At 41.5% G+C, this 144,179-nt stretch overlaps 5 protein-coding genes and 1 long non-coding RNA gene across 13 annotated transcripts in view; 5 read left to right on the forward strand and 1 right to left on the reverse strand.

The window, feature by feature from the left end:
• The first annotated feature begins 1,805 nt into the window (after window positions 1-1,805).
• Window positions 1,806-27,384, forward strand: map1aa (microtubule-associated protein 1Aa). Of its 3 annotated transcripts, XM_030090363.1 has the most exons (6): window positions 1,806-1,834; window positions 16,761-16,843; window positions 19,082-19,222; window positions 19,319-26,219; window positions 26,321-26,547; window positions 27,116-27,384. In XM_030090363.1, exons 4-6 carry the CDS (start codon window positions 19,481-19,483, stop codon window positions 27,269-27,271), a joined length of 7,122 nt encoding a protein of 2,373 aa, XP_029946223.1. In that variant the 5' UTR covers window positions 1,806-1,834; window positions 16,761-16,843; window positions 19,082-19,222; window positions 19,319-19,480; the 3' UTR covers window positions 27,272-27,384. The 3 variants fall into 3 exon arrangements, with proteins under 3 accessions (XP_029946223.1, XP_029946227.1, XP_029946234.1); XM_030090367.1 differs by lacking the exons at window positions 1,806-1,834; window positions 16,761-16,843 and having other exon boundaries at window positions 19,086-19,222; window positions 19,319-22,777; window positions 23,756-26,219; XM_030090374.1 differs by lacking the exons at window positions 1,806-1,834; window positions 16,761-16,843 and having other exon boundaries at window positions 19,086-19,222; window positions 19,319-22,763; window positions 23,748-26,219.
• Window positions 27,385-27,390: 6 nt separating this feature from the next.
• LOC115387637 (uncharacterized) lies at window positions 27,391-35,201 on the forward strand. The gene is made up of 3 exons (XR_003931401.1): window positions 27,391-27,918; window positions 31,052-31,056; window positions 35,192-35,201. It is a non-coding gene; the product is annotated as an uncharacterized LOC115387637 (long non-coding RNA).
• ppip5k1a (diphosphoinositol pentakisphosphate kinase 1a) lies at window positions 35,039-68,802 on the reverse strand. 6 transcript variants are annotated; one of them, XM_030090401.1, is made up of 32 exons: window positions 68,715-68,802; window positions 65,048-65,575; window positions 63,943-64,138; window positions 63,448-63,538; window positions 63,261-63,346; window positions 62,584-62,738; window positions 61,374-61,475; window positions 60,979-61,140; window positions 60,769-60,890; window positions 60,552-60,653; window positions 59,775-59,861; window positions 59,620-59,695; window positions 59,417-59,526; window positions 58,496-58,581; window positions 58,275-58,400; window positions 57,086-57,207; window positions 56,105-56,287; window positions 55,448-55,589; window positions 55,065-55,288; window positions 54,347-54,474; window positions 54,125-54,239; window positions 53,939-54,046; window positions 53,623-53,751; window positions 53,393-53,533; window positions 53,023-53,116; window positions 51,128-51,253; window positions 47,339-47,401; window positions 41,403-41,462; window positions 40,565-40,744; window positions 37,880-38,017; window positions 37,686-37,796; window positions 35,039-37,177 (listed from the first exon to the last, which is right to left on the reverse strand). In XM_030090401.1, exons 2-32 carry the CDS (start codon window positions 65,189-65,191, stop codon window positions 36,531-36,533), a joined length of 4,356 nt encoding a protein of 1,451 aa, XP_029946261.1. In that variant the 5' UTR covers window positions 65,192-65,575; window positions 68,715-68,802; the 3' UTR covers window positions 35,039-36,530. The 6 variants fall into 6 exon arrangements, with proteins under 6 accessions (XP_029946261.1, XP_029946270.1, XP_029946246.1 ...); XM_030090410.1 differs by lacking the exons at window positions 40,565-40,744; window positions 41,403-41,462; XM_030090386.1 differs by lacking the exons at window positions 41,403-41,462; window positions 68,715-68,802 and having other exon boundaries at window positions 65,048-65,191.
• An 8,123-nt stretch (window positions 68,803-76,925) lies between these two features.
• LOC115387007 (aggrecan core protein-like) lies at window positions 76,926-97,389 on the forward strand. Its single transcript, XM_030089518.1, has 19 exons — window positions 76,926-77,056; window positions 78,927-79,021; window positions 79,099-79,190; window positions 79,391-79,682; window positions 80,665-80,839; window positions 80,956-81,083; window positions 81,167-81,460; window positions 82,141-82,404; window positions 82,503-82,677; window positions 82,945-83,072; window positions 84,268-84,561; window positions 84,638-84,736; window positions 84,837-86,798; window positions 87,043-87,117; window positions 92,796-92,954; window positions 93,042-93,124; window positions 95,151-95,295; window positions 95,490-95,672; window positions 95,780-97,389. Exons 2-19 carry the CDS (start codon window positions 78,934-78,936, stop codon window positions 95,839-95,841), a joined length of 4,698 nt encoding a protein of 1,565 aa, XP_029945378.1. The 5' UTR covers window positions 76,926-77,056; window positions 78,927-78,933; the 3' UTR covers window positions 95,842-97,389.
• Window positions 97,390-100,722: 3,333 nt separating this feature from the next.
• On the forward strand, window positions 100,723-120,586 carry znf408 (zinc finger protein 408). Its single transcript, XM_030092485.1, has 9 exons — window positions 100,723-100,803; window positions 103,253-103,490; window positions 107,158-107,216; window positions 108,605-108,798; window positions 112,938-113,626; window positions 115,566-115,775; window positions 116,607-116,730; window positions 117,470-117,703; window positions 119,370-120,586. The coding sequence occupies exons 2-9, from the start codon at window positions 103,257-103,259 to the stop codon at window positions 120,017-120,019; spliced, it is 2,394 nt and encodes a 797-aa protein (XP_029948345.1). The 5' UTR covers window positions 100,723-100,803; window positions 103,253-103,256; the 3' UTR covers window positions 120,020-120,586.
• Window positions 120,587-136,480: 15,894 nt separating this feature from the next.
• Window positions 136,481-144,179, forward strand: part of LOC115386812 (alpha-2Db adrenergic receptor-like) — an 8,652-nt gene continuing 953 nt past the window's right edge. The window contains exons 1-2 of the mRNA XM_030089289.1: window positions 136,481-137,085; window positions 143,871-144,179. The exon at window positions 143,871-144,179 is cut by the window's right edge and continues 953 nt beyond it. Of these exons, the coding sequence (XP_029945149.1) occupies window positions 136,774-137,085; window positions 143,871-144,179 (621 nt within the window). The 5' untranslated portion in view covers window positions 136,481-136,773. The remainder of the gene's footprint in view (window positions 137,086-143,870) is intronic.

Here is a 144,179-nt window from a genome sequence, read left to right on the forward strand (position 1 = left end):
GGACCAGGTTTAAATGAGAGCCTGTGGTCCAAGTCCTGCCAAGGGATAAAGGTCAGCAAGAAGTATGAGGCAGCTAATGTGGCGCCGCAAGAGGAGTTCTTCAAATCCAAACTGATTGAGTAATTTGACTCCTGTTCTGATCGCACATAAAAGTGAAAATGTGCATCTTCAGCAGTGTAGAGGTACATGTATACAACCTTTTGACTGTGTTTTGTTCAGGGTGTCTGAAGCACTGCCACCGATCAGCTTCTCTGAATTAGCCTCAAGGTCTCTCGGTGTTAGTCAAATGTTGTGTTTCCAGACTTGCAGTGGGCCAAACCAGCAGAGCTGAGAGTTTATTTTAGCTGGTGTCTGTCCCACCCAGCAGCTGCTGTTTGACTCACAGCTGTTTGAAAAGTCCCCTTCCTGGAACACATTTGCTTCACACTAAATAATTACATCTCTCTAGGCCTATATTTGTCCAACGAAATGCATTTGTCAAGACAGTCCGACTCGGCAGGCTTTGCTTCTGGGATGTAGGTCAAAGACAAATTAGTTACAATATGTGAAAACAAATATATCATTGAACTTTATAAAAGAAACCCTTTCTAATTTACTACCATTAGAAAGTTATTCATATATTATTCTGTTAAATGACAAGGCTCAGTTGTGGCTATAAATGTGTTTGTGGGTGATCTTCTGGCTCTCTGTTGATGTTTATAATGAGTTCATCCAGCTTCAGTCTTGGGAACTCACCAGTGCTGAAAACGAACAAAGGGAGTGTTCAAATAGTAAGAAATGAATGGCAAGACAATCTCAAGTAATCTACAGGAAGGAAGTGATTATCACATACTGTACATAAACCAACAAGCTGTAAATGAACTCCACTTCTACTTTAGTGATTTCTATTATGATTACGATTATATGATTATATTGTGATTTCTTCATACAAACAGGCATTTTTTGAGTAAGTGTCAGAGTTTCTAATTTTGAATATCACTAGGCATTTTCTTCTTGGAGCTTCAGAAAACCTTCCACCTACCCAATGAGAAGTTTCAATACTAGATTCCTCTAGAAGAACTGGAAGCTGCTATTCATGAATGTAACACATAATCTGTTAAACATGCCCCAGAAGCAAAACACAATTTGAAACAGTCATAACCAATCTTTTAAAACATGCAAAACTTTACATATTTTTTAAAAAATGGATGGGGTCGTGTTGAAGAGAGCTTTTTACACCCCACATTGGCATTAATAATTATAGTTAAAATGTAGATTTCCGACACGTACAGGCTTAAATTGTTCATTATGCATTTAAACGAAAAGGAGTGAAAACCCTCTGGATCACGTGGATTGTGCTTGGTCACTGCTGAAAGCGTGGTGTACGAGGGGTCCGTGAACGCAGCAGCAGCAGCAGCAGCTCGGTGTAGGAGGACCAGGCCGATCCTGCAGCCTTCATCCTCATCCTCATCCGCAGCATCAGCGCCCCTCCCTCTGCTCTCCAGCCCGCTGAAGGACGGTAAGACGTCCACCGTTTATTCTCGCTCCAGCCTCCCGTCTTCATCCTGCTCGGTGGATCCGTCGCTCATTAAAGCCAGCGGGCGGAGGAAGAGGAGGAGGAGGAGGAAGAGGAGGGGGGGTGATCGTCGGAGGCTTGGCCGGTCCGGAGGTCTGGTCGGGGACTCGGCTGCTCGATTTACAACACCGCGGCGTTAATCTGCGTGCGTCTGGCCGGAGACACCGGAGGAATCTGACTGCATCAGACTGAGGAGAGATTCGCATTGATAAAGTAAAGTGTGCACGCGAGGATCTGCGGTACGGACTGTGGTCTTTCAGAGGCCGGGGGCTGAAAAACGTGAGTAAAATCACGGATTATGATCATCTGCATCCCTTCAGCGCATACATTTGTTTACATCTTGTTCCGCTTGATTCTTGCATATGGTGCAAGTTTATACTGTCACAGGTCATAAACCATAAAATGCCACTTTTTGAAACAAATCTTGTAGTATTTCAAACATTTAATATTGATTCATAGATTATCATTTTTTTGTTAACGGTCTGCTTTAACATCAGGATTGTTATGGTTGTGACTGGCAAAGTATAACATTTTGAATATGAGTGTATACACTTTATTCTTTTTTGATAAAAAAGCAAAACCTTAATAATGACTCATAAATATGTACATTTGGACAGTAAGATTTAAAGCTCAGATTCCTGAAACTAAAATTCAAGACAGTCGAAAAGGCCAAGCCCCATAAGGTGTAGCACTACATCTGAATCCAGTCAAACAGCTTGATTGTTTCAAATGGTTTTTCTGATATGTTTTGCAAAGTAAAAGTGTTTTGGGATTATTCTTTGAAGTCAATTACACAAATCAGCAGACCCAGCTTTGGCTTGAAAACATTCAAATTCTTAGATTTTATTAAATTTGTGGACAGTTCAAGCAATGTCTAAGAAAAATGAATACAATGTTGGTGTACAATGTAAATCTAAACAGGAAAGTCTATATGATCTGAAATATGCGCAACACAACAATAAAAGGATGCTATCATGTGAATTCAATAATATTGTAGAAAATTTCATCATATTATTTTGCAACTCCAGTGATATCATTCCTCTGGGGGCAAAAGGCCAACATTTTCCTTTGTTGTTTGATATTTTTTTTAATAAAATGTTTCTTTAGTAGAAATTATTTGTGGGAAAAATTATTATTCTGGAAATTATTTGCATTAATTTATATTTACAACTTTATGAATCATTTTCTTTGAAAATAAAGTTTGTAGTTTCATGAAAAGCACCAAACCAGTACAATCTATAACATCTTTGTTTCACATCCTCACAAATACAAGCAAGCAACTCCTCAACATTAACGTGAATGCCCTGAAAAGTCATTTCTTCAAATGTAAAGGCGTAGTTTCGTTTGAAAAATGGTGGACACGTTTCCAAGAGGTTCTTTGAAATGTGTTTGCCCTATTATGTGAAGACAGACCGTAACCTCTGGCCTGCAGCTTCTCTCTCAGGACAAAGCTCCATCCTGACCCTCGCTCCCACCCTGGCGTACAGTCTGTGCGTTCATCTGTCGGTGCGCTCGCTGCCCTGCTCTCCATTCAGCTGACTAGATTTAGGTGACCTGATTTCTGAGGTGGGAATACAGAGGGTCTTCTTTGGACCTGAAGGCGCCGGCTGAGACTGGCCCAGCCGAGCCGAGCCGAGCGTGAATCAGAGGCTGTGCTGGCCTGGTCCAGCCATCAGGCCGCGGCAGTGACACCGGTGTGGGGATTGGGATTAGACTTTGCTCGGTGAATAACCCGAAACTTATGCAACAGGCTAGACAAAAAAAAAAAAAGTCTAAATATAGAAAGATGCATGCAGACAAACTGACAGCTGTTTTAATCCAGTAACACGCAAGGAGGGGGGAATTATTCTCGTGAGCTATTTACATAACGGGATGATTTCCGGAGGTTTTGGTAAAGATTTAGGATCTATGTCCTGTAATACAGCTAATGAGTTCGTCGACAAAGTAAGAAACGTAATCTGTTTTTTATTCATTCAAGAATCTAATTATTTCAGGATAAAAATCTATTGATTAAATGTTTGTTATTAGTGATGGATCAAGGTGCATGACCAATTCTAGTAATCAGCGAAGTGCTTTAAAGCAAAATTACAAGATACAAGTCAGTCTAACTCTCTTAAATCTATCTTTTCTTACATTTATGTGTGATTGTCACCTCAGATTTTTCGTTATGATAAGTCTGCAGATCAAACAAAAGAAAAATTCGGAATGCTTTTTTGCTTTAGTTAATGGTAGAGAAAAGATCAAGGCTCTAAAACGTTACACGCTAAATTTCATTTGGTTGCAAATTTCAGTGAGAACGCCACAAAGTGTTCACAGCTCTTCTACAGATATTCGGAACAGAACTTTGAGCAGCTTCTCCGTCTTATGGCTTTGGTGGTGTACATTATTTTTTCCTTGAGTATACTATTGACTGCAGCATATACTCTCTATATCACAGAGTAGTGCAACATAAAATATTCAAAATGTTTATAGTGATGTAGTTTAATATGGAGGGAACAACTTGGACTGAGAAGTTGTCTCTGAATGTTACAGTTTACTGGTAATTGAGTAATGGATCAATTGTTGCTGCTGCAAATGTCACCTTTGCGTTATTATTGTGATACATATTTTATGAATTCAATAATGTGTGAGCTAATTTAACAAGATGTATCCACTGCACTGCATTCCCATGTTGGGTTCCTGGTGTCCTACTGTACACTGTCCGTCCCTGTGACCTGTCTGTGAAATGCCCTTCAGCTGCCTTTCTCTCGGATTTGGGGATTTCCAGGCAGAGCAGCTCGTATTTTCAGTGACTCTGTGGTTATGTTTCTATCTCCAGTTTCATAATCTCTGAATCCAACTGAATGGGATCAAATTGTAGCCTTTGTGTTATTGAATTGTCCTGCAGAAGAGCCAGTGTCTTCACTGAGTAATCTTCCAGTGCCCAGTAGTGTCCTGTGTGAACTCCCATGGTGCCTCGGGGCGGGCGAGGCAGAGCGCTGAGCTCAGCGGGATCGGGCAGTGTGTGGAAACACTGGATGCTCAGCGATGGGGAGAGTGATTGATGCTGCTTTGATTGAAGGTGTGGCCGCGACATGTGTTACGGTCTACTAATGCCACAGTTGGAAAAACGACTTACATATTCTTTCAGGGGAAAGATTGAGCAGCATTTTGTAGAAGACATCAATCAGTTTGTGTGTTTTCTTTGTAAAAGGGTGTGTATTTAACGTGTCATGTACAGAAAAAAATGTTTCTACTTGCAGTATTTTCTCCAAAACATCCAAATCAACTTGAAAAATAATACTCACGCTCTTTCAGATGGCACCATAAATTTCACCTAAAGCAGTGCTTATTATTATTCTTTCATTCACTGTTCAACCTATTCAAACAGTTCACATTGGTGTTAAAGAGGCTGAGGGCAGTGTCAAGGGTCTAGGTCCAGTTTGAAGAGTCCATGTTTACTGTACTTCAAGGTGTATTTTGAACTGTGTGAGTCTGGTCTGAAGAAATCAAGGTTATTTTAGAGAGCCTGTGTCTGATTTAATAAATTCCATAATATTAAAGGGTCAAGTCAAGTAAAAACATTGTGGGCTGACTAGCTGAAGCCTGACAAATCCAGACAGTTTCCTTTTTAAAGAACAAAGAAATTTAAAAGAATTAAAAATCATTAAAGAGCAAAACATGTAATTTCAAGGGTCCAGTTCTGGATTAAAGATGCTTCGTGTTATTTAAAAATCTGGATCTGCCTGCGTGGCCAATTTTTTTTTTCTTTTTTTTTCTGAGTCCTGGTTAGGTATAAAAAAAATGCAGTGGAGCTAAAAAGAAACAAGTTGAGTTTAAAGTTTGAGCCTAAAGAGTCCTGACCACCTGTTGGGTTCTAGATCTGGTCCCATAAGTCTGTGTTTACGTTAGAGCAGTGGGTCCCAACCCTGTTCCTGGAGAGCCGCTGTCCGGCATGTTTTAGCTCTCTCCCTGCTTCAACACACCTGGATCTGATGATTCTGTCGTCACCCAGCACCCAGCAGAGCCCGGTAATGAGCCTGCCACTGCAAGCAGGTGTGTTGAAACATTCATTTCAGCCTGGATGGTTAGACATTGTACAGATTTGGTTATGATGGCAGCACATTAGCACATTCCCGTTTAGATTATTTCATTTTATATCACAAATGTCTCAAATTTCAAGAATAAAGAAAGATTTCGTTCCATGGCTGTAGTTGAATTTCAAGCAGACATTTTCTATTCTCCATTCTGTTTATACTTTTAACTTAGCGCAAAGTCAATCAATCAATCAATCAATTTATTTTTGTATAGCCCAGTATCACAACAACAGTTGCCTCAGAGGGCTTCAAGATGTTACATTGATTGGTAAAAATAAAAACAGTGAATAAGCATAATATTAATATGTCAAATTCAAAGTAAATTCTAAGATATATTATGGAATATAGTATGCATCGCTCACGTCTGTTATTTTGTAGCACATAATTTCGTGCTAAATTTACACCTAACAGTTGCCAATAAATTTAACTTACCTTGCATATTTTGTTGGTTTGTTGTAGAAAGTTGTTGTGCCTGGAGGAATCCAAAGCCCATGTAGAACATGCAAACTCCAAACAGCAAAACCTCAAGCTTTCAAACCAAAGTGATGATATACAACCCTTCTCTATGTTGTTAGATTAGAAATCAATGTCGTGTTGCTGCTGGGGACACACATGCATTAAAAAGATCAGCCTCCTTTTTAAGGATGCTGTAACCCCGCAGGGACCTGCAAACCATCCCAGTTAAAGCTGATCAAAACTTTAACATGCAAACACACCTTTTTAAAAGAGTGGAATGGCAAATACACTGCTTACACCTTCAACAGCAGTTAATCAGGCAGTTTGACAGCCTCTTGTCACACATCAGGTGAGGGAGTGTCGAGGTGAGGAAAAGTTAATTAACACACATCTCAACAGACCAAGAGAAAATGGAACAGCACCTGATCAGTAACCCGAAATCAGCAATGTGAAACATATGTTATGATCTATACAAACTTACTGGAAAATTGTTTGAAAGCTTTATACGTATATTTGTAATTAAATGTCACCCAGTGTTTTCTTTATTCTTTATTCTTGAGACGGAGATGAGGTGTAAAGGTGTAAATTGGTTTCTGCTGCTGTAATCAAGCTGTAGTTTTTGATTTCCTGAGGGAAGATTACTTCTTTCAACAATTACAAAAAAAAAAAAAAAAAACAATACATGAAGTGAGTGACAGAAGTGACACTTTTAAGTTGGGTTATGTTCAGTACATCACTAGGAAATTACAGTTACTAGTTACTTCCTTAAACAGTAGTGGCGTTAGTTCACTACTTATTGAGAATAACATATATGTATAATAACATGTAACACTTGTAATCAAGACAAGAAATTAGTGTTTATTTATTAAAAAAAAAACTCAATTAACGGATCAACTGTAAACCCTTAAAAACACTCTAAATTAATAAAACATGCAACAAGATCCCCCAGCATTTTGTTTTGACATCATTCCACGATGACGACAACTTCGTTATTACATGAAACACATGGGGTTAAATCAATTAAAAGCTGGATCCATGTAGTAAAATTGGGTGAATTAGTGAGTAAACATGATTTGAAATGTCAGTGTTAATATGAATCAAACAAACACCACAGGGGGGGTGTGCATAATGGAGCTGTAGAGATCACGTCAAGACCAGTGTCTATTAGTCATGTTCGAGCATCTTTTCCTTAACAAATTATTCTCTGTTAATTAAAGTTAATTAAAATGAATCAAGTTGCATCAAGTCATTTCTTCCCGGGGGTTGGCACCACATTAGTGTTGCGTGACGTGTTTAATATGGAGAGAACTAGGAAAGGACTTTCAAAAATTTCAAATCCAAAACCTTTTTGGCAGTTTATTATATTTGCAGTCACCAAGTTATCATTTTCTTGTGCGGCTGATTGAACCTGGTACTAATAACGGTGGTGGGGAAGTTGAACGTCACATCCAGTCTCTTTACAAAGAGATAAACAGGAATGAATTTAACCAACACAATTGAGACGAAGAGATTTATTTCCATTGAAATATTAGAGCGATGTCAATGAAAGGCTTCTTTTGTGTCTTTGTCTTAGTATCCCTTTAATCTCCACCTGTACTTTAAGTCTACAGACTTCCTTAAACATGGCAGCTGTTTCTTGTGCTACTTTTCAGGAATCGAACCCTGATTCCCTTTGACTTGTGCTCTCAGTAAAGCGCATATATATGAACACAAAGCTGAGACCTCCAGAGACATGATGGAATGAAGGAGAAAACAACAGCGGTAGTAAAATTCACACATTCAGCACCAACTATTAAAGAACCGAGTACATGTAACATGTTTAGGAAATGCAGTCTTATAAAGTCTGACGCATCTTTTCACGCCACGCGTCCAGCATCATTATCTCCTTACAGAACGTTTGAAGTCCCACATCATGGCATCTCCACGCGAGTCGGCTGACTGCAGAGGCAGCACAATCAGCCGGACTTTATTATCATGAAGACCTCCGCTGTGCCGCGAGGTTCTAACTCAGCCCGCTGATTATTTCCCTCAAGGCCCACCTCAACACTGCGTCAGTGTTAAAGCAGCAGGTACAAATCAACTCCGTCTAACAGTTATGTCCCTCTAAGGAAATGTACACAGGAGTGGTTCCTTTTTTTTTTATAACTTTCTGTCCCTGCTGCTTTTGCGCCATGATTCACTTTAACGTTTAATTCCCTGCAGTTACAGAAGTGCGTCTGTACTCTGCACTCATCTCGTGGTTTATGCGCTCTTCACAGTCTGACGGATGACGAGTTAACTGGTGACTCAATTCAGTTCAGAAATGTGATTTACCTGTTAGTCAAGGAAACATTCACCATGCTTTAGTTAGCAGGCAGAAACAAGGAAACATACATGGAGAAGTTTCCCTGCGAATAAAACTAACCGTAAATAACACGGAGGCTGTGAAACATTGAGAAATGTTGCCTCATATCATACATTCAAATCAATATCAAAGAGAGAAAGATCTTAAAGCCTGGCTCTGCAGGCTTCCTCAGCATTACTGAATGGTTACAAACCAAATTTCACTACTTAAATTTAGAGTTATCACTGTCGACAGCCTCTCTTTCAGCAGCAGCTGATTCAGACCAAACGCTTACAAACCAAGCACATGCTCAAACTGTAGATTGTATATTAAACATGGTACATCAACCATTGGTTGCTGTACTCAGATAATTAAGCCAGGTCAGTGGCTATCTTGGGTTTTTAGAGCCAGACATGGAGCCAGACAGCAAGGGGGCGGGGCCAGATAGCAACGAGGACTGTCTGCCATAAACTGATTGCATCGTCTTGCATGTCATTTACATGTCAGTAATAGTTTTGTTGTTTATTTGCTTAATGAGGGCCGTTACTGACCTCGCACCGTCCACGGGCTGAGCCTCCAGCAGGACTCAGGCTCCCGAGTGACATTTATGCCACATTTTCCAACGTCTGCCTGACTGCAAGTGATCCAGTCGGCATTACATTTCATAGACTTTAAACTATCAACTGAAGCAATCAGTGTTTGAAAATATTACCTGGTAATAGTGATACTTTATAGCTTCAATTTGATCATTGAAAGTTAAACCATCCAGCTTTAAGACTGTATTTTAAGTGTCTTCTTCCATCACTGCAGAATTCGAACAATGAAACGAACGAAGCATGTCTTAAACATTCATTGCAGAATTTCATGCAGTGTTGATATTATCACATATAACGTGGGCTGAGCATCATTGTTGTTTGTTTCAGCAGTTTAAACTTCCTTTAGCCCACATTTACAATCATGATTTTAACTGTTAATACAGAAAGTGATTGTGCTGGATTACTCATGCAGCTTATTACATAAACACTGTTGTGTTTTGCACCTTTGTCCCCAAATCTGATGAAGTACACTGTGCACGTGAAACTAATGCAGGTTTCAGTGATTGTATTTATCCAACACATTCAAAAAGTCATTTTCAGACAACATTAGATTGTAAGTTATGCATTACTTTTTCAACATATTATATAACACGTGGAAAAAAAATAGGCATAAGACTTTAAATGTCTTCATCAAGACATCTTTTCCCTGTTTTTAAGATATTAAATATGAGATTTATTAGTGATTCTGGTCAAATTTTTTATCAAATACAACTAGCATATGTTTCATTTTCAGCCACACTAAAAATATTAAAAGTATTCAAGCAATAAGACATTGTTTACATTGTTTACATTGTTTAGTGTTTCAATGTCCTATAAAAAGTTAATCAGGAAAATTACAATGGTCTTTAATACTTATTCTGAATGGAGTCATTCATTTGCAGTCAGAGACATTTAAACTTAAAGGATGAAGAATATTGAGTTTAATATAAGCAAGTAATGATTGAATTACAGACACGACTGTAATATAAACAAAAGCCTTCTATTTGGTAATAATTGCAGCATGATAAATCTGTGCCAGTAGCTCATTATGTGAACACCCAGTTTTCCTCGCTGTGAATAATAACCTTCTCAGCAGCTCTGACCAGTCATAACCAGGCCACCTTATTGCTTTTGTTATGAAGGGACAGCGTCATTTATCTTTCCACATTGGAAATGAAGCAGCTTATAGGCTGTAAACAAAAGCGTCTGGCAGCTGAATAGTGACTGCAGACTCCTGCAAGGCAGTATGGGAAGCATTTAATTGGTTTGTTCTTTGACTTTCTGACATCTTCTGAAAAGACTTGACTTTGTTTAGAAAAAAAATCTGACATTTGAAGTTCGGATGAAACCCTTATGGAGAAAATGAAACATCTTTTCAGACTGACAATGTGTCAGGTCAACGCAGCCTTTAAAATCCGTTCTAAATGGAGTTATGCTCTCGCTGTGGAACAAGGTTGCGTGTATCTGCGCCGCTCTGTATGCTTTTCATAGTCGTGGAATCGCTTGAAGCACCTCAGGCAATATTTTTCCCTGTTGTAATTTTAACCACTGTGGTTTTTCACTGGGTGAGTCGTGCCATGCGGAGTCACGCAGAGTGACATATATGGGCCACGGTCTCATTTCACAAACATGCACAAACACACACGCTGACATCTCTATCGGCCGACCCTCGCGTGAAGTCGTGACCTCTGTTCGCTGAGAAGTGAACCGAACGACGGCTGCAGAGAGCCTACCCATCATGCAGCGTTCTCAGCAGTGTGTAGGCCGACTCTGCTCTTGGTTTATTCCACAAAGCTGCAAACACCCACCCACCATCAAACATCTCAGCCAGATTTCCAAGTGAAGAGGGAAGCTTTCCTTCTGCACAGTCTTCACTTTCTGCTCACAGTTTGGAGGGTTGTGTGTCGGCTACAAAGAGTTTGCATGCATGCAGTAGATACAGATGATAAAATATGGATGATGCTGTAGAGCTTGGACGGGCTGCGGAAACATGTTTGGATAGTTTGAGGACCAGTAGGTGGAAAAGTCCATATGAGAACATCAACCCAAATCAAAAAGGGCATTATAGGTTATTTTTTCTTGCTCATCATTGCTTCTGATTGATGACAACATGAGGAACTAGTTCAGATATTTAGCTGTGTGATATTGCTGTAACATTCAGTGGCACGTAGGACATATTTTAGAATAAAAATCTAGGAGGAAATGTATTACATTTACATAAAATGTGCGATCTGGGTCACCTCTATTTTAAAAAAGTCTGGAAATAATGTTCATCGAGACTGACTTTAAACTCTAGAAAAATCCTTACACAAGACCTCATGCTTGATACTTTCAATTTGCAGATATTTCAATAAGTGTCCTGTGAAGAGTTAAGAATACCGAACTACTACTTTGAAGCAACCGTCTCATTTTCCCCCATTAGAGTCAACGCAGAGCTGACCGAGGCACTTTTACTACAGCGCCCAGCCTCCCTCATTTAATCCTCCCATTATTAGAGCGTGGTATTCAGCCAGATGAGAGAGGCACGAGCCACTGAGGCCCAGACTGCATTTATGGAGCGTTTGTTTCCATGATAACAGTCTGAATGATGAGTGGGCACAGACGCGGCTTTCACAGGAGATTGTCCTTGGACACATTAATGAGTTGAAGCAGGAATGAGAGAAGGCGAGGTGGTTAATGGCCTACTTAGATATGCGGACCTTCTTTAATTGTAGCTGGCTCATCAAGTAGCAACATCATTTCACCGAACCAATGGGAAGCAACAGAGGCCGCTGTTTTTTTGTTACGGTTGCAAAGATTATCTTTTTTATGCTCATCCAGTAGAGACTAGCCAAATCCCTCACCAGATCGATCAGTTGATCTTTATTTACTCAGAACTTTTCTTTTCATACAAAACAAAATGACCACAGATTGCTTCCACAAATCAACTAAAATCCTGGTTGTATGAAATAATACTTAATGGCTAAAGCAAGACTTAAACATATTTAATGCCACTGTCAGTCTTTAATTTCTAAACTCGTAAGTGAATATTTTATACAAGTGGACGTCTGGCCTTGATTGAGCATCGGACTGCTGCAGTATTGTGTACGAGCTCCGCATGTAGATCTTGACAGGTTTGTCTTGTGTGTAAAAACACTTCCATTGATGTAAATTGATTTGTGCATATGCTAATTCGTGTGTACAGAGTGTATTCCCAAATATGTTTTGCTTGGAGGTCGACACTGGTATCTTCATGTGAGTGTAATGATATTTATGTGTCCACCATCCTGTGTGTCACTGACTGCATGTAAACGCACCCAGTGACAATATCTGTGGGTGCTCAGTGAGATTTGTGTGTCTGTAATTAGGTCTGTGTGTACAGCAGTGCTCCACAAATTTGAAGTGCACAAATCTGAGTGTATGAATGTATTTCTGTGTCTAATGATATTGTTGTGTATTCAGTTACATTTGTGCTAACACAGGTATGTGTGCAAGCAAGGATATCTGTACCTGCACACTAATTTGTGTATACATGAGGATTTTATTTTTTTAATGTGTGTATGATGAGACTTGTGTATTCCTTAAAGAGTCTGTCCATATTTGTTTTTTTCTGTACCAGACTGGACTCTCAGTCATTTCACAAGTGGATTTTGCTACTTCTGTGCAACTTTTTAATCGTCTTTTCCCCGAGGGTTTAACCGACAGACTGTGTCCGGTGTCCTTTAAGCTTTACAGTTTTCATATTGCCTAGCAGCACTGCTGGGAGCGTTCGGTGAGCACGAACACGCACCGGAGCTCTTCACTATGTCTCCCAGATTTCACATTCATTGACTTGATTTCAGGAATATTGTGTTATGACTCTCCTGCGGCATTAGACAACTTAAACCCTCCACTTTATTGAACAGTCCTCACTGGCCGTCCGCTCATGTATGGGGGTCGTAAAATTGGAAGAAACTATCTCAAGGCCGGATCATGATTGTGTTTTCAGAGCAGAAATGACAAGACGAGATGAAATAATAATGAAAGCTTTTAGTGTGTGGCACGTCAGTGTGGTCAGTCTAGTGGAAACATTTTTTATCCCAGGATGTCATTATGAAATGCAATTGCCTGAATGTTAAGGCCCATTATCTTTTTTGATGATATTTTTCCACCATCTGAAAGAACAGACAGTAAACATCTCCCAACATCCCGATACAGTGTAATACAGCGATGGGTCAACGTCACTGCAAACTGTAACTTCAATAAAATATGTGCAAACATTTAACCTTCATGATGAAGTAATGAAGTGTCCAGTATTTGATTAAGAGAGAAGCAAAGTCTTGCAGATTCGTGTTGCTGTTGCTTTTCCTTACAGTAGAGTGTCAGAGGTAAAAGTGAGTACTTGGAACAACTTGTGTTCATGAACACATCACAAAGCAGAAGAAAGAAGAAAAAGCTGAACTCACTGAACTAACTGGTCACAAAAAAAACTCAGTGTTCACAACACAGAAGCATCAAATAATTTCATTGGCATTGATATTAAAGGTTGAAGATTTGTGCTGAAACTTCCTGGTCCATGACGCAAGTAAAAATGACGGATGTTCATGATTTTGGAGGCCGCTTTTCAGACGACCTTCCTATCCATTCACGCTGAAGCAACCACCTCCGGAACTGCCTCAAACCAGGGTTCTACATGTTTCATTTGAGAAACTGCAGCACATTAACGAAAATGGTGAATGCAATTTGCATTAGGAGATTAGGTCTTCATCCCTTCAGAGGAATCTGGAAGCCCAAAAATGTGCTCTCAACAATCAGCTATAGCCCAGTGGTTTCACTTCCTGGCAGCTCCATCCCGAAAGTAAGCTGCAGTGGATATTTAAATTGTTGGCAGCCTCTGTGGGTGTTTAATTAACCCAATTTTTTTGTTTTTCTGTCTGTAACACTAAAAAAACAGCTCACAGTTTGGACACTTTGTGCCACGGTGTGTGTTGACCATGAGCAAACACAGCTGCTTTGGTTTACAATTACTGTGTGAACCAATCAGGTGGCTCTGTTGGGTTTTTAGCTTACCTCTGGTGATGTGGATTTAGAGCATGAAATTCAGAAGCAAATGCTGAAATGTGAATATTCAACATTTTTGAAGATGGTTGGAGAAAAGACACGCATGCAGAGCAGTTTTTTTCATATTATTAAAATTATGCACAGTAGTGGATTTATTAAATCCCAAACAGTGGGCAATTGGGTTTTCTGCTCCTCAAACTATGGAGGTTTTTAAAATGAGCTTGGAAACTTTGCTGCTGTTTTCAAAAACAATTAAAAAGCACATTGTTTTTAGACCTTTACATTAATAGTTTATATTTCATTTTGCTATTATGTCTGTTAACATAATGTTTTCTTCCATTCATCTGATTTCACAAGCAGTCAGTGCATTAGTTACATCTCTACTTCTTCTTCATGGGCCTTGAGTTTTCCTTAATATGCTGAGTATTCTCAAAATAAGAATATCAATAGTGTTTAGTCTGCCACCACTAGCCAGTGCATTATAAATACAGTGTTTGTCTTGCATACATTAAAGGCCTTTGCTCTGCTGATTTTTCCTCACACATTCATCATTTGGATTATCAGCAAGCTGAACAAATGCAGATTGTTAACCTGCTTCGGAGGGAGATGTGACAGTAGAACAGCAGTCACTATAAGCTGGGGGGCAGCATGTTTGCCCAATAAAGCTAATGGTAATCTGACTGCTCCTGTGCATAAATTAGCCTTCAAGTGTGATTTGTCAGCTTACATTATTACTCTGCAAAGTGCCAACTTTGTCTTTTTCTGTTGCCCAACATGCAACCTCTGAATATTAACTCAGGTCATTTTCTCTTCAGGAGACTAATGTATTACGTCCCCCCTCGCTGCCCTTGTCGTTTACTTTCAGCAGGGAAAGGAGCGATAAGTAGTGCGTGTCAGCTCCTTCACATTTTGAGGTGGTGGAACAACATGTTTCATGCTAAATATAGATTTCCCTGATGAAACGCTTGCATGATTTGAATGCTGCTGCTGCTGCTGCTGCTGCTGCTGCTGCACTCGCCTTTACCTCCTCTACAATGTGATGCTGCGTGCATACTCTCATGCAGCCTCCCCTCCCTCCCACAGAAATGCTGCAATGCGTCTCCCTCAGCCAAGACTGGGTCAGTGTAACTCAGCTAGCAGGAGCCAGCGAAGCGTTCCCATAGCACCAGCCGATAAGACTTGTGGCTTAAGATCTTTTTTTTTTTTTAAACATTATTGTTGTGATGTTTGTGAGAGAAGGGGGATTAATCTCATCATTGGGGACGGAGTTGGTGACAGTGGAGAAATGAGATGTCTAGTGAGCAGCAGAGGGAAGGGAGGGGCTGAGGATGCTCGTGCACATGTTCAGGGTCACAGATAAGACAACGTAATGTCTGCAAATGGACTCTTCATTCAGTACTGTAGAAGGTCTGTGTGTGTTGAAATGTTGTTTTGGGTTTGGGTGCAGGCGGTCATGCATTGATCTGAGTCAGCTGGAATAACCAGTAGTCTCTATGCGCTGTGTAGCGCCACTATCAGGCCAGAATTTTACACTATTTATGCAATACAAAACTTAGACTTGACACCCTGAACCGAATTCTCACACTTTGTATATTACCATGCAAAGCAATCGTGCACTGGAACTGAATTAGCATGAACACTTGTCAGAAATGCAATATGGATGGATGGATGGATGGATGGAAGGACAGATGTTATATGTCAGGCTGCACAACGATGGAACAGTCTTGCCTTATAACAACAAATTCCAGATCCACCACTGAACAGGTCTTGGTTGCCTTTCTGTCTAGTTTTTGCATATTCTGCCTATATTTGCTTTCTTCAAAATTAATTGGTGACTCTAATTTGCTAGTATAGTGAATGTGAGTGAGTAAGTGGGTGGCTGTCTTTCTTTCTGTGTGTTTGCTCATTGATAGACTGGCGACCTTTCTGTGGTGGACCCTGACTTTGCTGATTGACGATGAGCGAAATCAGCCGCCTCATGACTGAGCATGTAAAGTAGAGAGATGGATCTCAGATGCACTTTATATATCTTTTATTTCTGTTGGGATGAAATGCACTGACACACACAGTGCAGAGACATCAAAATAGTGAAACATACCTAATGTTACACTTTTCTGCCTACCCATTTCATTGAAGTGAAAATATTATAGCTCACAGGTGAACACGTATCCCTGCTACAATATCATCAAAACTGGTGCCTTGTTGAATTCTGGTTTGTTGGATCTAAAATCACTCTGAAAATAGTAGTGCCCAGCTCTTTGATAGATGCATAGTGCATTGGTCTGGATTATTTCATCGAGCTTCAACCATGTTTGGCTACAAAACGAGTGTGAGCGGTCCTTGATCAGACGGCCAACTAACAAGTACTCAAGCAAATTTGGGTTGTTTAAGCCGTGTTCGCTCCCAGTCTATCTTAGGATAATAACCTCTTTGGCTTTTAAATGAAGTTCGACTTCAGTCTTCGAGCTGTTAGATAATACAATGGATTCCATTGTTTATTGTTGTTAGTTTTTAATTAGATCACCTCAACTTGACAAGGCATTTTGAGAATTTCCATTGTACCCAAAGGTACCACATTAATCATAAAAAATTGATTTTTTGTGGTTTATGAAGCATGTTTTCCTCTCTTCAGGAACTTTGTGTTGAATTTACCTTTTGATACAACTGGACTTTATGTCATGTGTAACTAATGTTCTTTTGTCTGAGTCACTTAAAGCTGACTTTCTTTTCTTCTTTGTTTCGTGTGTTTTCTGTAGGCCAGCGGATTCTGCAGTATCAGAGTGATGTCCTGGAGACAGTTGTGTTGGTGAACCCATCAGAGGAGACCGCAGCTTCAGAGGTGAGTCACACCCACTCATCAAATCAGCAGTGGGGTCACAATAACCACATCGTGCCACTTTTCCTCATCGACTCATCTTTTCATTTGATTTCACCAAGGGGTTTAGGGCCAAAGGGTTCAGTCTGATATTTGACTCATTCTTCACAGTGAATTCCCAGTGGGATGTCCAAGTCCCTCCCGCCAGTGATTACCGCTCTTCTGATTAACATGAAAACACACATTCAGTGTCAGCTGGGAGTCTCACAGTGTGAGAGACAGATGATAATTTCAGATCTTACCTCTGAATAAACCCAGTAAATCAGATTCTTTCCCGTCTTTGGTGTGAAAATGAGTCAAGCGTTAGTTTGGTTTTTGACGGTTGGTGAAATGTGAACATAAGAAAAAGCGGAGTTGTCAGATAAGTCAGCATCATAGTTTCCATTATTTTTGTGCCTTATGTTTTGCTTTTTATTTACCAAAGCAGGAGGCAGCAACAAAACAGCTGAGATAAACAACATGCAGCATTCAGCAGCGGACAGCACTTAAAATGGGACATGAACATTATTTAAGGGCGCTAATGCATGACAGGCACTGTGAATTCAGGCTAATGGGAATATCACTTAGACCAGGACACCTTTCATGTTCTCCTGTAAACAGGAGCTGTTGTTATTTAATGACAGGTGCTTTTCATGGGAGGCATTCAGCAAAATTTAAAACTACCAGTTACAGACAGAGAACAGCTGTAGGTTTTTCCAAATGTTTTTACAAGTGAAATATTAGTAAGCAATACCAAGGTAATCAGTTCACACAAGGTTTCTGACCGTCATAGTGTTACTATAACACATATTATTTGCAGCTCTTTTAATTCCAAATATGTGGAGTCCTGGCTAAATATTATAGTGATCCATTGATGTTCAGTTTGTTTGCATGCTCTCTATTTCTTGTACTTTTTTTTTTCTTCCATGCCTTTCTCAAATGTTAAAAGCAGAGCACGCCACATAATGTTGGTAGTTAATGATGTTAAACCAGCTGTCAACAAGAGAGGTGCCATTTTCATTAAAAAACTCACAACAAAGGTTCAAACACTGCTTTTGAGTGTTCAGGAGCTCAAAGAAATAAAACACCATGGTAAGTATCTGGAATACGAGTATTATTATATGCAGGGCTTTGAGTAAATATCCTCAATAAAATCCAGGAGAGGACTCAAGACCCAAACAGCAAAGTCCATTCAAACATGGTGATCTTGTGTGTTCTTAAGCTCTAACACACACACACTGCCTTTGTTTGCACATTGTGCTGTTTCACTTATAATCACCTCATGTAAATTAGAGGAAAGTGTGAAATCACTGGCAGGTCTGTGTACCACGTCACTGCACTTGTGCATTCATTAGGCATGTCTGGATCAGCTCTGATATCATCTGAATATGCATATTTAACATAAATCATGCACCTGTCACACATCCACACATGTCCTTTTTTTGTAGCTGAGCCACCTGGACATGGTCACACATTGAGCCTTATTTTTTCAAATTTTTCTCCTGTTTATCTTGTATTGTCTTAATTGCTGTTTCAACCAAATGGTGCACACAAATGGCTCAACAGGAGTCCAGTTTGTTGATTCAAGCCAGACAAAAAAGAAAGAAACAGAAAACGTGTTTAATTTTTTTTTTAACATGTCATTATTATTTTCCTCCAAACCACAACCAGTCTGCAATTATTCAGTATGTTAATTCCTCTGACTCACACCATGAGATCGGCAGCTTTAACCCCATCCATGTGTCACTTGTTCTCATCCCTTTGCATATAATTTTCCACTTATAGAAGGCAGTTCTACGAGAGGTCATAAAGTCCACAGCGACTCTTTAATGTTTCAAGCTTCAGTACTGAAACATGTAATCTCTAATGAACCTGAAATTAACAAGACATCTTTTTTTTCTAGAAAAACCTAATATTATGACGTTTATATATATATATTTTATAATATTACTGCCGTGTCATATTCCTTGCAGAAGCTGTGATAACATCAAAAAATCTAAAATTAACAGAACATTCATTCGTAATGTCTTTCACTGGTTTAAAAATAGTAGTAAAATGTCAAAAACAATCTATTTTCAGGGTGACAGTAATTGCACAATAACTCCTCAAGCTGAATGTTTGACCTTTCTTTCTGGTATTGAAGACATTTCTTTGACTGATGGACCATTGTTGTTGACAGTTGTTACAGCGGTTCCAGTGCTAATTGTTTCCTCTACCACCCAGACTCGCTCACTGATCACTGACTCCGCTGCCAATAAGTTGCTGATACTGAGCGGGCAGAGCTCTGAGCAAGGAGGAGACATCCTACTCCAAAGTGGAGCCTTCACCTGGCAACACTTCTCTGACATCATATCAAACCCTCAAGTAAGCCAAATTTCCTTTCTGCTTGTTTGTACATGCAAGGATCAAGCACGTCGATGAATATCTTTACGAGGCTATCTTTTCCTGTTTGTGTTTTAGGTGATTGAAGTCTTGTCTCAAGCTGCGCCAGAGCAGCCGGCAAAGCTCACTGTTTCCTGTCAGGGAGACGGGGGCTGGAGCTCCCTGGGCCAAAGCCAGGAGCAGCAGCCACTTCAAAATCTTCTGGAATACCGCTTGAACCCTGAACCCCACCTTCCCGACATGGATGGAGTCACAGAGTTCACAGAGTATGTTTCAGAGACTGTGGATGTGCCGTCACCCTTTGAACTCTTGGAGCCGCCAACCTCTGGAGGGTTTTTGAAGCTGTCTAAGCCCTGCTGCTACATCTTCCCCGGGGGCAGAGGCGACTCCGCTCTGTTTGCCGTCAATGGATTCAACATACTGGTGGATGGAGGGTCTGACCGGAAGTCCTGTTTCTGGAAGCTGGTTCGTCACCTGGACAGGATTGACTCTGTTCTGCTCACCCACATTGGGGCTGACAACCTCCCTGGCATCAATGGTCTATTCCAGAGGAAGATTGCAGAGCAGGAGGAAGAACGAAATCAGGGGTCTGGCTCCAGCAGCAATGGTGACTGGATGAAGAACCTGATCTCCCCCGAGCTCGGAATTGTGTTCTTCAATGTTCCAGAGAAGCTTCGGATGCCCGAATCCGCACTGAAAGTAAAGCGAAGCATTGAGGAGGCGTCTCTGACGCTGCAGTACCTCAACAAGCTTGGTATCACACCAGAGCCTCTTCACCGGGTTGTGAGCAACACCATCGAACCTATTACACTGTTCCACAAACTTGGTGTAGGGAAACTCGACATGTATGTCTTAAACCCTGTGAAAGAAAGCAAAGAGATGCAGTTTCTCATGCAAAAATGGGCTGGAAACAGCAAAGCTAAGACAGGTATTATGATGCCAAATGGAAAGGAAGGGGAAATATCTGTCCCATACTTGACTTCAGTCACAGCTCTCATCGTTTGGATTCCTCACCGTCCAACAGAAAAGATAGTCCGGGTGTTATTCCCAGGAAATGCACCACAGAACAAAATCTTTGAGGGCCTTGAGAAACTGAAACACCTTGACTTCCTGCGATACCCCGTGGCCACCCAAAAAGATATAAGCTCTGGTGCACCCCCTCCCATTATTAAACAGACTAAAATGAGATCCAGAACTGACAGCAAGGAGAGTCTGAAGTCTTCACCCAAACCACACTCTAAAACAACCAAGAAGGAGGCTGGTGGGCAGGAAGAGGAGCCAAAGACTGACACGGCAAAAGAGAATAAAGCAGAAAAGAAAGAAGAGAAGAAAGTCAAAAGTGAAAGTCTTAAAGCCACTAAGCAACAGAAAAACAGTGAGGTGGCTCCTGCCACAGAAAAGAAAGAGAAGAAGAAAATACCAAAAGAGAAAACCACCAAACAAGAGAAGACATCCAAGATGGATGAAAAGAAAGACAAAGAGAAAAAAGAAGTGAAGAAAGAGAAAGTGAAAAAAGATGACAATATAAGAAAGGAGGAGAAAAAAGAAAGTAAGGCCAAGGAGGACAAAAAGAAGGATCCCAGTAAACCTGAGCTGAGAAAGATCACTAAACCTGACCTGAAGCCACTCACTCCAGAAGTGAGAAAAACTCTACACAAGGCCAAGGCTCAAGCTAAGCCCAAGACTGACAAAAACAAAACAGCTAAAGAGGACTCAAATGAGAAGAAACCAGTTCCAAAGAATATCCCAGAAGAGGTTGCAGCAGCAGCTCTGGCAGACAGGTCCATTGTATCCTCACCTGAAGACCTCACTGAAGACTTTGAGGCTTTAAAAAATGAAGAGATGTCCAAACTTAAGAGTGAACCTATTCAGAATGATGTGATCTCTGGACACTCAGCATTCACAGATACTAAAGTTTCCTCCTTGGTGTTCCCTGATCAGAAAGCTACAACCCAGATGACTGAGACTAAATCTGTTTCGCCCACATCTCCTGTCAAACCAGAAGAAAGCATGGGAACAGCAAAGCAGGCTGTCACCTCTCAAAAGAAGGACATAAGTGATGCCTTTGATAAGAAGTACGAAGAGGAAAAAATGGAAAAATATGACAAATACTCTGCGAAGGACCGATCAAAGAAGAGTGAAAGCTCTGAGGAGGAGGGGGATGTGATTGAAAAGGCTGAACTTGAAGGAACAGAAGATGATGAGGTCCTGAAATATAAAATGGAAGAAGTGAAGAATGAAAAACCTGGAAAGGAGTGGGACACCAAGCCAACTGAGGAAAAACCCGTATCCACTGCACCCCTGTTAGGACAAGCAGTAGCAGCTTCTGCCTCAGAGCAGTTCTCTTTCATCCAGGATGAGACCATCCCCGGATACTCTGAGACTGAGCAGACACTCTCAGATGAAGAGATCCATGAGGAAACAGAGGACAGAATCCCACAGCTGCGCTACGATGTGGGTTCTTACGACATCTCTGTTCCTGATGTCCCTGGGACATTTGATTCCATGCATGGAATAAAAGAGATGAAAAGCTCAACAGTGGCCGATGTTTCGGATGTCAAACCAAAATCATTCATGGGAAGCCATGAGCCCGAGCTTGCACCTTACCCTGCCATCATTGCTGCTCCTCTTGCCGAAGAGGAGCACATCTCCTCAGCGACATCCATCACAGATTATGACAAACTGTCTTCTTTTGCTACATCTGTCGCTGAAGACCAGTCAATTGCCTCAGTGACAGCACCTCAAACTGAGGACGCTGGCAGGCACTCCCTCCTACTAGATACCAATGTACCTTCTCGCGCTGAGGCTGTCCAAGGGAAAGACTATCTTCACTCTGCAGGAACTATCTCGCCGACTTCATCTTTGGAGGATGACAAGTGCTTTAAGTCCCCCTCCTCTGATGAATATCAGCCCAATATTCCTGAAATGGAGGGTGATGCAAAAATAAAATTGGCCCATGAAGAAGAAGATGATGAGGATGAAGATGATGAGGATCAGACACCGAATGTTGACATTCCTCTGGGTAAACTTCAGGAGGGCTATGAACACGCAGCCTCCAAAATGCTGCATGACAAAGAAAAATCACCCTCTGCCCCTTTTGCTCCACCTACTCCCTTCTCGACTACACAGTATTCACAATCACAGAACATCACACAAGCCCCAACTCTATTCAGTGCAGAAGCAGCTAAGGTGGGCATTGATGTTAAACCAATTTCACCTCCTCCTGCCTTCTCTCCTGGGTTTGATTCTCACTCAAGGCAGGAGAGTGAGGAGAGATGTCCAAGTCCAGACGACAGCACCATGAAACTGGCCTCTCCCACACAGTCTGTTCCCACAAGTAGCGGCTACTCTCCAACTGAGGATAAACCATTTAAGATTGAAGACAAAGATGAATCATTAACCAGTGTCAAAGCTGATTTCCAGAAAAATGAAAAATCTGTCACAATCTCAGACAATACCTCATTTATTGGCCTGCCAGGTGACAAGACAACATTTGAAGCTTCTGAAGAGTCTGATGAAGACAACGATGATGAGGAGGACGATTACGATAAAAAAGAACTACAGCCCACGGTAAAGGCAAAGCTCATGGAAGCAAAAGAAGGACGCTTCTTGGATGATGACTTGGAAGGTGATTTTGAAGGGAAAGCTGAGAAGAAAGAAACAGAAATCAAGAGTGGAGACAAGGCACAGGTGTCTTTTAGTACAGACAAGAAACCAAAAGTGATGTTCTCTGATGAAGATGACGAAGATGAAGATGAAAAGACTGATGACTTTCCAAGTGGGGAAGGGTCAAAACTTTTTTCACCAAGTCAAGGCAAAGCAGATTCTACTGACAGTAAAAATACAACAGATTCAACTGCTAAAGACTCTGAGAAAAGCGTTCATTTCAGTCTCTATGGCTTTCCAGAGAAAGAGGGAAGAGAAAGGGCGTCATATAAAAGACAGGACACACCCTATGTGCATGGAAAAACTTTCTCTTACAGTGACGTTTATGACAGTAAAGCAAGCTCAGTTGACTCAGATTTCTATCGCCAGGAGTCTGTTGATAAGATGGAAAAAGAGGTTGCAAATGATGAAATGGATTTCCAGAAAGAAGAGTCACCGTCCTCAACTACAGCCAAGGACAAGACAACAGAAAAGGAGGGCTTTGCCACCTCTTATGGAAAAGAGCTGTCCACCTCATCATGGCAGGAAACAAAAAGTCCTTCGACGACAGTCACACATGAAAAAGAGGTCAAAAGAGAGACCTTTGGATACAGCGAAAGTAGTAGATTCCCTTCGGTGGCTGACCGACCTGAGGCCTCAACCACCTCTTTAACATCAGAGAAGGACTCTGCTTTGAAAAGCCCAACTGAGAAGAAACCTGCGTATTCTCCGATGATGGAATTTGACAAACTTGCTTTTCCAAGCAACAGTGAGAAAGGAGCGTGTCTGGAGATTGATATGCGCAAACTGACTGCAAGGGATGAGGAGGACTATGATGATGATGAAGTCATTGATGATGACGATGATGAAGAGGAGGAAGAAGAGGATGACGATGAAGGTGGAATTGATTCTGATACTGAGAAAGGTGCCAAAGAGAAATCAGAGAAGGATGTAAAGAGTCCAATCAGTGAAATGTTTGGCTCAAACAGACCCGAATTTATGGTTTCAATGGCTGGATATGGTTATAATAGTCAGGGCAAGCCGAGTACCAAAGAAACAAGTTACAGCTCACTCACAAAGGATGATGATGGAGCTAAAAGTGACTCCTCATCCTTCAGTGGAAAGCCAATGGATTTAGGGGCCACAGGATTTTCTGGCTACTCATCAGGATTTGAATATTCATATGGAAGTGCCAATAAAGACAAAGTAAAGGATGACTTCACTTTGAGGTCCACAGAAGATGAGTATTATCAGAATGACAGAGTAGATGCTGACTTCGAGAAACAGAAGACACCAGACCTTCTCAGTAAGCAATCCCTGGAAGGAAGTTTCCAGTATGCAACCACTGCTGCTCCTGGGTACTCATCCTCCTCAGCCTATTCCTATTCCTCTTCCACCTCAGGCTCCCTCTCAACGAGCCGTCAGTTTGGAGAGGAACTGGAAACTCCTGCATCAGCTGAGCCCCTTTTCGAGTACTCCTCTTTCAAAGAGGAACATTCACTTGTTATGGATTCTCCCCTCTCCAGTTCAGCTTGTGCCAAAGACAGCTATCTGGAAGTTTCTGAGAAACAGATTACTGCTGCAACCACAGCTGAATCTACCTCCAATTTAGCCCGCTTCTCACCCCTCAGCCCATTTGAAGAGGTCAAACCCTTCTCTTCAGTTTCATCTTCTGCTGCCACTGATAACAAGAAGGAGCATACAGCCTCATCAGGTCCTGCTACAGATAAAGGCCCACAATCTGAGTGTTTTTACAAGCCCAACTGGCCTGAGGGGGCAAAGCAAGACACAACTCCTGGGTATGGGGTTTCCGCTGGACCATTTGCTCAACTTTCAGAGCTGTCCAAGGATAAAGAAGCAGCCAGTGCTGCTCTGTTTGGTGTCACGTCCTCACCTCGGCCGGATATAGAAGGCAAGCATTACTTTGAGGAGACTGACAGCAGTGAAGAGGAGGATGAGGAGGCTTATATGCGTGAGATGACTAGGAAGTCTCCTTCCGGTGGTCTGACTGGCAATCTCCCATTTTCTGATAAACCTGTTGGTCCAGCTATCAGTGAAAAAACAAGTGGTACACTTCCAGATGTACTTGGATCCTACACAGCGTCACCTCTCCAGGTCAGCAAGCCAGACACTTCAAATGGCCCTACAGAGGTCAACGCAACAGCTGCACTCCCTTCTGGAGGGGCAGCTGGTGGTGCCACATCAAGCCCTCCTAAGCTGGAGTCCAGAGAGGGAGCAACGGGTTACATTAGGAGTTCTTATGAGTGGGAAATGCCAAAATCCCAGATGGGCATGGTGCCTGGAGACTCGCCTCCTCATTACCGTCATGATGATGACTTTGAAGAGGAATGTGAGATGGAGCCAGAGCACCCAGCCCGTCCACTGTCACTTTCCACAACCGATCAGCCATTCCGCTCCCCATTTTATGCAGAGGAGTGCAGCCGGGGAGAGCAGGATGATGATGACGACAGTGATCAGGATGCACCCATTGGAGCTACCTCCTCTTATGCCAGTCGCACATCTCCTGGATATTCATCGTCTGAGTTGAGACAGCGCAAAGAGGACCTGTCACCTTCCTTCATCAACCCCTGCATGCGACAGCTATCCAGTGATGAAGATGATGATGAGCAGGGTCGCAGAAGTGATCAGTCACAAGAAGGGGATGAACATGACCTGTCAGTCAAGCGAAGGGCTCACAAACAGCCCCATCGTCACCCTCACAGCAGGGACAGCAGCTCTCTGCACCAGACCGGTGGGATGTCAGCTGGTCTGGGTCTAGCCACAGAAGATACTCCACCGACCTCCGTCAGTGAGTCTCTAGCCTCTCAGTCAGATTCTGATGTTCCCCCTGGCACAGAGGAATACCCCTCAGTTACTGGAGAGGGCAACATGGACTCAGATGATGATGCAGACTACATGCCTATAGATAAATCTGCTATGGGGGGAGGCACCCATCACTCCGCATCTCGGAGGAGCCATGACCCTCCTCCTGCTCCCCTTATGGACTCCTACCCACATCCTCCACACCCAGATGTTTGCATGGTAGATCCTGACTCTTTGGATAACAGTTCATTGAAGAAAGAGCCAAAAACCAAGAGCTTGAAAAAGTCTTCGGGGAAAACCAAATCAGCCTCCCCAGCTAGGCGCAAGAGGTCTCCGATGCCTGTCAAACAGACGCCGTCTCCTCGCAGTGCCTCCCTGAAAAAGAAGGAGGCAGACAAGAGCTCACGTATGTCTCGTCTGTCAGATGGTCAAGGGTCCAAAGATGATGACCTCTCTAGATCTAGCTATAATCCCGGCAGGGGGCTGACTAACGGCATCAAGAGTAGTTCAGGTGAGTAAAGTAAGAAGATAACCCTGAAAGCTTGATGTTCTTATCAATGACAGCGAAAACGACAAATGAGTTGGTGAATGAAGTTTTGCTCTTCCAATCAGGTTCCCAGAAGTCCAGCTCTTCAGCTGCTCCTGGACTCCCCATTTATGTGGATCTGGCATACATCCCCAACCACTGCAGTGCCAAGAATGTGGACCAAGAGTTTTTCAAACGCATTCGCTCTGCGTACTACGTGGTTAGTGGAAATGATGGAGCCAGTGGTGAACCAAGCCGAGGAGTCCTTGATGCCCTTTTGGATGGCAAAGCTCAGTGGGGATCCAACCTGCAGGTAAAATTCATGTCTGCCACTTATGCGAGATTTTTATGTTAGCTCTGGCTACGGTCTAATGGCTGCTTGTCATGAATTTTCTGAAGTGGTCAGCTTCTCTCTCCTGATAAGACAGATTTCATAATACAAGCATTTCATATTCCATGCTTACAGAAAAAGATAAAGATGCTTTTCTCAGGCTAAATGTGAGGAGTTATGCTTTTGAGCTGTTAATCCTGAACAAAGCTGTTGGAAGTGGAGCCCCGGAAGGTGAACATTTGAACTGAGAATAATTCTTCAGATGCTATTGACCAATGGTCTCCAACCCTGCTCCTGAAGAGCTCATGGCCTGCATGTTTGAAATGTTTCCCTAATTCAAAACAAATTGGAAACCAATTTCTATGACAACACCAGCCTCCTATGAAAGTTAGAATAAAGAGAGACCCTTACTGCAATCTGGTGTGTTGTATCAGAGCGAAACATGCTGGAAAGGGGCAGTCCAGGACCAAGTTGGAGTCTCCTGCTATTGACTTTATTGTCATGTCACCGGGCTCATTTTTCCTAAAACAGCATTTTATAACCCTCTTAGGTGACGCTGATTCCCACCCATGATACAGAAGTGACCCGAGACTGGTACCAACAGACACACGAGAGGCAGCAGGAACTCAACATCATGGTTCTTGCCTCCAGCAGCACCGTCGTCATGCAGGATGAGTCTTTCCCTGCTTGCAAGATTGAGTTTTAAGATTTCTGTGTCCTCTGCGTCTCTCTCATTCTCTGTTAGTCTTACTGGCCTCTGTAGTCTAGATTAGTTTATATCGTTCTTCTCTGTGGCCTGATATCAAAATTTGGTCGAGCTGTGTTGAAAAGTAGAAACAGATCTTGGATAACTTGTTTCTAGGTTTTTATTTAATGTTAAGCTTGCCGTGGCTATCACAATTTGTATTACAAAGGTGGTTCTTGGCAACTCTGTCCTCCACTACATAGTTAATATACAGTCTTATCTTTTCCTATGCTTTAACATTTCTTTGTGTTAACTTTGTGAAATAATTATTTAACTGCAAAGATAAACACACCCAAAGTATAATAAATTTGCATCATATTCAAAAGAACTTGAAAGACGTGAGGTCATCAGTCTTCAAATTGATTTTTATCGAAGCACAAGTTTGCGCACCTTAAACCCAGCGAGAACATCAAAAGAATAAAATGCAATAGTATTTCAATCTGTTAAATCCAAGACATCCAGCACCTCCTCACAGTTTAAACTAACTGAAAATGATTGATTTCAGTTTCATTTTCCTCAACTTTCTCTTTCTGACTCTTTTGAACATTGACAGTGTTGATCTTTGTGCATCCCACTGGCATTGTGAAATAGAAAACTAGGGAAAAAAAGTGATGTTTTTTTGAGTATACTCGCAGTAGCATAGGGAAGATCTTAATGAAAAATCTGTATTGTAGTAAACTATTATATTTCTGAAAGTCTTTCCATGTGAAGATCAATCAGTGGCTGTTATTTCTTACAGTGAATTTGACTGATATCTTTGTTTCCGTTGTCTTTGATGTCTTTTTTCAGTGTTTCCAGTCGACATATCGTTACAGAGGTCACGTAGAGAGCTGAAAAAAATATCCTCATCTGATCTTTGAATCTTAACTGTTTATATCTTTACATGAACAAAAAAAAAAACAAAACACACACTCTTGAGAGTAAAAGAGACTAACCTCGTATCAGTGTAAACAAAAGCTATGTTACAGAACGAAAGAATGTATTTCCTCGACAACAATAGGAACATGTGGTTGCAAGGAGAGATTAGCGTTTGGTGAAGCGAAGTTGTGGCGCTGGTTCGATGGATGTTAGAGGTTAGACTGTCACCCACATGTGCCTTTCTGTCCTGCTGTGCTGGAAGGGAAACAGAAAACGTGTGCTTGTTGTAGGAAACATGTGCGGTACATCTACGGCTCTGTGGCAAAGGCTCAGTTGAGCTGGTCTCCTCTGATGTTGTTTCCGTACTTATTTATTTTTTTCCCCATTTTTTTCCTTGTCAGCACACAAAAGGGGGTCTGACTTGTATGCATGTGAGTGGAAAATGGCACTTTTAAAGCACCAACTTGGTATTTCAGCTGCCACTCAACAAAGCACAAAGGGCAACCTGTGTGCAAAGCTCAATCTCTTTGGTTTCTGTAGATTTAGCAGATTCAAATTCATAATTTCCTCGGAAATTGGTTATTTTTGTTGTTTTGTAACCACAAGTTTATTGACTTTCTCCTTTCAGTTGTTAAATTCTATCTTTTACCAGCAGATTTCTTACTCTCAGTCGTATGCAGTGATTGTTTTACTCTAAATAGTTTGTGTAGATGTGTTTTGATTTGACTGATTGAGTGATGATTTTTATATTTTCATAAGTTTTGGAGTAACAGAGTCGATTTTAACCAGTAACTAAACCAACAATCTAACAAACACAAAGGACCAAGAAGCCGCACCAGGGTTGCTACTTCATGATCTGCAATCAAAATCAAAAATATTTGTCGGTGTTTTTCATTTAAATTTTACTCAAATCATCCAGCGATGCATGTGGAACATATGCATGTACTTAAAGGCGATGGCTCGTTGAAAATTAAAAAAAAAAAAAAAAGGAAATAATGAGAAAGTGTAGAACTGCAGAGAACGAGGAACGTTCTTCCTTAAAAAAAGGAAAAAAGAAAACCGTCAGCGACTTCATACGGCTTGAATGTGAAGATGCAGATTACCTTTATGTTCTCCTCTTATGGAGGACTTGTACGATCTCCTGGCTGCCTTGTGCATCACACAGACTGCATCACACAGACTAAATCATACGGTACATCTGAACCAAGCAGGAACAACCGCTCTGTAGCCCGAAAGACTTCAATCTGTGCAGGGAAGAAACTCATTGCGTTCTCTTCCCGTCTATGTCAGGATGCACTGATTCCTATTAGCTGCACAATGAATCAGCATTGAGATGACAACAATATCGAGTCAAGGTTAAATTTTTTTTTTTTTTCCTGGCGAGCGAACAATGCTTCATAGAGCTGCTGTTTATCCACTGTGTCAGCACTCAGCTGCATTTTTAAACATAGTACGAACAGCAAGGAAATTTTAGTTCAGGAAACTGTTCCTTGCGCCTTGTTTAGTCTCCACATTCTGTGAAGAACATGTATTTGTGGGATTGGCAGCAGAAATGTGTAATGTCAGTTGCACACATGAAGAAATTTACACTGCCACTTTGGTTCCAGCCTAAACTGATCTTACAATTTTTTTAAATTAAGTTGAGGTCAAACTCTTAAACTCTGGAAGAATTGTCACCCTTGACGTTCATCTTCAGTATCTGTTGGCACTAAGATGCTCGAAAACAACCGCCAGCTGCAAGATTTTTTTATGTTCATGGTCTTCTCTGCAACTCATCCCACATATTTATTCTCCTCACAAATGTGGCCGCATTTAAAAAGGAAGCAAACAAGCTTTCCAACTTTGTTACAAGAAAGATAAGCTCAACCAAACACTCTTTTCTTCACATTTAGTGCTATGAGTATTTGACACTGAACAAGGTTAATGATCAATACCGCTCACATTAGAACAGACCACTCACAACCCAGACTGCCAGACACGAGGGACTCCTCCTGTCAACCTGTTGATACATCTTTATCTGTACTGGATTTCATAATATTCACTTTTTCAGACTAAGGGTAACACACACACACACAAACACACACACACACACACACACACACACACACACACACACACACACACACTTGGGGCGCTGAAATACATGTGAACCATTTAGTGCAGTGTGCTGTCACTGTCAGTACTCAAGCCCCACAAAGGGACACACCCAAAACCACCGCTCATACATGTATACACTCCGAACGGCTGCATTGTCATACTGCGCAAAAAAAAAAAAAAAAACTAATAACATTTCTGTGGAATTCAGACTCGTCTGAAACAAACCATCATTACGACTGCTGGTTTCCAGTGAGCCCTGCTTGTACGTGCATGTGTACCTTTTCAGTTCTCCTGTATTGTAATAGTGACGATTTAAAAAGAAAAAAAAAAAAAGACTTAACATAGAAATGCTATTTTAAAAGATGTATATTTAAGAAGCTAAAGCTGTCTGGTGAGGAGGCACATGTAACCTGGCTGTGCTGTGCTGTAAAGAAAGCCTTGTGATCGTTTTAGTTACTTTTTTCCTCCTTTCTCTGCTTCATGGTTCTTCTTTCATCTCTGGTTTTCAGTGCAATATTCTCTTTATCTCTCTTTAAATGCTTATAAAGGTCATATAGAACAGATTTATTGTTAAAAGGGAAAAAGTGTGGTAAAGACTAATAAAAACGCCATTTAATGAGAAAAATGTCTCCTGTTGTCTATTTTTGTCAGTCAAATGCTTGATTCACCTTTCAGACACTACTTCCAGCTTTTTTGTCATGTGGAGCATGAAGTTAAAGCTTGAGAATGAAGTTAAAATTTTAAGAGTAGAAAAATAAAAATGATAATTATTGTGCCGTTGTTAAGAAAAGGTGCTTCAGAGAGGAAGTTCCCAAGTTCGATTCCCACAGTGACACACAGGTCACCACTGTGTGTCTCCCTGACCCAGACCTTTGACCCCCACCAGACCCCCGGAGTGCCGTGAAGGGACTGGTCAGTCAGTATGGAAAAGAGGATCCTCTAATCTTAATGCACATTTGCTTAAATAAATAACTGTCAAACTGTGGACATTTTCAGGATTTCAATAATTCACTGTTAATTTTGACTGCAATGATAAAATGCCCAAGACAGAGAAAAACCAATGAGTCAAAGCATTGGCAATAAAGAATAATGCCTATTACAAATTTTAATAATGAAGAATTTATTTATTCTTAAATACAAAACACGAAAAACGGCAACAATGATCTTATAGTTTTCTATCAATGATTGACTGGAATTTTTTTCAACTTGCAAAAATGAATTACAAACTCTAAATCAGGTTTGTTTTTTTGTTTTTTTTTTGGCCAAGATCATCCTTGCAAAAAGTTGTTAGATGAAGCAAATAATTAGTTTTATTTTTTTCTCCAGGCTGGAAGCAGAGAATCAGTTGCTCCTTCAGCCCGGGTTCTGCAGCTCTTTGTGTGTTTCAGGCCCGTCTGGGAACCTGTTGGACGGTTGGGATGATGTAATCCAGCCGGGTCGAACACCACAGAAAGCTCCAGACGCAGGAACAGTGTGGGCTTTGTTCTGTCTGGGAAACATCCAGAGACGTGCAGCGGCTGAGTGGGGTGGGACCGCTCCCCAGTGAGACCCCCCCAGTCCCCCGATATGAGCCGTTTGTCATGCAAAACGAATCTAAACAGAGACGCAGTGATTCATGGATGCATGTGAGGCTGAGACTGGGATGGAGGAAGGAGGCGCAGGCTGGAGGCTGGATGACAATCCCTGCAGAGAAGCTGCTGAAAAGATGCTGCGATGGCCACACATTCATTTCAAACATCATCTTTCAACTGAAGTGTGTATTAATTACTCCTTAAAAATATTGTTAATGGACAAATGGTAAAGATGGGACAATGAGAATTCTGGGATTCAACATTCCCCTCATCCTGTCTCAAATCTGATTCAAACATTTTCCACGAGAGTTAAAAGGTCAAATAGACAAAGTTGAGCTGTTGTATTTTTTTTTTAGAAAAAAAAAATCTTACCCGAGAGACGTCAATCAAATGAAGCCATGTTGGGTTGCATCATGGGAAAGCTCTGACTGTTTGCAGTGTAAAAGAGGATGGATGCCCCAGGGGGCAGAGTGCATGAGCAGCGTCACATACAAAAGGTTTAGAATAAAGTCTTTATCAGTGTAGCACGTCAAACTGTATGAGTCAAAATGATAAGCACAACCAGGCTGAGTTCACTGATTAATTGACTCGATGATTAAAATAAAAATTAACCTGTGACGAAAATGAGACCCCGAAGTCAACCATTTGATCTCATTAGAGAAGTAATTTCTCTGTATTTAACCCATTTAACCCATTGTTAACCTCCCCGCACTGCAGGGCCGAGGAGCCGCAGGCCAAATGGCTGTACAGCCTGGAGTTAACACATCAGTGAAAATCAGGTAACTTTTTAGTTTGGAAGGAAACATGAGCAAAGCTACACTATGAGGGGGAACTCCAAGAATCATTCAGGCGAAGAAGCAGCAGCCTCTCTCAGTCGCTCTTAAAAACAGCGTCTCAGGCGCTTCGACGTGATCAGAAATAAATCATAAAATCATATTTAGAACGAGGTTATCAGGATGGGTGGAGGTAAATTTAAAAGAAGATTTAAAAGCTGGTTCATAGCGGGGCGGCGTCTCATTAACGTAGCCGGGAGCAAGTCGAGAATCAAACATCCATCTTTTTGAAGCTGTGAGGAAGGATTGACAGGGAGAAGATGAACGTATGATGATTCATGAGATCAGAATTGGATAGTATAGATTTAAGTCGGGAGAAGGAGGAAGTGTGACATGACGATGATTTTATGTTCATAATATGAGTAAAACGGTGGGTCGATTTTGTAACTGTCGTTATCTATATAATATTACGTTCTCGGATTTCCTCTGTGGCCTTGTTAAAACTACACTGTGCTACATTTGGTCCTTGAACTAATCTAAAAATGTGAAAATATGTCTTTTTTTTTTAAATTTCTTTTTATAATCTCAAACCATTTTAAGGATGTAAAATGTAGAAGAAACACTGAGACGCTCGTTTGTGCGCTCCCTCCACACTGCAGGCGTCAGGACTCACTTACCTGGGACTGATTTACTCTGCTGAGTAACTCAGAGCTCTGAGCTGATTTACCAGCTCATCGGAGGAAGCAATAAATTCCCTCCTGGAGAGTGTCGCACGGTGGAAAGCAGTGACATTTCAGTAAGAGGAAAAATACTGGCGCTGAAAGACTCTCAGCTTTCTGTATCTTTACCTAACTTTGCACAAAAAGCAGAGAAATCACCTCGGTTGATTATTTCTTTGTCGTCAGAACGCTTTTCACATAAGCATCATGCATTTGTGGGATGAGCAGCAGAGCTGCTGGCCATCGCCAAACTACAGACATTAAAGGCTAGTGTTTTGGGTCAATATTTTGACATAAATATACATAGTCTGTTCTACTTTGATTTGTGAAAAAAAAGTTGTTCACTCGTTTGAACTTTTTCAATTATTAATACACAAATAGTTGAGACAACATAACACTTGATTTTATTCATGATAGACAATGCATCAATAAAATAAAATATTTTTCGTCTTAAAACGGTGGCACAATATATCGCAATTCTATCACTACTATAATATTCATATACACAGCATAAACATCATGAAAAGCTGACTCGGCAGTGAGAAATTGTTTCTCAGAAATGTCCATTCTTGCTCTGCAAACTCAAAATGAAAGAAAATCAAAAATGATTCAGTAGTGGAAAGTGCAAATGATCCTCACTGATTCACAGTAAAGGTGCAAATTAAGACCAATTAAGTAAACTTTTATCTACTGACAAAGTAGGAAAACAAATCTCAAGACAAAAAGACATCAAAATCATCTACTTAAGAGTTTTTTTTAATAATCCTATAGTGTATATATATATATATATATATATATATATATATATATATATATATATATATATATATATATATAACGTTATTGGTTATTGTGCCAAGTTTCATTCATTTTGGTCCAGTCATTTAACATTTTCAAGCTGTTAAAGGGATCAACTGTTAATCCTCCCCCCCCTTTAATTTCACACTCTACCTCCTGTGAAGAAATTGTGGGTTGAGGGCAGAATGTTTGCAAAGTTTTCGATACTGCGTCGTTTCAAACATGATGCACTTTGTGCCGGACAACTTTTCTTATCTGAAACATGTTATACACACACAGTCATGACTGGTTGACAAGGAGGGAGTTGCTATGGAGAAATTGAGCCAATTGAATGAGTTCGCATTGAAAGAGAATTACAAACCTGGATGTGAAGCGGCTCTGTTCTTCCTTCTTATTGTAGAGAGCCGTTTCAGTTTGAGTTAAAGGAAAATCTCTGAAAAGCCACCCGTTTTGATTTCCACATGCGTTTTCCCATAACCATATGATTAAATATATATGTTGCCTTTGCTGCTTTTTTTTTTTTTCTTTTTTTTTTTTTACAAACTCTGAACCCCAGAATTATTGTATGTTTAATGGAAAGAAATGCTCGTGACTAATGCACCTAATTTACTTTAAGCGTCAAATTCTGAGTTTCGAGCAGTTACCAACTTACTTGTAAAACTTGAAAACAAAGACTGTCCTTCAGTGGTCTTCTATGCATATTTCTGTCTTCAGATAAGTGTATAACCCTATGTACTGTCACGGTTTCAACATATTCTGCTTTTATCCCCCCTGAATTTAGGATTTGCTAATGTGCAACCACAACATAGCAATCAAAACTAACTTTTGCAAGTGTTCAGAGTGATGCTTGAACCATCAAACAGCAGGTCAAGGAAAGGCGGAGATAAAGCAATGCACAGTTTATGTGGAAACTTCAAGTCAGACAAGTTTATTGATGTGAACCGAAGCTTGAGGTGAGCAGCACCTGCTGCACGAGACCAAAAACAGGAGCTCAGAAAGCCTGTCAGTTTTTATGCGTGTACACACAGTCTCAGTAACTCACAGTTGTGTATTTAACCTTTACAGTACATCGCAGTGTAACATGAAACCCTCAGATTGAACCCAGGACGGCATCCTCACCGACCCCAATCGCGTCTCACAGCATGTGTGCTCCTCCTCCTCCTCCTCACCAAGACACACAAGTGCTACATAACTGCTCGCCACAATAAAAGCACGTTGAATGTAAATGCCCCTCCTGTTTGTTCAGTAATGAAATGAAGATAATAGCTTTCAGATCCCCCCCCCGAACACACACATACATACAGTATTCGCTGTGATTTTACAAAAAAATATACACAATAGCTATGATACAATTAAATATCTGACGTGTGGGTATTAAAAATACAGTTTTGTTTTGACCAAGATGAAATTTCAAAATAAATATCACATTTTCTAGATTTTTCTAGCGATTATATTAACTCTTCCATGAGGCTTAAGGACTTTGGCAGAAAGCAGTGCGCACACGGTTTGACCTGAAAACCGAACACTTATGCTTGAAGTTTCAGTTTTAGCTTTTTTCTCTCATTTTTCTTCTTTAACTGAAGAAACCAAAGATGGAGAATGCAAAACGTCCAGAGTGTGAAACAGAAGATCGACTGGGTCGCTTCCTGTTTCCATTTAAAAAAACAAAACAAAAACAAAAACAAAGCAGTGAGAGTCGAGGTTTCAGTATCCTGCGGAAAAACTTGTGCTTCAGTGGAGACGTTTGAGCTGGACAGCCCAAAGCTTTGAAACATGGCCTGAAAGCTGCAGCAGATGCTGAACCGTCGCTGCCGCAGCTCTTAAGATACACAACTTGAAGCATTAACAAAATAATCAAATAACTCTGCTGTAACAAATCAATCAAGAGACAAGACATTATTTCATAAGCTCGATTCTCTGTAGCTTCGCTCCTCATTCCGCTCTGATGGACGCCTTGCCCCGTTTAAAGGTTTCTGCCCCCTGGTGGCCAAAACCAAGTAATGCAGCTGTGAAAAGGCTCTTCTACAGCTGTTCAGTGTCAGTAACACAGCGGCTGAGTCTTTAACCGTGTGGCGTCGGATGCGTTGAACCGGTGGATTGTCGGGGGCGGGGGGGGGGGGGGTGTTCAGCGGTAAGGCAATGAAAAGCATGTATGGCGTCGTCTTACGATTCTGCAGCACTGAGTAGATTGATCAGCTGCCTAAAATCATTACACAGGCACGAAGATGGGAGGGGAGGGGAGGGGAGGGGAGGGGGGGGTCAGCTTCAGCTCAACACAGCACCTCACTGCTGATTCAGCTCATAAAGTCAAAGGTCCAACCACAGTAGTTTCTGCCTGATGAAGTGTAACCTGCCGTTTGCGGTGGGGGGGGGGGGGGGGGGGGGGGGGGGGTGGGGGGCGCCTCTACGGCTCTGCTGTGTGAGCGGATCCCCCCTCCGGAGGCGTCTCGGCACACGGGCTCTCTGGACTGTCCATCCACAGCTCCATGGACTCCTGGGTGTCAAAGAACTCGTCGGGTCCCTCGGGGGACTGAGGCGTCTGGGAGCTGGAGCCCGCCTCGCTGCTGCTCTCCCTGAGCTCCAGCAGCACCGGCAGCGAGCCCGGGAGGCAGTAACCCTCCAGCCGGCTCAGAGAGAGCTCGGCCAGCGCCGAGCACGGGGGCCTCAGGCACGGGTCACAAAAGGCACTGGAAGGATCCTCGGAAGTGGGAGCCGCTGCCGCCGCCGCCGCCGCCGCCACCTCCTGCCCCGGGACTACAGGATCCGGGTTGTCAGGTTGCTGATCGGACCCGTTGTCATCCTCCGGTGAGTTCTTTGGAGTCAGCGGGACTTCAGACTGGTTCGATCCAGCGGGGCCGGCCGCGTCGATTACTTGCGGCCCCGCAGCAGTCGGGGCCGGCTGGGCGGACGTGTTTTGAGAGGAGTGAGTTTCCTCGCTGCTCTGCGGCGTGAGAGAGATTTTGTCGCTGAAGCTGAACCGGGGAGACGTGTCAGCGGTGGTGGGAGACGATGGTCCAGCGCTGGATACTGTACTGGAGGGACCGCTGCTGTCTGCAGGTACACAAAACAAACACACAGGACTTTGAATAGTATTCATTATTTTAAATTTACTCAGTTATTGGATATCTGAGGCAGGTGGTCAACATTTTCTTCTCTAAGTTTTATATGTGAGAAAATCACAGTTCTTGTGGGGTGTTCCTCGTCCAAAGGTCTCAGTGAAAAAGAAATGTCAACACTGTGAGTACTCCACATATCGATGAATTGACAATAATGCTGATTTGATTTGCTCCATATGTGCAGACAGAAACTGAAAAACTGACACAATGAGTGTGTTGAATTAAAGCTCAGTACTGTGTAAACTCAGACTGGTTCACTGGGTTCAGCTCAAACATGACAGTTAAAAAAAAAAAACAAAAAAGATAAGAGGCAGCAACTAAGCTTGGATCTTCATTTGAAATTGGTCAGAACAGACGATGTGCATCTATAAATAGCTCCAGACGTCTGCGACGGAGACAGCTGAAGGGCCTGGAAATGTCCCATTCTGCAGGGTGATACTCACACCAAGGGGGTCTGTCAGAGCGAGATCTGAGGGAGATGGAGGAAGACAGGACTCTCTGGGGGATGTAGGAGTCTGGCGGCTGGTTGTGTGAGGCAAACATGGCTGACAGAGCTGCAGGGAGAAGAAAGAGCAGGTTCACGGCTGCGTGAAGTGGAGGTGAAGACATGTCTGAGCCGCCTTCGCTCGCTGCGTACCTCTGGTGGTCCTGGTGTGCGGATCCCCGGCGCTCTCGCACACGCTGGTGAGGAACTCGTTGACCTGCTTCAGCGACAGCGAGTTGTGCAGCGTCTCCAGAGGGTAGATGGAGGGCACCATGGAGCAGCCTTCGAAGCCTGCGGCAGAGGAGGGAGAGAGAGAGAGACAGAGACGACGCCCGCAGGCACATCAGCCCTCAGTTAGCCCGGGGAGTCGAACACAGGAGCAGGCACAACCGCCCGGCGCCACCACGACCCCCGACGTCACCCTCGCGCCTCCGTCACCTCCACGCGGCGCTTTTAACCTAAAACCTTCCTGCTTCACGGCGGGGGGCCCTCGTCACGTCACCTGCGGTGAACTCCTGCCAGCCTCGACGGGTCGTTTCCAAACGGGCAAGTCGCAAAACGCCATGCCAAGACAATGAGACGCCACGTCAAACAGAAACCAGGAAACGGGGGTAAAAAAAAAAAAAAAAGCGCATCCGTTTTTCAAGAGCATTTCCAGTCCGCCGTTTGTGGCGCACAACATGCTGCAGCTCGAAGCCATCCAGCTGCAGCTCCAACGCATCATCCAACGCAGCCCGACTGCTGTTAGTTCAAAACCAAGTGGCGTTTCACCACGGCCGTTCACAAAGCATCAGACCACAGCCCGCGCCTCCGTCCTCCCTCAAAAACACCCCCGGTGAAGGTGTTTTCACTGAGTCCACCTCCGTCGAGTGTACTCAACATGTACAGCGAACAAGCAGTAGTCACATGCTGGTTAGGGTCAGGTAGGAAGGCCACTAGCATTCAGAGCAGCCACTGACAACAGTATAATGAGGTTTATTCAGTTTTTAAACCCATATCTCCACCAGTCACGACTTCCCCTGTACATGTCTCTAAAGTAACATTTCAGAAAATAAGCGGTTACGGTTCCAAGTGAGCCTAAACGATATCTGGAAATCCTGACTCAGTGTATGGGGGGGGGGGGGTCTGGACTGCAATCTGACCAACCCTCTACATTTACAGACACATCTTTGTGTGAAAATAAAGGGTTAATCTTGATCTGGTGGTGCAGCAAGCTGAGCTGTGGCACACAAACATGTTAATATTAATTTGTGTCAGCGTGCGACATCAGACTGTGTGCAACATGTTGATTTCAGTGCAACATGTGGAGACATATGCAGAGAATTCTCCTACTCCACTTCTATTGTGCAAAATATTGCAAAGATGAGCCCGAGAACACACAGGTAATTTGGCAGCTTTGAAAAATGGAGCGTCTTGTTCATGGTTTTTGTAGTGTGATTTTTTTTTTTAATAAGGTCAGTGGTTTTACACTTCTTTCCAAAAGGTATTCATTCAGAGGCAGTATATGAGATGACCTTTCCCTGCTGGTGTACATATTCTACAATTAACATGAATGTTAGGATGAAGAGTTCTTGTCAATTTTTTTGAAGAACACAGAAAAAAATTGAAAAAAAAAAAAAATATCACACTTTGGATTATCTAAATCCCTGACAGGAATTAGGCACTGACACATCGATAAAAACATTTCAGAAAAAGGCATGGTATTTAATTAGTAGTTGGTTCATGTTCAGAGCCCAGTCAGCCAGGTCTGCCAACACACCGAGCAGTTTCCTCGACTTCCTGCTTTTCTGAATTCTTCTCTGGAAGAACTGGCTGTGGACAAATTCAACACTAAGAGTCAAAAAAAGGGAAAGACTGCTGGTTTCCCATAGTGTAGATACATATAATGTCATTTCTGTTGTTAGATGCTAATGTTTGATCACAGGCATCCCATTTATGATGCTCTGCATTACCAGATTCTTTCCACTATACAATCCTTGTGTTCTTTAGTCTTTTAAACTGTAAACAAAAACAAGACGGTTTAAATTTTTTCATAAAAATGTTTGAGTAAGAAAGTTTTTTTTGCTCTGCAAATTAACAAAAAAATTGTGAAGCTGAGTTCTGGCCAAAATTGTGTTTTCTGAGCGGAGCACAATTTAACAGTGAAATACATCTCAAAGAAGAATCAATGTACTGTCTTTAGCTATTCATTGATTTTTAAAGAAGAGACAAACCTGTGATTACTACGGAAAGCTACATTCTGGATAGCAAAAATTTAAAAATGCAGCATGGGTTCTGTCTGCTTCCTGGTCAGATCTGCAAATATGACCAATAAAAATATCCTAAATAGACGATATGGTTGATGTTTATTGAGGTTTTTCCTAATTTGCCATTACAGGTTAACAATACACATATTACGGCGACATCGCGACAAACTGAAACGTCTCATGCTGCATCAGCAGCTTCAGGAAACTGATTGGTAAAAGACAAGATCAATATGACACATTCATGTAATTGTTTTCACATTAAAACTGCAAAACAATGAGAAGGACCCCTGGATAAAATAAGGGGATTAAAAAAAAAAAAAAAAAAAAAAAAAAAAAACAGCTGCCATCACTGTCTGCGGGAAAGATCGGTAGTCTGACAAAGCCTCAAACTCCCAAACAGCTCACACCACTCCAGCTGGCAATCTGCATAACCACAGAAACAGGCAAGCATGCAGAGAAACAGCAAGTGAACAAGCATGAGAGTCAACCACACAACAAGCACAGTCCCAACTGAACCGTGAGCGCTGGGGTCAACGGGGAGCGTGAGGCTGGGGTTACAGAGGGCGGGGGGGGGGGGGGGCAGGGGGCTGACCGTGGAGGTACTCTAGGGGCTCCTGGCCGGAGATGAGCCAGTTTCGGAAGAGGCGGAGGTGGTAGGAGCACTGGTGGAGGTGGTGGGCCAGCGCCCCGTCCATAGAGAGGTGGCGGCCCAGACTGAGGTTGGTGGAGAAACGCCTCAACAACTGGGCCACATGGTGCTCCTCCAGGGGCTCTGAGGAAGAAGAGGGAGAGCGAGGAAGGACAGAACAGTGGGCGAGGAGTGTGGAGGACGAGGAGGAAGCGGAGAACGGGAGCAGGTCAAATGCAACACAAGGTCTGATGGCGGGAAGAGAGGATTGACGGAGACAAAGAGGAGGGGTTAAAGAATGAAGAGGAGGAGGAGGAGGGGGAGGGAGAGGAGGAGAGGAGTATTGTGTACAGGAAGGAGGTGCTCCAGACAAAAGCAGCAGGCAGCGGCTTCTCCCGGCTGCCAAACAGCCAAAAATCAGTGGAGAGGGGACAGGCAGCAATTTGTCAAACCACCCAGGAAAGCTCCGAGCAAGACACTGACATCAGAAACACAACTCTCCTCTGCAGCTACTCTACATTCGTCTCAAGATACGGCAACAGACAGTCATCACACTACTGAGGAGAGACACACGAAGGAGCAAGTGTCACACACATCGTGTGATGTGCAATATTTAAAGAACAGTGCAAGCAGTGTGTCCAAAAAAAGAACAACTGCTTCTCCCAAAGAAACACCGCAAAACCAGATAAATGTTCTACCCCCCCCCGATCAACAAACAACCTCAGGCCGTTTGTCATACGCTGCCGCTGGATGTGAGGCCGACACAAAAAGGCATCACTTTCAGAGGGAAGGAGGGTCGTACCTGTCGCAGTGCACCAGAGAGATGGAGCCACTGCTATCATGGAGGTGTCATCTTTTGTCCCTGTGGTGAACGATACGAGTAAATTACAGCAAAACAGACTACAAGTGTGTATGCAGGTGATTTGCAGAGTATTCTCTTAAAGCAGTGGGGTCCAACCCTGCTCCCGGAGGACCCCCTGTCCTGCAGGTTCCACACACCACCATCAGATTAATGTGTCTTTGGTTCTTCAGGAAGCATGATTACAGTCCATTAATTGAAATGGGAAGTGGAGAGGCATCTATAATGAGCAGGACTGTGGTGAAGTGCACCACGGCATCTTTAACGAGTGTCAGGTATCGAGACGTTCTTGATTCTTCTTTGCAACTTAAGATATAACAACAACATTATTCAAGATTCATGACAAAGTCTGTTTTGGCTGATTAAGTAAACCTATTTTTGTTCTTCTGTTTACAGTAATTGCTGATGAAGCTCCAGGTATATTCGATTCTTCTGTCTCCACCTAAATAGACAAAACCAAGCTTCTGCTGTGGTGCAATTATCATGTGCAACTTCTTGCACCATGAAAGGTGCCGGACAGATACAACCTTAAAGCTCGTGTCCGGAGCTTTGAAAGCATGAGTTTTTTTTTTTTAAATCCAACGTCTCGAGGTTCTGCCCTCCCTCTGCTTTCGTGAGCGACCAAGCCACGCCCCTTTCATTGTGAACGCGCATTAACTGTGGGTTGGAAATTAGTGCCTCCGAGTCCTACAGCATCCTAGATGTTTAGCTGTTTATGGATGTTCAGCAGACCATGGATATATCCGAGGTAAGCGGGGCGGCTGCTGCGGAGCTAACTCTCCTCTGCCTGGGTGAGTGGCTGTGCTCTCTGGCTGCGCGCACACGTTGATTGACAGCATGACAAAGCGGAAGCTCGAAATCTATTGGCTGAAGCTGACCGGCGCTTTTTCGGATAACATGGGGGTCTATGAGACGAAGGCAGAGCTCATAAATAAATTTTTATACTGCTTTATGCTAATATTATATAATAGTATCGAACCAGGCCCATTTTAGCTCTGTTAAAAAATGATACATACATTGGAAACGAACGGAAACTCCGGACACGAGCTTTAATGCTGCATTAAGGAGTTTGCTCGTTTTAGGCGAACAATGGCCCCTGAAGGCCTTGGGCGTAACTGCAGCTTAGTGAAACGCTCGTGTCTGTGACTTGCGTCCATGTACGTGCACGGAAGAGGGGAACTCCTTCCTCGCTCTTTTAGTAGCGCTCGAGTAAAATTTAAGTTTCTTTTACCTGGTGGGGTCTGTGCTGGAGTTGTCTAAGATCCATCCTCAATACTGCTCAGTTGCTGCTCGCTAAGCATCTGGCGGAGTAATGGCGGACAAAACGAAACCTAAAGAAATCAGGCCAGCCGGAGCACACATTACGTCATTCCTCTCAAATTCTCAGCAAAGAAATTCTGGTGCCGGACCGGCACTGCAACTTTCAAGTGACAATTTAGCGCTGTTAGCGGTACTTACAGTGAATATGTCAGGGCACATTGTACATGCCATTGAATATTTGTAACATATTTATGGTGGAAAATAAGTATTTTTAAAGATGAAAAACTCCTTAGTGCACCTTTAAGACGTCGTATTTTCCAATATGTACATACGATACATGGTGTAAGCTCCCAAGTGGAGCAGCAGCTGGCGCTCTTGAATCAAGGTGAGAAGATTCAACATCTATTCTGATCCTTTTCTGCAGGGAGTTAGCATGTTCCTGCTGGGTATTCCACGGGGACTCAGTTCCACAACTCAAACATGTCTGCATTAGATTCAGTTCAATGATTCTAAACCAGTTCTAAGTATAGTAAGTGGGATTGTTGGCTTCCATTTTAGTCCTGTGATGAACTGGCAACCTGTCCAGCCTTTAACCAACATTTAGCACAGTCAGCTCAACTTCTAAGTGACCCTAAAAGGGATTAAAGGGGAGTCTCGCTGACAAGATGAAACAATAAATGGGCACACAGCCAATTTTGATCCATTTCACTGTATCGACAATTACGCTTTTAGGAATTATTGAATTTCAATGTTATCAGTCATTAATACCCTGAAAAAGTCTCGATTTGAAACCAAAACCTATAGATATGGATAATTCAGACCAGTAACAAAAATTAGGATGCGATAAAAATGCAAAGCATCGATAAATATTGTGCTTCAAAAAACTCTTTCAAACTGAGGTTCTGCGATTTGTACCACAAATAGGTGTCCACAGAGGCCTTGATAAGCTGAAATTGTTGAAACCCTTCAGTGATTTTATGTACCTACTGCCTCATATGTGAGCGAACCGAGGGCTTTTTTGTTGTCCCACCAACAGCCTAAAAAAGGTGCATTTCAACAGACTTTTCTGTTTCGTTGATTTTAAAGTGAGGACATGCTCCACCTGACTGGATACTGCTGAATCCTTCATGGTTCGCCAGATGAGTCGTAGTCAGTCTATTTCCAGCTTTGATCTCACACGTGCACGGCGCTGCGACTGGCACGAATGAGTCTAAGGCGTGGAAAACAATTTCACAATGTGGGATCAGTTGAAATTTCTTCAGACGCACTCAGTGAAATCTCACTTATCCTTCAAAGCTCAGCACAGACGAAACACATCTGCCACTGAAACATGAACACGATGTCAGCAGCACACTGGTGGCGCGACCAAGACAGACGACTTTCGTAAACCGAACAAAACAGTCCAGCTCATCTGCGATATCCAAATCGGGACGTAAGGATCAACAACTTTTAATCCATGTAAACCCGCCTTTTTATCCAGATCTGTAAGTGCTTCACTGCAACACTGGAGCGCCCTTCGTTCACCGCCTTGAATTAAAACACGGGAGAATAAGCCACTTAATGAACCCATGATGACTGCTGCTGCACTTGTGCAGTGAAAACATGCGCTCATTAGAATAAACACAACACTGATCAATGTTTCTTTCAGAAAAGACGCAGGAGATGGGATGGACAATGCTTTAACCCTTCTCCCTTTCGCCAAGAAGAGCTGGCTGAGGTTCATTTAGCCGCACGTTGATCTGAGACAATGAAAGTGAGCTTGGTAAAAAATAAATCACAGGTTCGGTTGTTCTCGAGAGACAGTTCCAAAGTGCAGGTGGAAAAGAGGAGAAGGCTTAAACATTGATTTGCTGCTGAATGTGTTTAACAATGAGCTCAGCTCACATCCTCTGTGACGACGTTGCATGGATTTACTGTGCACACATGCGCACAAGCACACACACATCTATCTACTGGGAGGAAAGGAAAAAATAAAAACACTGAATAACTGAGTAATGGTGACCAGATTCATAGAGACAGGGTTCCCATCGCTGGCTCCTGTTGTGGCTCTTTTCAAGGTTCACTGCTCATCTTAGATTTCATACACGATGGAAAAGAGTAACTGTTTGATCTGAAACCAGGTTCTATCTTCATAAAATCCCGCGGAGCTCAAACCGAAGGTCAAACTATCGTTAGGAAACATGAGCGTCTGCTGCTTCAACCCTAAACCTTCTTTGTCTCCTGAAAGTCTCCAAGCTTTGTTGAATTGACTCAAAAAAATCTAAATGTTTTTGAGTGAAATGAAACTCCGTCAGTGACTCAGGAGGAGTGTGATCCCCCCGTCACACCGACGACTTGAAAAGACAGAACCAAACAAAGCGAGTGACATGTAAAAAAAACAAAAAAAGTGTTAGTGAAGTTGGGAACTGGGAAGCTGTGAGTTCTTTTATTTTTCAAGTAGGAAGTGTTTATTTGTCATCCAAAGAGTTCTCAAATCAGCCCCAAGAAAATGTTCAGATAAGGTCTTTACACATTTGAGCTGAAATGCCAATAAAATTATTTTATACCTCTGGAAAAGCTGCTGTATTTGTAGCTAGCAAAGTGTGTACACTAGGCTGGTGAAGTATATTATTACCTGAACTTCAAAAACATTGCTTTATTATAGAGTGCACCATTAAAAAAAATGCAGTTGCGACATAAAACCTTCCCGCTGGGAGTTCAGTTTGACATTGTTGAAGATGCATTTTTTTTTTTCACACTTAAATGTCAAAACTTGCCACTTTGTAGCTCGTCACGCTGTTCATGAAGCATTTAAGACCCCATGACATTACTGGGTCCACTGGGGAAAAGCTTTGACGAGACCCACTGAGTGAACACATCTGAAAAATAAATGTAAAATATAATAGGAAAAAATAGAACTTTTCAGTTTGCCCTTTAAGAGAAAAAAAGCCTCTGTCGATCTGGCGTTGTGTTAATGTGTGTGGAAACATAAACACTGATGACAATGCTCAGCAAAATGGCAAACTGGAACCTTTTCACAGCGACACCCTGACGTACAGACGTTCACTTAAATAATAATGAAGAAACAGAATCGCTAGCATGTGTCTGCTTCTCAGCATCAGGAGTATTCAGGAGATTCAATTTAATCCAGCAATTATTTATGTCAAATGTGACTTTTTAGTTTAAATGCTGCAGGACATACCTTTTTGTAGAAACAATGTGCTGCGTGTGGCCTGTACTGTTGTACTCTCAGGGCGAAGGGGAGAGTGACGAACAAGCTGAACGTCAATTGTGGCCTTATGATGTTTATTTATCTTAGCCAGGAGGCTTCGGCATAACTCAAAAATTGAGTAAATGACTGAAAAGCTTTACATGTAAAGGTTATTTAATTTACTGGCCCTGCCAGCGAAGCGAGCCAGTTCAACACAGACCCAGACAGATCTGAGGTGAGGAAACAACGGCCTCTGACGTCTGTCGCACACAGCTTCCATTCAGGTAAACTACTCATCTTTAGATGAATGTAGGATTTTGTAACAGCCTTCTAACTGAAACATGTTTGCCAATGGGCTTCTGTGCCAATATTGGAAAAAAAAAAAGAATTTGCTTTTGTGTATTAGTTAGAAGCTCTGACTGCTAAATTTAGTATGATTATGTTCAAATGATGCCAGCGGCGTTCAGAGACGAAGTGAAAGTCGGCAAATACGGGTGAAGTAACCTGGACAAGGACAGATCGGTTCTTTTTCGCTCTAAAATTTGTCCAAACAGAAGCTACAGATTCAGTACTACCAGAAGAGAGTTTCACTGAAGCTCCACAACAGCAGGACCCCTGAGGTGCAGTGAAAAAAAAAAAGAAAGTTCCAGGCAGGTGTCAAGATTCTGCCCCCGATCTACGATGCAGTCGTATCAGAGAGACTTCAGATCGGCCGCAGGTTTAGTCCGCGGCAGGAAAAACGGATCACCAGCGAAAAGCCGATGTCTGGAGGAATGAGGAGCGTCGCTGCAACAGAACTCCGAGCTCAACGCCACGGAGCCCGTCTGGGTTCAGCTGAAGAAACAGAAGGATGCGCGCCAACAGGAACCCGCAGCAGATCTGTGGTTTGCTCTCAAAACTCAACAAACTCCGTCAGAAGCAGGAGGTGGTTACACCATGCACTAATTTCTCTCTTTCTTCTCACATTTACAGCCGATCGGATCGCAGCAGATGGATTCATCTCAGGAAATCTGATATCTACTGGGGTCTACATTTCCGTAAGGATTTTTCCAACATGCTTTTAAGTATGCAGATTAATGAAGGCTGTCGTCGTGCTAGGCTGCTATGAGGTTTTAGGCAGATGTTCAAGGACTGAGTGGGAACCCTGGTTAAAGAGAGAATGTCAGGTAGTGTTAGGAAAGTAAAGAGTCCGATGCGTATGGGTCAATTACAAAAACAAAACCAAAAAAAAAAAAAAACGGAAACAATTAGGGAAAAAAGAGAAAAGTAACGGAAACCTGAAATGCTGGAGGGCCATGTGGAAAAAAACAAAAACAAAAAAACAACAACAACAAAAAAAAAAAAAACCCAAGGTCAAAAAGCAAAAGTTTGAAGACATGCAAGACAAAGGGAGGTGAAGTGGAAAAATACTTGAAAGAAGCAGACGTACCATTAGTCGGATGCTTTGCAAACGACACAGAAAATCGTTTTACTGCCGGCATAGACAACAACTCTGAGGAAATAAAAAAAAAAAGTTCACTAGTGTTACTACGAGCCACATTGACTTGTGTACCATGTTTTATCATCCCCCTGCTCTTCACTAGTGTGCACGCAATACAGAGGTGATCAAGCAGCACCTGACTGTACACGAGGATTGAGAATCAAAGATGTTCTTCCAGTTTTACTGAAGACTCTGCTGAAGCAGATATTTGGGATTTGAGGATGTTTGAAGATGTCTGTTGGCCGATACATCTTCAGATCAAGTGAGATGAATGATTCAAACTGAAGAGGTGGACAATACACACAGAAAGAAAAAAAAAAAAAGGCAAAAAATCCTTAGAAATCAAGCCCAATGCTCAGTTTTCGTTTTATTCTGTAACCACGAGGTTTACTGCAGTCCCAGTAAACTGACACCTCTGCGTAGAGAAACCATCAAAACTCAAACCAGACCTGAACCTGACCGAGATCAAGACGCTTCCGCATGGAGGGAGGGGGGAAAACCAAATTACACCAACACTGCAGCCACGGAGGAGCATGCACTGATGCATCACGCTACGGCGGCATTGAAAAACCGAGGCTCGCATCATGAAAATGAGGTGGAACAAGATGGATGACAAAGACCGACAGTGAACCTGAACATGTGAAACAACAGACGGCGGCTGTACGATGCCACACTGACACCTACTGGATGACACGAATACAGACACTGTCATGACCGAACATGGTGGCCATGTTTTAAGGAATGACTAAGCACCGAATTGAATGTCTCACTTTTCACAATAGGGTTAACAATTAAAAAATAAATAAATAAAAAAAGAAGCTTTGACTAACACAAACAGCTCTGGCTTTCAAACAAAATCTGAAAAACATTTAACATTTTTGGAGTAGTAATGTTAAATAAATTTCTCAAACTCCCAACATACTTTGTGTTGCAATTACACTGAAGCTGAGCTGAAAGTGTGCAGAGGAGGAGTTTACTTGGATAGTTAACCATAACCAGAGCAAGGTGCATAGATCATGCAGAGAAAACATGGAAAGATCATGATTTTATTTATTTTTTTATTTTTTTTTTAGAAAAACGGAGACAGTTAATGGATGGTTACTGATGACATGTTTAAAGCCCCTCTATACATGCAGGAAATATGGGAAAACAAACTGCGAGCTTCTCCTTCAATGTCGGTGGGAGTTACTCAATGCCGATTCAAATTATGATGGCAGGTGCAGAAATCTGCACTTCGGAGTTAATTAAAAGGGAGATAATTATGGAGGAGTGCTCACTCGCGTAAAAGGGCATAAAACTGTGGGTGTGTTCACACTTGGTTAGGTTTGGTTGGAGGAGAACTGGTGCTGCTGACATCAAACTGCTGTTGTGGATAAAAAAAACCCCTGCTGTCAATTCTCCCAAACTACCAAAGTGCAGCTTGACTCGAGTCTGAAAGCATCACAAGCTGAAAAAACCCTGAACTGAGGAAACAAATAACATCAGACATGTCAGACAGAGTCACAATCTCCTCACAGTATACACTTCATACTTCTATAAGCCCTTCGTGAGCTTCTGTCGGCTGATACAAACACCTCGTAAGACGTGCACGTGCACAGTCACCACTGAAGGTCACAACTACTGCAAGTTCATGCTACATGCCTCCCCTCTAACACCTTTCTAAGTTTCAATTGGTAGCTGCTAACTGGATAGGCAGCTGTCGGGTCTCGAGCCTTTTCTTTTTTCTTTTTAAGTTGGGTGCATTTTCATTATGTTATCTCAGTCCACAGGGGGTTCAACTATAGTCTCTCCCTAAAGTGTTTTATTCCTACAGGTTGTTTTGTTTGTTCTTTAGGTTTTACACACCCATTTTGTGTGAGAGAAGGAGGAGCATCCATTTTTTCCATGGTGAAGTTGCTTTTTACCGATTCGAATACGTGGAGATCACATTTCCATTTATCAGAACGGTTTATCAGCCATTCCAGATACTTTCCCAATCTGATTGGTTTCATGGGATACAAAATAGCATATTCTGTTTTCATTTCTGAACTGTTCACGGTCTCCTGGACGGCCTCCCTCACATGCTCTGCTGTAAGACACTGGTCTGGATGCAACACTGCTGGATGAAGTGGAAAGTGGCAGGATGAATCGAGTGGCGACAGGGGACAGATGTCTGGAGCACAAGTCCTCATTTCATGTTTTGAATCTGAAATATAATCTCCAGACAACAGGGCATAATGTGCTTTAAAAGCGTTACGGTCAAGTGTTTACATTTGTTTTGGCCTCTTTCTGCATTTACTGAACACAGCATGCACACATCACTAATTCCTTTGTGTTGTGGATAACTGCGCAGTTGTAGGTCCAGCTTGTGCCATACAGGGGTCTACCAATTAAAAGAAACTAAAATTGTCCCGATCTGACGAGGACATAACTTTGGACGTACAGAAAGCTCTGCATGACATCTGGTCATCGCAGGACGTGGTTGAACTGCACTGCAATTATGTCTCAAAAACAGCCGCGGAGGGAGACAATTGATCACACACGAATGAACCGACCACTTCTTTCCACTTTTTAACAGGCCGGGATCTGATGGTGATCACACAACCACACACACAAACAAGGAGTCGTGCCAGTGGAAACTGATCAAGCCTCGCAACAGAGTACATTTAAACATGATTATTTTTAGAAGACGAAAAAAAAAAAAGGGCTTTTTGGCACATGCCTCATTTGGTTAAGGTTTTCAATTTGCTGCGCGACAGATCTGACATGCAGGTCAAACATGATTAATTTATGAATCTTTTCAGTTGTAGCAAAACACAACCTTTTCTGCTAAATGGGCAGGCAGCTCCATTTTGTTCCCCTTACCCCACTACCTTCACATGACCGGATGATTACTACAAGTAAAAGATCAAAACATGTTTGAACTCCCTGAAAAAAGTAAGGGAAGTTATTGCAAATCTGTACTGCATCTGTTAAATAACCTCAAATAAAAGACAGCCAAGTGCTCAAACACCGGCTGAACAGAATCCTGACAGGGAATTCACACAGGGAGTCACGTTTCATCTATACGCTAAACAAATCAGACCAACGCATGTTGTTGTTGTTCTACTATAGTTCAGAGCAGGAAACCGCACCACAAGTGTGAACACAGCCGAAGACTCCACAAGCCAGAACAACACACTGGAACGGGATCTGAGGAACCTCAATACATAAGTCGCACAAGTGCAACAATAGTAGGAATAGAAATAAATGAAATTAAAAAAAAAAAAAAAAAAAAAAAAAAAGGCAATGCCTTTGCAAAAATGCCTGTTGTGAACGTATCTCGGTTTTTGTTTTAACTGGGAACTTTGATTGGGCCTGAGGCAGCATGTAGACAAAATCGTCAAAAGAAACACACGGATTTACATCAATATAATGTGAAGAAAAAAAGATGGAGGATTGGAGTGGTTTCAGTAACTATGATGACCATGGAATTTCACATCTACTGAAACTAAAACAAACCAACCAAAAAAATAAATAAAAAAAACCTAGGATACATGTATGAGCATACATGATGTCGTGGGGGGAAAAATTAATTTCGCCTAACAACTGCGGTTAATACGTATTCAACATGTCTGGGTTTTTTTTTTTGTTGTTGTTGTTTTTTGTGGAGATGTGAAACACATATATTACAGAGTAAGACTATGCAGAGATGTGTGACACACTGATCTGCTGCTGTCCTGTGCAGGTTTGTGGAGGAGCGCCGTCTCAAACACGTACCGTCTTTGTAGGACAGACTGCCGCTGGAGAATTTTTTGCGATGTGCGCGTGCGTAGTCCTGCAGGTTAGGGGCGCTAGAGGACCCACCTAGGACTGTGGTGCTGAAGAGCCCGGCGCACTGAGAGCCTGCGAGGGTAGGGGGGGGGGGGATGGGGGGTGCGCGGTCGGGTTAGTTATCACTACATAACATGCTGTTACTCAAAAAAACTGATCAAGAAGAGACAGAGAGAGAGAACAGACAGAGAAAAAGAAAACAGACAAGCAGAAAGGCAGACACGGGCTTTCAGAAAAGATCATGCAGTTGACCCATCTTATTCATACTGCCATGACAAATTAAGCTCTGCGGTTGAAGTATAATAACAGAATTACGTGATCATATCTCATCATTACAGAGTACCGACACCCCAAAGAAGGCAAAAATACCACTTTTAGAGGGATTTAGGAAAAACAGACTCAACCAATTAGGGCACCATGCCGACAGAGAGGTTCGCACCATCAGCCTCACAACAAGAAGACCCCAGAGACAACCTGGATCTGAAGTGTTTTCCTGTGGAGTTTCCATGTTCTCCCTGTGCTTGAATGTACAATTTTGTTTTTTGACTCTCTATCAGTGATGTAACAACTAAACTACTTGGATTGCCAAATTATTACTTTGCACTAAATTCTGTTTATATATTGTAAATTGCTTTTTTAAATGCACTGTTTCTTTATGTGCTTTCATTTACTATATTAATGTTTGTCTTCTCTGTGGACAGCAGAGAAAGAATGTGCAGGTGCACAAAATAGCAACAAAGTTGAGTAAAAAAATTGTTATTCAAACAGTGCAAGACTTAACTCCCACAGCACCAAGAGTGATTTTAAACTCCAATAAACAGAGAAAACAGAAGATCAGCTGAGAAGGAGATTGCAGTTACAGATAAAGTTATGAGAGATGATGCAGAGGGACAGATTACGAGATCTGATGTTTCACCGCATTTATCTGGAAATGTGCCTTCAGTGAATTAAGTCAAAACACCAACACCAAGGTGTTAGGAGGGAGGAGATTTACTTTAATAAACAGTCGCACAGTCGATGCTTTTGTGGAAGGTGGAAAAGACCCGACGCTCAGTGAGATGGAACGATGACGCAGTGAAATGTTATCGGACGCGAAAAGATCGACGCTTTTCTCTCCATCTGCAACACATCTCGAAAAACAGCAACTGAGCACAGTGACACGTTCTGCCACGTACATGTCAGTTCATGTAGTCTTCTTGCTGCAGAGGTTTATAATGACTGCCTCAGCTCTACTGGAACACACCAGCATGTGTTTGGGTGTACGCAGCTTTTTTTTGTGATTATTTTTAGTTGTTTGTTTTCTTCAGGGAGTCAGGAAGGTCTGCTGGGGATCTGAACATCACTTGGGGACAAAATATTTGAAATAACCCTTAAAATTCAGTTGAAATGAAACGATCAGAAGCAAGCTCAAAACTGCATCACTAGTTGATCATGACCAGGACTGGTTAAAATGCAAAAACAAGGGCCGTATTCCAGACGCTAACTTCAACAAGTCTTACTTACAGTGGACACTTTACAGACCAAAAAACAAAAGATTTACCAAGAACACCGAGTGCATAATCATTTCCATCCTCACTTCTCTGCTAAAACAAAAAAAAAAAAACTACAAAACTGAACAACTCTCAAATTTGCTCATCTTCTACGTAAATTAAAGTTAATAAAAAAAAAAAAAAAAAAAAAAAAAAAAAAACCTGCAAGAAATTTTAATCTCCCTTTATTGCCATAGAGTCAGGACTAAAAGGCAACCTAATGAAAACTGAGCCCTGCCCCTCCTACTCTGAGCAATTTCTCATGGTCATCTGTACACAGTTTCCATGGCAACGCTGCATTACGACACCTACCTAATCCACTTTGTTTCATCTCCGGGGACTGACGTGAGCAGAACGAGAAGAGGCGGTAGCTGCCCACTTTGGAGGAGGACGTTTCCGACAGGACCTTGAGGAAAAACACACACGATCGAGGTTCAGACAGGTGGTTAATACACTGAATCTCTAATTCAGCTTTTGATCTGTCTCAAATAATTAAAAAACTAATATACATTCCTGGATTTTTCACATAACATTTCCTCTTTGTTCATCATGTAGGACTGCATTTCAACTCACTGTCATTTTGTATATTTTTCTGAGTAGATTTGAAGCCAAAAACAGTTTCTAAAAGGTTTCCAAATGTAAAATCTTTTTTAAAGAGTCTGGATAAACCCGTGAGTCTCACCTCCATGGATCCAGTCTTGTGATTGCGAATGAGCGGGGACCTCCTCTGAATGGTGATTGGCTCAGACAGCGGCACGGCCCGGTCAGTTTCGTCTCTTGAGAGATCCTCCAGGCTCCCAGGTTCCGGCTGCTTTTGTCCGTTCTGAATGAGCAGAAAAATGATCCTGACTGCACAGACTGTTTTCTGCAGAATGGCAGCGAAGAGGAGAAAAGGCTCTGGTGGGCTTCTACCTGCCGCGCCACCTCTGCTGAAGCTGGCCTGAAGCCAAAGCCGGTGGGTGCGTTCTCCTCCTCCTCCACGCCTTTGACCCCGGGACTGAAGTGAAGCTCCACGTGGAATCGCTCCTCAGAGGTCAGGTCCTTCATGACAGGGAGACAGAAAAAAATCAAATACATTCCTCTGATTCACCATCACCTTGGACATATATTATATAACACACATGTACACACATCATTTGCCAATGCTGTTTTGGTAACATATCTGATCATTATCTAAGATTTTCTGAATGTATCTGACCAAAATGTAAACAAACTGTCAATAAATTACCTTGTTGTTGTCCTCATAAAGCATGATGACAATCTGAGTCATGTAGTTGAGCTCCGAGACAGCGCTGAGGTAATCCATGGCACGTTTCCACTGCTGGTCTTTCTCCTCCTGGTGAAAACAAACGAGCAGAAAACGTGAGCATCAGCCCAGAGCTACACATGAAAACATTCACTGGTGTTTACTCACATCAAGCAAGCCTCCATAGCGGAAAATGCTGAGCAGAGAGTGGACGTGGCTTTCACTGGTGAAGTATAAGCGTGTCCTGACGTGACGCCCAGGAGACATTACGCCACGCGAGTATCTGCAAAGACACTGCCGATATCAAATCTCAAACGCTCGATAGACCGTGAATCAGGTCTTCCATGCTTGTATTAAAACTAAAGTAACTTTCTCAAGACTGTGACTCACAGAGGGTGCAGTTTGTTGACAGACTCGTCTTCATGGGTTCTCTGCAAGTCAAGCTGGATTTTTCTGACCAGGGGGAGGCAGTAAGCGTACGCTATGTCCAGTTTCTCTGCTGTATTTATACCATATTCCTGAGATCAAAACAAAGAGAGACAAGTGTTGTGAAAACTCTGCACGCAGGCTGATGTAGCTGGTTCCCTCGATTGAACAGTTTGCAGGTCTCTTATCAGTTTGAACTTAATGTTCTAGTCAAAATTTTATTTAAAAAAAACAACAAACAAACCACTCCATACTAGTGGGGATATATTCCAATCAGACATTTTCAGCATCTAGTGGCACTAAATGTACATTTCACAAGACTACCTATTGAAGGTGTTTGAAGTTGGTGCAGAAGTTTGATCTGCCAAGTTGCCAATGCATTTCTTTTGGATTAAAATAATGTGTTTGGATGTATAATGAATCATCAGACATATTACACTATTTCACAGGAAGAGAAAAAGAGGGAATTTGAAGTGAAAACATTCCAATGATAATTTTTGGGTTGATTATTTGGCACAGATCAAGAAAATCATTTTGGAAAATGACAAACAAACATGTTAATTTTCATCTGATTAAAAAAATTGTTTTGCTTTGTGCAATTATTGCTATTAAAACCACTGAAAATAAGTGAAACTCTGCTTTCTGGATGGCTTGCCCGCCTCCTCCTCCTCCCCTCCCTCACCTGTGGAATAACAACGTCGGCCAGAGCTCTGGACAGTCTGAACAGCTCCAGCGTGTCCTCCAGCCCCAGGGTGGCGTTATGGATCACGTCGTACTTCACGCAGTCATAGATGTCAGGGATTTTACTGATGTCGTAGCGGCCGTTCTTCATGCGGAAGTCCCTCTCCAGTTTGGACCAGCGCTGCAGCATCAGCTCCAGGCTTTCGCTGTGGTACAGCTGCAAGTCTGCAGAGGACGCGACAGAGAGGGAGACGGCAAGAGAGAAAGGAAGGAGGGCAGAGACCTGACTTAATGCCTTGTGGATAATTTCACTAAATGTTTATCTTACTTTAATATCTAATTCAGAACGAAAAGGGGTGAATTAAAAAGGATTTCGTCCTCCACCTGCAGATTTGGGGTCTTCCATTCGTTTGCGGATCTGTGAGGTGAGACTCTGAATGAGGGCGTAGACCTGGTCGCATCTTTCCACCGGGTTCTGCACGATCCTCATTGAATTGACCAGAGATGCAGCACAGGTGGGAGCCAGCTGCAGAACAACAAGAAATTAACGATTAATAAACAGCAAACTTCTGAGGAGAACATTTCGGCTAACAAAACAGCATTAACATCAATTCCCTATGATTGGGGTGAATTGGTGAAAACACAGACAGCTGCAGAAATCATGCATCCTGAAGCACAATGGGCTTTTGGTAACATTACGGAGAAAATCATTGTGGCAAAGAGGATTTCTTTTTTCTGTAGTAGATGGGAACGTCAGCCACTGTTGTGTTATTTATTGTTCTTGCCGTTTCTCCTCAAAACTTATTACACTATCCTGTGGTATGAACCAGCAATAGAGGATGAAACAGGCTGGAGGAAGCTGGATAATTTTTCAAATCAAGTGTTCAAAACAGCAAAAAAAACCTGCAGAATATCAGGGTTGATGTGTAGCTGCAATGACAGTGCCCATGTTTACTGACTTGCAGACGAGAGTCACTTACTCTGCAACGCAGTCTGAGCGTTAAACTGAGACGCAGCAGTAAAACACAGCGGGTTCCTCACCCTGTCGTAGTCTTCCTCGGTGAACTCCCTGTCCTTCTGCAGAATCTCGTGGAGCCGGGCCTTGACGCGGTGCTGGCAGCTGCTCAGCGAGTCGCTGTCGCTGTCCAGCAGCCCGTTCATGTTGGCGCTCTTCACCATCTGCACGAGGATGGGCGTCAGCTCGCCCTCCAGAGCCAGCAGGCCCTGTGCGCACAAGGGACACAAACAAGGGATGGTCTGTCATTTGTTTAAACACGGTGGCGATTTACCATTTCTTCACAGTGAGGGAAAACACCAGGATCTTATTAATACTGAAACTAAACCACACACTTTGTTGATAACTGATAATTGTCACAAAACGCGACAGTAAATGTTCACAGCTGAAACCAATCAGTGCTTGCTTCTTGTGTAAAGAAAGTGTAAATCTCTGAAGGTAAACGTTGAAGCTGCGAACAAGCTGCTTTCCTTTCGTCAAACAAATGTCAGTTCTGTTGATATTATTTGAGAGTATGCAGGTGGAGCTCTTTTCTTTCCTCAACATGTCCACGTTGTTTTTACCAGTTTTTGTTTTGCTCAAAGTGAAAACAGTTAGCCTGACAGCAGCTCATCTGGTATTTACTGTTTGCATCTCTCTGCACATTAAACACACAATCCATATAGCACATTTCTGACTGTTTCACTTGTTTTGTTAAAATGGGAATCAATAAAAAACCTCCATCTATTAGCATCTTTTCATGAAGTAATACATGTTGCTATTCTCATTCTCATGTTCTCTATCCTCCAATATTTTCAATCATTTCGCTCGCTTGATAAAACTGAGCTGTTTATGAACTTTTTAAAACACAAATGGGGGGAAATATCCCTCTAAAAAAACTCCCTATAATTTCAGTTATATAAATACACATGGCTGATCATAATATTGGATATATGTAAATCTGAAATTTTAATGCAACAATTATTTAGATTTCTTTAATGATTGCAGGGGGTGCCGACCCTACGTACCTTTGCAAAAGCTGCAGCGGTCATCTGCACCCTGCCCTCGTCGGAGGCGTATATCTTCAGGTCATGTCTGTAGGTGCTGTGCAACCGCAGTAACCCACAGCCTGGAAATCCAGCATAGTCTCCTGCCAAAAACAGAGAGTGCTGACATTAACCTCAGTTTACATAAAGACACCCACACTGCTGGTTTAAAGGTCACAGTCAACATGCTCCCAAAATGAAGGATTTAAACCTGAAAAAAGATCATCACATCACAGCACAGCAGGCAGTTTGCGTCGGAGATGAACGTTCATTTTGTCAAGGGCTTCAGTTTCTTTGTTGAAGTGTCCATTGTTTGTGTCTCAGCCTAAATAACTCAAGTTGACCATTGAAGTGAGGAAACAAAGCTACGGTGTCACACACACAAAAAAATGCTTCAATAAGATTTAGTCACTATGGAGGTTTATTCCCCTCTCTGGAAGAACCTTTTATTTCCCCCAACACAAACAAATGTTCTAAGACAAACCAATACTAGTTAATCCTCCTTGCAATTAAATTGAATGGGTAAATTACTATTTACAAGTAAACATTTTTAAAGTGTTCTCAGTGTAAAAAAAATAAATAAATAAACATGTTACACATATATAAACATGCATGAAATAGAATAAAATACAGTAAATATTATTCAACTGTATAAACAATAACTAAACCATTAAATAAAAGGCTGAAGTTTTGTAGCATTATATTCATATGATAAAAAGGTCTTGACTTATTCTATTTTCAACACTTCAGCAGTCTCAAAGTAATTTATGCTTTTACTCTCATCACTCCAGAAAACACGCAGTTTCTACATTAATACATGAAAAGTCTATCCATCACATCATTTTTAGCAAAATCAGTTTGGATGGAAACACGTTGCTTAGTACACAGAATATTGAGATACAATGAAAATGTCATTAATTTAATGTAATCAAAAAGCCCCTTATTAATTTTCTATATGACATTTTTATGCACTACATTTGGTTGTGGCAGATTTCAGAGCCTTTTCCCCACCAATACAAGCCTATAGCTCATCTCACACACCTGTTTCCATGACAACAGCAGTAATGTCAATATTCAGGGAGTGTGGTTTGGTGTAGGGAGGTAAAAGCCAGAGCAATGACGCACGACGTGACATTTTCTTTGGTGGAAAATGCAGACGCGTGAAGCTCACCCTGTCCTCCCGGGTACATGCAGCGGAAAGCTCTTCCCAGCTCCTCTGCCTGCACTCGGCCTGCGGGAGTCAGCTCGCCTCCCCACTTCAGCACCAGCAGCAGGGACGGGCCTTCTTTACGCGTGTCTGAAATCAAAAGTCGGAGGCAGGCAGTTGGCAGCGGGGTCAAGCTTAGACTGAGGCAAGGGAAGAAGAAGTGAGTCCGTTTTCGTTCTGCCCACCTTCTTCCTCACTCGAGGTTTTGGGCTGCCCATGGGGCAGATAAGTTAGCTGGACTTTTCGGTTGATCCCCGAGAAGTGGCCATACCTTCACGAAAAGAAAAGCAGCACAAATTAATCAAAGGAAAAGTTGTATATGGATAAACACAGATTAATGCTTCCTGCTCACCAAAAATATGGTCATAATATATTGATATTCTTTATAAATAGGGGTAGTGGTGGAACAGAGATTAAATCAGTGAGCTTGAGACATGAATCCCGCTGAGAGGTTGCATCATGAAGGGCATCTGAGGTAAAAGGTGTGCCTAGTTACTCATGAGGATCGGGATCCACTGCACCGCCACAGAAAGGAGCAGTCAACACGGTCGCCACAGTCATTTCAAAAGTTCAATCACAGATGTGTTTTCGAAATTTATTCTGAATTGTATAGTTTCAGGTTGCACTGGATATAAAATGTGCAGTAAATCCAGCAACAATTGACTGCAGGATACAAACTTCATTGGTTAAAATCTGTTGGGCACTGACAAGTAAATTATGTTATAATAGAGATATGCTGTATGTATATTCAATTTGAAGGGCTTTGTGTTGTTACAATAGCGGCACATGGTTTGAGGAAGTCAGCTGCCTTCACGTCCCTGAGTAGAGGCGGTTTCCTGATATTAACCACAGTCACATCGGCCACACTTCACCAGCTGCTGTTGCACACAACAGATGGTGACCTTTTGAAAAAAACCTTTATCATAACGAGTCATAGGAAGGAGGCAAATCAAATGAGAAGCTTGAAAAAGTTCACCAAATTGGGGCCTTCTGTTTGTGTGTGAGAACTATCATGACTTTAAACTGTTGAGAAGCCCCAGAATCAGAGAAATGAAATGTGACACGAGGGACTTGCAGTTGATATAAACCTGACCTGGTTTACTTACATTTCCAGAACAGTCTTCAGCTGTTCTAGTTTGGACTTCTTCTCCTCTATCTCACAGTCATTGTGTTGTCCCAGATCTGCTAATAACTGCCGTGTGATGTCCAGCACCTCCTGCGGGCGAATAGAGCAACAAGCCATCAAATGCATCATGCATCTCGGCACAAACTACATGTGACACGTTGAACAGCTCCCGTTTGTTTTTACCTGCAGTTGTTTCGGCTTCTTGAGCTTTAATTTGCCTGTTTTGTATCCTCCGTACTTTTCAAACAGATCGAAGAACCTGGAGGCATCAAGCACGGAAGTCTTTAATTCGGCTTCATTGTTACGATGGTTTGACTGTTAGAAACGAGAAGACCTACATGGGATTGCGGACTTCCATTTTCATCTTCTGTTTGGGTGTTCGGTCTCCGTGTCGGATGACGGCGATAACGCACCGCAGCTCCATCCTGAAGAGTTAAAAATAACAGTCCCTTTAAACTCATCTCTTTTTCTATAATCAGCTATTGTTTTATTGGTGTCAACAACAGAAATATTCAGTTCTACTGTAACATTAAGAGAGGTTATCCAGAATGTTTAGATGCAAACACTGTTCTCAGTTAACTGGTTCCATCCTGTCATTAACTTCATCTTGGTGTGTGTGACTGTTTTGCGAAATAGAACATAAAGTTTAACACAGCAGCACAGCTGTTCGGTACTCAATATATAGCACCACGTATCATACCTTATAGCAGCATGATTAAAGCGTAACTGATTTACATGTCTGTAGTTCTCAAAAACAGGCCAATGTGAACCTCTTCACTATTCTCTATGAAGAAAACCACCTCATGTCTTTGTGAGTTCTGATAAGGTAATCTGTTGTAAGTCAGGAGCGAGACATGTCGAATCCACTCCATCAAATGTTGATTCATGACTCCTGACATCAGGTTCATGTTTCAACACTACCAAAGATGTTTAAGCAAAGAAATCCCACAGCATTGTTTAGTTTACTCTGAAACTAGACCTACAAAGTAGGAACACAGTCTCAGAGATAAATAGTAATAATCATCGAATGTGTCACCACCCAGGTTACGCTGGTGAGCAAATTAAAACATACACATGACCTTGTTGGTGTGCAGCATTTGTCAACTATGACTCACATAGTTCCTGAAGTGGTGGGAACAATGGGGATGTCTTCTGCTTCTGTGGGGATGGACCAAGGAATCTGAAACTGGGGAGCCAGTTCACGCATCACAATATTCCTGAGAGGCAGCGAAAAAAAACAAAAACAAAAGATGAGATCCAGTCAAATCATCATAATATATAAGAAGCACAAGAAAAATTGAGCAGAGTGAGGAGAGATAAACTGTATTTTACCCGAGGATCTTGGCACAGTCGTCATAGTACTTCATGGAATTCTTGACAAAGCTGAATCCATTGACGTCACATACATATGAATGGCCGTTGGCTCGGAGAAGGTCGAAGCCACACACGGTTTGCTGTAGTGGGAGAAGACAATGACACGGTTCTTACGCCACCAAAATATGCAAAAGACTTGACTGCGCCACCTTCAACAACCCCGCTCACCTTGAATGCCAAGCAGACTTTACGAGCCACCAGCTTCTCCATGGCTGAGAGCATGACGGGGTAACGGACTTCTTTCCCCTCGCTGTCTCGCTCCACTTTTCCATCCAAAGCAGGAGACTTCCGGGCCTCGGCGTGAGCGTAGTCCGGCCCCACGGTGTACACCTGAGGCAACCCCAGACATGCCCAGTCAGTCTCTGTGACATTTAATTCTATATCATTATATATTTGTTTCAACTCTGCTTTTATCAGTATAGAACAAAATTCAACAGGCTTTCTAAACAAAGCAACATCTATCCTCCAAAAAAAATGACACAAGAATAGAAATGAGATACTTTAGATACTTTTCTAGAAATCAATGTTTTTTTTTTTTTCTTCAATGACAATATGAATTCCACCTTAACATCTGTGCCATCAGTGGGCATGAACTCTTCATAGATGTAGGAGCCGGTCTTCCTCACGCTGCTTTCTGGAGAGTAGACGCTGCTCCGGCTCCCAATCTGTAAAATCAAGGATATGAGTGAAAATGAGACGTGTCCCATAGTTCAAATGGGAAAGCAGCAAAGTCTCCATTACATTTACTGTAATCTGAATTAAAGGGACTTAAGGCAACTTTACAAAATTTACCTCAGTGCTGCCACGATAGGCGCTGTGGGGAACTGCAGCCACCGGCCAGGAACGGGAGCGTGCACTGGCTTCGGTCAAATTTATTTATTTATTTATTTATTTTGACTCATGAGATAACGCTGATAAAGTCCTTTTTTTCTTCGTGGTGGCACTTTTTTGTGGGCTTTGAGTGGATGCAGGTTGTTTGATGGCTGCTGAAGAATCATTTGTATCCCTGCAGCAGGGTTTCCTGCAGAACAAAAGTTTGGATGGGGGAGCGTGTTTTTTTTTTGTTTGTTTTGGTTTTGTTTTTTTTTTTGTTTTTTTTTTTTGGGGGGGGGCGCGCGTGTGGTGCCACGGGGAATGCTACTAATGAACTGTCGGCTCGGGGGTGGGCGGGAGTGCTTCCGCAGCAAACGCAGCTGCCGGTGTTCGACCGTTGGAGAGTTTTTTTTGTTTTGTTTTTTTTCTCCTCTCCGTTGTCCGAGCGCTGCACAATTTAGTGCGGGCGGGGCGCCCGGATTGAAAAGGTCTAGCGGAAACCCTGCCGGCTGCAGTGTTTTAGTCCGTGTCCACGGCGGCCATGTTCTTCCTGTTCCAGAGCTGTCGGGAACGCGCATACAGCATCAATTTACATCACATCCCCACAACTGCGCGGGAAATTCGGACCCCGAACAGCAACAAATTTTGTGCCACACAGCCTGTATAAGGCAACAGACAGACACGCGGATTGACCTGTTATTTAAGTTTTTTAATGCTTCACGACCCATTAGCAATGGATAAACTGGAAATGCATGTGTAGTTTTTCATAAATCTTGCCTTAAGTCCCTTTAAAGGCTACCATGATGAAGGACTGCACTGAGCAGCTGGAAGATATGTTATTAGACATTTTCAACAAAAAACTGAGCCCAGTCTGAGCTGCTGTGCTGCTTAGTTTGTGGATGTTGAACAGGGACGCCATAAACTGGCAGTATTTCCATCTTTTAGAACGGAAACCGGGACCTTTCTGAAGAGCCGCTGGCTGCCTCCACCAGCTGACGTGGGGTAGTAGATGTAGACATTGTGGTCCTCGGCGCAGACGGGCTTCTCAACAAAAGGCTTTTGGAATATTTCTCCGTTCACCTCGACGTGGTCCTCTCCTTCCACCAGGTTACACTCTGAGACACACACACACGCGCGCACAAACAGAGGAGCAGCATTTCATTACCCCTGATAATAAATACAGACGACACTTGACCCTGCCGTGTTTACTCTGGAGCCCTGTGAGGCAGCTCGGCACTCCGGACCATGTGACATTCAAGGCCATTTTAAAAACAGTCACTACTTTGAGGCGAACACTTCATCATGCCATTGGCCATCGGTTAAGACGACTGCGTCGATGTCACGATGTAAAAACAGGATTTGAATGCCTGACCCATCATATCACAGCACTTGAGTATGGGATGCTTGTGACTTCTTCACATTTGAAGCTATATTTATCCATGAGCTGAAATTAAACCAAAGCACACTCAAACAAATGGCTTCAGGATGCTGCACAGATAAGAGCTTCATGGTCCTTTAATCCATTGTTTTCCAATCTCAAACAAAAGCAAATAAGACATGGTATGGATTTCATCAGCTTTGATGCTTAAGAATAGATGAGATCTCAATAAGACATGATTTACTAACAGCAGACATACCGTCTGGTTTATCTGGGTCTCGGTTGAGCACAGCATAGCGTGGCAGGTCAATCCCTTCTTCTTGTAGGATGCGATACACCTCTCTCCTGTTAAAATGAGCAATAAGACACAAAAGACATGAAGATGTATGACTGTTGTTTGCATGGAGGTATTCTCCAAAAACGCACGGGATAAGTTGCAGACTAACCTGTCCTGTATGTAATACTGCATGTTCAGGTCATTAATGAGCAGAGGGTTCCTCAGCTTGGCATAGCTCACTGCCTTATCCAGTGGGAATCCTGTTTAAACCAAGCATATAAAGAAAATGAGTCATGCAGGTTCAGATTTATGTTTGGTTTTTTTCCTTTTAAGCGCACTGCAAACTTCAACAGACACGTGGAGGCAGACAGACCGACCCTGTTGGTTTGCACATTATGCTGAGACTGCACTTCCACACAGGCCCTCTGTTTGGAGTGTAAATGGTCGGGCAGCTGATAAGAAGCAACGTTATCTCACGGACGGCGTGCTGAACGTGTAACGTGAGTGCGTATGTACATTTATTTGACTTCGCATGACACAGCTTTTAAAATGACACCGAGAGTCAACGTGCGCTTTGGAAACACATGAGACATTTATGAGATGCAAAATGGAGCCATTGGAGCTACACGTGCTGTTATTTCAACTGAGAGCCAGTGCTTTGTACCCTTGGAGTGGAAGGAGATGAGGCAGTCGCACAGAGGCCATTTGTCCACAGGCTCGTTGAGGATGACGTCCTCTGGGAAGATGACCACGGTGATGTACTCGAACCTGCACAGCCTCTCCAGAATCTGGGTCATTGGCTTGGACTTGGACTTCTTCATCATGCAACAGATTCCCACCACAATCTGTTGCTCTGGGGGCTGAAAACAGGGGAGAAATGGGAGAAACGGCGGCGTTTCACTCATCCATCCGTGGACTCACAACACTGTAACAGCTCATCATCAACATCTAAGACATGACACTATAGAGCTCACTGGGAAAGATTACATTTGAGAATGTGACAAATGGCGTGGCAATTGCTGATACTATATACAACTTCAGATTTAGCCTGAAAATAACTGCATACGCTGAAGTATTTGTCTTAATATATACCTTCTGTCTTCAATGATTAAAAGGAAATTGAGTTGAAATTGTGCACAGGTGAGCAGTGCAACATCCAGCTTGATGCAAACTATCAAATTGAGCATGTAAAAGTCATGAAAATGATCATTCATTGTGCCTTTTTGATACTTTCTCAGGTTTGCAAAATAGACCGCTACTACCAGCCCATCTGACCTATGATATCTCATGTAGCGTGACTTTGTGTCGTGAGTCACTGGTCTGCTCTCGGTCAAACAGATTGGGACACAGCAGGAACTGTTACCGACGGATAAAACCTCAAACTACTTCTCTGATAGCTGCAGAAGGAGGAGGACAGACTGGACACGTTCACTGACATTTTTGTCTTTCAATACTGACAACTTTTATACACTTTCTCATGTGCAATATAAGGTTTATTTCAGTTTGAGCGAATACACTGAGGATCTGGAAATGGTGAATAACAGAGAAATTAAGCTCATTTAAAAGATTCCTGTCTTCCTGGTAACAACAGCTACATCGTTTAAAAACCGGTCATGTTCACACTGTTAAACAAATAATAAATTCATAAAACTGATACCAGTTATGATAACAAAAAAACCCAAAAATCACATCTTGATCTATTTGGAGGAGGTGTGAAACTAAGGTGTGGGAAGGGAGGGAGGGAGGACAAGAGGAAAAGAGTCCCTCACCGAGTCTGTGTCTTCGTCGTCGTCATACAGCTCCATGTCTCTCCTTATGCTCTCATCCAGGGCCTCGCTCTCATCGTCCTCGCAGCCCACGAAGAATCTGGGAGCGCCACGCCGGCTCTCGCCCGGGCTGTTGGGCTCTGACATCACAGACCCAAGCGGCAGCCCTCAGCGTACCGCCACGCCATCGTACACCAACACACCGCCGGAGCGGGCCGCCGATGGGAGGGCCCGAGGCCTGGGAGGGGGGGGCAGGTCCACTCTGCCGGGGCCAGGCAGCAGAGCCGGGAGGCGAAGTGGAGCGAAGCAGACCGAAGAGACGAGGCCAAACGAGACGTGCTTCAACATAAAAGGTGATGTGGGAATATCAGGCCACTGGCTCCTGCTCTGTCACGACCAAGTTACTCTGGGTTGTCATTCTTCATGTAGTCGGTTCACATCTTAAACTTCAGTGGCTCAGTTTCTTTCCAAATTTCATCAGTTAGGTGCGATGACAGTCCTTTTCTCCATTTGTAGGTAAGACCAAGAATCCTGCAAAGGCAACAAAAACAAAATGTAAATGTCTCTGCTTCTGCCGACACTGAATTGAGGGCTTCTGAGACTGATTATACTTTATAAAGTTATCCATCTCTTTTTCGAACAGCAAACACTGATTCAGATGCATATTGCATAACACCAGGAATACAACAGACAACTCACAATAAAGGTTTGCGTGGAGTGATCATGTGGTATCATAAATGTTTCTCATTTCATCTTTTCACAAAACAAAGTCACAATTTTTCCAATCAAACCATCATTCATTCTTTTGACCCTAAATAAATCTGACTGGAAAAGCCAGTGGCTGTGGTGTATTAAAGCTCAATCTTTCTGAACTTCTTGAATAGCATTGTTACATATTTAGGAAAATGAACTAATGAATAAATTGCATAAAAATGTTAGTCTTTTAACTTTACAATGAAATTAAATCATCATGCCCGCGTTTCGACCTTGAAAAATTCCACCAACTGTTACACAATAGAAGCCATGTGCCTGACCAATAATTACCTCGAGCTCCTACCCTGCTGCTACACATTTACTTCTGACACTGCAGTCTGCTGATGCTGCTGCTTCTGCAGGGTAGTATGGCACACCAGCAGCGTGCTGCATTCCCATTACTGCTAAACATGAGCCTGACACGGAGACGCGAGAGTCAGCAAACCTCCTCACATTGTACACAAACCGCAAACTGCTCATTACTCTCTGGGAAATGCAGACAGCCATCTGAAGCACACACTGCTGAAACAATCACTACAGCAACCCAAAGGTCCACACTGACTCTGCAGCTGAAAACACACACATCAGAATCTCCACATTAGGAAAGGGTCCAAAAGAGATAAACAAAATAACAGTCCCAGCCCTGATGGGAACACCCAGTCAGGGAACACAAATAATGCTGCCAAAAGGTTCCGCCTGCAGAACTGGTTATTTATTTTTAGCTCCCTGTGACCTGAAAACTCAACACACATTTTGAGGGATTTTTTTTTTTTTTTGTCCATACCTGTTTGTTGGGCACCTATTTGTTATTTGAGTTTGTTGTGAGAGCTGCAGGCAATCCAGATTTCCTCCAGTAAACACGTGGTTTTGCATGCATGCATGCATGTTATAATAACAAATGAATCACTCAACATAAGAGACCAAACTTTATTTTTTACGATGAAAGCGACCCTTAAGTTTATTTTCAATTAGAATGTTAATACCACTCATATCCATGAATAATGCATTGAACATCCACACAAAAAAATACAGATTAAGGATAATTCATGTATTTTCCATTATTGAAATCCTAAGCACACATGAGGCACTGTAGAGAGGTCAGTCACTATTGGCTATTACTATTATGAAAATATTGAATTGTTACTGGCCACACACTCTCAAATTCATTCTTATTCTCATTTTGGCTCCAGGTTGAGCTAAAATAAACTCTTTCCATGAGTAAGTGGATTAGTGTTTCAGAGCTGCAGCATAACAGTTAATCTCTTCTATTACACACGCTTACTTGGGAAAGCAGCAGGGCCACGCTGACGGTGCTCACAAAGGGCACTGAGGTCACGTCCACTTAATTTTCATCGGATTTAGTTTAGGTGACCCAAATCAACTGCAACAAGTAATTGTGGCGAGATGAAATTCTGTATGCAAACTGTATTGAGCAAAGCCTACAGGAAGACATGATCTATATTAATGTATTCATGTCCAGAAAGAAAGTAAAAATAACCAGTGCACAAAAATATTCTGCATGTTATTTTGCTTATTGAACTGGTACACAAAAAGAAAACTGGTTTCCAGAGTGTTCAGCAGCACTTTTTCCCCCAGTCACAACCTTGCTATTTTCCACATTCTCTCTGCTTTCTCAGAGACCTTGACCCTGATGACCCCAGATTCCATGCTGAAGAAAACTCAGACACTTCCTGCTGAGCACACTGCAGGGATCTGCTTCAGTCTAAAGCCTGCAGCACACCAGAGTGACAATCTGCACCTGTACTTGGTTTAAAGTGATTTTTTTTAAACTTGTTTATCAAGATCTCAAACTTGTTGAACTCTATAATTAACTGACTGACATTCCTGTTCCCTACTCATGCAATGCAAACTCATTTTATTATATAAACCAAAAACATTAACATCTTTCACTATAAAGCAGACCACGCCAACTCCAACTTCAAAATGAACAAGTAGTTAGATGCAAGTTTGGGTCATGTATGAAGTGAATACAGGAGCAGCAAGAATCTTACAACCTCCAGACAAGAATGTGACAACATTCATCATTCCAAAACTCCTGACCTTCCACATGTTCACAGACTACTGTTGCAACAGGGAAGGCACACATTGACCAAAGATTTGGGGAATTTGGAGTGTGAAAGACCGAAAGCCTGCTAACCTTTTAAATGCAGGTTACTTGGTCGGTTTGTTGTCTTGGAATACACTAAATAATTTGCCTAAGAAGCAACCTGTGGAGTGTGGATATGTGTACAGCTTTTCTAAAAAAAAAAAAAACAGAAGAAAAAAACCTGGGTCTATTGTTAAGTTTTGGATCACTAACACGACGCAACATGCATGTAAAAATCATATTCGTGTGTGGATTGTCTCACAGATCATTGCACCCGATGATGGGTTTTGGGGAGTGCTAGACACGTTTGACTGTTATGGATTTAGGAAACCAAAAACGGGGCGCAGGAAAACAGCAATGGTGGGATGGTTCACGTTAAGACAGATTTATGAAAGCTGCTGCAGGTTAACCGTGGCTTCATTGATGTTACATTATTACTGCACTTCAATGGGAGACAATGCCCAGGAATTAACAGGAAGCTTGAACTGCATACTACGGATACATTCAATCGTAACTGCATAGCAGCAAGGGTTTAGAAGTGAATCATTTCTATAAAATAAATGCGTTAGAGCAAGTATGCACACCCGAATCTCATTTGACACATTCAGCCGCGAGCTAAAGTTAGCTTAGTAGGTTAGCATCCAGCTAGCGACCCCCTCGTAAATGTAAATAAGTCGATCAGATGCAATTATATCTGCAATCAACGCAGATACGCAACCTCGGTCCTGTTTTAAACGGTCACGTAGAACAGTGAATACGTGTCAGTTGCATTTTGGGGATAAATCGGTGAAGAAAAATACATGAACTCACAGTGCAGCTCCGAGGACCGTCCCGCTGCCATTAGCTCGATTCTTGACAGTTTGCATGTGAAACCAATCTTAATTGTTGTACTGTTGACAGTGGTTTGCGCGACTTTCAGAACGGCCAATGAGAAAGGGGATTTGCTTTGCGAAGGCGGGACGTTGAATAAAATTGAGCCAATCAGCAGCTGCCTGGCGAAACCTAACCCATGACATATGGAGCTGAAAAGCAACTGCATTACTGACCTCTGGCGGCGGAATCTAGGATTACCAGGAGTCTCAGAGGAATAATTTTTCGTGGTTCAGGTCTTCAATGCTTTTATGGCTTTTTCCAACTCTTTGCAGCAATCTTTTCTATTCCTATTTCTATCTGGGAAATTTTATTATTTTTTTGCAATATCTCTCTGTTTTGGTCATATTCCATATTTTCTTGTGGCAGTTTTATGGTTCAATGTTCAGCAATTTTCTATATTGTAATTTTTCTTTTACATGATTTCATTGACTATTTTCACATCCCAAACTGCTTCATGGGACCTTTTTTTTAAAAGCATATTTTACACATTTTTTACACTTCTTTGCTGTTACTTTTGTCTCTTGGTGGTCAGGTAATGTTTTTTTTTTCTTTGTGTGCTGTTTTAATAGTTTTTATTTGAAATTTATTGGTTATTTTGCATTTATTTATGTGTTCTTTCCCTTGATGGTGAAATTGTCTATTTATCCTTGTGGCAATTTTAATTATATTATGCTTGTACTATGAACTTTTGTAGTTCACTTACAAAGTTTCATGTCCATTATACTTTTGCAGCTTTTTTAATGGGTCCATTTTTTTTGTTCCTGTGTCTGTCTTGTAGCTCTTTTAATATTTCTTTATCATCATAGAGGGCAGAGTGCACAAGTGAAAATCCCGTCTTGTATGTTAACCCTCTTTCATCTCGCTGCCCCATGAATTGTTGTAAATGTGTACTGACTGTGTGTAAATGTTCATCACCTTTCTTGTCCCACTTATTCAGGTGCTGGTGCAGAATGTTAATGGGGGTGGGGGGGTGGGGGTGGGGGGGGGGGGGGGGGGGTCAGTCAGTACTTCCTCTGTGGTTATTCACACTCACCATGGTGGCCCAGTGCTGTGTTTTTGTTGCCTTACAGGACCCACTTCCCACTTACATCATTGTTGAAATTTCAAAGCAGAAGTGAAAATCCTTAAGGCAAGTACCCAAGTTTTATGTCAAGAGCCAAACATAATTATCACATTTTTCATCATCAAAATTAATATTACAATTTTGTAAACTTGTTTTGATGCTCATGCTACAAGATGTAAGTCTTTGTAAAAGTGCAACTTACTGCAAACATGATTAAATGCTTTTCCGTTTTTACATCTAATATTTTTTTTCTGTTCCTGCTGGTGACATGTCCCTTTAGGGGGTCCAGTTGTGCTTCATTACTTTAATCCTCCTCATAGCATTTATTGAATAGTGACCACGCTGCCCCCCCCCCCCCCCCCCCCCCAGGAAGCAAATTGCCCACCTGTTGTTGTTGAGGTTAGGCCTAAACTGGCTGACGTCAGTGTGTCTCTGACTGGTCCTTAGCAAACCATGGGCATGTCTTAGCACCGTGCCAACTGGTCGGTTACATACCTGTGTGCGGGCCAAGTGGGGCGGCTGCAGAGAAACCAGACGCTCTGCTCATGAAAAGACCATTTTATACATGGCAGAGGTGAAAAGAGGACCAACAAAGCTCCTCTGTCGGCAAACTGAACATGGAAAGGAGGAAAGTGTGGGCACTCACTTACATAAATATTATCAGAGTTTATATCCTTCAGCCAACTACAATTTTAACACAAACAAGACTGTTTTCTCAAGCTGTTTTCTCATCCTTGTGTTATTTATTGAGTCCTGTAAATATGACACAATGAAAATGAAGATAATTGTTGATGAGTTTATTAAAGATTTATAGAAGACTTGCAAATGATAAGGTTATAGAAAGTATAAATCACATTTTCATTTGTAAATCAGTTTTTTCTTTTTATGAAATAAAACAAACCAAAACAGTGCCAAATTGTCCAAACTGTATTAATAATGAGCAGTAATGTGACTTTCTTTTTGATAATAATCAATACAGAAGTGACTTTTGTTTTTCAAACTAAGGTAAGATGTTTTTGTTTTGTAAAGTGAAGCAGCTACTTCTGTCAAATCTTCACTCCCATTTATCTAAGTGGCTGCTATTTTCTCCCTCACTTCTTCCAGTCTTTGTCACAAAGGGCCTCTGTGAGGGAACGCTGGTCCACCCTCTGCCATCATATAGCTCATGTTTTCTGAAGTCAAGGGTGTTGCACTGTTTGACTTACAGCAGCAGCAGGTCAGGCCAGGACAAGTAATCTCACGATGAATCCATATCCAGCATCTGTAACCTTGCACAACAGAGTCCTCCCGTTGTAGTGGTGCATTCCCAGTAGGAAAACTCAAGCAACATACTGTGGTCTACACACTTAAAATACATTTGTCGATTTCACATTCAACAGAAATGTTTGGCTGGATGGGAGAGACCTGAAACATGCAGGACGTCGGCCCTCGGAGACCGAGTTTGACGCGTCTGTATGGATGGATGAAATACTGAAAAAAACCTAAAGATCCCTACAGAAATGACAATAATAATGAGAAAAAAAAATTTGAACTTCCTTGTGTACTGAATGACGAATGTCACCTGATGAGATTTGCTTTCTTTCCTTTGTGAAATTGTATTTTTGAGAGTTTACAGTAAAAAGCCTTTGAAAGCTGCCATCCATCCAACAGGAGTGTGAATTGACTTTGAGATAGTTTTTCATTCGACTTGGAAAATATTTACTGCTTTTGGTCTTTTAATATAATTTATTTACAAGAATCACAATTATTAAGAATACATCAACAGACTTATGTATCAAAACTGACCTTGGAAAACGTCATTTAAACTTGAAAACATGAAAAAATGGAAAGCAAAACATGTTGCAGAGAAATAAATCTTGATGTGGAAATTTCCACCAACCACACCTTCACCTGAACACCTTGTTGTTTCATTCACTTTCTCTTTAGCAAAACTACTTGAGGTGCAAGTTACTGCATGAGGAGGCAAAAAAGAAAGAAAGAAATGCACTTGATGGAAAAAAAGTGCAACATTATTTGGCACAGATTCAAAGATAAATAAACTACAAGACACAAGAAAAAAAATTGGATTAATGTGATTTTAATTCCATTGAGTATTTAAGTCTATATAGGCTAATGTTTTGTCAATACTGACATTTGTTGTTCATCACAGGCGGTAATAGCTGGAAAAGTTAAATCTAATAGAAAAGCTTTGAGATTTATTTTTTTGTCACATGTTTGCAGCTATACTCTCAAGCATGTTGATGGTGCTTGTGCAGTCAGAAATCCATTAAAAGCACACACAGGACCTCTTTTGAACCACAAAGGCACGTGTAGGCACATCGGCGTGAGTGGTGCTGCCGTTTATGACTCAGAGTGTCGAGTACAGGCAGGCTGGTGGTCTGGTGGTGGGTGGACGTCCTCGTTTGTCAGTTGTTTTTCAGCCCTGGTCCGAGAGAAGAATGTCTGTTCTGTACATTCACCAGAGAAACATGTTCTGTCAGAAACACCTTCAGCGCCTCCACAGAAAGTGTTGAATATGATTCCCAAAAAGACAAGAAGTATCCTTTCATCGAGTCGAGCATCATTTTATTTTTTTAAAAGGGTAACTAACTACACTTCGAGAAACTTCCTTTGATGACCTCTTTTTTTTAATCTTGGATTTTAAAACCTTAATTTCATTCAAGCATCTGTGTGAGCCGTACTGACATTTCAGACATCTTTGAAAAAACAGTTTTTCAGAAGCCTCTTTAATAAAAAAAATATTTAATTTCTTCAGTTTGATTGGTGTCTGACTGTGAGAAGAACTCAAGTTTAAGTTGTGCAATTGATGTTGAATTTTTAGACACAAGCAGGTCTTGTATTCAACAGGCATCAAGTTTCTTAGGTTTGTTTCATAAGATGAGTGTGTTCATAGCCAGAAAAAACTAAACATTCTCTGTTTTCAGCAAAAGGGTCACTTGAGGGGTTTCTAGGAAAATCCTTTCAGCAGCACAGAGCTGACTTCCTGACCACGAGGAAACTTGTCAGGTCCCCGAAGTTTAAATGAACCAATAGAAGCAGCGTGAAACTACAGAGTGTGTTTCCCTCCATGTAAAATGACTTCATGAGAGTCAGAGGATAAGAGAGTTTTCACTAAATTGTGGAGGGTCTACTTCGTAGCAATTAACACTGTCGCCTTCAACAAAAACACCTTTGACTGAAGTCCTGAGTCAGTGCGACGTTTGCATGTTCTCCCTGAGCCTGCCTGGTCGTCATCTCATGAGACTGACTTTATCCACACAATCCAAATATAGGCTCAATTTTTCCTAACAGACTCAGTCATCCCTCTGTGTGTGTGTGTGTGTGTGTGTGTGTGTGTGTGTGTGTGTGTGTGTGTGTGTGTGTGTGTGTGTGTGTTCTTGTATTTCTATCCTTGTTGGGGCCAAATGTCCCCACAAGGATAGCAAAATGTGGAACGACGTGCCTTGTGGGGACCTTTTTCCGGTCCTAAGTAGGAGAAACAGTGTTTTCTTGACCATGTTGTTGTTACTGAAAAAAGTAAAAGTGCAAAAACATTTCTTTAGGGTTAGGCTTTGTTGTGGTGTGGGTTAGGGTTAGGGTAAGGGTCAGGGTTAGGGGCTAGACATGAATGGGAGTCAATGGACGGTCCCCACAAGGATAGAAATACAAGACTGTGCGTGTGTGTGTGTGTGTGTGTGTCTTGCAGTAACAGCCACATCATTGGCTCGTTTGAACTTCTAATTTCCTTAGCATTAGACCAATCAGCTGTGATCTGGCCTTCTAAATAGAAAATTAGGCGAGGAGAAAACAAATTATTACTAACAACTGGACATCAATTTAAATAGCATACATTTCAATTTAAGGAAGAATCTCACGGGTGACCGTTATGGGTGTAATTTACAAGAGGACACAGGGCATGTCCTGACAAGTTTTTAAGAAAAGATCAAGTGTTTGAAGAACTGTGCAAGTTAGGAAAGGTCGAGCAAACAACAGTAGTGAGTGAGACCATCAGAGGGAAGAAGAAGAGTTCATTCATATATAACAGCAGCAGAAGAACGACCAGTAATATATTAGAGAGTTTTTAAAGACAGATGTAACTCAGAATCTGTCAGAATCTGTGTCATGATTTCCATTTTGAATGTCCCATAAATCCCTTCTTTGTTTGAAACAGATCACAATAAAAAGCTAGTTGTTGTGAGAAAGTGTGTTTTGTTTTTGGGGTCAATTCTGTAGTTATGGAGAACATAAGATAAATAAAGCTGCTGCATTCAAATGTTCCTGGAGTTCCAGGGTGGACCCCCTGGCAAACTGCTACACCAGAATCATCAGTTATTTCAATTAAAAAAAAGGCACTACGTGGACATAACAACCCCCCCCCCCCCCCAAAAAAAAAAAAAAAAAAAAAAAAAAGAACCATCAGGTCTAGATGAAATGAAGAATTTCATTTAAACTGTGTGTTTTATGCCACTCGTGTACATCAGCAGCAGTAAGATTCAGAACCAGAGGCACAAACACGTTCCTCCTCAAACACGCTCATGTAAAAGGTAACGGCTCTTCTTATGTCATTGCAACACACCGTGCTGGAAAACAGTCACGCGTTGTTGACAGCTTGCTGAGGTGGAGCTGGAGTGTAAAAGTCTTCAGTTTGTCAAACAATTTCGTCATTTCAACCAACCCTCTGGTTCCAGTATAAATAGCCTGCAGACACACCTTGTCCCATAAAACTCTGGACAAATATCCTAAAAGTGGAAAAATCTAAATCTTACAGAGAAGAGGCAGGAACAGACCCCCTTTAAAGCCTGGTTCAGTTACCACACACTATCCACTTTTAAATCCAGCGAGGCCGTCCCACAGAGGGCAAGTGCGACCCTAAAACTCTGGGGTGAAGCATTCCCTCCATTCCGGCGCCCCTGAAGCTTCTCATCAGTGTTTGTGAAGTTAAAGAATCATTAGAAGAGCAAATGTTTATTTGTGTTTGAATGAAGGAAAAGTGCATGGTACTTTAATACTTCTTAAATGTTTACTGCTGTTGCAGATCGTGCGTTACCCTGATTGTGTTCCATTTAAACCCGACAGAGTACCTGTGAAGTGGGGCTCGTTTGTATCGGCGGCAGCAGCATTTTTCGCCATGTGAATGTGCTGTAATTGCCTTTTCCTGCCCTCTGAGTGCTCAGAGCTACTCGGCTGAAAGAGCAGCTTTGTAACCCCAGTTTGGGTGGCTTTCTTCCCCCCACTGCTTTCTTTCTCTTTTCTTTTCAGGAGTGAAATCAAGCAGGCAGAGAGAAGTTAAAGGGGCGAGGTGTTTCAGGAGTCCGGTAATGAGTCAAAAGGTGACGGCAGGACAAGAGATCTGAGAGATGTTTAAGAAATCTAAGGCTCTAGGTTCAAGAGTTAACCGATTTCATCATGGATCAAGTTCAAATCAAAAGGATTTATCAGCTTTGGTGCATTCTATGTATAGTATAAGAGAAAAATACTGGACAATTAAATCAGTGTGAGTAAATGTTTCAATGAAATGAGTCTGAGAGTTTCCGATTCACAGAGTCAATCCCAAAGAGCATCATTACCTCATTTTTACCAAGAGAATTGGACAGTACACACCCTTCAACCGCTACAAGCTTTTTCCCTCTTTTACCCCCAAAATGAGTCAGAGCATGCCAGTCCCCTGTTTCCTTCAAAATAAAACAAATATAAATCATTTATTTCAGACACAAGAACAAAATACCACGATACAAAGTTATGCGCAAAAGAAAATCAGGAACAATGTCACTGAAATTTCTCAAAAAAAAAAAAAAAAGGACATGTACAGCCCCTATTCACAGACCCATCTTTTTCCCCTCATCTTTAACAAAGCTCTTTGCAAAATTCAAACCACCTATTATTCTTCCTTTATCAAAGAAAACTAAAACAGCCCTAGGTTTCTCTTCAGTGTTATGCAGGCTAAAAAAACCACAGCTCTGTCAAGCCTCATATTCTGTAAACTTTAAGGAGTAATGACTTTGTAAGTTTCTTCAAAGACAAAATTCACAGGTTAAGTAACAAAGGTTTTTAAGGATGTTGGTATTAAACCTCTTATTAAATCGGACCTCGATTCTATTATCTTTTCTTTTTGAGCATGTTACAGAATAGCCAACTTCCCCTTCATTTCTGATGTCGTGGAAAAAGTTATTTGCAAGTCAGCTCTGATTTTTGGTTCCACTTTGTTCATGTTAATGATGATGCTTTGGTTCAGAATAAAGTTAACCGTAGGATAACCGTAGAATAAAGTTAACCACAGGATTGTGCTCAGACCCATACCTCAACATTAAACAAACTACCTGTAGAGACTATTACCTATGCAAAATCAATTTTATCATCTTCATTTGTTATGCATATGATACACCAGTCTAGTTACATCTATGTAATGACATGTATTGCTCAACTTATCAAGCTCCAATCACAGTGAAGGCAACCACTGGTGGAGGGTATCAGACCCGTGGATCTGAGTAAAAACCTGGATCTGAGAAAACCTCAAAAAATTCCAGAAAAAAAAAACCCCTCCCTTTTAACAGGAAGTTCCTGTTGGGGTTAGAAGAGAGAAAAAGAGAAGAGAAATAAGAGACAGACAGAATGTGAAGAGAGATTCGGACCTGTTTAGCAGACAGAGATCCACTCACTGGAGAAAAAAAAGATAATTTTCCCATCAAGTATCAATTATTAACTCCAAATTTGAGGCTGATGATGATTAAAACAGAAAATATATCCAGAAAACTGTATTTATATCAGGACTCTAAAGGTGCCATGTAGTTTAGACACTCGATAATTAAACAAAAAAGTGGTTGTTATTTTTGTGGCCTCATTAACCCAGATCATGTCAACACACTGCTGTTAAAAAAAAAAAAAGCCACCTTCAGCAGCACTGGACCTTCTGTGGACTGATTCAGAGAGCTGTCCAGCATTTATTGTGAAATCAGGAGAGAGAAGTCCCTGTGTGTGACTGAGCAGCTTGACAGAGGTCTTCCCCCCCCCCCCCCCCCCCCCCCCCCCCCCCCCCCCCCCCCCCCCCCCCCTCTGAGGTTTGACAGCCATACCTGGTCCCAGGATCTTTCTCCCTCTCAGAGGCACCCAGCATCCTGACCTCTCTGCTGCTGCTGCTGCTTGTTCAGAGTTTTACACACACAGCTCAACAACTGGCAGCAAAAATACACCACAGAGAAGAAGTTTGACATCCACAGGTGTGACAGAGTTTCTAAACAAGGTGAGTGATATATTTTTATATATTTTTTGCCTGAGGTGTATTTGATACTTGTGATTTTCTTTATACTTTCAGGACACAGTCAGCAGGTTCATGTTTTCACTCATGAAAAGGAAACTTTCTTTTAAGAGCACTGTGTGATTTTAAGAAATTGGATTTGTGTTAATATGAGATCAATTACAGCACACTTTTTGGTGATTTCTTATATGTAAAAAATGGTTTTATTTAATTCTTCTGTGAACTGTATCATGCATAATATAGTGTTTGGTTGATAGAAGCCAATGTGCCACAGTGATGCATTCAGAATGAAATGGCATGGTGTATTAACAAGAAATAATGTGCTAAAATGTGAAATAGTCATAAAAATGGAATAACTCTGAGAAATAAAAGTACTTTGAGTGCCCACAGGTCTGGAAAGGTCTTTGTAAAGCATCACTGTAAATCGGAAGACATGTAGGACAATAAATATCAGTTTTTTTTTAATGGAAACTGCGACTGATATTTTACAAATACATGATATATACATAATATATTCACTCAAAGGAATATTGACAATGCCATGGATGGAATTTCTTGTTAAAAAAATTACAAAAACCCTGAAAAATTGTCCAGATTTCCATTGTAAATGTTCTGCATGTATAGAGAAAACTTAAATACCAGATGTCCAGGTGAGGATGAAACCCCGCCATGTCTCACACTTTCCGGCCTGAATGTAAGCAGTGTTGAGACGCGACGGAAAGGGCGGACTCTGAAATACACTCGGGGCTGTTTACATAGGCCCTGTGTGTCGTCAGAGCTGCCATAATACAGACTTCAACAGAGGAACAGATCTGGTCTTATGCCCCCCCCCCCCCCCCCCCCCCCTCACTGGGAGTGGACCGCAACCACAGAACAGTTTGAATGAGTGCAGTGTGGAGCCGTGTCTCAGCACCAGTCAACTGCTGATCAACTGTCACTGAAGTCCAAACATCCCTATGAGATGCTCCCTGCAGGGTCGGGAAGTGTTTGGACACTTTTCTTTGACAGGTTTGATTTCGCGTAGTGAGAAGAACGTGCTGACAGGAGTCACAAAAACAAAACAAAATGAAGGGAAATCCTGACGAGTGCACATCCTCACATCAGGAAATCATTCAATCAAGATTAGATTGACTCGAAATGAAATATTATGTGAAATCACAACATGCATGTTGTGCTTGTGCTTAACTGTATGCTTGAAAACAAAAACATGAACTGAATAAATCGATTTGCAACTTAGGCTTGAAATGGTCGCTGTGAGCCATGTGTATATCCGTCCATCCGTTCATCTTCTAAAACACTTTGTTCAAGTTTGTGTTGCGATGCCTGACATTAGATCCAGTCCCAGGTGACTATGGGTGAAGGTGGGATACACACTTAAGAGGCTGTCAGGCAATCAGTGGACAAACACAAAGAGGTAGTATCTTAAATTCAAAATTCACACCTGCTGGTAATTTAGAAATAGCAGTTTATCTCAAATACATATTTTTGGACAGTTGGAGAAAACCCATGCACAGGAAGAACTTAAAAACTCCACACAGAACTATCCCTAAAATCCTGAACTTAATGCAAGGATCTTCTCTCCGTTAGGCAGATGTACAAACCACTGCAGTACTGCATTATAGTCAGGATTTTTAAACATGTTTTATGGCTGCATTCGCTATGTTATGTTATGTTATGTTATGTTATGTTATGTTATGTTATGTTATGTTTGTGAGATTACGTGGCCTTATTCAACATGCCTCAGTAGAGAAACTTCTGATTGTTGCACTTTTGTCTTTTGCCTCAATGTTTTTCATGAAATAATTTGATATCTATGCACCAATAACAGATGGGTTTATGTTTGCAAATCCTTTAGGTTGAGTATGATCCGGTGGACCGTTGGGCTTTGTTTGTGTCTGAATGTCGTCTCAGCGATGTTTGATTATATTTTAGAGGAGCAGTCCTTTTTGGGTAAGAAATCCTCCTGAGGGGCTCAAGGTGTGATGAAGGTTCTGCTGAGTCTAACTTTGGTTCTGTCCTCTTTCCAGACCCAGAGGATGTGCTGAGTGTGAGCATCCCTCTGGGGGGGCCACAGCGCCCTCTGTTGGGAGGAACGTTGGTACTACCATGTTATTTTGAGGTGTGCAGTTCTCAATGGTTTTTAAATATGATCAGATTCCTTTTCTGCAGTATAATTCACAATAAAAGGTGAACTAAAAAGCTCTGATGTTTTTTTACAATGAAAAGTGTGGTTTTCCTGACAAAAGTAAATATCATCTGTATGCCAATACAGTCACACAACATTCAGTCATCTATTAAACTATTTTGCCTCCAATACAGGACCACACTGTCCCAGACCCCGGCGCTCCCACCATCGCCCCTTTATCTCATCGTATTAAATGGAGCCTCGTCACCAAAGAAAAGGCCACGACCATCCTCGTGGCCCTGGAGGGGGAGGTGCGAATCACAGAGGACTACATGGACAGAGTCCACATGCTTGGCTACCCAAAGACGCCAGCGGACGCCAGCATCCGGATATCTGAGCTGCGCTCCACTGACTCAGGAGTGTATCGCTGCGAGGTTCAGCAGGGCATTGAGGACAGCCACGACCTGATCCACGTAAACGTTCAAGGTATGTAAGCAAAAGAGGTGTTCCATAAAGTCGGCGTGAGATATGGTCATATTTGAAGAATTACATGAGGTTTAATTTAATTCCACAATTTGTCATGAGGCCAGCTATGACAGCTGTATTGCGCATGCATTTATGTTTTTATATCAAAAGGGAAAATCAGATAAGACAATCTCAAAGTAGTCTTTGAATCAGTGAAGCAATCAGACACTGAAACTGAAGTCAACCCATCAATTGAAATTGACTCAAAGATATTTGAGTTTCACAGAAACTTTTGGATTTTGATTAGTTTTCACAAATATCTATATGGATCTTATGTGTGCACTACAAGAAATTCCTTCAGCTTTACTCAACTGTTGCAAAAAATGATTTAGCTTTCTTTAAAGATGATGGACAGATTTTACATTGTGCTTATGGTCTAATATTATCTTGTTGCTTTTTTTCCCTGTCAATATTGTCATGTATGTTTTTTTTAAATATTGTTGTTGTAAAGCACTTTGTAATTTTAGTTTTGATTTAAAGCTTGTACTTTTGATTTTAAGTCATTAAATTATTACAAGTGTATCAATAAGGTTAATAAAAACTCTTCCTAATCACTTTTCAAATTTAGAGATGCAACAAAATCAAGTGTTATCGCAATTTACTGGATGGTGTATGAATGCGCCCTCAAGCGGCCATACTGTTTATAACAGTAGCAATGTTGCAAGGTAAGGAAAGAAAAGTACAAGGTTTTGCCACATTCTACATACCTAAAAATAAATTATTGATGCATATTTGTTATTGTTATGTCTGTAAAACACGTATTTGTCATTGATTACAGTCCATTGACAAAACTTAGAGATGGAGTTTGGATGTCCAGTCCTTTATGGATGGAATATGATCAAAACGGTCATTCCATTTAAACCAAAACTACTTTTGCAGATGGTTTTTTAATTTGCTGGCACTGAGTTCACCTTTGAAGTCCGGTTGTTTTTTTCCTCTGCAGGTATTGTTTTCCACTATCGAGCCATCATGGGCCGCTACAGCCTGACATTTGAGAAGGCGAGGGCAGCGTGCTCACAGAACGCTGCAGTCATGGCTTCACCTGAACAGCTCCAGGCTGCCTTTGATGATGGTTTCCACCAATGTGACGCCGGCTGGTTATCTGATCAGACCGTGAGGTGAGTTTATCTCAAGATGGGAAACATTACTATGAAAATGCCAACAGCAGGATTTACAAGCAGGATAGGGTCACCTTTTATTCTGAAGGCACTAAATTACATTAATTCAACAAAAGGTATCCAATCCATGATCCACGTGTGAACTGCTATGGAGACAAAGAGGACCTTCCTGGAGTCAGGACATATGGAGTCAGAAACCTCAGTGAGACGTACGACGTTTACTGCTTTGCTGAGAAGATGACAGGTACCCAATTTTGAACACTTTATTATGTTTCAAGCTCAGTCCTTTATTAAAATTAAATGCTAATGAAAATCTATCTGGAACAGGCAGAGTTTTCTACACAGCCTCCGCAGAAAAGTTTACCTTCTCCGAGGCTTCACTGGCCTGCTTCAATCGGGGCGCTCGACTGGCCACCACTGGCGAGCTCTACCTGGCCTGGCAGGGCGGGATGGACGTCTGTAACGCTGGCTGGCTGGGAGACAGGAGCGTCCGCTACCCCATCAACATTCGCCGGCCACAGTGTGGAGGAGGTCTGCTGGGTGTGCGGACAGTGTATCTCCACACCAACCAGACAGGATACCCGCTGCCTGAGACACGCTACGATGCCTTCTGCTACACAGGTACACACTGAGAGTCCATGCGCTAATGAACAAATAGCATAACATTTAATATGAGTTATAGGAAAGTCAAAGCTTAATAAAGTGTAAAAAAAAAAAGAAATGTGAAAGTAAACAAGGATGAAAACTTCCTTTTAGCACACAAAACCTCCATCAGAACTAGAGCTTACTTTGAGAGCGAGGGTAGTCCAGGTAGAAAGGGACAGAATGGACGACAGCCACCAAGATGCTGCAGTATGGATGGGAGCAGGAAGCACCGATTGATAACTTTAAGCTTCAGAACAAAAGTAAAGCTTGAAAACTCCAGTCTTCTTCTTTGTTTTTTCAGATTTATCAACATTTTATGAAATACAGCTACGTCTGTAGAATGTAAACAAAAACAAATTTCTATCAGTGCGAAATCTCACACAATCCTGTCATTTTGGAAAATGTATTAGATGCAGATAGTCAGACATTTTATAATTTTATGAAAAAAGCTTTAATATATTTTTATATATTTGAAAGCAACAACATCTGATAAAAGTTCAAGCGGAGTTATTGAGTTGTAAAAAGAATATAATCACCATCAATCGCTCAAAAAATAAAGAATCAGGAGAATAGAGTTTCGAAAAGGTAAGAAAAAGAAAAAGAAAAGGCTTTTAACATGTTATAATAAATTATTGCCATTTCTCTGTGACCGCCAGACTCTCCTGATGAAGAAGGTTCAGGCGTCATCGAGGGGAGCGGCGTCCTGGATATAACCACGGTGACTCATCGTCCGGAGGTTTTCATCAGGAAGACGACCACTGAAAGTGAAGCCGTCGGCGAGGTGGAGACTCAACAGCCCACTGCCGTGCACACAGAAATCCCCACCGAGCTGCCAGTGACTCCACCAACGCCCATCGTCCCGAGCCTGATAGCACCAATCCTCTTCCCACCACAAGTGGGATTTGTGATGCCGCCAACTGGTCAGTGTCGGAAGTGGCGGTGCATGTTATGATCTCCTCCTCAGAGAGTGTCAGTTTAAGCGATATGCCACACAGGAATTTGTTGTTTCTGTGTGCAGGCGTGGTCTTCCACTATCGCTCCATCGCCGGCCGCTATGCCTTCACTTTTGTTGAGGCCCAGCTGGCCTGTCAGAGTGTCGGCACCTCCATCGCCACACCGCAGCAGCTGCAGGCAGCATACGAGGCTGGATATCACCACTGTGACGCTGGTTGGCTGCGAGACCAGAGCGTAAGGTAAATCAAAACAGTTCTTCAGAGTGAGTTATTTGATCAGCATGAGAAATGTGTTGATTATTATTTGCTCTTTGCTATAATCATATTATCATTACTTCTGAAAACGCATTTTTGTCTTTTAACTGTGTTTTAAGAAATTGCAGTTTTCTGTCTGACACTGTTAGTAAATAAGATTAACTGATGTAAAAAAAAAAAAATATGCCTCAGGGTTCAGGATGGGAAAAATTCTCATCTCAGGTTATGATTATCAAAATCTTAAAATTTCAGGTATCCCATTGTTTTCCCACGAGAGAGGTGTGCTGGAGATCTTGGAGATCAACCGGGTGTCCGATCGTATGGTCTGATGCCAGCAGATGAGAAATATGATGTGTTCTGCTACATCGACGGTCTCAAAGGTAATAAATAGCATATAATGTTTCTTTTCTAAAAAGTTAGACTTCTTATTGCAACTACACTCTCAGTGTATTAAATTAAATGATTGAATACAAAAAACAAAAAGACCTTAAAGGGGCCATATTATGCTATTTTTCAGTCACGTCATATTTGGGCTTCTCTGAAGCCCAAAAACATAGTATTTAAGTTTGTTCGCCCCAAATTCATCCGTTGTTTGGAGTTTTAGCGGTCTGAAAAATCGCTCTGAGGAGCCTTCCTCAGAACAGGCCGTTTCTGAGCCTGCTTCCCTGTATGCACATGAACGCGTCTGGCCACGCCCACTCTCACACACACACACGGTGGAGGCACAGTCAGGGGGAGGAGTTAAATCCACTTATTTCAGGATAAGCGGACCCAACTCAAACTCGACCGTTTCAACAGGCATTTTCACAAAATGTGGTGCAGCAAGACAGGGAGGAAACAGACAATTTTCAAATTTGAACGTCATAATGAGGCTACAGCAACACATACTGCTATAAAGAAACTCTTCACAAAGTGAAAAAGCATAATATGTCCCCTTTAAAACCAACATAAAGAAAGTAATTACTCTTGATAAATGGCATGCATATAATTTAGCTGTTTTTCCTGTAAAAGTAACAGAAAATATAACATTGCCCTAGCCAAAACATTGAAAATCGTTGTTCTGTGTACATCACAACGGGTATTGTGCTGATTTCAGTTTTACAGTGTAAAATGTGTAAATACTATTAAAAAGACATGTTATTGGTAAAATGATTAAAAAATACAATTTACAAATTATCTTTGTTTTTAGGTATATTCAAATATTCAACTGTTATCAGTATAACAAATACATTTTTTACTCATAACTACAAAAAGTAATGCTTTGACAAAATAGATAAAACTGTAGCCATATGCTGCGGAGAGATAAAAGTCTTGGGAAAATCAAAGTCTTTTGAATATGGTTTCAGACAGAATAACCAAATGAATTAATGGACAATTTAAGGATCAGACTTTTTTTCACATTCGTGGAACCAGGTTCAAGACCAGAGACCTGCCATGAATTAATGCAACAGTTATTGTATGTTTTTAATACATTTCAATGAAGGTTCAAACATATCGTGTGGACCTTATCTCTATGATATGGATCTTCCATTTACTGAAGACTTTATAATGTGATGACAAATGTTTCCTTCTCAGGGGAGGTTTTCCATGTGGGATCTGCTGAGGGTTTCACCTACGATGAGGCTGTTTCGAGCTGTCAAGACAGGAATGCTTTGTTAGCTTCCACCGGACAGCTTCACGCAGCCTGGAAAATGGGCTTTGACAAGTGTCGAGCGGGCTGGCTTGTGGATCGCAGCGTCCGTTATCCCATCAACAACCCCCGTGCTGAGTGTGGCGCCGGGAAACCAGGCGTGCACACTGTGTACACTCACCCCGACCAGACAGGCTATCCTGAACTCAATGCCAGATATGATGCATACTGCTTCAGAGGTAAACTACTCAACCAACGTGTTTTATTGTTCTAATCAGACAAAATTATAATTTCTCTCACTGTTAAACCCTGCAGTGGATATTCAGCAGATAGCGAATGAAAGTGGACTGAACATCACAGACATTGAGGAAGCTGTTGTTAACATGACATCAATCACCGATTTATTGAAGCCTGGTAAGTTCTAATCATTTTATATAGTACTTTGTATAGCACATTGTTTTCCTGCCTTTTCCTTTTTTTAGTGACAAAATCTTTCATTGGTATGTTTTTTCAGCGGGTCCATCAATTGTTACTCCCATCCCTGTGGACATTTCTGGGTCTGGTTCAGGCTCAGGACAATTCAGCTCAGGGTCTGGGCTTGATGGGAATTCTGGAGGTTACTCTGGAGATCTGACAGGCTCTGGAGATTCCATGAACTCAGGAGACCAGTCCGGTTCTGGAGATTCCATGAACTCAGGAGACCAGTCTGGTTCTGGAGATCCATCATTCTCTGGAGACCAGTTGGGTTCTGGAGATTCATCAGGCTCCGGAGATCCAGTTAACTCAGGAGACCAGTCTGGTTCTGGAGATCTGTCAGGCTCTGGAGATCCAGTCACCTCAGGGGATCAGTCTGGTGTTGGAGAAATAGCTTTCTCAGGAGGTCAGTCTGGTTCTGGAGACCTTTCAGGTTTTGGGGAGCGAAATATAACCCAAGAAAACTCCACTTCTAGACTCTTATTTTATTCTGGAGACTCATCAAGCTCTGGAGCTTTGTCTGGCTCAGGAAGTGAAGCTACAGCTGAGGAGTATTCGACAACTGGGGTGATGTTTCACTCTGGGGACTTGTCTGGCTCTGGAACTCTGTCTGGCTCTGGAGACCAGGCTACATATGGACAGTATTTCACAACTGGAGGTGTGTTTCAGTCTGGAGACTCGTCTGGATCTGGAGACTCTGAAAGTGCAAGTGCTGAACTTCCGAGTCGAGAATCTGGCCTTGGCAGTGCAGAAGCCTCAGGATCAGGTCTCAGTGGAGAAGGATCTGGAATCTTTGTTTCCTTCTCAAATATCAATAACTCTCTTTTAGTGCAAGGGTCATCTCCAGGAGACCATCAAGAAGCTGGAGAGGGAACCACAGAAATCTTTATCTTTCTTGATGCAGACTCTGGAGGCTTCAGTGGTAGTGGGGATCTCTCCGGGTCTGGTTCCGGGTCTAGCTCTGGGGAAGGGGGACAGTTCTCTGGAATGTCATCTGGTTTCCTGACCAACCAAGACCTCTCTGGATTTAGTGGCTTCCCATCTGAAAGTGGAAGTGGGCAGTCTGGAGAGCTTTTAGAAAGTGGACATGTTCACATCTTACAGATAAATGATTCAGTGACTGAAGCTTCCACCCCTGTTATCAGCAAAGAGTTCGAGCTCGCTGGAGACATTCTGATGTTCAGTGGCTCTGGAGATGCTTCTGGAGCTGGTATTCTCAGTGGCGATCACAGTGGCTCAGCCTCTGGAAGTGACTCAGAGTTACACTCAAATGTGATCTTTGTGGGATCGGGATACACTGAGCTCACGGGCTCATCCTCTGGAGAACAGGAGGCCTCTGGGTTTTTACTCTACAGCTCTGGACTCGGAAGTGGTGAACATTTGTCTGGATATGGAAGCCTAAGCTTTGTTTCTGGGTCTGGATCAGGGATGTCTGGATTGGTTTCTGGTTTGGAATCTTCTACTGGAAGTGGAGAAGAAGGTAGTGTTACTTTCCTGACTGTAGACCGAATGCCAAAAGTAGCTGGAGACGCCACACCTTCAATGGAGCTTGGGCAGGGCTCAGTGGACTACAGTGGAGCGGGAAGCGCCAGTGGCTTTTACTCTGGCAGCGGAGATTCGTCCACAAACAGCAATGTTTTTTCAGGAGCTCTTTCTGGAAGTTTTTCAGAAGGGGCTTTATATTCTCAAATCAGTGAACAAGTACTGATAGAGACCACCACAGAAGAAGAGAATCTGCCAAAGTCTATACGAGGCCCAGAGCAGGCACTGCCAGAGACCACCATCAGACCAATGCAAACAGCAGTCCCCACATCAGTCAAAGATCAGACTTTACCAGTTATCAGCACAGGACCAGAAGAGGCTGTGCAAGAGACCATAACAACTTCAGAGACCAACAGTGTCGTCAGTGTGACTGTGGGCCAGATACTGGTCCCTGCAGGACTGGCAGCTCCACCTGTTGCTACTACATCAGCCCCTGAAACAGCACCAGGCAATGTGGAAGGTATGTAAACCCCTTCTTTGAAGGATGCCTTTGTATGTTCTGCTACCAGTATCACGTCTTTGACAACTGCTTTACGGTTAAACATAACAGACTGTCTGTGGGACAGTATGTTCAGGTGACATATTAGAAGCCTTTTTTACAAGGAGGGAAAATTGGGACAGCATTCAAAACACTCCATAGATCATTTTCGTTGTTGTTGTTGTGTATCCAGTAAATGACAGAATAATTGTACTTGTTTCTTAAGGACTTGTTAACCCTTGTGAACCGAATCCCTGTGGTAATGTTTCCTGCATCGTAGAGGATGGAGGTGCGATCTGTGGTGAGTCTAGTGGGTAATATAATCTCTTTTCTTTTCCTGAATTCATCTCATTAAAGTCTTTTCATAAAGCCTTGACAGATGTTGCCTGTGTCAATTTGATGTTTGTCTTATGCTTGCATGTTTTCAATTGTTTGTTTCCAGCCAAGGTCTTTAAGAGCTTGATTGACTCTATTATGTCTTCATGAATAAAACTCACCTAATTTAAAATGTCTTTTCTCCCCGTACTCTCCTGTGCCAATGTGTTTGCATAATATTGTGTGGTGTTTCGTTTTTGTTTTCATTCAATTTTGTCTGTGCCTGGCTATGGGTCTCTTTGTGTTGTGCATCAGATTTCAATGTTAAGGTGTTTGCCAAATATACATCAGCCTTGCTGTGAGGATAAATTAAGTCTGTGTATTGTTTTTGGTTTTGCTATGCCAGTACGCCGCCTCTGCTCTGCTGTGTGTGCATGCTGAATGTGAGGCAACATATGTATGACTCTGGCATCATATGAGTGCTTCTCTCATTCCTGCAAAAATACTGACTTTCTGTTGGAACTGATTGCGGATTCTCCATCACTGACTTATGGCAACCAAATACACTGCAACATTTTCATTATAAGTTTACCTAGAGAGTAATTTCCTCACATGATTGCTCGAAAGTGTGCTGTCGAGGTTTAGAAATGCACTGAACATGCAGGGGTTAAAATTGAACGCATTCCTAACAAGACCTTTATGCATGTGAACATATTCTATTGTTAAAAAATACACATAATTGATCCACATCTCAATATGCATCGATACATCCCTGTTTATAAAAGAAATTACAGTATGCCTTAAGTCAAAGTTGGAACACAAATTGTTGCAGCAGCAGTTTCAGTATTTTTTTTACTAACTCTGGAGAAGTGATAGTCCTGCTATCGCAGGTCCTTCTCCCTCCCCTCCTCACCTCCTTGCTGAAACAGTAGTGTGACCCGCCTCCCCTCCCCCAACTTTTTTGCAGAGGTAGATCCATGCTATTCCAACCCTTGCGCCAATGGAGCCACCTGTGTGGAGACTGCAGACTCTTTCAAATGCTTTTGCCTTCCCAGCTACGGAGGAGAACGCTGTGAGATTGGTAGGAGATCAGCTTCAGCTAATGAATACTAACAACAGGCTGTCAAAAACAAGACATCAGAGAGATGCAGAATGCCACCAGGAGATGGCATTGCAACTCAGCGTAACATAAAATCATGAGGAGCTCTTCTACATTACTGGTAGAAGATGGATACATGACTTTACATCTTTTCACCTGGTTTGCAAGAACCTGTTTCCGTACAATGGAAAAAGGGTCAGTTCACTCAAATCACAAATCAGGCCATACTTTTTTGTGATTCACTTCTCAAAATATTGAACAGTTTAACAAAAAAGTGCAAACTGGATTATTTAACTACATCATAATTACATCTGCTTATAGAATGGATACTTTTTTTCATCCTTTTCCTGTAATTTGCATAGTAGCCCAGGTAAAGTCTTGAGGCCTTTTGTAATTTTTACAGTTCAACAAACCAAAAAGTCCCAGTTTAAAACTGGGTCTTGATGTTGCGTTTGTGAGCTGTTGTGGCAGAATTTCTGATTTGATAAAATTACAAAAATGCCAATTGTATTGTAAAAGTAAAGTAAGAGTCAACAGTCAAATATATCATCATCATCACACTGTATGTATGTATCTTTTTTCTGCAGGAAATTCTCTAAGTTATTTAAGAAAAACACTTGAAAACCAACTGAGAAAAACTACAGCCAGCTCTTGACAATATTAATCAAATTACAATTGACGCAGTCTAATTTAACATCTTTCCTGTTACCGTTTTGAGGACTGAGTTTGTTCACAATGAATGAGCCAACTCATCCTGCAGTAAACAGGAGCTGACTGAAACTGGAATTTGGCACTCAGAGAGCGCAGACCTCCGCCACAGCTCAAATCAGTCACCAACAACAATAAGAACACCATATATACTAAAAAACATTTTATTTCTCCCCAACACAAACAATGTATGGGAGAAAGCTGTTTGTTGTATGTTCATATTTCAATGTGTTGCCTCACAGTGACTGACACTTCGGAATCCCCCTATTTTTGTCTGTTCTGGATCCTGGTATCCGGAATACTTCCGTGATCTGGATCAGCAGCTGATATCTCTTAGAGTCATTGAAGAACTTACACTGTAATTTTTTGCTAAGTCCCCTTGTCATTTATCGTTGAGTTATGCCCAACTATGTGAAAGACTGCCCTATCTCTCAATGATAGACAATCCTTTAAAAAATTCCTGGATCCAGACAGTGATCCGGATCATCACCAAAATTTAATGGATTCTAAGTTAGCCCAAGAACCACCTTTCCACAAAGTTTCATTGCAATCCGTCCATTACTTTTTCCGTAATGTTGTTAACAGACAAACCAACCAACCAACAAACCAACAAACCAACGTGCTTACATAACCTCCTTGGTGGAGGTAATAATAGCAGAACTGATTATCAGACAACAGCATTAGATAATGCTATTGCTGACAGGCACCTCTTCAGCCTTCTGTTTCAACGACAAGGAAAGTAACACAAGTCCACTGAAGCTACTTGTGACTGTAACTCAGACTGTAATATAGCATTCAGAGACAGACACAGGTAAAGAAGTTGAAGACTGAAGAACATTTGGTTCTTGTGTGTAGATGGACAATCATTTTCAGAACATTGCTGTTTAAACATGAAACTTTTCTGAAATGAAAGTGCAAAAATTATGTGTTTTCATTTGAGATGCCATGTAGACAAAGCCTTGGATTTTCAGGGATAAAAAGGCTGTTATACTTTACCCGTCCTGTTGGTTAAGTTACTGCCCATTGTTAAGAAAGGTAATCAAATATCAGCTCTTGTTCAAATGTGACTCAGTTTTCCTCAAAATCTGTAGAATGAAGATGAAGTTGCCAAACTGGTAATCTATACACTTTACACATTCATGGGAAACACAGCAGGTTAAAAATGAACTCCTTTAGGGGCTTTTTTACTCCACACAAAGAAGTAAAGAGAACAGAAGGAGGTCATCTTGACCTGCACGTTCCAACAGCCCAGGGAGGCCAATTTGTTATCTTCAAAGATGAGGAGTAAATAGCAGAAACAGGCACGTGTGCGCAGGTGAGACCTCACTGATACAGATCTTCAACTCAGATAATTAGGTTTATCCCCCTGCGGCACTGATCATGATGCATGAGCAATACAGTAGAACCCGCAGCACAATCGCTCTTTCACTAGTCCGTTTCATTGTGTTTTTCTGAGGAGAGCGGTGGGCGGTTAAATAAAATATCTTCAGGTCTGTATTATGAAGCAAAGACCTTCACTTCTCATGTTTTTATCACATATTCAATATTGTTGGAAGATATATAAAGATGTAAAGGCACAAAAATACTGTGTCCACAAATTGAGAAATGAAGTGGTGCAAACCATGATGCTTCCGATGTCTTGTAGAGGATTATTTTTGTGAAATTTTTGCTTTGTTGCTAATTCGCAGAAACAAATTTGTGACACATTCATGTGATCTTTGATGGAAAAAAGTAGAAATGAACAAATAATGCAATTCAAGGGAAAGTGCTCCGATGATATATAATATCACTGCGAAAGTTTAAGATATTTGTTGTTTCAACTGATTGTTTGAGGCTTTTCGTTTTTGAAAGATAAGAGATTTGGTTGATTTTGTGATAGAATTCAACGTGACCTCAATAAAATGACATGGAGTGGATTTCAGGTTAATTTGTAAAGCATTTAATATGGAACAATTCCACAAGTTACTGCAGAGTTTTGTCTTATTTTGATGGACGTGCTTCTCTGAAGGAACTGGGTTTATTTGCCTGTTAAAGGCAGTGTCGTATATCTTTTGTGCAATACTGGCTGATTTTCTATTACTCCTCTCTCCTCCCTGTTTTGTCTTTACTGTGTCTTTTTGAGCACACTCTCGGGGAACATAATACATAGAGAAAATCTTGACTTTTTGTTTTTCAAGTTGATTTTCAAAGATATAAATACTGTCCTTGTCCTCTGTGTTTTCTCTCCTGAGGTGTATTGACTCCTTGCCTCTGCACCTTTCTCTTTGTATTCATTGTCTTTATCTCTGAGATGTTCTGCTCACTCCACCATCCTAAGACTACCTTTTACCAATTCAGTAAAACTCTACTGAAATACCGTTTCATTTAAATCAAAATTTGCATTATTTGCATCTCTTAAACTCAACATAAAACATAGTTGCATGTACCCCAGACAAGAAGATGCAAATGAACCATTTTTTCCTTGTTTACATTTCAGAGCCCACACTAGGTTTTGTTTTTGTTTATTTTACCAAGCAGCAGTTTTCACTATTTTTCTTGTTACTAGTGTATTTAAGCAAGCGTCTCTCTGCCTCCTCGTCGCTGAGTTACGATTTTCAAACGCAAGTTTGTTGTATAACCCTTCCTCTCTGTGGACGTTGACCTTCTATCAAGTGAATAACCCATCCGTTCTTGTTGTTGCCTCATCTGATATTTGTTGACTCATATTTTCTCACCTTCCACTCTAACTCTGTTCACCTCCCTCCTGAAAAGATGATTTCAGCTTTAAATCGTCACGCTGCAATAATGTGCTGATACCTTGTGAATGATAGAAAACGGAGCATTTAGCCATCTTTATGATACATTTTTATTTCCCTAATTGATTTTCACTTTCGTCTTTTCTGTCTGAGCTTGTACTCTTTCTTTTTCACTCAATTACAAGTTTAAACTACCGATCGTCTTTCACACCGTTTCAAACCAAGATCTGCTTCTTTGACCCCGTCCTCCTCTTCTCATCTTTGTTAACAAAATGTTCCCTCAGTACATGTTGTACACTGTAGTCAAGGTGAAGTTGTTGGCATGCTGTATCAGAGCCTCGATAGATCAAATCTTGGACGTGACGAATAAAATCACAGATGTTTGTGTGGTTGAAAGAAGTAAGCAAAAAATACATGTGCATTTTGGTACATGTTTTGTGCAATTTGGTTGAACTGACCCTTTAAACAAGGTAATTACGGTGGAGGAGTAGAATGAATGAAGCCTTTGAATGTGACAGTGACGGAAGAAAAAACGGAAACTTGGGCTTGGCCCTCCTGGCTGTAATGGAGCATTATGTGTAATTTTCCATTTTATCTTGGGAGACCTGACATGTTTCACTGTCAGCGATACTAGACCACAGCATGAATTCGGAAAAAAAAAAAAGTGGAATCTCATCAATCGGAGCAACATTTTCAAGATTACAGAAGGTTGAAAGAAACCAACAGACTCTTTGTGAAATGCTGCAGACTTCTTTTCAACCAATGATTCAATAAAACATTACAGTAAAATCCTGACACTGGTTTTTTTTTTATCATACAATATTGGTGTAAATTAAAGCAGCGGTATTTTCCCATGTTGTAAGTCTGTAAATTGGTGATTATGTTTGCTATGTTTAAGTCTAATTTTAATTTGAAACAGGTAAAACCCAGGGTCCTCTCTGTGGCCTTTGCCTCCTCCCTTAAGAAGGTCTCCTGAATGGAAACAATCAATCTTTCTCATTTACACTTGGGAACAATTAATTTTCTACTTTAACAAATTAAAATGTTTTTTCCCAAATGTATTATCTTCTCTGAAATAACAGTTTTGCCTCTCTTTTTGACACACTTTTGTTGTGACTGCAGAGTACGGGCAGTGTGAGGACGGCTGGACTCGATTTGAGGAGAACTGCTACATTCACTTCACTGACAGAGAGATGTGGCTGGATGCCGAGAAGCGCTGCCGGGACCTAAACGCCCACCTGGTCAGCATCAACACACCAGAAGAACAGGAGTTTGTCAACTGTGAGTAGATGTGATTGTCGTTCATGTGCTGACAGAGAGAAAGACTCAGAAGAGATTTAATGGAAAGGCTTCTTTTTCTTTCTACAGCCAAAGCACAGGACTACCACTGGATTGGACTGAATGATAAGATGGTGGAGAACGACTTCCAGTGGACAGACGGCACTCAACTGGTGAGCAAAGACACCAGTTTACTCCTGTTTCAAGACTTTTGTTTAGTTTCTTTATAATATGCAATAGGTATACACAGAGAAACTGCACACAGTGCCAGATGATGTGATAAAGGATGTTTCGCAATGACACAAGTGATGTGATACTGCAGATGAAACTAACCCAAATCTGACTTCTTATGAACATATGTGCTGCATATTTGATTTCTTTTACCCCAGTCCCAAATCACAAATCTAATTATTTCATATTGTATCCAGTCTGCTTTCATATGTGGTCCCAAATCAGATATGAATCTGACTTTTACATCACTGAAGTGAGAAAGAGTCACAGTTCGGTCCCTCAGGCAGCAAGATGTGGAGAGATCAGAAGAAGCTTTTGTGTTGATCACCTGCAATGGGGAAGCAGCCACTTTTCCATCAAAGGCCATTGTTAAAATTGTGTTATCTTTTTTGTTAAATCTCCTTATTTCTCTTATAGTTTCATCAAATTTGTGCAAGAACATCAAAACTGACACAGAGACACTTGAAATACCCATAATCGTCAGAAAACAAGACAGTTCAACCTGTTCCAAGCTGAATATTTTTTTAAAACGTTGTTGCAAACCACACAACTCAAACAAATGTTGATGCGCTGATGCTGGTGTGCACACACACGATACACAGGTACACACAGTGTAACTTCGCTAAACCTCTCGGTCACAGCAGAAACATTTGAGAAAACGTTGAGCAGAAAATGTAGTTTCTGTTGTTTAAGTACTGGGGGAAAAAACAGTATAAAAATGAGGCTGTGGATGTGACTCAGTATTTCACCTGTGCTGCACATCTACTGGTTTTTAGTAGCTGCGGCTCACAGCAGTGTCGTGAGGTGGCTGTTTTGAAATTGCCGACACTGTCAGAATACAATCCCGGATTGTCCTCAAACCTGTCTCACTTTCTGACATAAGACCAGAGAGTTCAACTTTGATCAAAGATATTATCAAAACTGACTAGTTTTAAGTCCGAGCTGGTTGAAATCACACACTGCACAGTCACAGAGAAACAGACTGGCAAATGACAACACCGAGGATGCTGCACACACACGCACACACACACACACACACACACACACACACACACACACACACACACACACACACACACACACACACACACACACACACACACACACACACACACACACACACACACACACACACACACACACACACACACACACATATATATAGACTATGAGTGTTAATGAGTCACAGCTGACAGCACTCAAGCATAATCAAGTTAGGCACATGGAGGGTGAAGACACAAGACACTAATAATAACAACAGATGACACTTATGTTGCACTTTTTAAGTACTCAAACATGTCTTACATAATTGTGAAAAAAATGAAAGAGCACAATAGAGGAGGAGGTATGAGGAGGAGGAGCTGTCAGCTGTGGAAAGAAGTGTTGAACAAGAGGGTTTTGACTAATTCTTTGAATTTGAAGAAGAGAGGATGACTTCTAGAGTTTTTAAATAACAATGGAGAAAGGCCTCGTCCCGACAGGATCAGTGCTTCTGGCAACTTGGAGGAGAGAAACTGCAAATGAAAACGCTCCGCACACACGTATCAGGAACCTGACTAATGCCAAGTGACACAAGACTTATCAAGAAAATACACCAATAGTTTGACACAAAATATCCAGAAAGATAAATGAAAGCCACTGTGAATACCTCCCCAGGAAACATAGACACAAAATCCAAAGCGGCACAAACACAAAACAACAAAAGACACTTGAGAAAACCCTCACTGTAAAAAATACACCAAAATTGGGAGCTAAATTCTATATAAATTAAACATTTGTGATTTCAAATGAGCATTATAATGAAACTTCTGAAACTACCTCGATACCATTTAATTCTAAACTGTCATTTAAACCTGCTCTATTTATCGCTGTGGGTCAATGTCCTGTATGCAAATACTTCACCATAGAACAATAGAGAATCATACATAGCACATCTGATTTACTTTATTCTACTCTTTTCTTATTCAGCAATACGAGAACTGGAGGCCAAATCAGCCAGATAACTACTCCAACGCAGAGGAAGACTGTGTGGTGATGATCTGTCACGAGAACGGGCAGTGGAACGATGTGCCCTGCAATTATCACCTGCCATTCACATGCAAGAAAGGCACGGGTAGGTCTTCAGCAAAACCTTTACAGCCACATGTTTTAGTCTGTGGAGGAAAACTCGTTAAAAAGCAACAGTCAGGCTGAGGTTCAAAGTCACGTTTCTAGTATTCACACTTTGGACTTCAGTCAGAGATTCGGTCTAATTTACGCCGCCTCTTTGCTTCTGACAAAGTTCTCTCGTTTATTTTCCATTGACAGCGTCGTGCGGTGCCCCACCAACAGTGGAACATTCTCGTACATTTGGAAAAAAGAGGGTTGTGTATCCTGTCAACTCCATCGTCCGCTATCAGTGCAACCCAGGATTTCGACAGCGCCACATACCTGTGATCCGCTGTCAGTCGAATGGGGAGTGGGAGAAACCCCAGGTGGAGTGTGTTGATGGTGAGTCTTTATACACACAGCTATTGACGCAGCCTGGATAACTGTCTCAGAGACAAGCCGCCATTTAACAATAATTTCTCTTTTGTTTTGTTTTCTTATCACTACAGTGAAAGCCAGAAGAAGAATGCAATCAAATACCCAAAAAGCAACAGTGTCCAAGCCTCACTGAGAAATGAAAAGAAGGATTTTTCTGCTTAATTTTCAAACAAGATAAACAGCACAGTAAAAAAGTAAAGAATGTAGTAAAGAAGGTTTTTAGGAGTTAAGTTGCTGGAAGGTATGGTGCTATGTCATGGCAATGTGATTTTTACCCAATTGAATCTCAGCCCTCCCCTAATATATTTTAAATTTAATAGTAATGTCTATTTTATTTTAATTGCGTGTTTTGTAATATAATTTGTTTAGTGAAATAAGTGTTGGGAGTATTTTTTTAAAGATGGTAAGAAATGCCTTGTTCTGTGTGGCTCTATGTCAATCAGTCATGATGTTATGACCACTGAAAAGAAGGGAACAACTCTGATTATCTCTATATCATGGAAGTTGAGATTAGGCAGTGAGTACTATGTACATTTTGTCCTCAAATCGATGTATAAAAAGGCTTGGCCATAGGTCCATGTGTTTCCACATGCCTAAAAATGAGTAGGAGGGAGTTTAAAGTTTCAGCTGACTTGAGGGTTCGTTCCAGCAGACGAGCTCCTGTGGCTCAAACTGCAGCTCAAGTTATGCTGGTAGTGGGAGGACAAAAAAAAAGAGGTGCCATAGAAAACAAAGCATCACAGTTTGCTGTGTGTGAGCCTGCATATGTCCAGGACAGTTGGGTTGGTCATGCTGACCAGTTTTCTTCACAGAAAGCTTCAACGTGAGATTCAGACTGGTCAGGGCACTGAAAGGGGGACCTGCACAAGAGTAGCGGTCATATTGTTATGGCTGATCCACGCACACCACACCGTTGGATCCTGTAAAAACAAACAAAACTTAAGAAGTCAGGTAACAAAAAATGAAAGGCCTCTTAACCCAAACACTTCACTGCTTTTCTGTCATATTGTAAAGAAAGCACTTCAGTAGGGAAATACCCCTTCGGCAGAGTTAACGGGGCAAATTTTCCTTCCGAAATCTGCGTCAATCATCAGACCTCCCCCATGGTTTCTGTCCTTCGTGCTGACTCACTGGGTCTATCTCAAGGCTTGTATTTCCTCCTTCAAAAGAAGCACTTTGCTGCCATTTCTTCTTGTTACACAGCATGAAAAACAACTTTTAGAAAGCAGGATGATTCTGCATTCATTCGCTTCTCTGTTCAAGGTAAAAAGTGTATGCAGCTATGAAATTTAACAGGTAACAAGGTAAAGATGAAGGCCTCTCTGCACAGCATCAGCAGAAACACACAAAAATCCCTTTAATAACTCCAAATGTTTGCAAGATGATGTGACTCCCAGACTGTTATGTTTGCTGGTTTTAATATTTTCTTTTCTGTGTTTATTCACCTTCCACAAGGCTGTGCAGTGCACAGACTCTCTGTGGCATGGGTATGACAAACTTCTTTCATGTCTGTAACTTCAGAGGAAATTTCAGTCATCACAGTTGTTGGTTCGTTTTTTTTTTTTTGTTTGTTTTTTTTGTTTTTTTTCTGTTCTGTTATTCCAACTTTGACTGCTTTCATTTGTGCACTTGTTTTATGTTGTTGTTGCTGTAAACGCGGGGGCTGTGCCTCTCAAACTTAATGTCATCTGCTGAAAAATAAACCAAAGACTGAGACTTTCTTTTAAAATCGCCATGTTTTTCATTATGAATGAATGTGCCATCATCAAAATTTGTTGTGTGCATCCAACGCCTGATATTTTGACACAGCTCAACATCAGATTTCTTGTGGCCTCTAGTGGTCATTATCAGTATGACAGCAGCAATGTCAGCAAGAATGTGCAGCACAAGCCCATCGGCCAACCCTGTGCTGTTTGACATGTTTGATATTAAACCGTAAGCACCATGTCTGAGCGTTTGTACTCACATTACTACCTGCCAGAAATAAAACGTGCTGGGTATTAGCTTCTCCACCTGTAATGGATTAATGTTTCTCTTACAACTTGGAGATCAGTCGGAATGTCGTCATTCAGGACGCTGCCCAGATGTTCCAACAAACAGGTCTTTCACCTTTCCATGCCGAGTTTCAGTGAGCTCAGTGTTTCTATGAGTAAATAGACCACAGTGCTGACTCACTGGAATAATAAAATTACAGTAAATTTATATTTGCTGAAGTGGGTGGGTTTGTACAAGGTTGCTTTGTCTCTGAATGGAGTCTTTTTAGGAGCTCCACCCTCCACACACTCCTCCTCACAGGACTAATTGGTAGAAAATGACTTGAACATATTTCTTAGTACCCAGTCTTTTATAGCTAAATTGATGTAAATTATGTAAGATGGAACTGTGCTGTACTTTGCACCTTTGTGATGTGAATAAAGTCTCAAGTAAACAAGCTTTTTTTTTGAGTCACTTGCTCGAAACAGGCTTCTCATGTTATTCGTCTCTTTGCCACCAGAGGTTGTCATTTTTAATATACCATAACAATCTGTTGAACATGGAGAACACAACCTGAAGAAAAACAGGAAGAAAATCAGACAACAATAAATATGAGTTTGTCTCTTTTTCTTTCTTTATTCTCTATTTAATCATGTAGTGTTTTTTTTTTTACATTCATTATGAGCATGTGGGGAGAATCTCATGAGGACTCATTGCATTATTTAATCCAAATACATTAAGTTAAGTTTTGGAGTAACCTTAACTTTTCTAACCTCTGGCAGTTCACCACTTACCTTTGTACCATTTTAAGCTCTTGATTGAACATGAAAGACTTGAACTGCAATGTTAAAAAAAAGAGCATTGTGTATATACACTTAAAATTGTCTACCTCTCTAATGAAGTCATCTATGATTTTGTTGTGCTGTATTCAATCGGAGAGCTGCACAAAGAAGTAGTGCTCTTGCCTCATACCAAGAGGACCCTATGTTCAAGTCAAGCGCCAACCTCCACTCTAACAGTAAAGCATGAAGATGCAACCCAGTCTCACGGCAATTCATGCTATGAGTCGCGTAAATGAATCTATTGAATCGTGTCCAGGAGCATGAATTGCTCAGTTTTTTCGTGTCCCATGCCCCCCTCACATTAAAGATGTATATCAGGGATGGGAAACAGATTTGACAATACTAATGATAAAAATCATTGGAAAACTTGAAATCCTTACGTTCATCATGTATGAGTTACGTGTTGTATTTTATTATATTTTGTTTAGCTACACATACTTTATGTTGATGGAGCCCAGCCTCACTGGACCTCACTCGTTCCTTTCAAGTCTTTTAAACTTTGTTAATTGTGTGTATTTTTTTTTAAATTTCATCAGCTCTAAGAACCTAAATTGCTTGTCATTTAAAGAAGCAAAGCAACTAATTACTAATTCAATCGTTTTATAAAAGTTGTTTTCTATTGTGGGTGCCCTTTACGGGGAAAGCCACAAGATGGGGATGCAGCTGCTGTCATTACAGCTCAAGAGAGACGTCAATGAACTAAAATGCTACAGAGTCAAGATTTCTGAAGAGGAGAATGCTACTAGAATAGAATATTTCAAGGCATAAAGTAAATTGTAAATACTCTTTGACTTTTAAATGGCAATGACACAGTCACACACCAGTTCTGACAACTGTCTTTAAAATCTTTTACTATCTTTACAAAGGACACTTTGGCACATAGACAGAGCAAAATGGTATATCAAAAATGACCAGCTCCACCAATTGAGCCACTGCTGAGTCTCAATACAATCCCGTGAAATCATTTATCAGATTACACTTAACCTCTTCACCATTAGGTACACCGTATTTGCATCTTGATGCAGTTATCTGATCATCCAATAACTTGGCAGCAATACGGAGCATTCAGGTGTGTAGACATGATCAAGCCATGAAGGAAAAGATATTGATATAGCTGGTTAAAAGGTGGTGTGGTTGTTGTTCTTGACAAGTTTTTGATAAACTGGGAAATGGCACTATCATGAATAGGGGTTTAAAGAGTATGGTGTGGAAAAAAATAAAATATCCATTAATTAGTGGATGTCTGAGAGAAGACAGTTCATTTCAGAAGATATTATTCAGAATAGTCAGTCATGACATAAAACACAAATGCATTGATTATAATAGCCATTTCTTTCAATGATAATATACAAAAAAGACTCTGTGAAAACTCTAAAAAAGGAGAAATTTAGGAATCACAGCAGGGTATACTTACACAATATAGTGTGATGATAGAATTATAATCAAAGTGAACAATATCATAACAGCAATTACAGCAAGGCTTCTGAGTTCAACTTGACCTTTTAAACAGTGGAAAACATCTGGTGTTGAAAAAAAAACTAAATCAGGCAATAATGAGAGAACATTTATTTACCCAAGGCAGTCTTTAGGGTCTCATTATTTAGCAGATATTCTCAGATATATGATATTTCAGCCTAAGGGATGCTTCTGGTTTAATTTTTTTTTTTTTTTGAAAATGTGCTTTGGATTTTTTTTTTTAGTAGCTTGCTTTCAACAACCAATGTGCTGCTTGTGTTGCAATGTAAATAAAATATGAGTTATCATGGACTGCAAATAATCCTCTTGTATTAATAATTAAAATATTTTTCCAAGTCATTTTACTAATGATACACTATGATGTAACTATGATATAACTTACTAATTAGCTTGCATGTTTTCAATTTCATATTTTCTGTCGTTTTTAAACATGACTCATAAATAAATTAATCTGAGAAATTCATATTTTTAAAACATTCGTGTTTGATCTATTATTCAAATGGTGCGAAAACTGGACATGATACTTCGAAATAAAGTTTTTTTAGATCTCTTTCTAACCCTCTTTTTCACCGTTTACATCGAAGTGAGAAAGAGAAAGAGAAAGAAATCTGTTCCAACTGTTGAGTTCCCAACTGGCGGAACGAAATACCCAAAGACTGCTTTTACGGTCGGACAGTAAAGGGAGAAGGACCTGCCTCAGTGTTATTGGTGGGTAGCGATAGCTTTCCCAGAGTTGATAAAAAGACGGGTTTTAGCTTTCTATCTTAAATAATTGCAAAACGAAGACACCGACCGCGCCTCATGTATGTACACAGTTGTCTTAATTTTCACTGGAAATGTCTGACTGTTAAAACCGACTCTTATTAGCCCGTTTGTGAGCGAAGCAATGCTAAATATTGCTAACATAGCGTGCAAACTATGCTGTCAAACGTTCACCCTCTCCGTCAGTGGCACTTTTGTATTCGTTAAAGTGGACTTTTTATTTCAGGCACTTTTACGTGCAACAAGAACAGTAACACAGAGTATTTCTGAGATTGAGAGACTCAAACGTCTAACCTGATAAAGCAGCTGTTGGCCAGAAATGCGTTTTCCCTGCGTTTTCCAGACTTAAATTTCGATCATAGACTTCTTGTTTAGAAAACGAATCCGAATTTAGAAGCCACTTTAATCACCTGGATTACAATTCCCCAACTTAAAGTGTTCGATAAATTTATTGCAAAGCCCACCCCATTTAAAATCTAAACGTAACGATGAAAATGTAGTCAATGTAATATAATTTATAGAATATAATTTTACTCGGAATAAACCGAAGGAAATCGTCCATGCATCGTCGTTATAAATATGCAATAAGTTTGAATGAAATTCCATAAAAGTAAAAAAAAAAAAGAAATGAAGAAGAGTTTGACTATTTCATTGTTATCCTTCCACAATCTTCAAATACTTCTAACAGTTAAAGAATCTTATTGTCAACATTGGTTGTAGAAATATAGCGTCAAAGAAATCACACTGGTAATCGAGCAGACTTCCTGACAATGCAGTACTCACACTGACGGCAGAAGAGAGCTTTCATATGAGATAACATGTATGATCAGAGTTTCTGATATGTCCACTTTAACAGAATTTGTGGGACTCTTTTTTTTTTTTTTTTTTGGAGGGGAAAGAGAGAAATGACTTTGGTTATTCTTAATTCATAGTCATAATCGTTTGAAAAAAACTGTTTAAATGGGTGTTAATTTTATGACAGATCTATGGAAAGTAATATCTTACTTTCCTTTATTCTGATAGGAAAAAAAGGTTTTGGAAAAGTAGCATGAAATGTCTTAAGGATGAAGGAAACCTTTTCATCATTGTGACACTGATCACACTGGACAGAAATTGACAGAACCTATGAAACATGAAACTCAGTGATGAATTTTCTCATTGAGTTTGTTTTTTTTGTAACCAACTTAACAGCTGTTTTTTTTTTTTTGGTACTGAATGCAGAATCATCATGGTCCTCATGTTCTTCCCGATATGAAATCTGATTTTTTTTTTTTTTTTTTTTACCTTTTTATCTTCTTGCTCCATGGATTTAACATATTGTATCCTAAATACAAACAAACATGTGCATGTGAGAGACGTCTGGTGCTTCCAGCCCAACACGGCTCTAAATCTCTTGCCAGACTCTTCTCCTCTGTTGTTCCCAAATGGTGGAACGAACTACCTAACTCGGTGCGTTCCGCCGAGTCTCTTTCTACTTTCAAGAGACAATTGAAGACTCAATTGTTCAGAGAACACCTAGGGTCCTAATCCGACCCCATGTTCGGGGAAGAATATATCAGGTGTTCTAAAACCCAGCACTTATGTACCACTGACTAAGTTGACACCAAAAAAAAAAAAAAAAAAAAGGGGGGTAGTGGCTCCTCTTCTGCAACTTGATGGCAACTCCCTTGACCAATCGCACTTGAAGCAATTGAAGCATTTACTAATGGTTTCTTTCTTTCTTATGTCTATATTCTTGCTTGTGTTGTACGTCGCTTTGGACAAAAGCATCTGCTAAATGAAATTGTAGAATTGTAGAAACATCTCAAAGTTGGTATACTGACAGAAACTGTTAATATAGGTCATATATTACGTTAATATTATTTTAGTTATTTTGTGTCTCTTTGTGATGATAATACGTCTTGTCGATTTTTTTGTGTGTTTCTTTTGAATATTTTTGTTAATTATTTTATATTAATTTTTCCAGTCAACAGTAGGTGTTTCCTTTGGGTGTTGGAATCGTATGTTTTTCTGACCTCGTATCACTCAGTGGCTCCCTCATTATTTGGTTATTTTTTAATATTTGGTCACCTTTTGTCACTTTGTGGTGGTCATTTCTGTTTTTTGCGAGCATTTTGCATTGATGTGATACTTTTTACGATGCCCCATGTTTCTTTAAGGTTACTTTGTTTGAACCTTTTTTAATTTATGATTAGTTTTCCTTTTTTTTACTGTGTGTTTTGTGTTTGATTGTGTTTTTTTGTGTCATGATCAATTCATTTTAACTGTCGTGTGCCCCACTATATCTTTGTTTTGTCCTTTTTGTGCAATAATGTTTTTATCACTAAATGCAAAGAACATGTGGTTACTGGTTGCAATTTAATTTTTGGTTATGAAGCCTTGCTTTTCATTGATTTTAAGTTCCTTAGTCAAAAAAACATTGGACATCTCTGATGTGAACTAAGTTTGGTTTAATTCGTGCCGTGACCTGCTTTCTATGTTCTTCCACAGACAAATGGCCCCTCCCATCGATCCTGTCCCATCTGAACTCGCCTCGTTTCTCCTCACCACACTTCCCCCTAACTTCAGTGTCGGTCCTTCACGACTCTGCGAGGACCGGCTGGGGCTGTGGTGGGTCGGCTGTGCGGTGGAGGCCGGGTCTCTGGTGGGGAGGGCGGGTGACACACCGTCCGCCTCGAACGTCAGCAGTGGAGATCCTGAAGTCAGGGCTCAGTCTGACAGCACAGAGGTAAGGTCCAATCCTCCCAGGACAATAATGAACACAAATCCACATTTTTTTCTCCACACTTCTGTAATTTTCACCGTTAAATGTCGTTCTGAGTGGTAGTGTTCACACTGTCAACGCTTCTCTGTACATCATCAAGTTATGGCGTTACAATATGCCGAAATTGTCTCAACTTCATTAAAAACAGCTCCGTCATAGTTTGTGAAAGACTGGAGGGAGACTTTTTCTCACTGGGTGCAACACTGTAATGAATTCCTGTAGAATGTTGTTCCAGCTAGAACAGCAGCAAATTAACTCTGTAAGTATTAATTTATTTTCAAAAGCTGTAACTAACATGTTGATCTTTAGTTTGATTTGAAAGTCACAATAATCTCTTAAGAGTTTTGCATCAGGTTTACAGTTGATTAAATAAAACCCTCAAAAATGTGAAAACCGTCTGTGGAATCTGGAGTTTGGATGTTATTACAGCAGCTGATTGCATTTGTCTTTTTTTAAGAGAGTTTTCAAGAAAATCTGAACATTTTTGTCCTTATATAAACATCCAGCGTGCAAAGTTGTACCACAATTTTGACCCCTGCTTCAAATAGTTCATCAACATCTGACACCAATCTGTTTTGGAATTTCGGAGCAGCGTGCACACTGCAGAAACAGCACACCTGCATTTGTTATAAGCAAACCAAGCCTTCTAATTTGAACACATTCTGAAACTCATTTGAAAACACACTTTCTGTATTGACCTCACATCTTCTGTTTTCCGCTCTGATCATCTGCAAACTCTCTGCCGCACGGCTTTTTGTTTTATTGCCTTTTTAGGAGCCGTCACCATGAATGCACCTCAACTGGGATGTCTCAATTTACTCGTGCTCGTTCGCTTTTCGGGGAGCCGAGATGGAACAAATTATCAGTCAGATTTACAGGAACCTACAATTACCAAGTATTTATGCCTGAATCACGGCTGCACCTGAAGAAGCACCAGCTCTCCAGAATCCTTCCTGCGGTACAGAAATACGAGTACACGCCACTGAGACGCCGGTCCCATCAAAACAGAAACACACACAACACCTGGTAAATTGTCAAGTCCGTCTCGGAAAATAAGATTCCAGACCTGAGTCCCTGCAGCCTGATGCACAGATAATTGACTGTTGAGTCAGCCTTGAGATTCTTTGTGAGGATTTCACATTCTCCAGAAGCAACGCCTTGTCTGACAGTGTGTTGTGTCTGTGGCGGGCAGAAGGAGTGCAGTGAATCTCTTTCTGCTTAATTAAGTACCAACCTTCCGGGAAGATGATAAATTACAGCTTGTCACTTCCACAAAAGGCCTTACAAGGAAGGAAAAAAAAATAGATGGTTCGTGGATAAAAAAGGTGCATCATGATAAGGCCTTTCCCATCGATGTACACAATAAGGAACAGTTAGACACTGATCAATACCATCCAGTGTGGTTCAATGAAGGCTTTCAGGTCTTATCCTGCTTCACATTTCCTCGTCAAATATGATGTTTTTACAGCAATAAATAGTCCCAGTGTTTTATAAACCCTGCAAGTTTAACACATTTTTCAACATCTAGGTAGCATCAATATTTTAGGACTGCAGCACAGGCTGAGCCGATGACGTACGGTGGCATTGTTTCTTGTTTCCTTTTTTTGCTTTCTATCAGAAGACAAACTGAGCTTCTGCCTGCTATTATTTCAGTCAGCGACTCGGTCGGTAACTGTAACTGAAAGTGCTGTGAGCTTTACTATAAAGAAAAGGTGTGCCGTAAGTGGATTTTGGGTTTTATGAGAAGTGGCTGTCTGGGTAAGCCTTTGTTCAGCCAGCGGCAGACTAAAGACATAAACCGTGGCCATGGATGTACCGTTTTAGCAGCAGTTACTGCTAAATTAATGCTGTGGCAGCTCAAATCGCAGACAAAGGATGGCTCTCTGACCAAGTGAATGGACTGAAAGGAAAAGACAGAATCTAACCTGAAAGGATGAAACGCATCAAGACACATCTGAGCATCCTCAGTCGGTTGTCTGCATCCACGAGCATTCCTCCCTCAAGGAATCCTTCCTGTTCAACTTCCAAAAGTTAGAAAAAAAAATAAACACGGGGGAGAAGGTAGCAAGATGATACGGCAGTGAATTCAACTTTTCTCTGAGCCTCAGCTTGTGACTGTTTTGTAGATACTGTATTCTTTATATTGCATAAAAATGACCTTACTTGATGCTTTGCATTGTTTTCTGACTGTTGTGTTTAGGTATGTTCTGATTCAAATTCTATGCTGGCTGATTGGCTGATCCTGATACTTTTTCTTTATTTATTTCCCTGCAAAATAGTTTTTTTTTTTGGTGTGCAAAATGACATGAGCTTGTTCTTCATTTATTCTCCAGTGGTTCATCACCTCTGGGAGACATGCGTGTAACACTGTTGAGTTTAACTGAAGAAGTGTTGGAATCGATCCTGTCTGCAGCGAGGCTCAGCAGCGTGAGGCAAACGTCAGAGCTCTGTCTTAAAACCAATAGTGGTCACTTATTTGTTTTGAATGAGTTCGGCTGTGGCAGCACATCCACGGATCCAGAAGTCACGGCCTTATGGTTAGACAGAGTTTTTTTTCTTTTTTAGGCTGTGGAAGAGTTCTCAGCTCAAATGAGTTGCGTACGCGTTTTATTCGCCTGCAGTCATCTCTTGAAGCCGATGTCGGCGTGCCTGGTTTAGTCTGGGCCCCAGTTTAGGTTTGCTTTCACACAAGCACCGGCACACTGCACTCAGACCAAAAGCCGGCTTCGTGTTTCGTTTGAAGACGCTGGATCAAATTGGTTGTATTGAAGAAAATTCCACCACCTGAAATGCTGCTGTTAACTTAAGATAACCTCTATTATCTTCCTTAGCGGTCTAAAGCACAGAAGGTGGTGAGAAAGTGAGGGGATGCAACATTTTTATTGGTAACTAAAGCCAAACTGATAAATCTCCCACTATTGTACAACTCTTAACTATGTAGCTAATGGGTTCTCACATTCGCCCTCATCCACCAGGATCCTCTGATGTGCAAACAGAACCACGTTTCTAGTGAACATTCCTACCAAATGCAACTCAGTGGCTTATTAATTTTATCTCCATGAAAGATGATAATGAGTATAACAGGTACTTTCTCCACATTAGATACATTTGAAGGGCAGATGTTTGTAAAGTGCCAGCTGTGATGATAAAAGTTTTTTTGAAAATAAACATTTCAGCTGTTTGTAGATTTTAAGAGGAAAGGACAAATATAGTATAGCGCGATGGTATCTTTTTATTATAACAGCACGTGTTTTTTTCCACCGACTGAGAGCTCTCGCCTCACAGTGAGAATATTGTGGGTTCGAGCCCGTATCAGGCTTTTCTATGTTGAGTTTGTATGTTCTTGTTATGAGTGCGTGGTTATTTTTCAGGTCCTCTCGTTTCTTCACACACTCCAAAAACACGCTGTTGAGGCTAATTGGTGTCCTTTATTTGCCTGTCAGTGTCAATATTAGAGTGTGTGACTGTCTGTCTCTGTTTTCACCTTTTTTTCCACCATTGTGAGCAAGGATTGGCTCCAGCAACCCTGATCCTGAGAGCTATTATAAGAAGATGGATGGATGAATGGGTGGATGAAATTGATTTTTTTTCTTCTCCCAAGTAAAGCTAATGTGTATGTTGTATTTTGCAGGCACAGATGGGGAAGTCTGCCAATCAGAACCCTTCAGTGCAAAGCAACATCTGGATCAAGTGAGTCAACACAGACTTTCACACTAAAGCAACTGTGACGTTTGGTCCTCTTGTATTTTTGTCTTTTGGGCAGATAAAGATAGGTGAAGGTAAATACGAATGAATTGCTCATTTATCCATTAATCTGTCATCAATTCACATAAACTACAGGTTCTTGGGGAATTATTCCTCATGAAAATCGAAGTCAAACACCTGGTCGGTGTCCTTCAAGCAGTGTGACAAAACAGTGTCTGTTCACTGGGATCAGCTTATGCTGCTCTGTCCATTCCCATTCCGCCCCTCATCAATCACTGCAAAGCCCAGCTGGCAGTGTTTCGGGTCTGCCATTAACTGGTAAGGGGACGCTCATCGACAGGTTGAATTTCTTGTTTTTGTTGAACCCGACCAGGTAAGATGTATTTTAACCAGACACAGCTTGCTACCACAAATTAAGTGAGTGAATCATTATATTTGATCAAGGGAACAAGTTTTATAAATCCAGATTGCGACGTGAGTGTAAAAACCACAGGAATAGAAATCTGTGATTTAATCAGTTTAATTAGTCATAATTACATTAGCATTCCATTTTGTGGCAGGAAGAGCGTCAAAACCAGACGAGTTTATAGTGCAAGCCGCACAGGCGTGATGAAGAACTGATGAACCACCGCTTCACGTTTGGTTTACTTTCATACATATTTATAACCGTAACCCATCCCATTTTTTAAAATCATGATTAGAAATTGTTGACCTGTAGCTTTCGCCTGTCCCGATGCCCGTTGAGAGACACGACAAACATCCACACGTACAGCTGCTTATATGAGGCTCCGCAGTCACATACTGTTCAGGAAAAGTCTCCACTGAAAAGTCTCCTCAGCCACCATTTCAATCAAAACTGTTTTTAACAGCAGAGCCTCTCCTTCTTAAACCAGTTCTCCCCCCCATCGGTATAGGAAATGTCCCCATGTTGATTGTGTTATATTTTGTCAACATTGCAGTTTGTGTGTCAGCAGCGGTTGGTTTCAGTGCTGGCTGTGAACGCAGTGCCAACATTTTCTCCTGCTCCGGGCTGTGTGCTGTGTGCTGTCCTCATTAAAAACTAGACTATTTTTGTCTCCTGGAGAGTGGCTGAGACTGAAGAGATACAAAGAAAAAAAAAAGAAAAAAAAAAAAGCACCATCAGATGCGTCTCCTGTGATGAGCCTCAAGGGACCAGCAGTCACACAAACCCGCTAAATAAAGACTCACTTATAGCAATTACCATGTAGTTTCCACATAACGTCACACATGTGCAGAAGGTATATTTATCCTTTACTATTTAGACGATGTGACTGTGTTTTTTTTTTTTTTTTTCCATACAGATAAATATGAAATGCAGTTTTTTTGCACAAATGTGATTATTTCCTTTGCAGCTTTGCCTGCCGGTCATCAAGCAGAGCCCAGCAGAATGTGGCGGTGCAGTGCGAGTGTGGAGAGGTGTGTGAGGGCGAGTGTGTGCTGATGTGTCTGCGCGTGTGTCGGGACATCCAGCCGGGGACGGAGCTGCTCTTTTATGACGACACTGTGGCGAAACAACCAGCTGCAGGAAACTCCACGGGGGACACAGGTGAGGGAGGAGATTCTCTCTCTCTCTTTCTCTCTCTCTCTCACACACACACACACACACACACACACACACACACACACACACACACACACACACACACACACACACACGCAGTCTCGTATTTCTATCCTTGTGGGGACCGTCCATTGACTCCCATTCATGTCTAGCCCCTAACCCTGACCCTTACCCTAACCCTAACCCACACTAAAACAAAGCCTAACCCTAAAGAAATGTTTTTGCACTTTTACTTTTTTCAGTAACAACAACATGGTCAAGAAAACACTGTTTCTCCTACTTAGGACCGGAAAAAGGTCCCCACAAGGCACGTCGTTCCACGTTTTGCTATCCTTGTGGGGACATTTGGCCCCAACAAGGATAGAAATACGAGAACACACACACACACACACACACACACACACACACACACACACACACACACACTTTTAAGAGGAAGCAGCCAAAAAGAGGAAACACACCGGATCTATAGTGGAGCAGCAGGAGAAGTCATCATTTAGCTCTGTTCAGTAGAAGAAAATGGTTTCTTGCCATTTTATCATAAAGACTTGTTGGTTTTTATTATGCTATAATTGTCCGTTTACTAAAATAAATAGTCATGAATGATAATAATTATCTCAGCTGTAGGCAGCACTATCAGAAAGCAAAAATAACCCAAGGTTGGCTTCTCAGTAACTGAACTTGCAGTGGATCCAAGTTTACTTGTAATTAGTTATATTTATCGAGGGTCAGGTACAATGCAGTCGCCTCATGAAACTTCATCAAATAAGATTACAATGATAACAAAAAAACCATGCTTCTGGTTGTAAGGAGAGTTCAAATTTAACTGAAAGAAACTGCAGAAAGAACTGGATTCACCAGTTGGTGTTAGGGCGTACTAACAGAGATCAGATTGGGTCAGGGACTGAAAAGCAGTTCAACAGTCAAGTTGTGTCAGGAATGAGCGATGGAAGCAGGAAATACAAATGAAGAACTTTTATAGCTGCAAAGCCAGAAAAGCCTTTTAGCCGGGTACAGAGAGAAAAGACAGAGAGAGCACAGATAAATGGGAGCAGGTGAAGAGAATTGAGAAGCACAGTGCATCAAATAAGGTCTCCTATTAGTATAGTTCTGAAATCAACTAAGTGAGAAGCTGATCCAGGATGGCCTCAGACAGCCGGAGCTAAAAGCCTTAAAAAAAGCAACAGTTTTACCAGAACAGTTTGTCTGTTGTGGATGTTATTTTAATTTCCCTTCAATGTAGAAAATGTCATCGAAGAAGTGGCCATTATACACTGTGTTTTTTTTTCCAATACTTTTATTGTGTAATGTCTCAATAAATACTAATTTCAATGTGCCCCCGTCCATCAGTGAGATAACCTTTGAAAAAGAGAGTTTAATTTATTGTGGACAGACTTAATTTACCGCATTATCTTGAGCCAAAGGTTGAGCTGCTGCGCACTGATTTATATTAAAGGTTGCAGACTCCCGCTCCCGGCCGAAGGAGATTGCCAGTATAAATAAGACTAGATTGGACAAGCGCATATTTTTTTTTATTGAGATGATCAAAAGGAGGACTGGAGGGTGCTGTGAGACAAAAGATGAACAATCGGAAAGATGGCCCTGCGTAATTCAGGTATTAATCATGTTTTAAATGTGGAAATCAGAACAGTGTTTTTTTTTTTTCAAAGCACAAAGAAGGTCAGGAAGTTCTGGGTAAATTCTACCGTTTATCAAATGTTGTTTGAAAGTGATTGATATTGGTTTGACTTCTTAAGCAGTCAATAGCAAAAATACAACAACTCAATATGGAGCGCACACAAAGAGGTTTGCGGGCATCGATCGCCCTTTGGTGGTTTCCTTCTTTGCTGAAATGACACCAGATCGATGCAGATTGAAATGAGTAATCCTGAATTTGCCACCATAACAATGTTGACTGAACAAAAATATTTGACTGACTTTTCAGTGCAGCACAAAAAAGATGTTACTACGTCTCAAATAGTTGAAAAGTAGATAAAATCATGTAAAAAATTCTGATCTAAAAACAGCAAATTCACTGTACCATAGCGCCTTGCTGTATGACAGGTATTACTAAAAACAAACATTCAGCCACATCCGGTCTTCATTCAAACACACAAAACTCTCACAGTCCTTTAAATCGACTGTGTAGGCAAGGTCAAGAAATTTGTCCTTGTTGGATTATTTGGAACTGAAAAAAAAAAAAAAAACTGTAAAGCCTGTTTAATCAAATTCAGTTCAGCTGGTGCCACATTTATCAGGAACATGCATCTGTGGAACGAGCAGCAAAGCGGAGGACGTGGGCTGCGTCCATGAAAAAAAATCTGTAAATGCCAAGCAGACTGTCTTTGCGGGTGACTGTTGTTCTGTGTGTTTAATGATTCAAGCCTAAAGAAACCAGACATGTTGACAAATTAAGAGTTTATTCATTTATAAGACTGTAATCTCAACACCATGTGGAAGAATCATACACAGTCACAACGCCTGAGCCAATAGCAACATCAGAGAAAAGCTGTTTGGTATCGATAAAGAACAAACCACTTCACTTTCGATAAATTGATCTAACAACAATACCTCTTTTGGAAATTTACAGCAAAAATGATTTCCCCCCAAAAATGTATGTAACACAAATACTTTTAGGGATCGGCTCAGTGAGGAAATATCTGCCAACATAATTAACCAAAAAATGGAAATAAAAAAAATCAAGCTTTACATAATGTTTCATTCAACATAAAAACAATAGTGTGTTTAATCAAAACACCAGCGTTATAAATTATTATTGAAACTCATTTGCTTTGTGAAAACAATGAGTTCTCCAGCCAAGCTAATGCCTTATTATTTCTGGGTTGTGGAGCATCTTTATGTGTGGTGATTGATGAGATATTAGTGGAGGAGCTTCATGCAGAAAATATCCAGCAGCAGCAGACTGTGGATATCTTATTAGACTTGAACTCTTGTTGCGCACCGATTCGAACAGATTAAGCCTATAAATCTTGGATGCATCTTCAAAGCAATTATGAATGTTAAATGAAAGATGATAAGATAGGGAGCGCTGCATTGTGGTGGTGGCAAGTATTATTACATTTTAAGACAGAAAATGAAACACAGACAGGAGCATGGTAACCAGTTTATAAAAAAAACAGATTTATTATGAAAAAAATGATGGGTGTAAAAAATAAAAATCCTTTGAAAGAACCCAAATCATACAATTGCATATCATATGCAATCCAGATACTTGGAGGACACAACAACTAAATGCAGTTTTTAAACGTTGAAGCTCCTGTGAGGCAGTGATTTACATTTTTTTCATATTTACACAGTTACATAGACGATTCATGTAAGGATGAATCTCTATCTACGTAGCGATAGCGTATAGAAATCCACTCATAACATACAAGCACACAAACGGTAATCATGTCTGAAAAGGAGCGGGAAGAAGCGAAACTTGTTTGATCCTACTCCCACACACACACACGCACACATTCGTGTTTGCATATGTACATGCAATAGTGTACAACCTACCACATAAATGTGCAACATTTCAACAGCCAAACGAAGTAAATATAAATTAACTCCAGGTTTATTGTTCTTGTTTGTTTGCTTTTTGAATGAATGAATGAATGAATGAAAAAATTAACCACAAATCCAGTTGCTTTTTGTAACCCTAAACTGCTTCAAATAAGTTACATAGTTACATTAACAGATTATACACTACTGCAGTATGAAACAATGGCTGCAAATGTTTTACTTTCTTACTATTTTAACAAATGGTGACCAGCTCGTGCTCACACACACTCCAGACTATTCTTGCTTTTGTCAAATTACCGGCTCCTTCATTCAAACATATCTTTCATCATATTTTATTCACTTTAGTTTTTGGAATAAAAACCCCAACGATAACACAATCGTCTGTGGCGCTGTAGGCAGCAACGGAGATGAAAGGTGTTTTGTTTTCCCTCCATCAGAAAGGAGCAGGCTCAGATGGAGGTCTTTTGACTCGGGTCGCAACTTTCTAAAGAGAAAGGAACTCTGATCGCCATCTTTTCCTGATATTTTAGATGCTGTGATCAGAAAAAAAAAAGACAAGGTTGTTTGTGTTTTTAAAAGGGTTCAACTGTGTTTTATAGCTAAAGAAGACAGGATGGTGCAGGGACAAGATCCAAACACTGGAGTCTCCATCAACACATCAGTCAGTGAAGTCAAGGATGCAGAGTTGAAAGACAAAGCGAAGGACGGAACGCAGGAGGAGGGGCAGAAGGGAAATCCACGCAGCGATCTCAGCAGGGGTCACGGGAGGAAGAGGCAAGCGGAGTTAATCTCCTCCAGTGACAGACAGTTGGAAAAGCTCGCTGCGCCCCTCACAGCAGCTGGTGGACACACAGGGAGAACGTTGGGCGCCCTGCCAGCCGAAGCCCCCCGAGGCCTCCCCGCGCCGCCGTCTGTCCGCTGCAGCTCCCGCCTGGCTGCAAAGCCCAGACGCGTTCACTGCCTCGCCACCCGATCGAAGAAGACCCCGGCCGGCCCCGGCTCACCCGAGCAGGCCAGAGGAAGGGGGAGGACTGAGGACGGCGCCGAGTTTTCCAAGACGAAATCGGGCGAAGCCGAGGTGATCGCAGCGGCGTGTCCCACCGGGAAGACCGCCACACGGCGTCCAGAGGACAGAGAGCGGCGCTACAGGTGCTCCAGCTGTGGGAAGAGGTTTTACCAGATCGGCCACCTGAAGAAGCACCAGTTCAGCCACACGGAGGAGAAACCCTTCAGCTGCCAGGAGTGTGGGAAGAACTACACCTCTGCAGAGAGCTTCAGAGCTCATCAGGTACAGGATGGAGCAGGAGGCGGCGTTTCTTCATTTATCAATACTACAACAAAAACAAGGTCACTTTACTCAAGAGTTGAGATTTATACAGTAGTTCGATGAGCCCTTCAAGAACAAAACATGAAATAAACATCTGCACTGACGTGAAAACAAAATCTTTTTTTCTTAAAATACAACCGAGAAAGTTAACAGTAACTTACTTTAAACTGAGTTTGAAACAGGAGAAAAGAGGGAGACAGAAAACATGAAGCAAAAGAAAATCTGTGAAACTCAAAGGAAAACGTTGAATATGAAAACACATCAAAAACAGAAAAGTCATCTAAAAAAAATTAAAGGCAATTGAAAGATTTACCACATAATTCAATCTGTTTAATTCAGTGTAGGATAATATTGGCCAAAAACTACTCAATAAAGTAAATGAGAAACTAATGCTTTAAGTATATTTGAAGGATAGCGTGACCTAAGACAAGAGGCAAAATAGTTTAAAATATGTAATATTAATAATCAATAGAGAAAAACGTCAACAATGCCAGCTGAGAAGCTGAAGTGTATTTCAACAACATCAACATGAAATCGAGGCGAGTGAAAGATTAAGCTGATATGAAATGAATCATAAACTGAACTCAACTCTGCTGTGAAACGGCCCCAAAAAACGACGACCACAAACAAATCCTCAGTGGACGAATGGCAGAGGAATTGTGCTTTGGAATATAAATTATGCACTTCCAGAGAATTCTGATGTAAACAGACAAAAAGTGTTGAGCTTTCACTCTGCACTGCAGAGTGCGGCGATGTGTCTGTAAGAAACTAAAACCAGATAAAGTTTCCCTCCTCAAGGCCCTTATGCTTCGATTATGCTTCTATTTTTTTTTTGCATTGCTGTTCCATTAATCAGCAGCAACTCCGCACAGAAACTTCCGCTCTGTTTCTGACTGATTGATGCCAAAAGCTCATTTATTCAGCGTATTCAAACAAAACTTTTTCCTCTTTCGATATAAGATTGGGAGTTAGGCAGAGAATCTTCAAGAGGCTTTTAAAGAAACTCCCTCAGAGAGAATTCATAGAAGAAAAAAATAAGTGAAATGACATCAATACGGTACAATTATGCGGTGAAAGAAAAATTAAACTTCATATATGTGAGGAAAGTGAAATTGCAGAAATAGGCAAGACGGGTTCCAGCAGCTTAAACTCCTGGCTCTGGTAGAAATGTGTCTCAGTGCGTCGCAGTTCGTTGCACACAGCAGACACAATATCAGACTGGAGGTCATAATGTTGATGACATTTTGTAATATTTGAAAAGAACATATGATAACTGAAAAACTGGGGAGTTTAGAGCTGCTGTTCATGTTACGAAACCACAGATTTTAGGAGTTTTAGGAGTGCAATTCATGATGAAAAAGGCAAAATTACATTTAAAAAATTAAAGCCATGAATGTAAAAAGCTCCATGAAATTCCTAAAGTCATTTTTTTTTTTCTTCACTTGTTCCGGACAGAGTAAAATAACAATAAATTAAAAATAAGTACTCGACCCTGCATTGGAGCTGTGTAAATTCCAAGCTAATCGAGAAAGACTCTAATTTCATTTTAGCAAGAAAAAACATTGATTTAGCTCTGATGTGTAAGTTTATCTCATTCCCATTTCATGTGTGTGTACGTGCAGACAACTATATACACTGAAATCTGCAAACGGAGGGAAAAAAAATAGGCCAAAGATATTCTGCTCTCATCGTACACGACACCCTGCTGTCAGAAGCCAGGGTTCTTTTTTTGTTGTTGTTGTTTTTTGGTTTTGTCAATGTCTGTAGGGTGAGGGGATCAGCCTGATGGCGAGGAGCTTAGTCATCATGCACAGTGGCAATTTAGCCGTCACAGCGAAGAGCGGCAGTGGCGGCGGCGCTGACACGTATCATTTCACATAATAGCGGTGTGGTTTTGCAGATGAGTCACCGCGGAGAGCGTCCCTTCTCCTGCCCTCACTGCGAGAAGACGTACGGCCTGAAGCGGGACCTGAAGGAGCACATGGTGCTGCACACCGGCGAGAAGCCCTACGCCTGCGAGCACTGTGGCAAGGCCTTCGCACGCCGGCCGTCCCTCCGCATCCACCGCCTCCTGCACTGCAGCAGGATGACTTACACCCAGCCTCCAAAGGTAGGGAGGCGTTTCTCTCCCCGTTTACTCATCAGTGGCTCGTTCTCACATGAGCTTTGTTTTAATAAGGAGGCCAAAATCGCTCGTGTACACTCAAATGTGTCACGTATAATCACTTAAATTACCGCCGCCTCTCCTTCCCGGAGGCAACTGTTTGAGAATTTTAAATGCAGCTTTTGAAAAAAAAAAAAAAAAAAGTCTCTGCACCAAATTCTCAAATCCTTTCCGTCACATCTTTAAATTTTCATGCCAGTCATGTTTTTCCTCCTCGAACGGCAAGTTTGAAGCAAGTAAATCCTGAACTCCCAGACTCCTCAGTCAGAACTGATGAAGCCTTTTGGATGAGAGGTGAAGCGTCTGCTTTCATGACAAATTGGATTTACCATGACCTGGATAAACTGGTGCCAGCTTTAAGCTAACAGCGTGCGTGCACGTCGGGTGTTTGCAGGAGACGGGGCAGAAGTTTATCTTACGGAGCTTTCTTCTCTCTCGTGATTTATAACTGTTGAGACGAAATCCCACTTACAGGAAAAGGGAATAAACTTGAATTTAACGTCGACAAATTCAAATGATAAACTAAGCCATAGTGCTGAGCCATCAGTGCAATGTGTGTGATTTCAAGCTACAGATTATCAGGTCAACTTCACAGGAAGAGTTTTGTTTAAAGTCATTAACTAAAGTGACTTTTCTTCAATTAAGTTTGAAGAATTATCAATTATCGTTGTGGATTTATTAATTTTCCGCATAGTTTGAGTTATTTTCCTTAGATAAAGTAGAACTTTATTTTAAATATTCCAGGAGCCTGATTTGGTTTTGTGTTTTCTCTCCCAGGTGCAATGTTCAGTCTGCCCCAAACTGCTGGCGAACTCGGGCTCTCTGAGGAACCACATGAAGCTTCACACGGGCGAGAAGCAGCACATCTGTCAACACTGTGGGAAGTGCTTCACTCAGAAAGGTAACGCCGAGGCGCCACTGTGATCCTGGAGACGTGACAAGCTGGGCAGCACTCGGCTCTGCTGCAGCCAGTTGTTTGTTGTTTTTTTTTTCCCCCTCCCAGCAGATGTTGTCAAAGGCCAACAGACTGTGAAAACCTGCAGATTGAAAGTAAAATGAGCAAAGGAAGTCGCGGAAAAAATGTTTAACATCTGTTTTTTTTATGCTTCAGTCTAACTGTTTCATATTTTTTTAAACAAGCCCACAAATATAATAAAGCAAAATCTAATGAGGAAGTCAAATTGTCCCACAAAAAAAAAAATAAAATAAAAATAAACCTGAATTATTGTTCAGGGTTGCTGAAATAAAATGAAAGTTTCCTGAGAGGAGACTTTCCTCCAGACGAGTCTGTCACCTGCACAGTTTAATAGAATGTATGTTCTAATCTGAACTGAATGCTTCCCGCCGTCGGAATAGTTCTTTAATGGGGAATTATTTCTGGCGATATTGACGTGTCGCCCCGACTCGATTACTTTCAGCAAGAGACCATTACACTGTTGTTTTCCTGCCTCCAGCTGTGATCACCTCCTGCAGGGTATGCTTTCATCCTTCACAGTAGCAGCATCACGTTCCTGAAACCACCTGATCTTGCATATTATTTGATAGCTTCACATTCATCCCCCGTCTCACTCCCGCTGTGAGCGCCGCTCCCCCCCCCCCCACTCTGACCGGCTACGTGTCTCCCCGTCTGCACGTCTCAGGGAACCTGGAGTGTCACCTGAGGATCCATAACGGGGAGAAGCCGTTCGCCTGCACCGAGTGCAGCCAGACCTTCTCCCAGAGGCCGGAGCTCCGCCGCCACATGTTCTCCCACACCGGGGGGGCTTTCCTCTGCAGCTACTGCGGCAGGTCGCTGAGAGACCCCCACAGCCTGAGGGCCCACGAGCGGCTGCACACCGGGGAGCGACCCCACCGCTGCTCCGTCTGCGGAAAAGGTCGGCGCACGGCGGGACAGTGGGGCAGTGTGGAGGGATGCAGACGATGAGGATTCGTCCTCTAATAACTTTTAATTCTACTTCTAATTTAAGAAACTTTGGTCCTGCTTTAATAGACCCCCTTGAGCAGCAGAGCTTATCACTGTGACGGCCACTCGATATTCTTCTTCAGCAGGACGAATTCCTTTTTTTTTTTTTTTTTTTTTTTTCAATCTTTACACTTCAGTTAATATGAAGAGAAACGTTTTAATGTGGAAGCAAATAACGGCGCTTCAGAGACACAGATGAGCATTCTGAATGTTTGGAACCAGAATTATATTTAGCATTAAAGTAAACTGGTTGTATTATATCCTTTCTCAGATCCTCTCTCTTGTTTGTTTAAAGTATCTTTAGTAAAAATGATAAAAAGACTAACAACAGCAACGTTCAGAAAAATATCCAGGAGGGTGCATTTATAAAAGACTTGGATAACCTTCATTGTTCTGTTCAGATGAACATGTGCAGATTAAAGTACATGTCGTTGCATCTGCTGAATTCACAGTGTTTAAACCAAACTGACTGGTGGCTGGTTTCCATATTAAATTGCTTTTTCTGGACTTTTTAATGATCAGACACAGTTCAAGGAGAATTCTCTGGCTTTATGCAGCTGAGTCTGCACATGTAGCAGCACTTACCAAGACATGTAAATGCACTTTGTAAAACGTGGATTTCCTTTTAGGCCAGCAAAAATAGCCGTCTCTATAAAATGTCATTCAAACACATGAGGTGCAATGGCTCATGTTTTATATAACTGCTCAGCGCAGTTAACACAACGTGCTTCGGTGCTGCATTTTTGACAAAATCTTATGAAATTCATATTGAATCAATAAGAAAGAACTTCCAGAAACATTTCTACTTTTTCCATTTGACAACTTTCTTGTTTCATAACAGTCTGTTTAAAATCTCGGGGTGGAAATTTGCATGCAGTGAAAGTTGGAGTCAGCAAAAAGCCTGCGATGGGCACGAGGCTCCTGCTGGATGGTTCCTCTCCAACCAACCTCATTTATTCTGCTCTGCAGGCTGTAGATGTGCCATCCTGCTGCATGACGGGAAAAAGCACAAAGTGGCGATTAAGAGTCTGTCAACATGTTCTTTTTATGAAGCGTTACGCCACCAAAACTTGTGTGCTGAGTTCACCACTTTCATTATTGATGAACTCTGAGCCTGAATCCCTCGCCGGCACTTGTTTCTCTCATCAGGCGTGAACCTGCCTGTTTCCGGACATGTATAATAAATCACTGCTCACAAATGTGTTTACTTTTAAGAAACAGTTCAGATAAAAATGATTGAAGTTATCTACTTTTAGTTTATAATTTGTAGGTTTTTTTGAGTGACAGCTGATAATGAAATAGTTTTATCATAGACTGTCAACTCTTATTACATGTGTTGAATACATTATTATTAATGATAAGAATTCACTAGTTTTTTTTTCAACATACTTATAAACATCATAAAAAGCTGATTAGTTTTAAGTAAATTAAACTCATCCTGTCTACCATCAAAATGTGACATATAATTATTTGGGTCGTGCTCATGATAGAACAATTTTAAATGATTTCTCCTCCATTTAAATGACAAATTTGTGTCAGATTTTTGTGTCTCAGTCTATGTTCTTTGTTCTCCCCAGGCTACACGTTGGCCACCAAACTGAGGAGACACATGAGGTCGTCCCACCTGAAGGAGAAGCCGTTCAGCTGCCTCTGCGGCGCCTCCTACACCGTGAGACAGAGTCTGCTGAGGCATCAAGCGCAGCACTGTGCAGGGGGAGGAGCTGCAAGGGAGGTGGAGGCGGAAGGGGGGTGTGGAGAGGAGGCGAGCAAGGGGGCGGCGTCACCTTGTGGACATTCGAAGCCGATCAGGGGCCGACCGAAGAAGAGCTCGCCGCTCCCTCGCGAGGCGGGACAGAAGGAGGGAGGTGAGGTGAAGAGGAGGAGAGGTCGGAGGAAAGGGGAGCAGGAGCAGAAGGAAGTGACTCTCCAGAGAGGTGAGACCTTCTCGGGAGGCCCTGCAGAGGATTCAGACAACGTCCAGCAAACCATTATCTACGTCCACACTGACGACCTGGCAGCGCCAAGCTCCGCCCCCCTGTTCCTGGCCTCGGAGGCCTCGCTGCCCGCGGGCCCCGAGCAAGAGCTGGTGGAGGTGGTGATATCAGAGAGCGCCGAGCAGTGCATTGTGGTCCACGGGCAGGAGACGGTCGGAGAGCTGCTGATCTTACAGGAGGAGGGGAGCAGACTCTGCTCGGTGGCTCAGACAGTCGAGATCAACTCAGTTTAACTCAACAGGCTCTGCTTTGGTAGAAGAGGCACAAACGCACCTGCTCACCAGCACCCGGTCACTGAGGTGCAGATTCAGACGGCATTAGTTTTATCACAAGACGCCTGTGTTTTCCTCGAGTTATGATAAGTAATTTACCGTGGAATAATTATTCCGAAAATTACAGACTGGGCACGCTCCACCTGCGCAGAGTCGACCAGGTTGGAGGTGGCGAGCTTTCAGCGTAAGTTCCACAAAGTTTTGCCAAGAACTTGTGACTGTGCCAAGCTGAATCTGTCGACACCTCCTCCTGGTGCGCCGCCGCGCCCATCTTAGTGCAGGTGTTGCAGACCAGTGAACCAAATTACAGATTTTTACTTTGCACGGTGTTGTGCCTGTGTAATTTACCTGATGGCGCCGCCCTGCGCTCCACTGCGAAAATAGAGCCGAAAATGTGACCGTGTTTCTCACCGTGTCCTCTTGCGCTGACTTAAAGCGATACTTCAACATTTTGGCAAATTGGCCCATCCAGGGCAATTCGGTAGTCATTTAGAACAGCATACTTACTTTTTTTGTGAGGGCGAGCTGTTGTTTATTCAGCGGTGAGTCTGAGGAGAGCTTCACGGCGGACATAATGGAAGTGGATGGTACAGTAGCTTCCCTCGTCAAACTCATCAATCCAACACAATCCAACAACCCCAAAACACACTTTGGTGGACACGTTATAATCCCCACATTCACTACGCTGTGAAATATTAATGCAAAATTACGAGATTGAGCGTTTTTTTGCGAAGATTGCTAAGACGGAACTACTTACTAAACATGGCGTCTGGGCGTAGTGATCTCAAAAGAAAAAGTAGTTCCCAATATTTGCTTAAATGTCGTAATGCTACAATATTATTTGTTGGTGTTTCACAGCGTAGTGATTGTGCGGATTATAACGTGTCCACCAAAGTGTGTTTTGTGGTTGTTGGATTGTGTATTTGATGAGTTTGACGAGGGAAGCAACTGTACCGTCCACTTCCATTATGTCCACCGTGAAGCTCTCCTCAGACGCACCGCTGAATAAACAACAGCTCGCCCTCACAAAAAAAAGTAAGTATGCTGTTCTAAATGACTACCGAATTGCCCTAGATGGGCCAATTTGCCAAAATGTTGAAGTATCGCTTTAAGGCCAGTACACACTACGGGATTTATTTTCCCGATTCAGAGACCACACACTAGAAACACACTAGAGGACAACAAAAGACAGATCGCAGCAGATTTTCCTGTTTTGATCTTCGAGTGTGTGGTGTCACTGTGGAGCCGACCACACATTAGAAGATTCTTCATCAGAGAATCGGCTCCTCGCTCTTCCAAATCTCGCTCAGTCCAACGTGACGTTGAGCGTTTTCCCTTCATTCCTGTGTTTACATTCATCTCCACCTGTCAGAACATTTAAATGGTACAGTACAAAGGAGGGGAACATAGTTTGACATAATTTTCTTAGAATTTACCCTCCACGTTTGACAATAATTCAGCTTATTAATGTGGGTTTTTTTTTTTTTTATTATTTTTGACTTTAGAGTGGAGTAGTAGAAATACGTTATTTGGAACAGTCTCTGACAAATACAAGGCACTTTTTTAAATCACCAATTGTCTTAAATATTCTTTTTGTCCCCAGATTTCTTAGTTTAAACCAGAATAAAAACTCTTTGAGCTTTGATTAGGAGAGGTTTCATTGTAGGTCCGCTCTGTCGCTCTGAAGGCACGGAGTCACTGGATTTATTTTTCCCCCCGTTCTTCCGTGATTGTTAATAATGGAGATGAATTAGCATTTGGATTTTTGGAGGAGTGGTGGAGATGCAGATGAATGAACCAGATCTGGGTTTGGGTCTGAATGAAGGAAATACAGTTCATCCAGGAGCGATACAATTATTGAGGATTAACCACTCACTTTCTGCACTGCTGGGTTTCGGAGCTCTGGCTTTTCTTTCACTGTCATATAGTAAATACATTTCACTGACATATATACATATCTCCAGCTCTGACAGCTGAGAGGGGATTTTTTTTTTAAGCAGCAACACCTTGGTGAGGCAGAACTGTTCAGCCAATCAGGAGGGTTTATTTCGAGGGTGTGGACAGGTCGGCTGTGAGCTGATTGTCTAGCAGGGCACCACACACCACAGGATTTGCGATCGGTAATATTAAACATGTTCATTATCTACGATCTCCCCTTCCGACGCCTCATGAGTGGCTCCAACCGAAAAAAATCTCTGAACACACCGCACACCACAGGAAGGTCGGACCCGAACTCATTTGCATACTCCCGACAATCAGACCTTGTTGGCTTCAATCGGGAGGAGAAGATGATCCTGTAGTGTGCACTGGCCTTCAGCTTCACTCAGCCTCCTCTGTACTAATGCTCGATACCTCATCCACATTTTCCTTCAATTTATTGTTATTTACATTCCTGAAATGGCCTTGAAAAAAAACAAGGCCTGTAAAGAAGAGTTGCTGCTGGTTCCTTGTAAATGAATGGAGAGATCTGCCAATCAGAGCTCAGGGACTTGGGTCTTTTTCCTTTTCCTTCTTCAGAAGATGACTTTCACCTCTGAGTCTCATCCATGATGGATTTATTTTCTTTTTTTGTGATTTTGTGATTTACCGCTGTTGCCATTTACATGATGAAATTATTCTGAGGTTGTGCTCTGACAAATAATTATATTTTTCTTAGATTACTTGACCCGAAGCGCTACACCTTTAGCCAGTCATTCACTTTTTTTAATCGAATAATAACAATAGTTTTTTTTAATCATAATTTATCTTTGTCTTTGTCTTTTATCTTAGTCTTTGAAAATTGCATTGAGCTTTTTTTAAGAAATATGAACAGATAAGCTAAGCAACGATAAACTGAGCCAATTCAAATCAACAAAATTCATAGAGTGTAATAAAGCATTTGGAAGGAAAGCAAGTGAAATAAACAAAGCAGGCAAATGTATAGCATGAAAAGAGTGGTGTTTCTCTGGATTTTCCTTGGTTTGAGTCTGATTGCCCATACAGTGTATATGTGTGTTTCTGTATTTGTCCTGACAGTGAGCTGGAGGAAGCAGTGCAGAAGATGCTTATATGGATGAAATGAAGAAAACAATATAGCATAACTTTATCTGAGTGAGCCTCTTTACCCACTTGTGGACTCAATTGACTCCTGTATGGAACTTCTAGGTTCAGACTTATACTTTGTGGCGTACGCAGAGAAGACAAAGACTCCTTTTGTGAGGCCACCATACGAACCACTGACCCACCGGTCCGCTGCGCTGCTGGTTCACCTAAAGAAATAAAAATCCTAAATTTATAATGCAGACCAACAAGCGCAAACATACTGCTGAGCTATTGATGGCAACAAGAGGTCCTGACCTCAGTAATAACACCATAGGACACACAATTTCCCCAAAATGTCAACACTGCAATCTTTGTGAAGGTGATTGCTGTGGCAGAGCTGCTGTGATGAATTACAATAGATTGCACAGATGTACTCAATAAAATTCAATTTTTCCAGCATTGCAGAGAGTGAGTGCCAGCCAATAGTTTTTCACCTAATTTGTGTTCTTTTAAAGGAGGTTTTTGAAAGCTTAGATAGATTTCAGGGGGCTCACGTTGCCGTCAGTGTGAAGGCAGTCACCGTGTAATTGCTGTGTCTTGGTTGGAGGCCAGCCAGCAGACTTCTGTTGCATGTCATCTCTCCTCTCTTTTCCCCACCGTTTACTATCACCTCCCAGCTATTAAATACAATAAAGATGCTAAACTGAAATATCTAAGCTTTGTCTGTGGGAGTGCAGGGAGGAAAGGTGTAAAAATAAGTTCATTTCCCTTCATTTTACTCAGAAATCCCATGAATAGCAAGATGTCTTGTGCAGACAGCTCTGGGCACAATACCAGCTACAAAACCATGAGTCGAACCTACAAAAACACAAAACTTCTTGACTTTATAGTCCTCTGTTCCCTCTGTGTTTCCTCCAAGACCTTTAAACATCCAGGAGCCAATCAGAGGATCCATGGGAACCAAACAAGGAGTGTTTTCATTGGAATCTCAGAAGTTTAAGCTGATAGAGAAAGCACCTTTCTTTCTTTCTGGACTCACACTGGATACATTCCGGCTGCGGTTCGGCTACGGAGCCCGTCCGGAGCTCCCAAAAATTTCCGCTAGCATCCTATTTTTCTGGACGCCGGAGCCCTACTGCGTCAATCTCGACACAAGAAAGTTAGGTGCCGGAAGGAAACTCGATACGTATTTCAAAATAAAATCTGTGTCATGTTTTTGCCTTAATATTCTATTTTTTTTTATTCTTCTGGTAGAATACAGAGCGTTTGGTAACTAAAGTCTGATTGCACCTGTGGCAGTGATCTCACCACGCAGAGATATGAAGCCATGCAAAATTATAAAAAAAAAAAAAAAAAAAGACAAGCGACATCGTGCTGTTTTCTGACAGATCTCAGACAGAAGTAACAAGAAGCCCCTGTCCTGTTCTGGAAGAGGAAGCATCTATAAAATAAACAGACTCTATGCAGCCAGACTTGAAAAGCTAGTGGATCTCTGATGAACACAGAGAGAAGATACAGAACAGAAAATGAGGAAGAGGGGAAAAATAATATCAATATTGTGGTAGAATACTTGGAATTCTACTACGTAGAATACAACAATGCGCTGGTTTTATACAGCGCCTTTTTCTGGGAACTCAAGGTCACTTCATCCACTTCTTTTCAGGATATCATTTGGATGTTATTTACTTGTTTTTCCAACTCATTGTGTCGTCTACATTGTTTCCTTGGAACACATTGATCTGCATTAAAAGGTACATTAGAAGACATTTTCTCCAGTGTTGAAGCAGTTTTCAGTCTTTACACTGACATGGGTAGATTCAGTCTGACTGGTGAATATTGTACAAAATATATCTTTCTGTCCAATAATGCATAAAGTACAAGTCAGAAATGCATTTTTTTTTCTCAGAAATTAGTCTTGAGTCTTGTAACGAATCTCTTCACATTTGTTTTTCTTGTTCGTTTGGCAATGTTTATTGGAAAAATCCTATTTATCATTGATATTGCTTCTGCAGACTGAACTCAGTACGATGTTATTTTGCTTTGTTATCTGCATTGTGCCAATGCAGCAAGTGAATAAGTTGCACCCTGAGACCATTTTCACAGATTATGGTGGTGGTAACTACAGTCCAGACAGGATTTGATCCGAGAGACTTTGCTCAGAGGCCCATCAGCAGTGAACTTCTGGTTATTTACTTCATTACTTTTTAGGCCATAACTGCCTCTTTAACAAAATGTGTTCTCACTAGTATATTTCTGTCAAATATTGTAGTGTTACAGTAACTCTTTATTCACAACATCAGCTCCACTAGAGGCCACTCTGAATATTACTCCTGTTCCTACAGTTTCTCCAGGACTGACAGGGACCTGACTTCTCCCACGCCGGCTGTTTTTTCTCGTATTATTTCTTGTCCCTTCAGTATGTTGGGATGCCATTCAACAAATGAGCAAGTCTCAGCAGACTGAACTCTGCTGCAGCTCTAACACCGCTTCCACCTGTGGGACTCCCAGAGACGTTAGCTTCTGCCCTTCGCTGGAAAATGCTGTCTGGCAAATCCGACCCTGGGAGATGCAAGAAAAGCCCTTTGGTTGAAGGAAAAGCAGAAAGGTGACCGGGACTTCCTTCTCTCTGTGTTTGATATTCAGTTTCTGAGCTCCTGCTTCAGTTGATATTCAGACTGCTTTCCTGAAGTGTTTTAATTAGCTTTGTTCCTTTTGCAGGATTAGTTTCCCCCCCACTCGAGCTTTGGGACTGTAAATGGGGGTTTAGGCCTGTGTTTTTGTGAGAGGTCGCATTTTATAAGCCGGTATCTCCTGAGAAACTGCACTGGCCTCTCGTCACAAGCTCTTGATGCAGTTTCTTTGCGTTTGTCTTTTCTCTCTATTGTCCGCATCTCTGTCTCTCTTTATCTTTCTTCATACGCTCTTCGTCTCCATCACAGTCAAAGATATGAGTCACCCAGAGGGTCCGCAGACCCTTCACCTCACTCTCCAGGCTATTAGGGGAAAAAATGGAAAGTGTTTTTTTTTTTTTTTTTTTTTTTCTGACTCTAAGCTCAATTTTAAGTAGTTGCTGCAGAGCTGTCAGACAGGATTCTGGCAGTTTTTTTCCTAAACTGCTTTCTGCAGCATTTCAGAGTGATTTAGTGCTGCTGTGGGTTCCCCGCTACACCACATCGCTGCAGACCGAAGGTTTCTCCACACTGGAGCGTTTCTGACTCTTGCTGATCGCCCACCTGCAGCGGTACACGAGACTGACTCAAAAATTCACTCCATTTCATCTTCGCCTCCCCGCTGTTGCTGTCACTCTTCATTTTCCCTATATTCCTGACAGCAAATCTACCACGTCACTCAGAACCAACAGTCATTTACTCCAGTGTCATTACAGTTTCCATATCTCATTGAAAATGCAGCCGTTCCTCAGACTTCAGCGACACAAGAGGTCGATTCCCACTCTCACCCAAAAGGCTTCAGTTAATTCAGAGGATTACAGAAATTGTTCTCAGCAAAGTTAAAAACTTCAGGCAAAAAGTTTGATGGGAAACGTAATGATTATGTGTCTCACACAAATCCCAAAGTTTGTGGTTCAGTTTCCGATCTTCCCCTGCCCGTGTCTTCACGCGTCCTTGAGTAAGATACTGAACCACAAACTGCCTCCAGAGGTGTGGAAGCATCTGGTAAGATGGGAGCTGATGCCTGCTTGATTCTTGTTGTTTCGTGTCTTCATAGAGCAGAATCGTTGGATTGTTCACCCCTTGACGGATAATGTGAGTCCAGTCTAGACTGTTGTGAAACTGATGTGTTGACGTGTTGTTTACTGGGTTCAAAGCTGCAGTAAGTCAAATTTATGCATCCAAACCCTTTCGGATGGTTGACCTTTGCTCTGATTTATCTTCTGCTATCATGCAGTCAATGAGCTGGAAACAATGGCCGTTGAGCTGTCTTCTTTATTATCAAAACATTAATGAAGGAACATAATCTTGTATTAATTATGCTATGCATATGTGCTTCAAACAGCGTAGACGTCACTGCCTTGATAACTCTGTGCATACATTACGTTGGAATGAGGATCTGGCATTTAATAAGCCAGAAGGCACCACTCTGAACCAGCATACCCGACAAACACCAAGAAGACCAGGGGAGTTTGATTTGAGAGAGAAGACAAAGGTCAACGATTATAATGATGTTATTAGGGGGCCCTGGCATTAAAGACCTCGAAAAGCTTTGTGTCTATCAGTTTACGTATGTAATATGGAACATAAATGAACCCTGAGCTGCACCTATTTCACCACAGCTTGAACTGATGAAGCTCCTCGGATCAAGACTGGAACATGACCAGTTCCAGCTGCTCTGAATGATTGAAAGCATGAAATCAAGGTGTTTCAAATAGAACAGATAAATACATATAGATGAAGATGATGTGATCGTCGGGAGACAAAAAAAAAAACATTCAATGTCTGCTCTGAAAAAATGCATAGTATGCATGGCCCCTATGGTGCAGTACATTTATTCAAACAGCTCAGTCTGGTCCTGTAATCATTTGATGCACATTTGACCTACGAAGCTTAAAATATTCAGCTTTATTTTTGCCTTCAAGGCTTTAAATCTGTTGCAGACAACGGAAGCTAAACTCAGTGGGACCTCGATGTTCATTACTGACCCCGAACATGATTTATTGAGGTGAGTTTCTCACTTTGTGGCCTCTGTAGTTCAGAGTTCGAGCTGATATTGACAGTGTGAAGAAAAAAAACAGCTGTTGCCGCTGTTTGTGAAGATCTCATCCCTGCTGGCTGCTTCCACTCAGACTCACATAATGTTCAAGTGGCTCGACCCCAGCAGGCCTTTCTGCAGAGTGAGTTTTTATTTTTAACCACGTTAGTTGGGAAGTGTTTTGTCTCTGTCAGAGTCTAATTGAGAGCTCATCAATATTATTTATTATGCATCTGTGTACACATGACCGCCATCAACAGAGTAGGGTTTAAAAGGTATCTGTACCAGTAAAGTTTAATTATTTGGATTGTATCTTTTGCACCTCTGTATAAAACAGAACCTGTCCCCGTTTCTTTAAAGGAGTGGAATTCATAGTTCTACATTATTTTCTAAATTTCATGTAAACACAAGCACGAGTCTGTTTAAAATAAGGAATATGAGTACCTGCCCTAAAAGGCAAGACGTTGTACAACAGTGAAATAGCTGGGTCTGACATTGTTAATGACACTTTATAGAACTCCTTATCTTGAAAAGTAACTACAGCTAAAAAAAAAAAACTTTTTTAAAAGTTAAATATTAACATATGAGTCAACTGGTTCTTGACAACAGTTACGAGAAAGAACTATCGATGTGTTGACTGCAGATCTTATTTCAGAAACCAACTGAGCTAAAAATAACTTTCAACTAAGGACTCGTATACATACCTGCCTTCATATCAAGATAATAATAATTGTCCTAAATATTGAATCTGATTTGGCAGCTTTAGTGCCGTGAGCTGGATTCTTGTACGGCGCTCCACATCAGCCGGTTCCTCTCAGGTACGACAGATTCCTTCAAGACTGTGGCAGCTGCTCAATCATGGCCAATGTAGATTCTCTCCGCACGCTTTATCCGGTTTTATGTCACAGGAGCTCAAATCACTCCTGGCTGCCTCAAAGTGATACACACTCACACACACACACACACACTCATACCTGTAGGCACCAAGTAGTCACCAAATAACCTAACAAGAGTGTCTTTGACTTGTGGGATTACCTTGACTTACCCAGAGAAAACCTGCTTTTCACATTCATGAGAAAATGAAAATAAAACTCCTTTTGTGCTATCTCGATCAGCATTCAGCACAGGTGTCATTACTCTTCTGACACACTCCTACAACAATAACCTTCATCTGACTGCTGGTGTCAGAGTGACAAACCAGCCCGATATCTCAATTCAGAATATATCCACACAAAACTATGTAGACTGCTCTGAAAGTCCTGCAGTCTGCAGCATCAAAGGCAGTTTGCTCCCAAACAACTTTCAACAAGGTCTGAAAAAAACCCTTTGGTCTCACACATATTATCGGATCCGTTCCCGACTCTGACTTTTGACTCAGATTCAATACTGATTTTCAGTGTTACTTTTTACTTTTTTATAGATTTAAAGCAACGCTAAAGTGCGGGACCCCTGAATGTTGTGAGATGAAGCTTTCATTTAGACTAACCAGGTAAAGATCTCTATTTATAGATTGTGCAGATTGTCAAAAGAGTTACTTATTCGCTATTTAAATGATTAGCATACGAAGTAGTTCTGAACAAAGACAACCTGCAGACAAAACGATGAACCCATGACAATACATACATAAGTAGCGCAAATTCTCAGAAGTGATAATCGAACAATCAGGTGTGGTTTGACCTTCAAGGTTTTGGGATCTTCATGAAAATAAAGTGGCTTTTATTAAGGGGGGGAAAAACTTTTGATGACTGTGAATAAGATAAGAAAAGTGAACGGAAGGTGTGGATTTTACCAGAAATAAGTGGAAATTTGCACCTTCGCTAGGCCTGGCGTTTCATTTATAAGACCACAAGCACGGTGTGAATATAAAGAGGGATGACATGACAGCCCAACCAGAGGTGTGAAGCTTCAAAAGCTGATGAGTAATACCTGATGTTCGGAGGGATCTGCATCGGGGACTTTCTCTGCCTGTTTGGCTTTCGGTGCACACAGACAAATACATCTAACTGTGGTCACTTGATCATGTTTAAAAGGGGAAAGTATCCACCAGAAGCTGTCTTTAGCGATTACGCAACCAAAATATGTGGGAAACATGAAATATTTATCAAGATTAGCATTCCTCAACCGGAGTGATAAAGCACAACTGACATTTTCCTCCACAGTGGTATTTTATTACAGCACATTAGAAAATTCCAAAAACGTCAAGGCTGCGCTCGGGATTTTTTTTTTTTTTTTTTTTTTTTTGTAGCTCTCAGTTCGATCCTGTGGGCAGGAGATGAAAGCACATCACTCCTTTCTCTCCACTCAAAACGAAAGATATCTTTGCCCTCGAGCAAGTCCCTCTCTGCGCCGTTCCCCGACAAGGCTGGGTCCTCCGAAATTGTCCCTGCTCCCACAAAATGTGTGATTAGCCATTCCAACTTTCAAGCTTTTATTTTCAACTTCTAGAAAAACCAAGTGTTTTGTTACAATCCCTTTCTCAAAAACAGTGAGGGAATAACAAGTCAGCGAGTCAAGAGACGACAAACTGTTGAAGAATTTATATAAAAGTCAAAAAAGGCTTTTTAAAGAAAGCACCTTGTTACGTTTTAATTTCAGTCACTAGTATATATATTTCACCACTTTTAAAAGGTAATTTTTAACTGTTGTTGAGTCGTTTCCTTCTTGCTCCTTGTGGGAAACAGTATCTCTTGCAGGCCTGCAACTTGTGAAGCACGGAAAAACCTGAGCTGTTAAGTATTAATGTAACAATAGGAGCAGAACTGGAGGCAATTTTACTGAACTCATGAAACACAGTTATAACAGGACCACTGGGGGGGTCTGACCACAGCCTCTGGCTGCACCCACACACAAGCTGATGTTAGCTGAAATAGATCTGGTGGTTTAACTAAATTTTAAATCCCCTCAAGAAAGTGTTGATCTGCACAAAAAATCAACTGGGAAATGCTGCAGAAAATACATACTCAAGTCAAAATACTGTTAAAAAAAATCCTAAAATGAACTGATAATTACTATTAAAGTGATAACAAGACCACAGTTTTCCCCTTTATTGGAAACTCTACCAAAGAAAGCAGAACATTCGAAAGAGATGGTTCACATTTCCAGACAGACGCCTCAAAATCGGCGTTGTTTGCAGCATGTGTATGAAGGCAGTTGTTTCCTCGCACGGTTGTTGTAATGAGGTAATTATGGACAATAAATCAGCGAGGGATGTCATTCAGCAGCTGTGAAGGCAACATTAAACACGCCACACAAGGGAAAAAATACCAGGTGATGGTCAACAGATGCCGTTTTTCACAGTAACAAGTGTTTGCATGTGTGTGTAGCTGGTGGGTGGGGTGGGGGGGGGGGGGGGGGGGGGGGGTTATGCTGTCACCCACAATCCATTTAAAACACATCAGTGAGTCACACTGTTGCATGTGGATGTGATTGTTTATTACCGTCGCGGCTCATGAGGTCCTCCTGTCTGACACGCTCCCGACAGCAACGAAAATGGATTCATCCGCCGCTATAAATAGACCCGGAAGAACTCATTGGGAATGGGGTCAGCGGTGCTGGAGAGCTGTGGTCGTCAGTCTCAGAGACGGGGCGCAGAAGGCGCCACCTCCACCTTGCTGTTGGCTCACTGGACTCTTGTGAGCCTCGTTAATGTCCAGGACTCCGTCCAACATGGAAACAGTCGCTGGTTTACGCTTGATCTGTGTTCAGTCAGGATATACAAAACGTGTGAAATCTTAATCTTAATTAGAGGTTGTCATGGTAACCTCTCTGATATCTGTGTTTATGCACAAAAACTCCTCTGTTGCATCCGAGGCGGCGTGAAATCTGCCTCAGTTTGAGTTTGTTAACCTTTTATCCACATGGAACTGCATTTGGTAACATTCGTCCATGTTTCTTTTGATCTGATGCATGGATGAGAATCTTTTTATTACATCCTGAAGCTGTTAGGCTAAAGTTTGAGATCATAGTTTTAAAGCATTTATTTTAATAATATCATAAACAATGAAAAATTTTGTTAAACACTGAACACATGAAACTTGTGTGAGTTTTCATACGTATATGGCTCATGCTCATAGAATACACAGTTTGTCAGTGGTACTGGATAACATGTAGCCAATATTTTCACAGGAATCAAGTTAGGAATATATAAAACACAGAGACAATTTTTTAAAATGTATCAGTGGTTAATATATGGGATTCACGGTTGAATGGCTTATGCAGGTTGTAGAATAGCCGCAGCATTACAGCTCTCCATGTAAAAAACAATATTCATTAACAAGATCACATCAGTAACATGATCAGTGTTTGGTTTTTGGTTAGTAGCTCATTAGTGTCAAAGGCAGTGGCGTTGCAGTGTTACTCATGTGAATTGCTTTATTGCTCACAAAAATAATAGCATGGGTGGTGTTTATGGAGTAAACATACACTACGTGGTGTCTTTTTCCCATGTATGGAAAAATAGCATCCAGTGGCATCATGTCACTTATTAAGTAAAAGCTTGATTTCTTGATCCAGAGGATGTGTTGTCCTGTCCAGGGTGTCTCCTGTCCTGCGTCTGGTGTGGAAGATTGATGGATGGACATGTTGTTGCTACACATAGGTTAGAAATCTTTCTTTAGCTATTTTTTGCCTTGATCTAAATCAAAGTCACATATCATCGTTCTCTCATTCACCGGGCTTTTGAAGCGTGTCCACGTTGTTCAGTTTTATGCTGTAATGATATTATATTCCACCCCGTGATCTGATAAAAGAAGAATATGGTCATTTCTCACTTAGGCCCTAATTTCCTATCCATTTATATGAAGCCTTGTGAAGTTTAATGAGTGCAGTATTTCATATTCATGAGTCTTCATTAGTCGTGTGAGTCTTATTTTATACAGTTGAAGTTGATCTGTTTTTAACCCTTTAACTCACATTCGGAGCAGTGATTGATTAAAAAGTTGCTCCCTGATTAATGTTTGAAGTGGTGCAGTGAAGCACTAGAAACGCACCACTGCTGTATTGGATGGGTTGAGTTGTTTGCGAAGGGATGGGAACAGCGTGTCGTGTGGAGTTTTGTGACGAGAGACATTTGTGGGTGAACTGGGTCTGCAGATGGGGAAAGTACAAAGTACACTATTCATTCATTCATTCATTCATTCATTCATTCATTCATTATAGCTTCACTCTGAATTTCTTGAATAATTATTTTCCTATTTTGATTGCATTCATCTTATTAATGCTCTTTATTTTCTTAATATCTTGTTTTATTTATAAGATTTCACTGTAATTGTCTGCATTTGAGTAGTTTGTTTGTTTTTTAACATGCAGACCTTCAGTAGATCAGGCACTTGATGTCTTTCAAGACTGAACCATGCTTTTCCTGATGTCTTTTCGTACTGATAATGTTCTTTATGCACGCAGCTAGTTTCTGTGGAATTCTGAGGGCTTTATCTTGAGAGAGGTCTGCCATGTGAACACTGATGTTACAGCTGCCCCCTCCAGCCCCCTCTGACCTGCAGACCTGAAAGCTCTTCGAGGAGTCTTGCTAATTTGGATCCAGCCTGCATTCATCCGCTGATCTGCCCTCAGGCTCCTGATGCTGCGGGATTGCCTCCTGGCCCTGATCCGTGTCTCACAGCGGGGGGGTAAGAGCCCCACTGATGAGGCCGTCCACCTCTGCGGGTGGCACGAAAAGGCGTGCGGGCATCACGGAGGAGGACTGCAGCCACGCTGAGAGCGGGGTGGGCAGATCGGCCCACGTGTCAGAGCTCAGTGCCAGCCGGCTAAATTAGGAGCGTCAGTGAGTGACTAAATAAAAGGCTTCTCGCCCTCGATCTGCTCATCGCTGGATAAATGGGAACTGATTGACGACTGCTCAAAAGTCGCATGTCAAAGCTAACTAGTCCCTCTTTCATCTCCGCTTCCCTCTCTTTTATTTGCTTTTCCTTCCTCTTTGATTCTCTATTAATCAGATCTCTTCCTCGCCCCTCTTCTCTTTGTCCTTTATCTGCTCTACAGAAGCCTTTCCAGTCCTCTTCTTCCTCCTCTCAAGTTTTTGTCTTGCTTCATCACTCCTTTTATTTTTTCTACCATTTTCCTGCCCTCCCCTTTCTCTCTCTTTCTGCCTTCCTCTCCTTCATTCGTTCTGTTTCCTTTCTCCCTAGTTTGTCCTTTTCTCTCTCACTCATCCTCCTTGACTACTCTGTTGTTGATCATCTTTTTTTTGTCTCACCTTCTTTCCTTATCTCTGTTCTTTCCTCTATCTTATTGGTCTATATCCTCTACTTTATCTATGCTTCCTCACATCGACTTCTTCATTTGTTCCCTTTTCCCATGCCGTGTCTCTCCGTTGCTCCTTCGCCGTTCCCTTTTTTGATTTTCCCTCTGTCTTTATGTTTTTCATATCATCCATTCTTCACTCTAAGCTCTCTGTGCTCTTCTTTCCTCCACATTTATTCCCTCTATCTCCTCCTGCACGTGTGCCGTTATCTCTCCATTATTATCTTTTGTGAATTCTTGTTGTCTTTCTATTATTTTCTCTCATTCTTTCTCAGATCTTTACCCCCTTCTTCTTTTTTTGTCTTCATTTTCTTTGCTCTTTATCTTCCTCTCTTCCCATCCTTATATATACACCTTTCCTTTTTTCATCTAGTTGGAGCTCCTTTCTCTGCTCTCTGTCCTTTATTTTCCATTCCTTCCCTTTGTCTCTTCTTGTCTTACCTCTTGAATTTGCTCTCATTAATGCTTTTTCTTCCATTTCAGCCTCATGCATTTCTTTCCTCGCTCATTTTTTTCCATTCTTCTTTCCTGTACCCTCTTATTCTCTTTCCACCTCTTATTCTGTTTTCTTATCCTTGAATTTTATTGATGCTCTTTTCTTTCCTCTCGCCTTCCTTTCTTCAACGAATCCACTCTTAACTTTTTCTCTTCTTTCTCTCTTCATTTCTTTCTAATTTCCTCCTCCTTCCTCCTTTCTTCCACCTGTTCATCACTTTTCCTACTGGGCCTCTGATTCTCTTCCAGTCATTGTCTCTTTCTCTCTCTTGCTTTTATTTCTTATTCAATATGTTTTTATTTGCTTGTCCACTCTGGTTTGTCCCTTTTTTTTTTGTGCGTTTAGGCTTTTTTTCCTCCTCCTCTTCCGCTGATTTCTCCTTTCTCCTCTTCTGTTGTCTTCTGTCTTTTTTTCATTCTTTTCTCAGCATGTTTCCTCACTTCTCATCAATCATTAAAGCTCTCCTCTTTTCTTCACTTCCCACATCTCTTCTCAATAGTTCTCTCCTCTCCTCTTTTTTCTTTTTCTTTCTTGCCTCCTCTTCTGGTCATTTCTCCTCTCTCCTCTCTCTTCTCCTTTTCCATTCTGAATATTTCATTTTTCTTTTCTTTCTCTCTTATCCTCTATTTTTTTTTTTTTTTGCAACTCCTTATCTTCTCTTTCCTTCTTTCTTCTGTCCTTGGCTTTCTCCACATCTTCTCTGCATCCTTCCACCCACTTTTCCTCCACTGCCCTTTTTTCTTGTCTTCTTTCTTCTTGTGTCCATTTATCTCCTCCTCCAGTCCATTTATCACCCATTATTTTCTTTCCTCTTCTTTTCATTATCTTTGCTTTCCCCATCTCTTTCCCTCTATCTCTTCTTTTCTTTCGTCCTCTTAGTCTCTCATCCTGTTTTGTTCTCTGTCACCCTTAAATGATTCCCACTCATTTTCTTTTCTTTCACCATCCGCTCATCTCTGCAAACTCTCTTTTCCATTTCATGTCTCCTCTCATCATCTTGCCATTGTTGTCCTCTCCTCTCTCCAACACGTCTCTTTTTTGGTTGTCTTCATCTCTTCTCCTTTCTCCTCTGCCTCCCACACACACACACGCACACACACACACTCTCTCTCTCTCTTCTATACCTCTTCCTCATCCCGTCTTACTTCGTGCACCTCTCTCCTCCCTAATTTTCTGGCCTTTTTTCTTTGCTCAACTTAAATCTCACACATCGTTGCCTCCTCTAACAGAAGATCTCCCCCGTTCTACACGTCTTAGGCTTTCCTTTCATCTCTCTCTCTCTCTCTCTGTTTCTCTCTCTCTCTCTCCGATTCTCTCTCTCTCTCTCTGTGTCTCTCTCTCCTCCTCCTCCTCCTCCTCCTCCTCTTTATTCCAGCAGTAGAGCAGCAGCTCCAGCAGCAGCAGCAGCAGCAGCAGCAGTCACTCAGCTCCGCAACAACTCGGATGAAAGTGAGGACCTCTGATTTTCTTTGTACTCCTTCTTGATTTGAATTTGTTTTTCATCATCTGCTCTTTGTTTATGCATCTTCCCGTACGTTCAGCCCTCTCTTCTGAGTCGTTTCTACTTTTTTCCTCCACTCTGATCTTTGTCAGTGTCCGGCAGTATGAGGGTACCGTGCAGCCCAAACAGAGTCTCTGTCCCTGCTCTAAGTGGACCATGATGCCATACGCTGCTGCCTCTTCTTCTTTTTTAAATTATAGTTTTTTTTTTGCATGTTGTTAGAATGAATTAGGACAGTCTTGTTGCTTTAAGATCCTGTGTCAACCTCAGGGCTCCGATCTGCTTGTGAATGGATTTTTGAGATATGACTTTTTTTCTTTTTTAATTTGAATGTTAATCCGATCTAACATCATGCCAAGTCCTTCATGCAGATGCAGAATGTGTTGCAGGATGAAGCTTAACATTAGGCAGAGTATTTTTCTGGACTCAATACGATGAAATGTTGACCGTTTCTGCGCGACTGTGAGGACTGGAGACACGCGTGACTAATTTTTGGTTCTTTTTTCGAAGAAGCAAATATTTGGAAGCTGCTGAGGATATTATTGGACATTTTTTGAGAACCCTTCTGAGAGCTTTTGATATCACTTGGCACATTTTTCCCCCTCCGGCTTCTTCCTCATGTTTTCAACTTGATTTTCTCAGTTTGTCATAAAGACACAATCTCTGCACCTGATGCACTGGACTTAAAAAAAAAAAAAAAATGGGGATCATAGCATCAGTGATTTAACCAAGATGGACCTATCGGATGTGTTCACTCCCGTACTGGCCACTTCGCCGCCAAACTCCTCGCTGGAGAATGTCAACCAGACGTCCTCCTCGTCCAGACCTCCTTCTCTACCTCCTCACTCGCAGGTGGCGTCGGTGTGCATCGTGCTGGTGGTCACGGTCATCATCCTGGGGACCGTGGTGGGCAACGTGCTGGTCGTGGTGGCGGTGTTCACCAGCCGAGCACTGAGGGCGCCGCAGAACCTCTTCCTGGTGTCTCTGGCTTCGGCGGACATCCTGGTGGCAACGCTGGTCATCCCCTTCTCATTGGCCAATGAGGTAATGAGCTCTGTTTCTGGCTATTTTGCCTTATTTTGTTCACCCCATCTGCCTGGACGCCGATGAATAATACACTCCTTATAATCCTCATAATGATTATGCGTTCAGGTAATTTCACCTTAAGAGACTTCAAATGTTGAACATGATCTAAAGATAGTTGTAAATTAAATAAAACCCTCTTCTAACCATCTGTATGAACAAATGAATTGCATTGAATCCAACAAATTATGAAAGAAATTGTTGCCTTTTTCACAAGTTGCATTCCAGCTTCAATGAATAAAACCGACGTCAACCAGCAACGCATTTTAAAGGAAAACTGCTGCAGGTTTGACATGTTTGACAGCTTTCAAAATCCCCACCGCGAAACAAGTTTGAAGCTGTGACTCCCTCATAAACATGTCGGTCAACGCGACAGCTTAAACTCAACGCTGCTGTCAGCTGGCTGTCAGACATACTCAGCATTAAGCTACTTGATCTGGCGTAAACTGTCTAAACTGATCAAATTAAAACAATCCTTGAAAACAAATTTCAACTTAGCTTCCATCATCTGCTTCAATGGCATGTGCAATGAAGCTGCTGATACTGAAGATAATCATATTCCAAGAAAGGAGTTTCTCACAGCACATTGCTGCCGTTTGCATCCCAGCACTGCCCTTGCTCAAAGTGAGGATGATGCGATGTCGCCCCGTAGAATCAACACTGTTTATGACTAGAGCAACATTCACCACGCCAATATTTAAATGTAAAATCCAAAATAAATAAAAAGTCTGCTGTTTTTTAGTCTGACTCAAGTAAACTATGTTTCATGTCTTAAAAAAAAAAAAATATGTGGCAGTGGAGCTAAAAGTACATCAATTTCCAGAATCTAAGAAAAGATAGACTGTGACAGTATTAAGTGAGCTGCGGCTCAGGTGGTGGAACAGGTTGTCGCCTCATCGCAGAACTCACAGTTCCCTCCATGCTTCCCAGTGAAGGCAGGTCAGAGAAAGACACTGACCTCCTCACTAATGAATGGCATGCAGCCTTTGTGACAGATGTGTTACATGGTGAGTGTGTGTGTGTGTGTGTGTGTGTGTGTGTGTGTGTGTGTGTGTGTGTGTGTGTGTGTGTGTGTGTGTGTGTGGGGGGGGGGGGGGGGGTGTACATCAATTGTTTTTGTGTTTTGTGGTGAACTACATCTATTCAGAATGCAATGCAATGGTTTTTGTTTGTGTGTGTGTGGGTGTGTGAATAGGTGCTATAATAGCTGATAGTATCTGGTGCTCTTTCAAATAATTGATAATTGTTTCCTAAATCAACTAGGATGGGGAAATAAGATCATTTACTCCACATCTTTAAAATGAACAAAACCTACCACAGCTTTTCAATAATGCTAATATGGCAATAATTCTCACCAGCGTGCCAAACATGAGCAGTGGGCGGTTTCCCGGGTTCGCATGGAGCTTTTTGGTAATGTCAAATGCAATTTACCAAACAGTTGTAGAGGTATTTATTTTAAGATAAACCACAATTGCATCAAATAAGAGCCACAAATAAATCTTTGTTATAATCCATCAGAGGAGTCTGGAGACTTGTAGACCCCCCCCCCCCAAAAAAAAAACAAAACAAAAAAAACAAACATCAATTAAAATGCTTGAGGTTATTTTTTTTACCATTCCACATCAAATAATCATTGAGCCTCTCGACCCCGGGCTCTTTGTGTTTGCTGAGCGTCACTTCTTCCTACAGTATAGGAATACAGAACCCTGATCCCAGAGCAACTAGAGTCATATCGTAGGGTAATTGTTATTTCAAGGTGTGAATGCCGTGCCAGTGATCACATTTTAAATCCAAATGAAGCAGGGTCCACAAAGGCTACATTCTGATATCAGATACAGGTTTACATAAAACATGTTCCTACACAGTCAAAGAAGCCCAAATGTATTTTCATGTCATTGTGCATCAATAGAAGCAATTCCATCTGCTTGTTTTTATGTGCATTTTCAATTTGTGTAATAAAATGTCCTCAGTTGAAAATGGGGGGAAACCTTGGGTGTTGCAAACAGAACACAGATGAATAATACATGATGACATACATGAAACATGCAATGCTCAGTCAAACTCCTGCTCCGCTGGGGAGACGAAAAATGGATGAAAACATCAGGTCTGAGTGGACATTAATACATGTTTTATTCATGTTTGCTGCATTGTTTCGGATTCTTGATTTTTGAGCATCCTCGTCTGTTTCTGCTTTGACTGAAAGGCGTCCAGCTCAAAATTTAGCTCCGTCAGCCGTTCCTCTCATTGGCTCAAAATTTCAGTTACAGCATGCTTTCATTATCAATATTCAGCTCATGCTTTAAACAACAGGGAGAACCTACCCTATCTCATAATGCACAATAGTCTGACTACACCCTGGAAATGTTGCCGATCCACATTAATTACATGCAAGCATACACACGCCTTCCAGATGAGAGCTGAAACACTTTTTAAAGCTAGAAACAAGTGCAATTCTTAAGAATTGGGAAAGCTTTCTTGCCATATATGATTAAACTATTAAACATTTATTGTTATAAATACAAAAAAAATGATAGCCTTCGTTATTCTGTTACTCATATTAGAGTATCGAGCCACCTTATCTCTCTGCTAACTATCTAGTCCATTATTAATCCTTTCATCCCTTCATATTCACACAGGTACTGCTCATGTGTAAAGACACAGTCCAGATCTATTTGCATGATTTCTGACTATTAGCAATTGGTAATCAGCATAAAGAGCAGCACACAGAAAAATGTATCTGTGTGAAATGGGCGTTTTTGTATGGTGTAAATTCAAAACTTAATATAATGCTGAAATTCAAATGAAATGGGAATTATTCAAAATTATGTAAAGGAATCAAATCTCCCACTTGCACAGTGGGAAATTTCATGTTTAGCAGTGTTCCAATATGTCTTACACACTCTGAAGAAGGAACGTTCCCACTTCCCGTTTACTCATGTTTACACTATAAGTCGAGGCTAAAACTGAAAAATAGACGGGATCCTGCAGTGATTCTACAAATAAGACTCAGTCTTTCTCCTCTTGGGCCATTATTATTTTTTCTATTTCCCTGTGGTCACGCCATGCATTCGTCCAACAGTAAAAGTCACTGTCAAACTTAAAGAAAGCACAATGGTTTTCCTTCAAAAATCCACTGTCTTATTCCCTTTCTCTCAGTAGTCGTTATGTGAGAGTTCACTCATGAGAGCTTCTTATTCTGAACTCTCCCTGGATAACACGTTAAATAGTTTTTTTGAATCAATATGTTTGTCTGGTTTTGAACTGAATGTAATGATGATCTGGATGTCTGGAAGGGACGAGCACAGTTAGTGCTCTGCCTTTCTTTTTTGCTGACAGCAGAAAATTAATTCGTAGATCTTATTTAACAGCGACGGGGCGCTCTCCTTCACATAATAATCTGTTCAATTCAGACTATGAACATCTTTGCTTGTTAAACTTCAGGAAATTTATGATTAACTGTAGGCATCTTAATGAACTTCTTCCTCCCTGAAGTTGGTGGGCATCAGCTTGATGTATGGCTCGAGATTCCTCTCTGACGTTCTTCACTGCTTCTTATCAGACATTAATACTTGAAATACACCTGGAACTACTTCTGTGCTGTGTGAGATATTCTTGACTCTTTCGTGCATCTTTATTCCTTTCATTTTCTGTTTGAGATGAACTTTAGATTTGTCGGTTTCCCTTCTTCTCGATTGGAAATCTTTTATTCTGAAGCACCTTTGCTCGCAGCATAGTCAGAATGGCACTTCAGTTCATCCAGGTTGTTTTGTCGATTTTGCTTTTAATCTTATGCTTTGGCTGGCAGTGGCTCCTATCAAGGCACGTCTGCTTCAGCTCGCTTCAGGTTGAAGGACTATTGCAATTATATTTAACACAGAAAGAAAGAGTTCGAGTAATTGGAAAAAGTTACACTGAGAGCCCAAAGCAACTGACAGACCAGGTATAACTACTGTATTTCCAATACCAGTTTCTGTAGTTGCCAGCTACGATGTATATTAAGAAGCAACTATATGTGAAAATATGCTTGTACATACCATCTAGAACAACTAGTGGTCAGTGTAGGACAACAGAATGTTGCTACAGAACCACGGCAAAAAAAAAAACTCAATTATTGCTAGACTTGACACAGAGCAAGCGCAACGCAGCCAAAAAGGAGTTCAGGGTGTCTGAGAAACTTGTGAGAGACTGGGGAGAAGCAGAGAAACTGCTACCAAGACAAACAAAACAAAGAAGGCTTATCATTAGGCCAAAAGCACTACAGCCATGAGCTGAAATAAATTCCCAAACAGCCAAGCAGAGGCTTTGTAACAGTGCAGTTACATCTAGGCATTGAAAAATGAAAGCATCTTATACATCAGTGCAGCTTATATATCTTGTTTTCCTCTTAATGAGACATTTCTTGACAGACACAGCCTAGACTCTGGTGTGACTTATAGTTCAGGATATGCAGTGTCCTGCATTATACGGAGTCCATTCAACCATCCATCATTTTTTCTATACTGCCTTATCCAATTTAGCGCTGATGGGGGCTGAGCCCGCTCCCAGATGACCAGGTGAATGCTGGGTACACCCTGGACAGCTCATATGACACTGACACCGACCAGAAAATAACCTGAAAAGCACATTATGTTTTCAGAATGTGGAAGGAAAGCAGATTACCTTTGAAAAACCAGTAGACACACACAGAGGGAAAAAATACAATTAGAGAAAAGCCCCCCAGCCAAAACGGGCGATACTCCCGCCGTGAGACGAAAGTGCAGACCACTACATCACTGTACACAGACAGCATACATAATTAGAGCCTAATATCTACAGTGTTGGTGCACCACCATTAGGCGACGTTGATAAGATCTATAGTTCAGCAGGTATTCCCTGGAGCTGAAACTATAGCCGCTAACTAATCAGAACTGGAGTCACAGTGCCTATCTGCTATGTCAAAGCTTTCTTGTTTTCTTTTTAAATCCCCTCTATCCCCCCTTTAGCCCAGTAAGTTGCCATTAACAACCCTTATGATCAATAGAGATATGAAGTTTCTGACAGCACTTAGTTACGTTTAGAAAAGTGTAAAGTGTTGATAAAGAAAACTTTTAAATTTAGAGTCAATAAAATATGTGTGCGGCGATTATTTTTAGCCACCAAAAATATTCCGTGTTGTGCCTGCTATTCAGGTAAATAAACATTAAGTTGCTTTATTTACATGTATTCAAAGAAACCCCACATGTACTTTTAGTTTTAGATGTACCTCAAACACTGGTAACCAAAGTAAAAGTCTGTGTCTTAAAATTGCCCTCTGACATAAAATTTCTCCTGCACCATTGCTTTGTTTTCTTAATTCTCATATTGTTGTCATAAATATAATGACCTCCAGAGGTCACTGGGGCCACTCTTATAGCTTAACTTACCAACAACTGTCACTTAACTGAATGGCAGAGTTTCATGTGGCAGGTTTTATTTTTCGATGCGTAACTCTGTGTAAACAATAAAGATTCGACGGCACATGTGTTGAAATACAGTAAAGCCTTGTTTCCACTGCACAGTTTGTGGTAATACGGAACGGAATGGAATGGGTTGTAGAGCATTTACACTGACTAAAGTTGTGGATAGTACTGATAGAACCGTTCCCAATGGTTCCCATTTTTCGTAACCCCCCCCGTTGTACCTGGCACATCAGAACATTACCATAAGGAGGAGTGAAAACACTGCAGTCAGCCGATTGGTAGTGACGGCTGTCTCCCCCGACAAAACCCCTCATCGCCCTAAACAACTTTATAAAATATGAATAGATGTTGTTTCTGGTTTATTTCCTGGGAATCATTAAGTTTTAGGAAGAGTAATTATCATAAAGGTTTTGCTTTCTTATTACCCACAAAGTGGCAAAAGCACCCTGTGAAAGAGATGATAAAAAAAAAAGAAAATAAGCATGCTGAAGGCAGCAGAAGTTGTGTCTTGAAAAGTCAAAAGTGTTGACTGAAAAAGTTTTGACCAAAAGCCCAAAATATTCAATTTACACTTGTGCTGCTTCATGAATTCTCATATTTGAGAAGTTTCTGTCAATAAATATCTCCATTTCTGCTTGAGAGGCTGTTCATGATTTTCCTGTTAAACTGATGGATCAAAAGGAAAAACCGTTTTCACAAACTGTAACTGCATCAATAAACATGGCTCCTTCTCCGACGTCCTCTTAAGTTTGTCAGCTCAAAAAGCATAAACTGGGATTAAAACATCTCAGAAAAGCAAAAAAAAAAAAAGCAAAAAAAAAAAAAAGCATAATCCAAGGGTCTTTTATCATCAAACTGCAGAGCAGTGCAATATGAGCCTCTTTATCACCTGCCAGACTGAAAAAAGGCAGGTGGCCAAGAGATACAGTATATCTCAGTTTTTAAGACCTCATACAGATTTCATTTTCACAGTAAAGAAGTCTGGAGTTGTGGAGGAACTTGATGGATATTTTAGTATCTTGTGGCTGTGATAAGATTGTGCTTAATACCTTTTCAAGGTGGCTGAAGTGAAACGGCAGACTCTCTGAGAGGGTTAACTCCGCAGTACAAAGAGCTGCCGCCAACACGGCCGCAACGAGATATCGACTGAAATTTTATACTGCGGCGAGATAATCCCGTAGGCCCCATCATCAAGGCGTTGTTGATTGACTGAAGCTCGCAGAAAATGAAGTGTGATCTGTGTATTCCTTGACATCGTATTTTATTATTAATATGTATTAATTTTTCTTTCTTTTTTTTTTTTTACAGGTCATGGGTTACTGGTATTTTGGTTCCACCTGGTGTTCCTTCTACCTGGCCCTGGATGTCCTCTTCTGCACTTCATCCATCGTCCATCTCTGCGCCATCAGCCTCGACCGTTACTGGTCCGTCACGAAGGCGGTGAGCTACAACCGCAAGCGGACTCCCAAGCGGATCAAGGCAATGATCAGCGTTGTGTGGCTCATTTCCATCGTCATCTCCTCGCCGCCGCTCCTCATGACCCAGAAAGAGACGATGTCAGAAAGCGAGGACGGGAATGACAGGCAGGTGTGTCTGCTCAACAACCAGACCTGGTAC

The sequence above is a fragment of the Salarias fasciatus genome, chromosome 1 (assembly GCF_902148845.1).
Source record: "Salarias fasciatus chromosome 1, fSalaFa1.1, whole genome shotgun sequence".
NCBI classification, from domain to species: domain Eukaryota; kingdom Metazoa; phylum Chordata; class Actinopteri; order Blenniiformes; family Blenniidae; genus Salarias; species Salarias fasciatus.

Bases quoted from the DNA above. Each gene is read 5' to 3' on its own strand.
- map1aa (XM_030090363.1), top strand. From the start codon at position 19,481: ATGGATGGAGTCACAGAGTTCACAGAGTATGTTTCAGAGACTGTGGAT. The intron at 26,220-26,320 runs GTGAGTAAAGTA...TCTTCCAATCAG, and splicing joins CGGCATCAAGAGTAGTTCAG to GTTCCCAGAAGTCCAGCTCT. The intron at 26,548-27,115 runs GTAAAATTCATG...TAACCCTCTTAG, and splicing joins AGTGGGGATCCAACCTGCAG to GTGACGCTGATTCCCACCCA.
- ppip5k1a (XM_030090401.1), bottom strand. From the start codon at position 65,191: ATGTCAGAGCCCAACAGCCCGGGCGAGAGCCGGCGTGGCGCTCCCAGA. The intron at 41,463-47,338 runs GTACGTCTGCTT...CGTTCACCACAG, and splicing joins TGCAAAGCATCCGACTAATG to GGACAAAAGATGACACCTCC. The intron at 37,178-37,685 runs GTGAGTATCACC...GTGTACCTGCAG, and splicing joins CTCTGACAGACCCCCTTGGT to ACAGCAGCGGTCCCTCCAGT.
- LOC115387007 (XM_030089518.1), top strand. From the start codon at position 78,934: ATGATCCGGTGGACCGTTGGGCTTTGTTTGTGTCTGAATGTCGTCTCA. The intron at 83,073-84,267 runs GTAATAAATAGC...TTTCCTTCTCAG, and splicing joins CTACATCGACGGTCTCAAAG to GGGAGGTTTTCCATGTGGGA. The intron at 84,562-84,637 runs GTAAACTACTCA...TAAACCCTGCAG, and splicing joins TGATGCATACTGCTTCAGAG to TGGATATTCAGCAGATAGCG.
- znf408 (XM_030092485.1), top strand. From the start codon at position 103,257: ATGGCCCCTCCCATCGATCCTGTCCCATCTGAACTCGCCTCGTTTCTC. The intron at 107,217-108,604 runs GTGAGTCAACAC...TTTCCTTTGCAG, and splicing joins CAAAGCAACATCTGGATCAA to CTTTGCCTGCCGGTCATCAA. The intron at 113,627-115,565 runs GTACAGGATGGA...GTGGTTTTGCAG, and splicing joins AGAGCTTCAGAGCTCATCAG to ATGAGTCACCGCGGAGAGCG.